At 36.5% G+C, this 144179-nt stretch overlaps 2 protein-coding genes and 1 long non-coding RNA gene across 10 annotated transcripts in view; 2 read left to right on the top strand and 1 right to left on the bottom strand.

The window, feature by feature from the left end:
* Positions 1-44148, top strand: part of CD163 (CD163 molecule) — a 47299-nt gene extending 3151 nt beyond the window's left edge. Inside the window, exons 1-19 of one of the 7 annotated variants that reach the window (XM_070619025.1) lie at positions 20478-20602; positions 21276-21391; positions 21763-21849; positions 22854-22886; positions 22990-23174; positions 25786-26106; positions 27794-28114; positions 28608-28928; positions 35027-35341; positions 35440-35754; positions 36118-36210; positions 36292-36606; positions 37732-38052; positions 38773-39081; positions 39441-39470; positions 39678-39785; positions 41019-41114; positions 41889-41942; positions 43943-44148. In XM_070619025.1, coding sequence (XP_070475126.1) covers positions 23063-23174; positions 25786-26106; positions 27794-28114; positions 28608-28928; positions 35027-35341; positions 35440-35754; positions 36118-36210; positions 36292-36606; positions 37732-38052; positions 38773-39081; positions 39441-39470; positions 39678-39785; positions 41019-41114; positions 41889-41911 — 3000 coding nt within the window. In that variant the 5' untranslated portion in view covers positions 20478-20602; positions 21276-21391; positions 21763-21849; positions 22854-22886; positions 22990-23062 and the 3' untranslated portion in view covers positions 41912-41942; positions 43943-44148. Of the gene's footprint in view, positions 1-19807; positions 19958-20398; positions 20603-21275; positions 21392-21762; positions 21850-22853; positions 23175-25785; positions 26107-27793; positions 28115-28607; positions 28929-35026; positions 35342-35439; positions 35755-36117; positions 36211-36291; positions 36607-37731; positions 38053-38772; positions 39082-39440; positions 39471-39677; positions 39786-41018; positions 41115-41888; positions 41943-43942 lie in introns of those variants that run through there. The other 6 variants (XM_070619026.1, XM_070619027.1, XM_008507983.2 and 3 more) reach the window with 6 other exon arrangements.
* A 15999-nt stretch (positions 44149-60147) lies between these two features.
* On the top strand, positions 60148-114725 carry LOC103544397 (scavenger receptor cysteine-rich type 1 protein M160-like). 2 transcript variants are annotated; one of them, XM_070619022.1, is made up of 20 exons: positions 60148-60338; positions 63606-63698; positions 70141-70461; positions 72012-72332; positions 79093-79413; positions 81640-81960; positions 85232-85552; positions 89586-89906; positions 93854-94174; positions 97376-97690; positions 97794-98108; positions 98471-98563; positions 98641-98955; positions 99585-99902; positions 104030-104338; positions 104901-104930; positions 105554-105661; positions 106435-106530; positions 111393-111498; positions 114146-114725. In XM_070619022.1, the coding sequence occupies exons 1-19, from the start codon at positions 60308-60310 to the stop codon at positions 111473-111475; spliced, it is 4353 nt and encodes a 1450-aa protein (XP_070475123.1). In that variant the 5' UTR covers positions 60148-60307; the 3' UTR covers positions 111476-111498; positions 114146-114725. The 2 variants fall into 2 exon arrangements, with proteins under 2 accessions (XP_070475123.1, XP_070475122.1); XM_070619021.1 differs by lacking the exon at positions 111393-111498.
* A 23737-nt stretch (positions 114726-138462) lies between these two features.
* On the bottom strand, positions 138463-141827 carry LOC139083333 (uncharacterized). The gene is made up of 3 exons (XR_011539970.1): positions 141276-141827; positions 140813-140902; positions 138463-138729 (listed from the first exon to the last, which is right to left on the bottom strand). It is a non-coding gene; the product is annotated as an uncharacterized lncRNA (long non-coding RNA).
* Positions 141828-144179: the final 2352 nt, after the last annotated feature.

Raw genomic sequence — 144179 nt, 5'->3', positions numbered from 1 at the left:
TATTTCAATATAATTATGTTGTTTTGATTGTTTCTGTACCAGTAAAAATGTAATCATAACTAAATCCACAAGAAATTTATCATCTGGAGTTAAAAATTAAAGTAAAATAAAATTATAAATGGAAGTTAAACTAAAATTTACAGACTTTTCTCCTCCAGGCTGGAATCAGCCATTTTTCCTCCTGGTTCTTTTCCTGGAGAATGGTATTTAGAAACCAAGATCTCAGCAGTAAGTGAGCTTATTCCTTCTGAAGTATCATTGCTTTAAGGCTGTCTAAGCAGTCAGAGCTACTTACACACACACACCCCCATGCACACATACATTCACACATACTCTCTCTCTCACACACACACGTCTATATCTATGTCTCTATCTATTAAAAACAATGAATTCATACTCATCTCTCTGAATCCAACCCAATATCCCAAGGTTCATTCTAACTGCTCTCATTCCGTATTTGTAACTCTCTTCTCCCATGGCGGGAAACCTGTCCCCCAGTATATTTACTCAATCCTAGAATACATCGAAGCCTTAACCAAAGGATCAAAGTTAACCTTATCAATAGTGGAACAAGTTGACATCCTTTGTCCCTGATATAATGCACTGAGATGAATTCAAAAGTTGCCTAATAAATTCTTCTGGATTAGTTGTTTTTATAATTTTTTAGTGCATAAACAATCAAAATAACATAATCATAAGCATTATAAGATGTTGGCAAATAATTATTAAACATAAAAAGTACAATTTCATTGGGAAAAGCCTCTCAATTAAATGGATTGGACTTTTAAAAATTATAGGATACACTCGTAATTGAATGTTAATTATTATAAAACATTAGAAAAAAACAAATTCAGAGGTCTTTTACAAAATAAGTGCACAGCAGTTGAAATATTGATAAATTCAAAGACAAAGAAAAACAGCAGAACTATTTCAGGTCAAAGAAGACTAAAAAGATATGGCAACTAAATTAAATGGTATAGGATATTGGGCCAGGGGAAAGTGGGCCGGGGTGGGAGAAGATAATACTTATATCTTCTCAAAGTATCTTTCCGCAAATTACCTAAGTACAAAAGGAAAATCATAAATTTACACAGTGGAGAAACCCAAGTGATCAAAGCAACACATGATCTGGGATTTTCTTTTGCTATAGAAGATGTTATTGAGGAAATTAGCAAAATACGATTATGGTTTGTACATCAAACAAGAGAATTTGGTACTCATGTGAATCCCCTGATTTTGTAAATTTCTCCTGATTTTCATAATTGTACTGTGGTTATGAAAGAGAATGCTTTCGGAAAACACAAAGAAACAGGAAATAATTGCCTGTTTTAAGGAACTATTTAGGAGAAAATGAACATCATGTCCTCAACTTCTCAGATGATTGAGAAAATAAAACTTACGTAAGAGAATAGATATAGCTGAAAACATGTACATGCACATTCATCCACCGATCTTTTGATACAGGGCAAGGCTATTCCTTTTTGATTGGTTTCACTGACTGCAGTTCTGCCTCCTTATTCTTGAATAATCTTACATCAATAAAACATTGTCTAAGATAACCAGTTTTAGATTCTTTAAAGTAGAGTCAGAGCTTAAAGACATTTTTTAAAGCAATCTGTATGTAAGCTCTGTCTAGGTTTTTAGAATTTTTTTGCTAATCTTTTCCAATTCTTATTCACACTTAATCCAACAACAACTTTCTAGTGACTCACTTTTCTAAAATGTTCCATCTGTATAGAAACAACTCTTCATTTAATTCATATTTTATCCATTAGTGAAATATTTATTTAATTATGCAGAGAACAATTCCTATAACAGTGCAGGGCCTAAAATATCTCAACTAGTGATGACTTCTCTAGATAAATTCTTTTGAAAGGAGGTCCCAAGGGATATTAGTAATGACAATAATTTCAAAATTAAATTAGTGATGTTCCCAAAAGTGGAGTAAGGTACTGTGCTGTATGGCTCTCCCAAGCACCCCCAACTGAGTGTTAATACCAATGAATGGCATCAGTTGTTCAATGTAAGGGACAAACTGTCATGAACTATACTAATTAGGAGATCTTGTATTAATTGATAAAGAAAAAGCCATAATTGACTTATTATTCTACTCAAAAATATATACCAAGTAGTTGTCTAAGTGCTTGGAATATATCAGAGAACAAAATTCCTCCCCATTATGGACCACATATTCAGATATAGCAAGTGGGGAAGGAGAGAGACTGACACCCAGGAAAAAATGGACTAAATAAATAAGTAAACTCCTTGTATGTTAGAAAGTGAAAATTCTATAGAAGAAAGAAAAATTAATACAGCAGTGGAGATATAAGGATGGGAGTTATTTTAAAAAATAATTATGGAGAAGACTTACTGAGAAGCTGATTGAGATTTGAAGAGGATGAAGGAATTAATGTTCTAGACAAAAAAACGCAGCTAGTACAGTGGTCCCAAGGAAAGACGGTGCTTGATTTGCTTGAAAGCCAGCAAGATGGCCAGCGTAGGTCGAGATTAATGAGTAGGGAAAGAGTCAAAGTAGATTCAGAGAGGTAAGGGAAGTGGTGGTGGTGGTGGTGGGAGTTGGTCAGTCCCTTATAGACCATTTTGAGTAGTTCTACTTTTATTCTGAGTGAGATAGGGAGCCTTTGGAGAATTTTGAATAAGCAAATGATATGATCTGACTTAAAATTTAAAAGATTTACCCTAGTTATCTTGTTGAAAACAGATACCTGGGAGAGGTAAAGTGAGTTAGGAAGCTCAGGCAGGATTCTAGGCATGAGATGATGGTGACTCTGACCGGGGTGGTTGTAACAGATGCAGATATATTTCTAAAGTGATGCAAATAAGATTTCCCAAAGAACTGAATATGAGATGTGAAAGAGAAGGATCAATGATGACTACAAGAATTCTGGTCAGAAGAACTGAAAATTGTGACATAAATTTGCCTTTCACATGGCAGTGAAAACCTAGAATCCATATTCGTAATCCATGGATTTTCTTTATTTACATCCTGTAATGTCTACTAATACTTAGGTTAGGAGAGTTCCACTGAAAGATTTTAATGCCTATTTCAAATTGCATTTTTTATTTTCTTTATGGAGTGGGCTGTGCACAAAGAATTAGAGCTGAGTTTGAATGTGTTTTAGAATCAGTCTCCAGAAATATTTCACTCAGACTTTCCACAGTAGTCCATCTTTCCATCTTGGAACATTTCCTAAGTGGCTTGGAACATTTGTAGTGGTTCTCTAACAATTTTTTCCCAGTGTCTAAGTCAAGTTCTTGATTTGGTGGTCAACATAATGTATGTCATTTATCTTGATCATAAAAGCTGTCATAGAATAATTACAGGTTGACGTTTGTTCAATAAAATGTCTCTTTAACCTACCTGTCACAGTTTTACTTTTATCAACTGACCTCTGATGGTTACTGTTTGGGCACTTGTTTCTGCATGTATTTGTAAATTGAATTGATTGACAGGTCATGAACTATATGAATGATTCTTCTTTCTTTTTAATCCATAGTCTGAAGATTTTCAATTTCTTTTTCAGTTTTCTCTCTATAATACCAGACCCCTGGGGACTGACTTTCACAGAATAATCTTAATTTCATATGGAGCTTTAAAACATATAATGAAACTCATATACCAGTAATGGCAGTCATGTTGGAGATCCCACAAACCTTCTTCTCCTCTAATCTCATTGCTTGGCAGAAAACCTGGAAGTCATCCACACCACTCCATTAGCACCCTCATCCTTAACCAGGTCCATTTTCTTCTTCATTTTAATAACCGCTAACTATAGTTTCCTCTCAATGTGCACTACCCCTCCTTCAACTCACTCTTAACATTTCTTTCTTGAATTACTTGTGTAGCAAGTACAACAAAAAGTACTGATTTAAAAGCTGTCTATAGCTACCTCAACATTCTAGAATTACAGAAGTCATCTTGAGGAGCTCATTTGTTTGGAAAAACCCATTACTTATCCTCTGAAAGCTAAAGATACTTAGCTAAAACTAGTAGGAAAAGCTCTGCAAATAAAGAAATATAATTCTCTTTAATGAATGTCAAGATTATGTGGGAGAAGAGGGAGAATGCCTCCCCCTTTTCCCCTTCTAGTTCTTATGGCATTTCAAATAATTAAAATGACATAAGGCAGGTTGGCAGGAGAAAATCAAAGTTTAGTACATGTACATGGGGAATTTCACATAAAGATGAAGAATTCCGAAGACAGGCAAAATGAGGTGTATGTCTTTCTGCACTAAGGAGAGGGACATAGAGGCCTGGGACTTCAGAGGGGGAGAAGGCAATTTACAGAAAGATGAAAAGAGTTAATATTTGGTAAACAAATGTTTGCTGGGCCGTCTATAGATAATGGGACCCGAGAGAGATCTTTTGATAAAATGGCCCTTGCTAGATGCCTTCCTACCTACCACACCTAGAATTATCTATGGTGATAGCTCCTTCGTGGGACAGCCTCTTCTATCTTAAATTTCTTAAGGAAATTTGTGGGAAAGTCAAATGTTCTTCATGAGTCTTCTGAGCCTTGATTTACTTTAGCTCAAAATAATCTGCATACAAGAGTGGCACTACTTGGGGCGGCCTGCCATGAACCTCATCAATTATTATTTGGCTGAATAATAATGGATTATTATTATTTTTTTATTTTTGTTACTCTTTGGAGTCCTTGGACCTGGCAAAGAAGTAATATTAGAGAGAGGCCTCTGATTTAAGTAGAAACAAGTTCCAGAAACATGGCAGAATTTTGGAGGAACCCTGTGAGAGGGAAGGGTTAATGGGCACGAAGACAAGTGCTATCTGATATTCAGTTTTCTGTTTTCTCTCTTGTTTTTCTAATGATTTCTTTAAATCTTCATTAAGAACTATTGACAGCAATATTCGGATGAAACACAGACAAACGAGCAGAGAAGATCCTAAAGAAGGTAGGAGAGGTAGTTTGAGAAGTAATCAAAACATGTAAACATCCACGGAAGAGTTTCAGAAATTTTAGGCACAGGGGTGGAATTCCTTACAGGACCACAGGGTAAAGGTTCAGATTATAGATGCTTAAGTATTAAAGGAAAGTTGACTTTAGATGTGCGGAGGTTTTGTCTTGGGATACACATCCTGCTTTCCATATTGTTCTTCATTCCCTTTCTGAGTTGCCTTTCTATCTTTTAAACATAACTATATTTCCATGACTAAATACCTTAATTAAATATCCGTTATCTTCCATACAAAGTCAAGACTTCTTGTTTGTTCTTTTTTTCTTAACTTCCAAATGTAAATCCTTCCACATCTTTACATAACTTATAGTTTATTCATACAACTTCCAAGTTTCCAAGTGTGTCATATTTTCACATGCCACAAAGCCTTTGCACTAGTTATATCTGTAACTGAAATATTTCCTCCCTTATCTGCATGACTACTATTGATAGTTTCAGATGTAGCCCCAAACAGAGCTTTCTTGACCCCTTTATGTCGAGTTACAAGATGTTTATCCATCCTCTCATAGTATCCATATACACTCCATCAAAACCCATGTCACACTCTGTTGTAGTTGTTGATTTTCTTGTTTATGGTGTCTTGTTCATCTATGAATTCATACTGTCTGTCTCAGAGAATAGCATCTACTGGATATTCAGTAAATGTTTCTTAAGTAGGAAATTAAATAGATAAATAAATTAAAGTTGTCAGGGAGCCATATGCTGTTTTAAAAAGATACTCCTTTACTTTTAATATAAAAATAAAATGTATAGTATAGATCAATCATAAAGTACAATTCAATTTTTGTTTGTTTCAGGACTTTCAGTGTGTGCATAGATGTGTGTGCACAAATATAAATATTTGTAAAATGTAATCATATTATATTATAATATTCTGTATATTGCTTTTCTCACTTATAAAACAGCATGGACTTTTCCAAGTCAGTACATAGGAAGTGACATTATTATTTTTAACAGTTGCATAGTATTCCATCAAATGGATGTTCTAAATTTTCAAAACTTTATCCCCTTATTGGGCACATGTCTATTTCAAAATTTTCATTATTCTAGATAAGCCTGTGTATTTATATTTGGATACTCGTCCACTTATTTCCTCAGGACCTCTGCCTATGAATGAATTCTTAAATATCTCTGACTTAAGGATTTAATAGTACACACATGGAGAAGTCGTGCTGTGTACATTTTGTAACCACTTCTTATTATAGACATAAAAGGCTGAAGATTTCAGCAAGTAACTGAATGTGATGTTCCTGGGTTTTGCAAATAGCTACTTTCAAAAAGGGAAGAACATTACATTCCTCTTAAAAAAATCCGTTTCTGAAAACATTCATCTCTACATCGGCAAAATATAAAGTAATTTTACAAGGATGAACATAGAGCTGACACATCAATTTTAGGATTCAATAGGAAGAAGAAGTTTGGTTGTCACCTAGCTTATTACTCTTTTCTTTTTCCAGAAAGAATAAGAGGAAATATTCTTTTTATCATAAATAAGTGACAACATCTTTACCAGGAGCGCTAACAACAAGAAAAGAGTCAAATATCTCAACCCCACCAAGTTATATTTGCCCATCCATACTGGCACTTTTCTAAAGATTTAGGTTTTGCTTGGAGTTCAGTTTTTCCCTTCTTTCCAACTTCTTCAGCCTAAATGAAAGTTTCTGGTCTCTGGAATTGTGTTCTTCATGATGGAAAGTTACTATGTGATTTGCTTTAAGGATTTCTGAGATCTTTTTACAAAGAGTTCAAAAAATTTTCTAACTCTGAGGTAAAATATGTTTAAATGAAAAGGAAAATGGGCATGGAGTCAAAATTTCACTGTTTCAATCCTTGTTTTTCCACATAATAAACAACATTTGGTAAGCCATTTAACTTGTTTAAGCGTCAGTACTCTTATCTGCAAGATAAAGAAATTATTAATTATTTTGCAAGATAACTGGCAAGAATAATGAGGTCGCATGCCTAAAAATGAACAACACGTTACCTGAGCAAAGAAGGGCTCATCTGCGCTTGTTAGTGGACAAGACTGGCTACACTTTCACAAAAGCCTTAGTTTCTGTCGCTTTGTACTTTACGTGTCAGAATTCCACACTTACTATTCCTCTTTGTCCCTCGGAATATGCTTTCCTTCTTCATGCTCAATATCTGATTTTTTTTTTAAAGATTTTATTTTTTCCTTTTTCTCCCCAAAGCCCCCCGTACATAGTTGTATATTCTTCGTTGTGGGTCCTTCTAGTTGTGGCATGTGGGACGCCTCCTCAGCGTGGTTTGATGAGCAGTACCATGTCCGCGCCCAGGATTCGAACCAACGAAACACTGGGCCGCCTGCAACGGAGCGCTCAAACTTAACCACTCGGCCACGGGGTCAGCCCTCAATAGCTGATTTTTAAAGTGACTTTTTCTTAATTTTTAAAGAAAAGGTCTAATTCTTTCCAAATTTGATACCCATATTCCAGACCTTATGATTTGGCAGAAGGTATAAAGATTTCCGCAATGCCTGTTTTCTCTTCTGGATATACTATTCTGTAACCCACTCACACTGGCAATTCTCCTTTCTTGTGCAAGTATAATGCCAGCATATTTTGATAACCCAGGGGAAGTACTCTCTTCCCTGCCTTTTTACCTGATTGCTACAACTGGGCTCCACCCCTGCCTCATGTCCTATGTTTCTGTTTTTAACACTCAAGGGAACACTTGCTCTGTCCTTTGTCCTAAATGGTCTCTCCTATTTGGTGAGCCTGCTACAATCCCCTGCTTCAGCCATTCTTATTCCTTCGCTATTTCCTGGACCTAATTTTAAAATGACCTATTTTATATCCTGCATTTTCACTCTTTTAACTTTAAATCATATACACCTGGATTTAAAATGGATTTAAAATTGAACTCATTATTGTGTGTAACTTGGCCATGAAATAATCCAGCTGCAAAAGCCAAAGCATCTGGCTCAAAAGAGCCTTTTGGAAACGCAATGAAACTCCACAATTTGGGAGGGTCTCTGGGGCAACTTCTAATTTGATAATATGCTCAGCTTAAACATTTGCCACTTTTCTTTCATTTTGTTACTTATTTACCCATATAATTATTTGACATAGGGTTATCTGACATATTGAACTGGGATTTTTTTTGAACTCCCAAGTAGAGTATCAAGAACAGAGCTCATAGATTCTCCTTTTTTTTAATGCTTTCATATGATTTTGTATGTAAATCTTATGACATTGTAATTGTCTAAGCTCTAAATTAGATAATAAATTCCTTGAGGGCAAGGATCACACTTATTTTATTCCTTGCACTTAACACAGTTTCTGGCATGCTCTAAATTGCATTAACTAAGTACAGAATGAATGGAATAATAGATCCATTAAGTGAAAATTTTCTCCATGGTATACTCTGACATTATCTTAGAACAGACAAATGAGGGATTGTATTAAAAAATCTTTCAAACAAAATACTTTGTAACTAAAATATATTCCTTTATTCATTTATTCAGTAAACATATCTTCCTTTAGTGCTTAATATCATGTGCCAGTTTCAAAAATATTAGTGACACATGGAGTAATTTTAGCTTTATCCTGTGAATTGTTTTGTAAAACTAAATGTTATTTTCAATAATTTTATTCTGTGGTTCATATTCTACATGTCTATTGATATTTTCTACCCCTTGCAATTTGCCTCATGGACCTTAATGACACAGCTCTTCCTGTGTATTTCATTCCAAAATCTTTACTTTTTTAGAACTATGCTTTTCTTTACCTTCCCTGAGACTTTTACACACTATTAGCTACTTATTTGGCAAAGAAATTTCTGTTAGATTATTAATAGATACTAATAAGCTCTTATGTTATTACTCTGTGATATAATATTTGCATTTTTATCTCATAATCAGCTCATTGTTTTTTCCCCCATTATATTTCCTTATTCAGATATAGTTTTTCCCTAAGTCAAGTTGCTTTCTGCACATATATATTTTATCCTTATGTATGAAGAGGTAAAGTTTGACACATATTTCAAAAATCATTTAATCCAGATGGTTAATTTTTATAAGTATCTCCTCACCCAAAGGTAAAGTCTTCAATATCTGAAAGTAATTCTAGTAAAAACTGCTGAAATTTATTTTTACACAGACTTAAAGTAAGTTGGATGAAATACTTTGGTAAAAAGTGACCAGACGGTAAAAGATTTGACAACTTTTGAAAGGGGATGAAATATGAGAAAAAGCAAATAAAAATCTGTGGAAATATTTTTCTAAATTAAAAATAAAAGTGAACGGGCAAAAGATTCTAAAATATAAAGTTTCTCACATACTGAGAAATAAGATTTAGAGTGTTGTGGAGCTAACTATAAACCTCAAGTGTGCATATAGATTTAAAAGGTATTTTTTAAGATGCAAGTCACTTGAATGATGTTTCGTGTACTGTAGCAGAATAGCAAGACACACACTTCTCCTTCTTCCTCTTATCAGTTCAAACTCATGCACATGGTGATTCTCTCAACTTCTCAGAAAATCCATAAATCCTTTCTTGTTTCTAGATGGTCCCACTGTAGCTATATACGCATGATCTATGGCAATAAAGCACTGAAATCAGCACAGCTGTGTAGGAGTTTTCATCTGCTCTAGGTTGTTATTTTTCTCTCTTCAATTGTCTTATAATAAATTGAGTTAAAAATTATCTTCCTTGTGGTGTCGGCCCGGTGGCGCAGCAGTTAAGTATGCACATTCCACTTCGGCAGCCCAGGGTTCACCTGGGTGAACCTGGGTGTGGACATGGTACCACTGGGCAAGCCATGCTGTGGCAGGCGTCCCACATATAAAGTAGAGGAAGATGGGCACGAATGTTAGCTCAGAGCCAGTCTTCCTCAGCAAAAAGAGGAGGATTGGCAACAGACGTTAGCTCAGGGCTAATCATCCCCCCCCAAAAATAAATTATCTTCCTTGTCTTTAATTTGTAACACAGCACAAGTTGAATTTTTTCACATGCCTTCAAGACACGTATTATTCCTTTTTCTGAAATCACTAACCCTTGATTTTCCTTTCAGCCCAACTTTTACTGCATCTGTTTCTGGAACTTGCAGTGGCCAATTAAGAGAAGAACTTGTCATCTACACCATTTCTGAAACATATAATGTTTTCACAGAAGCCAGAAGTAATTTACACAGTGTTCTGGCTTAAAAACAAAAAACAACAACAACAAAAAGATGGGCTGGAAAGAATAGGAAGTAACCATTTCTTGGTAGGATTGCAGTGTAGTACTTCTGGAATTAGCAAGAATGATGCATTGTTACACAATGATGGGGAAGTTCTGAGTGCATGACTCAGAGACATTCTAACTGGATTTTGCTCTGCTTCTTTTTCTCAGCTAGTTTCTCTCCCCTGGAACTCCTGTTCGTGGTGACACAATTGTTACAGCTGGAAAAAAAGACATAACTGAGCAGATAGGAACCATTTTAAATAATGATCGTTATCCTCACCTGGGCCCTCAGTTTGTCATTCAGCTCCATCTACCACAATCTGTCCTATGTTGCTTATTCACATGTCACAGAAAAAAATATATAAATCACTTCACTGAAACTCTTCTCACCAAATTCAATGTTGACTTCTACATCACAAATCCAACAAGCTCTTTTTGGTCTTCATCTTATTTGATACGTCAACATGATTTGACACATAGCCTATTATCTTTTTTTGTTTCTAATATTTTCTTTTCTTGACTACAGGGCGTTGCTCTCCAGGATTTTCTCATATATATCTGAGCATCCCTTCTTTGTTTCTTTTGAAAACATCTTATCCTCTACCAATCGTTCCATGTTGGAGTTTCCTGGATGTTCATCATTACCCGTGCTCTTATGGTATCTCTTCGATTTCTATGTCTTCAATTATTATCTACATATTCCCAAACTTATGTCCCAAGTCCAGAGTTCTCTTTCACAATTCTTTTTTTTTTTTTTTTTTTTTGAGGAAGAGTAGCCCTGAGCTAACATCCACCACCAATCCTCCTCTCTTTGCTGAGGAAGCTTGCCCCTGAGCTAACATCCACGCCCATCTTCTTCTACTTTATATGTGGGACGCCTACCACAGCATGGCTTGATGAACAGTGCATAGGTCCATGCCCGGGATCTAAACATGCAAATCCCCCAGGCATTGAAGCAGAGCACGCCAACATAACTTCTACACCACTGGGCTGGCCGCTCCTTCACAATTCTTAATTGCATATATATTGTTTACTCATTGCCTCCTCTTGGATGTCTCAAAGAGACTTCAAATGTCACGTGGCCAATTTTAATAACTTACTACCTTTCATTCCACATCTGTCCTTCCTCCAATGTTCCTTATCATGGTTAATGATAACCTTATCAGTTGTTAAATCGATAATCTTGAATTGTCTCATCCTCTCATTATCAATCATCAAAGTTTATCTTTGTTTTAGACTACCAGAGTGTATTTTACCCGTATCCACTTGTCTTCTTCTTCCTGTGTTCTTGGATCTCAAGTAGACATCAATGGACCAATGATCATCCTCAGGCTATGGCACACTGTGCTATACTGGTACATGTATACACCTTTTTCATTTACTTAGTCAGTCAGTCATTTATTTCTAGGAATAATTAAATACTGATGAACCCACCACTACATCCCATCATCTATACCATATGTCGTTTCTTACTGAGCACTGTAATAGCCTCCTTTCTGGCATTATTACAACTACTTTTGCCCTTTTGCAAGCTCTTTTTATAGTGTATCCAGAGTAATTGTTGCAAACAGAGGTGTGATCATATTACTACCTTGTTTTCTACTTCTCAGGATCTTCCTTTTGACCTTAAGGAAAAATTCTTAACATGTCCTTCAGTATTCTGTGAGATCTGTCCCTGTCCTGCCTCTGAACTCATTAAATATCATCCTCAGTTTCTATGTTGCAACCATACTGGTTTTGTAGCTCCTTCAATGCACTAGTCTATTTATTACCTCCTGGACTTCAAACACGCTTTCCTTTCTGCCTAAGGAATCTACTACTCTCCCATCATTGCTATATAACTCATCCTTCAGAGCTCAAATTAAAGGACATTTCCTCCTGGATGTCATGCAAATACCTAGAATTGGTTGTAAGAAGTTAAGTCTACTTGCTATGTTCTTGCCCTCTATATTACATAGAACATGTTATTTGCTTATGTTTGTCTATCATTCCTCAATGATATGCTCAATGCTCAATGAGTTTAAAAGCCTTGAATGAATCGATTCCTAATGTATTCCAGGAAACCAACAGAGTACTTGAGTAGAGTAGACATTTAAATATATTTGTTTGTTAAATGCAAAAATATAAAATATGGAGTGGAAAACATATTGTACTGAGTTCAATTGGGTGAAATAAAAAGCAAATTGTGATTTTAAACTGCTTCCTCATATAGAACTTTTAAAAAGGAACAGCAGGACTTGCTGGAGAATGTTGGAAAACTCAAATATCAAATGATGAGGATGTCTAGTACCAACATGAAATCTAAGCTACCAGGAATATGATCACAGTTCAGATTTAGAGCAAAGAGTTTGTATTACAGGAGATGTGGATAAAGAGTAAGAAAAGATTGAGAACAAGGAGAAAGGTCAGTGTGGAATTATCCATAAAGTGTATTCAATAGATGTGTATATAGAGTGCAGTTTGTTTGACTAGCTTACAGAGCACACGAAAGGCTACGCAAATGATAATTTTTCAGGGGAACCATAAACATGTACGGGCATCTATAATGTTACTTAATGGAGAAAAACAATTTACACTCAATGTGTTGGTAATCTAGGTCAGTTGTAAACCATAAAATTGTAATATTAGGTAGCTTAGCCATAGCAATTATTGGAGTAAAGAGAAAGATATCCAATCTCTGGCTCACAGTAAAACAGTAGGAAGACAATATCTTGCTTCTGTCTTATAATATCTGTTGGAAGACAGGACCCCCAGTCTTGAAGCACTCATTGATTTGGAGAGGTAATCAAAATGGTAAGTGAAGCATAAGTAGATCATATGAAACAAATTACTGGAATTGGTACATGACAAAAACTGTCACAAGCCACAAACAAAGCAGAAGTCCAATTAATAGAACTGGGAAAAAAATCAGAGCATGATGGAATCAAAGAAAACTATTAGTCAATAAGCAGCCTATAAAGAACTATTCATACGTAACAAGCAGGTCTCATATTATGCTGACATCCACACTGTATATGTTCAATGTAAATGATGAATTTGCAAATGTGTAGCTTAAGTTTATTCTCAATGTGTTAGAATATTAAGGGACAATAATCTGAAGAAAAAGGCAATATTGAGTTAATTAAGCCCAAGAGCATAAAGGAGTCAGAAGACATTGCACTGTGAGGTTTTGAGGGAAAAAAAAATCAGATATGAGAGATGAAGAACTTTTCAGAAAGACTGAAAAATAATAAATTGTTGAAGAATTGGAAACCAAGGGAGTCCTGGCACTCTATCACAAAGGATAATTAGGTCTAGATGGCAATTCTCCAAGATGTGCAACAAAAGACTAGACTGTGAGTGGTAGAGCCTAAAAAAGGGAAAAGTTGAGCTTGAGTTTGCTCAGCATCACGAAGAAACTATATCTTAGGCAAATTAGGAAGAGAACACAGATATTCTCTACCATTGAGTGGTAGAAGACTGAATAATGAAAAGACGAGAGTTTGTTCCATGATTTATATAATGATACTATAAAATTGTATTTTATATGTAGATATTTTTAACACAGCAATAAAGAAGCTTATTTCATTATAAAAAGCACCAGGTAATTCTGACAAAGCTAATGACTTCATTTAAAGAAGAAATACAATGGGTATATGAGCACAATCACTTTACTAACAAGCCCAAAATCTGTTCCAAAATCAAAACGAGTTCCCAAATCTCATACCATCCTCTTTCTCTATTCCTCTTCTTTCTTCCACTTGTCATGCATAGGCCCATATAAAAATGTCACAGGTTTCCTAACAAATTATCTTCTAACTTCCAGGTCCACTCAAATTTTTTCCCATAGTCAGTTTCCCCCAAACTTGGCTCTCATTGGAGAGTTTGCCCTGCACCATGTATTGTAAACCTGAAAAATTTGGTTGATGCTAGACTTCTTCCTTTCCTTCATCCTCCACCAATAACTGCTCACTAAGATTTTCTAAACAGCTTTATTTAGGTACAATTGACATACACTAAGCTGCACATAATTACTGTGTTCAATGTTTTAGTTTTGATATATGTGTATACCTGTGAAACCAACAACACAATCAAGATAATGAACATATCAATTACCCCCCAAAAGTTTCATCATAATTACCCACCATGTATCCTCTCCTTTCCATGCCTCCCAATCTATCCCTAAGCAATCACTGCTTCCAGTCACAATACAAGAATGCTTGCATTTTCCAGAATTCTATATAAATAGAATCATAAAGTGTAAGATTCATTCCTGTTGTAGTATATATCACCTGTTCATTCCTTTTTAGTTTGTTTACCCATTCACCAGTTGAAGGACATTTGGTTTGTTTCTAGTTTTTGTCTATTACAAATAAAATTGGCATAGAAACTCACGTACAAGTCATTAAATGGATACACGTTACCATGTCTCAAGTAAAAACTTAAGAGTTTAAAAAAACCTGTCAAACTGTTTTTGAAAATGCTTACATCATTTAAATTCCCATTAAGACTGTATGAGTTCCAGTTCCTCAACATTATCGACAAGATTTGGTATAGTCAGTCTTTGTAAATTTAGACACTCTAATAGATGTGTAGTTGTATCTCATTGTGGATTTAATTTGCATTTCCTTATGGACCAACGATACTGAAAATCTTTCCACGTGCTTATTGCCATCATGTACATTCTTTGGTGAAGTGCCTGTGCAAATTTCTTGCTTGCTTTTAAGTAAGGTTGATTGTTTTCTTATTATTGATTTTTGAGAATTTTTAATAAATTTTCAATACAAGTCCTTTATCAGATACATGATTTGCAAGTATTTTCTCCCAGTCTGTGGCTTGTCTTTCATTCTTCTGTGACTTTTGAAAAGCAGAACTTTTTGATTTCGGTGATATCCAGTTTATCAAATTCTTGTTTTCTGACTCATGCTTTTGATATTGTATCTAGGAAATCTTTGCCTAACCTAAGGCCATGTAGATTTTCTCCTCTGTTTTTAACAACTGTTGCCAATCTTTTTTTTTTTTCTGCTTTATCTCCCCAACCCACCCCCCCCCCCCACCCCCGTACATAGTTGTATATCTTAGTTGCAGGTCCTTCTAGTTGTGGGATGTGGGACGCCGCCTCAACGTGGCCTGACGAACGGTGCCATGTCGGCGCCCAAGATCGGAACCCTGGGCCGCCGCAGCGGAGTGCAAACTTAACCACTTGGCCACAGAGCCGGCCCCTCCTCTTTTTTTTTTTTTCAAGTTTTGTAGTTTTAGGTTTTAGATTTATGTCTATGATCCATTTAGAGTTAATTTTTGCATAGGATGGAAGGATTGAAATTCATCTTACTTCATATGGATAGCTAATTGTTCCAGTGCCTGTTGTTAAAAATATAATATTCTTTATCAAAAATGAGTCATCCATATATGTATTGATTATGCTAATACAACATTGTCTTCATAATACTACTCAGCTTTACTAAAAAATCTTGAAATATGATAATGTTGATCCTCCAACTTGTTCCTTGTTTTCTAATTTGTTTTGACTATTCTAGAGCCTTTGGATTTCCATGTAAATTTTAAAACCAATTTGTAATTTCTATCAAAAAATGCCTACTGCCATATTGATTTTGGTTGCACAGAATTTGTAAATCAATTTGGGGAGCATCGACACAACGATAATGTCTTCTAAGCCAAGAACATAGTGTATCTTTCCAATTATTTAAGTCTTCTTTAACTTCTGTCAGCAATATTGCGTAGTTTAGAGTGGATAGGATTTTCACAGTTTGGGTCAGATTTATCCCTAAATATTTTATATAATTTTCATACTATTAAATGGAATTTGTTTTTTCCATTTCAATGTCTGGTTTTTTGGTTCTTCATTTTTGTATGTTGATCTTGTATCCTGCAAACTTGCTAAACTCAGTTACTAGTTCTGTTGTAGATTCCATCAGACATCCTACACAGACAATCAGGTCGTCTGCAAAGAAAGGCTGTTTTGCTTCTTCCTCTTCAATACGGATGCCGTTTCTTTCTTTTTCTTACCTGATTGGACTGGATAATCTCTCCAGTACAATGTTGAATAGAAATGGTAACAGTGAACATTCTTGTCTTGCTCTTGATCTTAGGAAGAAAGCATTCCGTCTTTCAACAATAAGTATGATTTTAGCTGCAAGTTTTTCATAGGCATCCTTTATATACCCAGTTTGCAGAGAGTTTTTATTTGCAAAAGTCTTTTTTTTACATCTATCAAGTTGATTGAATTATTTTTTCTGTTTAGGTGTTTTAATATAGCAAGTTGTATTAATTGATTTTTGAGTGTTAAACTAACCTTGCATTCCTCAGATAAACCCTGCTTGGTCATGATATATTATCCTTTTTATATATTGTTGGATTTCATTTGCTAACATTTTGCTTTGATTTTTGCATATATGTCTGTGAGAGATATTCATAGGTAATTTTCTTTCCCTGTGATGTATTTTTTGGTTTTGATATCAAGATATATTGGTCTCATAGAACATATTGGAAGGTAGTCACGACTCTATTTTCTGGAAATGTTTGCTTAGAATTGGTATTTTTTTCCTTAAATATTTGTTAGAATTTACCAGTGAAACCAATAGGGCTTGAAATTTTCATTGTGGGGAGACTTTTAGTAACAATAATATACAAATTATTACTTTTTTAGTGGGCTTTTGTAGTTTGTGTCTTGTAAGGAATTTGTCCTTTTTATGTAATTATCAATTTATTGGCAAAGAGTTTTCATAATATTTCCTTATTATCCTTTTAATTCTGTAAACTTTATAGTGATCCCCATTCTTAATATCGGCAATTTGTGTCTTTCTTTTTCCTCATCAGTCTGACTTTAGTTTTATCCATTTTATTTGTATTTTCAAAGAAGCAGGTTTGGGTTTCATTTATTCTCTTTATTTTTCTGTTCTTTATTTCATTGATTTCTGCTTTTATCTTTATTACACCCTTCTTCTGCCTACTTTGAGCTGAATTTTCTCTTCTTTTTCTAGTTTCTTAAGGTGACGATTGAGACCTCTCTTCTTTTCTACTATAGTGTTTAGTGCTATAAGTTTCCCCTTAAGGATTGTTTTAGTGACATCCCACAAATTTTGATGTCTGCATTTTCATTTTCACTCATTCTTAAATATTTTCTAATTTCCTTTTGATTTCTTCTTTACCTATTGAATTATTAAAAGTGTGCTATTTAGTTTCCAAATATTTGAAGTTTTCCAGACATATTTCTGTTATTGATTTCTAATTTAATTTTATTGTGATCAGAGAAGATATTTCATATGATCTGAATTAGTTTTAATTTACTGAGAATTTTTATATGTTCAAAAATATTATCTATCTTAAGAAATGTTCTGTATGCACTTGAAAAGAACATATGTTCTGTTATTACTGGATGAAATGTTCTATAAATGTTGATCAGGTTAAATTGATAGTGTTGTTCACTTCCACTATGTTCTTACTGATTTTATACCTATTTGTTCTACCAGTTATTGAGAGATATTTACATCTTCTACCATAATTGAGGATTTTCTGTTTCTCCTTGCAGTTCTATAAGTTTTTGCTTCATGGATTTTGAAGCACCAGTGTTAATTTCATAAACATTCAGGATTGATATGCACTCTCAATAAATGGATCCATTCACTATTATGAAATGATTTTCTTTATCCCTGGATATACTTTTTGTTCTGAAATGGACTTTTGCTGATTTTAGTATAGCCACTCTGGCTTTATTTTAATTGGTGTTAGCATAGCATATCTTTTTCCATCATTTTACTTTTAGCCTATTTTCGTCTTTATATTATTTAGACATCATACAGTTAAATTTTACTTTTTAATCCAGTCTTCCAATTTCTGCCTTTTAGCTGAGTGTACTTAGACTACTTACATGTAATGTAATTATAGACATATTTGGGTCCAAATCTCTTATCTTGCTCTTTGCTTTTTGTTTGTCCTATCTATTCTTTGCTCCTTTTTCATCTCTTTATGGCTTCTTTTGGATTAATTGGACATTTTTTACAATTCACTTTATCTACTTTGTTGGCTCGTTAGCTGTAACTCCTTGTTTTGTCATTTTAGTAGCTGTTTTAGAGTTATAGTATGCAATTTTAGCTCATCATAGTCTACCTTCAAAAGATATTTCATTTTATGAATGTTATAAACTCCACACTACATAGCTATTATTCTTGCTTAAACAACTGTCTTTAAAAAATACTTAAATGATAAAAGTTATATATTTACCTATGTAGTTACCATTTCTGGTACTCTTTATTCCTTGTGTTGAACTATATTTCCATCTAATATTTTTTTTCTGTCTGAAAGACTTTCTTTTACATTTCTTGTGGTGTGGGTCTAGGGGTGATGAATTATTTCATCTTTTAAAGGAGAAAAGCATCTTCATTTCTTCTTCATTTTTGAAAGATATTTTTGCTAGTTAAGGAAATTTAAGTTGGAAATGTCTTTGTCTTTCAGTGTTTAATAATGTTGCTCCGCTGTCTTCTTGTATGCATGTTTCTGACAAGCAATCTGCTGTTATCCTATCTTTGTTGCTCTGTACGTATGAGTCTTTTTCTTTTCTCTGACTGCTTTTAAAATTTTCTTCTTATTAGGACCGGCCACATAGGATAGTGGTTAAGTTCACGTGCTCCACTTCACGGGCCTGAGGCTCGCAGGTTCAGATCCTGGGTGTAGACCTACACACTGACCATCAAGCTATGCTGTGGCAGCATCCCACATAGAAGAACTAGAAGGACACACAACTAGGATATACAACCATGTACTGGGGCTTTGGTGAATTAAAAAAAAAAAAAAAGGAAGATTGGCAACAGATGTTAGTTCAGGGCCACTCTTCCTAACCAAAAAAAAAAAAAAAAAAAGCATAAAAGTAAGCCACACTTCCGTGCTATATTATCTAACAAAGACCAAGTGCATTGAGCCAGAAACCTAGAAAAAGAAATTTCTCTTTATCACTGGATTTGGACAATTTATTGTGATATGCCTTGTTGTAGTGTTATTCACGTTTCTTGTGTTTGAGGTTTGTCAACCTTCTTGGATCTGCAGGCTTATAATTTTCACTAACTTTGAAAGTTTTTAAGCCATTATTTCTTCAAATGCCCACTGCCTTTTGGAAGACTTCAATCACAGATATATAAGGCTGCTTGAAGTTGTCCCATAGCTCACTGATGCTCTTTTCATTTTAGTTAATTTTTTCTCTCTCTCTGTGTTTCATTTTGGGTAGTTTCTATTGCTATGTCTTCAAATTTACTAATCTTTTTTTTTCTGCAACATCTAATCTGCCCTTAATCCCATTCAGTGTATTTTTTTTAATATCACTTACTGTAGTTTTCATCTCTAGAAATCTAATTTGGCTCTCTTTATATACTTCTTGTCTCTACATAATTTTTGAACATACAGAAAATATTTATCGTAACTATTTTAATGTTCTTGTCTGCAAATGCTAACAGCTTTATCCATTCTGGTTTGGTTTCAATTGATTAGTTTTTTCTCTCATTATGAGTTGTCTTTTTCTACTTTTTCCATGCTAGATAATATTTGTGTTTTTTTTAAAGATTTTGTTTTTTTCCTTTTTCTCCCCAAAGCCCTCTGGTACATAGTTGTCTATTCTTTGTTGTGGGTCCTTCTAGTTGTGGCATGTGGGATGCTGCCTTAGCACGGTTTGATGAGCAGTGCCATGTCCGGTCCGCACCCAGGATTTGAACCAACGAAACACTGGGCCACCTGCAGCGGAGCGTGTGAACTTAACCACTCGGCCACCAGGCCAGCCCCCATACTAGGTAATATTTTATTTAATTCCAGATATTCTGAATTGAACCTTGCTGAGTTAAAAAAATTTTTTTTATTCCTTTAAACATTCTTAAGCTTTGTTCTAGGATACTATTGTACACAATTACACAAAATTGTTTATTAGACATATTTGATTATGGAAATAATATTAAAAATGTTGTACAATAAATCAATTATCTAATTATATTTTGCCTATTTTACTTTAGTTTTTGACATAATTTAACTACACAACAATTGTTATTTTTATTTCTGACATATTAGTCCAAAAGAAAGGGCAGAAATTTAAAATATTCAGTTCAATAACAACAGTATATGAGTAAATATTTCCCTTAATTTTTGTAAATCTGTAGTGAATATTTCTCAATTTCCTTTGGTTGTTTCATGTCCTATATTGAAGAAAATATGGGTATGAAAGGGAACTTCACTCTTTTAATGACTTCTCTTTTTTGGTTGACTCCACCTCTATTATGTAACCTTTCTGGTTTTTTGTGGAGGTGAGATGACTTTTACAGTTCTTAGTGGTTCTCTTCCTTAGGAGAACATTCCTAGGGAACAATACAAGGAGATTTAGGAACCATACAACTCTGGAACAGACAAACTCAGAATGGTGCTACATGAAAACCCTGGATCTGCTGGTAAAAGCTTCTCATTTATCCTTTAATGGAGTATAGCGTGATTCTGACAGTCAGTGGATCTGATTTAATAGTAATTGGCATCAGGAGAGTGAGGAATTGGAAGAGGGCATTAAGCTTATACGGCAGTATCTTTTATCTGCCATAGATTCAAAATCGAAGATATGAGATAAGGATTAGATTTGGCATCAGTTTTGTAAAACTGCTGACGTGAAATTAAGCAAGGAACTGAAATTAACCGAACTGTACTGAGTATGAAAACAATGGTCGTTAGAAAAGATAGAATATGTAGGAATGAATATTGATTGAAAGTTGATTGCTTAGAGGAAATTTAGAATAACACCCCTGGGTTTTGAAATCTACTTCATGATTTATATGGACATGTTAAACTCGTTGAGTACTTTTACTTTTTAAAAAATTTTTTTCAAGCTTTTCATTGATGTATAACATGCCACATGAAAGTGGAAGTCCTAAGTGCACAGTTCAGTGACTTATCCCAAAGTGAGTGCTCCTGTGTGGCTACCATAGCATTTTTACTTTTAAATTCATGTCAGGTTAGAGTAGACTAGAGGTATGAGAGTGATAACAGTTTTAAAGAGTGTTTTATGCTATATCTGGAGATAAGATCCAATACTGGGGTTTTTCAAATATAAACACTGTCACTTTATTCCATCAGTGTATTGTTCAGCTACTATTTAGCAGGCGCTGTACCAGGTACTGGTGAAACTATGGTGAACATGATAGATATAATCCATTCCCTCATGGAACTTACCATCTAACAATGTGGATCAGGTAGGCTTGGAGATGGGGACATCATAGTTCAATATTGCTTTGTGCCTGCAGGGAGAACTGCCCACTTCTAAGTTTCATTGATCCTTTTCAGTTTTCCAGGTTTTAAGGCCTGGTCTTGCCATTTTTTTCCATCCTCTACTTTCCTCTAAGTACTTAGTCCTAGGTTGTCTATAAAAATGAACATTTTCAAAGCTATTTCACTATACCGTTCTGGGTATGAATTTTTCCCTGTCTGCCTTGCCATTTAGAAGGAAGGTTTTTCAGTCTTGGTTTGACCTTCTTTGTTAATGTCAAACCTCTGAAACCATCTGTCTTCCCCAAAGTCTCTTTGGAGGAAGACTATACTTTTGCCCTCTTTCTTTTTTCCACAGAATTTAGAAGACGTTTTGTCCACTTGAGTTCCTTCCCTTTTGCTCTGGTCTCAGTTCTCAGTGCCTGTTTGATCACCAGTTCTCTCGGTGAGTACTTTGTCAGATTTACTTGCAGCCTTAGCCCACTCAGACAAGAATCATTGAAAAGCAAAAAATTCTCCTGAAGGCTAAATAGCATCTAAAAACATGCTCCATGGTTCCAAAGGATTGATATTAGAAGAACAAAATAAGGACATAACCATGAGACCCAAAAAAATGAACAAAATATTAGAACAGTTCCCCCCAAAATAAAATAAACTCTCACAGGAAGAAAATGCATTTTACTTAAAGATTTGAAATTATGTCTAACTAAAAAATAAAAAATACAGAATTATTGAGATGAAAGGGAATTTTAGGAATACTTTAATAAATTCAAATGCTAAAAATTAATCTAAAAATGTATTGAGGGAGGCCAGATATCCATCAGTGGGACCACAGCTTCCTATGTTAGCTAAAATAATCACCGCGCGGTAGCTATTTTAGGGGGGAGGGGCGTGATTATTTTATGGTACAAGGTAATAGGAAAATATTTCCATCTTAATTTCCATTTAAATAGATAAGTTTCAGTCAGATTTCAACTACTATTTTAAAAATTCATGGCATTTTACATATACGTGTGAAATGTGTGTTAAATTTCTTGTTACTGGTCTTTCCTTCGTCATCATCAGCCTTCTTTCTATTGATTTTAGGATTTTGGAGAAACTTATGGAGATCATCCTTGTAAAATTTTGTAACACCTTATTTAAATATTAAACTCTCCTTGGAGGTTATATAAGTTGACATTATCATGAATATCAGTCATAAAATAAAGATATCATATAGCATTGTGTTGCTTAGCTTTACAAGCTTTACATCCTTACTTACTTTGAAGCCTGTGATACTGATATTTGTATTTGAATTCTTATGAAATAACATTCTTCTATTGTACATGGGTGGGTCCAGGAATGTTTCTCAAATCTGGCTTTGAAAAATAAGTAAGTAATCTAAAACATAATAATTCTCTACTTGTTCTTTGGATCTTGACCAATTGATGCCTTTATCCATTGTTGCAGGAGGAACAGACAAGAAGCTGAGACTAACAGCTGGTAAAGATAATTGTACTGGGAGAGTGGAGGTGAAAGTCCAGGAGGAGTGGGGAACTGTGTGTAATAATGGCTGGGACATGGATGAGGTCTCTGTGATTTGTAGGCAGCTAGGATGTCCAACTGTTATCAAAGCCACTGGATGGGCTAATTCCAGTGCAGGCTCTGGACGCATTTGGATGGATCATGTTTCCTGTCGAGGAAATGAATCAGCTCTCTGGGATTGCAAACACGATGGATGGGGAAAGCATAACTGCACTCACCAACAAGATGCTGGAGTAACCTGCGCAGGTAAGACTTGCATAACTCAAAGCCCCAACATGAAATGTTTTGCAGGAAAAAATATTTAGATGAGTTAAAAATGAAAAAGAGCTAGTTTTCTGTAAGTATCGTAGTCCACGAATAAAGTTATCCAACCCAATGTTAAAAGACCAGAAAATACATGGCAAAGCCTATATTTAAAAAAAAATCAAAAGAGATTCTGAATGCTACTATCAATGAGGAAGTGACTAGCTTCAATTTTATATTTAGGAATCCTGCTACAGCCTCCTACTCCTATATAAAAATACCATGATATCTAGGTTATTTCATTGTTCCACTTCCCAGTAATGTGCTGCTTTCATACATTCGTCCATAAATCATGACCTTTTTGTCCATTAATTGATAATCAACTTACTGAATTAAGAAATAAATATTCTTAACACTAATCTTTCTTTGTTGGAGGAAGGATGTTTTGCAAAGTATGATTGCTTTTTCCAGTGTACAGTGCTAATCATTTCATTTACATGGTAGTTTTAATTTATAAAACATTTCGTAAGTTTTAATTCAGTTGATCTTACCTTAACTCAGAAAGTTATGTGTCAGATCTTTCTGCTGACAAATCCTAAGGCCATGTTTCTGACACAATTCAGATTCCTGGTCTTCCCATTTCTCCTTGCTCATTTCATCAGTTTTTATGCAACCCTCTCACCTCCCAGCCTCTGTCTTAAAGACCATCTCCTCCCTAAGACTGAGTTTAGAAAGGACTAATCTCTACTCAAGCATTGTGGTATAATGGGAGCAACACAGGCTAGCATCTAGAAGAAAAACACTGGACTAAATTCCACCTCAGCCATTCATTAATGCAATTATTTTGAACAAGTTGTTAAATCTTTCTAAACTTTAGTTTTTGAGAACTCAATAACATAACACATGTAAAGCTACTGGTACACTGTCTGATGTATAATAGGTATTAAAGGTTAACATTCGTTTCCTCATGGCTCACTGTTTCTCGTTACCTTGACAACTTAGTTTTCTTCTTCCTGCTTTCTCTTCCGCTTCCTCCTCCTCTTCTTCCTTCTTTTTCCTCTTCTTCCTGCCTTTTATTGCTAATCATTATGCAAAAAAGATAGGAAATGATAATAGGAACATCTAAATCAAACATAGACAGCAAAGTTAAAAATCATAATAAATTTTGCCAGGTTCTTACTATAATTATTACCATCTATAGAGCTGACTGTTTAAGCTAAGACATCAGTGTAGTACTTTTGACTCTAGCTTTCTGTTATTTTGATCTGAAAGATGGAGTTCATCAAACTTGCTTTTTGAAGTTTATGCACCTAAAGCTCTAACTGGGACATAAGAACAGAAAGGGACGCATAGCCACTCCAGGACTCACTAGTCTCTTGAGGTTTCAGAGCCTGCATTTCTGAGACTCTTCACCATGATTAATACTCAATCCTCAGAGCCTCAACCTCTTGGGAGATTTTATTATCACCACGTGCACTGGGGTGGTATAGCATATTGGTGAATAGAATAGACTGTAGCGCTAGACTGTCTATTTTTCACATCCTAGTTCTACTATTTTCTAAGTGTTTGATCCTGTGCCAATTATTTAACCTCAGTTTGTTGGTCTGTGAAATAGGGATAGTGGTAATAACGCATAATGCTTAATGCTGTTGTCAAGACTAAACAAGATAGCGTATTTGATACACTTGGAATAGCATATACATATTTTGATTGTGAGCTCTTATTATCATTATTATTATTATTAATTGTCCATAATCAAAAATCTTAAGAGGAGGTCTTTGCCTGGAGTTTAGAACTTTTGAAATTGAATTACTGTTTCAAAAAAGAACTTCTAAACATTTTGTTCAACCACAAACAGTTTTTGTTTTTCAGGTGTCCCCAAATTTCACTCCAAATCTTCTTTTCTCAGATATTTTAGTCCTCATAGAAAATCTGAGTGATAGCGTATAGAGAGAATCTTCTTTATAAGAAAGTTGTTCTTTGCTAAAAATGGTGCCAGATGCTTTGGGGAGGGGAAAAAAAGCTTCAATTCAAATAGGAAATTGGTAAGAAAGGAATTATTTTGACAGATTTTTTCTTCAATTTTAATAATTTGATATACCATAAGGTACTTGTGCAAACTATTATGCATGCTTATGCATTTTTATTTTTTGCTTTTTCTTGTTTTCTAATTTCAAATTCAACTTTAGACAATTATCCATGCTCTGAATAAAGAAAGATTAAAGATTTTAAATGTTCAACAAACGACCAACTTGTCATTTTTACTACTTCATTGTATGCACCAGTTTTATTTTTTCTAGTTTTTAAAAGAAATACTTTGAGACAAATTTATCTATTTCTACATATAAGAGGGTTTACTCTGTCTTAGTAATGAAAGGAAACAAAACAAAACAGAAAGTAAATTTTAATCTGTAAACATTTTCCTTGGTAAGTAGATGTAGATGAAAGCCCTAATTGTTAGCTTGTTTTTAAAAGATTAAAATTTTGCAATATGTAAAGATGGGTAGCATCCACAATGAGGCACCATTTTTAAGGACAGCATCAAATCTCAAGTGTCGGGAGGAATCCTATTTTCTAAAATCACTTCCAAACTCTGGCCTTTTCTCTGCTCTAGATGGATCCAGCTTGGAGATGAGGCTGATGAATGGAGGACACCGGTGTTCAGGCAGAATAGAGGTCAAATTCCAAGGACAGTGGGGAACAGTGTGTGATGATAACTTCAACATAAATCATGCTTCTGTGGTTTGTAAACAACTTAAATGTGGAAGTGCTGTCAGTTTCTCTGGTTCAGCTAATTTTGGAGAAGGCTCTGGACCAATCTGGTTTGATGATCTTGTATGCAATGGAACTGAGTCAGCTCTCTGGAACTGCAAACATGAAGGATGGGGCAAGCATAATTGTGATCACGCTGAGGATGTTGGAGTGATTTGCTTAGGTAAGGACTGATCTGAGTTTGTTCTGTTCCCCATGAGAGGACAAAAGAAAGGGGGTAAGGGTCTTAAAATCCTGAACTCTTAAAAACATAATGAAGACTGCTTCTTTTATCATTTTATTATTACCTAATTTCAGGTTTCAGTTCTGATACCTGTGGAGATTTTACCTTAACTGAAATTAGGATAAAGAGGTTAGGGAGGAAGGATGAACAGTGAAATTGATATCTAAGTCATGAGGATAGAAGGAGGTGTTTAGAGAACAGTCCAGTATCCCCCTAAAAAAAAAAGAAAGAAGGAAAAAGAAAAAAGAGCCTAACTAGCAAATTTTGCTTTCTAGATGGTTTTTAAAAGTAAATCACCCCCTTGTCCTCTACCTACAAAAGTTTCCTCTTTAGCCATGTTAACCCACCCGTTCCCAAACTGTTAGTCCAAATTCACAGAATCAAATAATTAAAAAAAATAATTTTGGTTTCCTATTGAAACCTCATTTATGCTAGTGCAATGGCATGAGCAGACATTGTGTCTAGAGACTTTCAGGTTCCATGCTTGATCAGGAGGACAATGGTTTGTGTGTGCAGGGACTCCACTCACCTTTTTTCGCTTCAATTCTTAGTTTGATGAAGACCTAGTATATCTTGAATCCCAGGGAACATTTAGGAAAATATAATTAGAGTAAAAACATGCCTGTCGTCATCAGGTATCTTTTCTTTTGCAAATGAAGGAGAATCAATTCAAACTAACTTTAAAATAAGAGAATACTGACTCAGAAACTGGGAAATCTAGGAGGTACAGTTAGCTTCATGCATGGCTGGATTCAAGCACCTAAACAATGTCATCAGGGTTTTCTATTTCTTGAACTTGCTTTTTTCTTGTTGAACAATATGGCTGTCTATAGTCTGAACCACAAAGAATGGGATTCCTACCGAAAAGATGGATTTCATTAGCTGAAGAACGTGAAAGGGATTTGGGGTAGAAAAAACACAGTATGTACCTTCTATTTTCCTTTACCCATCAAAATCTTTCTAGGTCCTCTATCAGCACTATTTTTCTCAATGTGTTTTATACATGCTGAGGAATCACAATAAACAGTATGATGGCAACAAAAATTAAAATGGCCAGCAAAAAAAAAGCAATTTATTTATTACAAGATATTACTCAGAATCAAGATCTGTTCTTTGACGAATATTGATTGGGGGAAGGAGAAGGTAGTAATAGGGAGGTCCTTTTTCTCTTTTCTTTGCTTTTAAACTAAGGAAGTGGTCACAAAGGGACCAAGTATAAAATATAAACCAGGTAATATAGATAGGTAATGCAGTCAGAGGCAAAAGTGAGTGTTGAATATTGAGGCAAACTGGAGTGTGTAGGTACCACCTAAACACATGCAAATGTATATTTAACAGCAACAACAAAATTCCAACAAAAACTCTGTGGTCAAACAAGAAAATTTCACCCTGAACCTCCTGTTAGGAACGCTTCCTATAGTGCATGCTTTCCTTACTGAGAAGTACTGTCTTCTTGCCTGATCCACTCCTCCTTCCATCTTTGATTTTCAGTGGTAGTATATTACTGCTTTCTCTGTCTCGACTATATCTTCCCTTTTTTCCTTAACTCATCTCAGGTACATCTATTTAGAATCCCCTTATTCTTGTTGTTTCTTTGTCACAGACTTGTTTTGTTTCTCTCTTACAGAAGGAGCAGATATGAGCCTGAGACTGGTAGATGGAGTCACTGAATGTTCAGGAAGATTAGAAGTGAAATTCCAAGGAGAATGGGGGACAGTGTGTGATGATGGCTGGGATAGTAAGGATGCCGCTGTGGTATGTAAGCAACTGGGATGTCCAACTGCCATCACCGCCATTGGTCGAGTTAATGCCAGTGAGGGAACTGGACACATTTGGCTTGACAGTGTTTCCTGCCATGGACATGAATCTGCTCTCTGGCAGTGTCAACACCATGAATGGGGAAAGCATTATTGTAATCATAATGAAGATGCTGGGGTGACATGTTCTGGTAAGTTCAAACAGAGAGAAAAACAGAGGGAAGGACCTGTGGTCTTTAGGAGTAGGAACAGGTGTGAGATATGAGGGATGGAAATATCTATTGATTTTTTTGTTAGGGATTCTTTTATGCATTCTTTATTTGACTAGTTTGGAGTGTTGTCTTACTCAATTTTCTGTATTAATTATTCAGACTGCTGTTAGGGACCACACTTTGAACTCTAAATCTTCTTGGAGCTCTAAGAGACAAAATGTTATAGGTCTCTTTTTTTAATATATCTGACTTGCTCATATTTTTCTGCCATTAACAATTTCTATTAACCCTTGAAACTTAATCCCATTTATAACCAAATTTATCGTCTATATTGGCTGTTAAAAAAAGCTGGGAGATAGTTAAGCCATAATTTCCAGTGTCTCAGTATCTGGGAAGGAGCAAGTTAAAAATATATTCTTTGGGAACTAACTTCCTTAAGTGTTTATGGCCTGAGTGTATGTTTCTTTTGCAGATGGATCAGATCTGGAACTGAGACTTATAGGTGGAGGCAGCCGTTGTGCTGGGACAGTGGAGGTGGAAATTCAGAAACTGTTTGGGAAAGTGTGCGACAGAAACTGGGGACTGAAAGAAGCTGATGTGGTTTGCAGGCAGCTGGGATGTGGATCTGCACTCAAAACATCCTATCAAGTTTATTCCAAAATTAAGGCAACAAACACTTGGCTGTTTTCAGGTAGCTGCAATGGAAATGAAACTTCTCTTTGGGAGTGCAAGAATTGGCAATGGGGCGGACTTAACTGCCAGCTCGATGGAGAAGCCAAAATTACCTGCTCAGGTAAGACTTTCAATCAATGTGTTAAGAAGTTGAATTCCGAGAGCGTAAATTTCCAGTAATAACTTCGAAACTGATCAGAAACATTGTTCTCCTTGACTAGATTTTTCTCAAAAAAACAGAAAATATCTACTCCATTGTGAGAATTTCAGGTAAATTTATAATTCATTTTGTACCTTGCACACAGGTGTTTGTTTTTTGCTCACTTTAACTTTTGACTTATTTTTAAATACATAGAAGTGTGAAAGATTAAGGAGGTTAAAATTTTTAAGGTAAAACTTAAATATGTCTTTCATGCAAATGTCACCAAAAGATTTAAAAAATAACTTGGATAAACTGGCGTGATTGACACTTAGGCTCCCTCTATCTTACTATGAAAGAATTTTCCTCTTTCTGAACATTTTTGTGTATTTCACGGCAACCTCTTTAAAAAGCTCAAAAGTGAGTTGGCTAGCTTGTGGATAATCTCTGCTATTTTACACTAATCATGTTTATACAAATGCTAACTTTGTTAAAAAGTGATGCCTTTTCAACAACTGTAAGGTAATATATTGATGTAGCTACTACTAATATAGTGGGGAAAAAAAGACTTTAGAGAGAGCAACGTAAGAGCAAAACCATTAAACATACAGAGACCTAGTCATAGGGTGGAAACTTATGTGCTGCGTGTCCACTAGCCAATGGCTTTGCCCTAGACACATCCTAACCTAGATATGCTCCTAGGTTCATTCCCTGATGTTGCAAATTGTGTCTACCTCTGGTTACATAGAAATTATCCTCTGATTGAAATAAGACAGTCTTTTAAGATACAAATTTGAATTTATACATTTGCTTTTCAATCTTCTTTTTTTGAAAAAAGGTATTTTTTGATTAGCCAATATATTCACATAGTTTAAACTTCAAAACATGAAAGAGTAAACTTTTCCTCCACTGCTGTCCCCAGCTATCCAGTTCTATTCCCCACAGACAACTTCTGTGGTTGGAGTATTTATATATTCTTCAAGAGACATTTTATGTAAATACAAGAAAATACAAACAAACCCATATATAAGTTTCACCTCATTTTGTTATCCAAATGGTGGCATATTATATAAACTGTTCTGTTGAGTATTTACTTAATAAAATATCTTGACCATAATTTCATATCAGTTTTTAAAGAGCTTTCAGAAATTATTTCTGCATCCATGACATTTCTTTTCTCAGCATTTTTAGTGTGTGCATTTATTTATATTTTTAATTTCTTTTTTAGATAAAATTAGCTGTTAGCTTTTTTTTAAGGAACTAGTATTTGGATTTTTTAAGATTAGTGCTATGTGCGCTTTCTAATTCATTAAAATTTGTTTTTCTTTCTATTAATTCACTTCTGATATCCTAAAGTATGGTTTCTTTCTTTCTCTTGAATTCTTGAATTGGATGTTTAATTAATTTTGATTCTTTCTTATTTATTAATATAAATATCTGAGGTTATAGGTTTTCCACTGAGTGCACCAGTAGCTGTTTTGCATAATTGATGATTAATACTGTGTGAATCTGGGACATAGATCTTCCTATGACTATGTGGTCGTTGTGAATTGCTCTTTTTAGCATTATAAAGTTTCCAGTTTTTTATGGTCGAGTGATTTTTTTCTTAATCAAACTCATCTGATATTAATATCATGACTACGGCTTTATTTATTTTCAACCTTTATAAATCATTCTGTTTTAGGTGCATCACTTGTACTCATCATACAATTGAGATTTATTTTAAAAAGGACTCTGATTAAATTACTTTTGAGATGAGAGATATAGTTGATCTTAGTCATATTAAGATTATAGTGTCCTATTATGTATACAGAATATTTATAGTCATTATGTATTATGCTACAACTAAAAACATTTTTCACTATGTGACCTTTTTGGGGACTTTGCATGTGTTTGAGCACGGGCAAGCATACTTCTATGTCTGATAATTTTCTTCTAAATTTAGAAAGATTTGTATATTTTCCTATTAATTGCATTTCATATTAGCACTAAGTTCAGCTGCATCTAAAAAAAAATCAAATAAGAGTGATTGAAGAAAAAGTTTGGTTTTTTCTCATTAAAGAAAAGTCAGATAGGTAAGCAGTTTAAGGCTGTTTTGGTGGCGCTGTGGTCACCAAGAAACACCTAGAGTTGTTTTTCTGCAGTAATTATCAAATCCTCCTGGACAAGAATGAAGAATTGCCCTGCAACTGAGTGAGTTCCTTGGTAGGCCAATCTGATAGCCCAGGCTCTACTTTCTGAAGTTGCCCTCTGTCTGTTGTCCTTCACGAGCCCAGGTGCCGTTCTTAGGGCAGTTCTCCCTAGTGCATGGTTCTCCATAGTCACATGTGAGTTCGGTTTGGAGATTATATCCACACCTTTCACAACCCATTTTCTGCTGATATTAGTTTAGCGACCCTTGGGTTGCTGTAAGGGTTGAGTAATCACTGGCTGATGTCAGCTGCCATCAAAATCAGCAAAACAATGCTCTCTAAACTTAGTAGGCTTTTGGTCTATTTGCTTTAATTGAATGCCATGTGAAAGTAACCACAGTCAAAGAATACATTTACATACTTTGATCTATGCTGTGGCCAGTCCCTTCCTCTTAATTTATTGGCCACTTCCTTAAAATCATTTGAAACCATGAGTTTGGGAGGAAAGGCAAGACCTAAATCCTGTCTTTGCTGGTAGGCTCATTGTCTTTGTAAGTGGAGCATCAATTTTATTTTCTGCTAAAGCTGCAGTTTTATCACCATTTCAATTTGGGGGACAGGATACTTATGCTTTTTTTTTTTAGTCCTGCAAGTTTTAAATTATAGGACTTACAATTAACTACATATAGTAGCTGCAGGCAGAGCATGCCTCCCTTACAAATTGGTACTTTTCCTTCCACTTCTTCTTGCAGTCTGGCTACTTCTAGTCTGAGTTTATCTCTTGCTGGTAAGTGTTAAAAGTGGCAAGAAGGTTTCATGTCATACCAACCTTATGATTTTTTTCTCAGTTTTTTATACCTTCCTCAATGTTCTCCAATTTTTCAGCTTTAGTGAGCACATGATTTTCTTTTCAAGGTTACATTTGTCCAAATATCTTACCATGAATAACAAGACTCATTAGCTTTCCAGCCTCCAATATCTGAGTCATTGGTATATTCTGCCCATCAATTCTGTTTAATCACATTCAAAATCTAGGTTTCATAACTAGAGTACCTCACTTATGGTAATACATTCTGAATTATTTAGGATTCTTTTCAGCTGCATATAGTAGAAATCCCAAATAGGATAAGTTGGCAACTTAAGGTGGGCCCCTTTCTCTACAGAACTATATTTTTGTTTGCTATTTGTCATGCGTTTCCTTTGCTTTCTTTTCTAAACTTTTTTGTTATATTTATGTAGCTTTTGGAAGCTTTTTCACTTATTTTGCGGCCCAGATTTTAGCTCTCTCCTTGTTTTGCTAGAAATAGGGTTTGTAATTTTGTTCCTTGCCTTACTTGATACTTTCAGAAGATTTCCAGGAAAAAAATAGAGGAATACTGTCTCTATGCCTGCAAAATTCAAATCGCAAATTCCATAATCTATTTGAATTCTTAGACTTTTATAGAGCACAAGTCTTTATGGCTGCAAAGGGCCAGAAAAACTCAATAAAGCAGGAAGACTAGAATGATAAAACAGTTTCTCTCTGATGTGCAGTTTAGACAAATCAGACAGAAAGAAGTCTAAGAAATTGTACTCTTTAAATGCTGTTTCACACGTTGTTTATGTGGTAAATTCCTCATTTTTTTTTTTTGTCAAAACTCAGGTCAGATTTATAATATTCTCTAGAGTTTTCCTACTAAGACTCAAACAGAACTGATGACTTCTTCATTTTTCAGTTTTTTTATCCAACATATATTTCTAATTTTGGACTCATGATTATTTAAACATGTGTGTCTTCTACTAAACTGTGAGTTCTTAGGGGAGAGAGCAATCAATGAGAAATTGAGCAGCCTTGAAAAGAAGTAGCCTTCTCCCAGGTACACAAGGTTGGGAAATATATTACAGTTAGAAGGAAAAGTTTCGGCAGAGGTACAGAAGCATGAAAAAGCATAGTATGCCCAGGCATCTTTAAGCTGGGGCGTCAGGTATGATTGATAGAGTAATAGATAACTAAGTCTTCTAAGGTAACATCATGATAGAGTAATAGATAACTAAGTCTTCTAAGGTAACATCATAGATCATTTTAAAGTATGTCAAGAAATTAGCATTTATCATCTTTCCTTAATTTTAATAGATAGGTAATATTGGGAAATTTACCAAAGCTCTCTGTGCTGCAATTTCCTCAAAAGAAAAATGATGGTAATAATAATACCTACCTCACAGGAATTACACAGCAAGTGATCAATACATGTTAGCTACTATGGTTATGATTGTTATTAGCGGTATTAGTATTATCTATCTTCACTGATAGACTGAACTCTGTGACAGACTTTTTAGCCCATCCAAATGCCTAAAACATTGTAGGTAATTAATAACATTTGTTTAAAGGATAAATTATTGTATAAATAATAAAGAAACATTGAACTATCTTGAAGACAAAGATATCATGTGAAAATATTTGAAATTTAATAATATATTTGTGGTCTTGGCATAGACGTATTGGAAAGAGGACTTAGAAACAAGTAGACCACAAGGACACTATTGCAAAGGTTTACATGACATGTGATAACAAATTACATTAAAGCAATAGCAATAAATATGGACAAACAGTGGTGGTTTTCCACATGTGCAGTCATTGTGAGGGTCAAGATTCTAGTCTGGAATATAGTGCCTGGCTTTAAATCCTGGCCTTTCACTAACTCGGGTGTGACCTTACCAAATTACTACATTTCTCTGTGTTTCAATTTCCTTGTCTGTAAAATTGGAATGATATTAATAATTATCCCTTTAAGTATCTGTATGAATTAAATAATGTTTGTGGAACACCTAGCAAAATGCCCTGTATACAATAGGTGCACACTTAATGTTCACTACTATCGTTATTATTACCATTATTCCTCGTGAGATAAAGGAGTGGTTCAATTTTAGGTGATTCTAATTTGATCTGAATCTCACTAAGTGCATAAAGAATACAGTGGTCTTATCAGTACATTAATTCATTCAGTCCTGAACACCTTAAGTTCCAGTTGAACAAGTAAATATGTTTATGAATATAAATGTAAAGGGAAATGTATAGATGAAAACATACTTATTGGCAGTTAAGAGAAGATGTCCATTGAGAGGATGAGAAAGTGGAGGATAGAACTTCTTTGGTCAGAGAATACATGATAAAGTACTGTTGGGCAGGAAGGAGGAGTAAAGGGGAGAAAGAAGCGTCTCATGTATCAAGTGTAACAGTTATCAAAGGGAAGAAGGGGTCTGATGTTCATTTTGAAATGGGAAGTACATCGAAAAACTTCATGTAGAACCATTTGAAAAGGTTGGGGCAGACTGCAGATTGCAGTGGGCGGAGGATTGAGTATAGGGCTAAAAGAGAGAGTGGATATATGTTACTGTGGTCTCCAATGTTAGGAATAACGTAAGCAAAATACTGAAAGGAAAGAATTATCATGCCTCCAGGCATGGTTGGTCCCAGGAGGCAAAGTTCCAGAATTTTTCCAGATGAATTGGTCCAATGAGGAATGGGGAGACCTAGAAATTGCTATGTCCAACTCCAGGCAGAAAAGCCAAGAAGGGGGAGGCCCCATGGCCGAGTGGTTAAGTGCACATGCTCCGTTTCAGCAGCCCAGGGTTTCAACAGTTCAGATCCTAGACTCAGACATGGCACCACTCATCAGACCATGCTGAGGTGGCATCCCACAAGGCACAACCAGAAGGACCTCCAGCTAGAATATACAGCTATGAACTGGGGGGCCTTGGGGAGAAGAACAAGGGAAAGAAGTGAAGATTGGCAACAGATGTTACCTCAGGTATCAATCTTTAAAAAAAAAAAAAAGGAAAGCCAAAAGGAATGAGAGTGGAAAATCACTAAACACTCTGGTCTCCCTTTCTCACTCTTCACTCCCTTCCTCACCTGAAGGAAAATCTGAGTATCATGTTATCTTTCACTGAAATATTATTATTTTTCAGCCCACAGGGAACCCAGACTGGTTGGAGGGGACATTCCCTGCTCTGGTCGTGTTGAAGTGAAACATGGCGACACATGGGGCTCCGTCTGTGACTCTGACTTCTCCCTGGAAGCTGCCCGTGTGCTGTGCAGGGAATTACAGTGTGGCACAGTCGTCTCTATCCTAGGGGGAGCTCACTTTGGAGAAGGAACTGGGCAGATCTGGACTGAAGAATTCCAGTGTGAGGGGCACGAGTCCCATCTTTCACTCTGCCCAGTAGCACCCCACCCCGACGGGACCTGTAGCCACAGCAGAGACGTTGGAGTAGTCTGCTCAAGTGAGATGCAAAGAACATGTTCAATTTGTTCTCATACTGTGAAAAGGGTAGGGATAGGTAGTCACAGACATCTTTTGTAAAGCCCTGTCTCCTTCCAGGATACACAGAAATCCGCTTGGTGAATGGCAAGTCTGCATGTGAGGGAAGAGTGGAGCTCAAGATTCTTGGGACCTGGGGATCCCTCTGCAACTCTCACTGGGACATGGAAGATGCTCATGTTTTTTGCCAGCAGCTTAAATGTGGAGTTGCCCTTTCTACCCAAGGAGGAGCACATTTTGGGAAAGGAAGTGGTCAGGTCTGGAGGCACATGTTTCACTGCACTGGGACTGAGCAGCACGTGGGAGATTGTCCTGTAACCGCTCTGGGTGCATCGCTATGTTCTGCAGGGCAAGTGGCCTCTGTAATCTGCTCAGGTAAGAGGATAAATGGCACTCGTGGTGGTGTGCCTTAAGAGTAGCTGTACCTTTAGAGATGAAGATAGAAAGTAAAAGGGAATGATCCATTTTGTGGGATCACAAGAAGTGTGCCAGAATGTTAACCTCATTTGTCTTTTTAGAGAGAAAGTAAACTTAATTTGCATGGACCTTGTAGTTATCCAGTGCTTACCACGTGCCAGCTCTTCTCAAAGAACTGCTTCGTTCCCAGCCTGCTTGACCCATTCACCTTCCTCTCTCTAAAACTATGTTTGCCCTCAGCTCACCTAACATTCCATCTTGACTCCCTTCCTCACTCTAACTTTTTGTATCTTGTATGACTGAGCAACTTGATATTTGCAGGAAACCAAAGTCACACACTATCTCCGTGCAATACATCATCTTCAGACCCAACAAGCTCTACTACTTCAGAAGAAAGTGCTGTTGCCTGCGTAGGTAAGAATCAGTGACCAATCTGTGAAAATGATCTAGATCCTTAGGAATGCATTTTATTCATATTCTATTCTCTCTTTCCAGAGAGTGGTCAAGTTCGTCTGGTAAATGGAAGTGGTCGCTGTGCTGGGAGAATAGAGATCTATCATGAGGGCTCTTGGGGCACCATCTGTGATGACAGCTGGGACCTGAGGGATGCCCATGTGGTGTGCAGACAGCTGGGCTGTGGAGTGGCCATTAACGCCACTGGTTCTGCTCATTTTGGGGAAGGAACAGGGCCCATCTGGCTGGACGAGATGAACTGTAATGGAAAAGAATCTCGTATTTCACAATGCCATTCACATGGCTGGGGGCGGCAAAATTGTAGGCATAAGGAGGATGCAGGCGTTATCTGCTCAGGTAAGTTTTGCCCACAACCTGTGGTCACAATTACTTAAGAAAGGAGTGAGGCAGGGGACAGGATAGCGAGGGATGTTAATCTCAGAGAATTCCCTGAAAAGCAGACACAGAGGAATGTACTGTAAGTCAAGATCCCATAAGTGTTGATTTGATGGATTACTGCTACCTCGTTGGCAAAGTAGCATAATATCAGAAGAGAAAAATTCAGAAATGAGCTAGCATATCATGAAAATAACAATACTAATAAGTTCTTTTATAAATATATATGGAGCTGGATATTGGGTAAGGATTCAGCGCACTACTGTATTAATAAAGAGGTAGATTAAAAGAGACACGAAGAAATATATTTGGTGCTACATTATACAGAGAAAAATATAATTACCATGCCTAAGTAATTTTTCATGACAGACAAATGAGACTGACTTCTCGTAGGAACAAAAGTTACCATAAGAGGCCACTGCTTTTGTTTTGTATTCATGGGAAACTTTAGAAAGTATTCTGAAATAGAAAAATGGACTCAGTCGTTATATGTTAGGGAAAACAGTACCGTGACTCAGTAAACTTAGGGAAGTGAAAAATTCTATATGCTAGAAGTGATTCTGATATTCATATTTAATGACATAAATCTAGTAGAGGACACATATGGAAAAATTGGGAAGTGTCAGAAAGGGAAATATTTTATTTTAAAGTAATGTACACAAAACATTGGTTTAGTGTCGCAGTACCTCACAAATTTTAACTATCAAAGACAACTGCAAAACTAATGAATGGAATAAGTTTCTTGAAGCTAAAATTGCAGTAGTTTATGGGAAAAAATCCAAATTATGTAACTGATGAAAGGCTCTGAGCCTTTGACTGAGATTTAGAAGTCAACTTTGAATCATTGGTGGCATTCTAAAGAGGTCCCTAAGTCCAAAACCCAAGACTAAAAAACCATAAAAATATTTATAGGACAAATACTATATTTTGCTAAAATCTACTAAATCATCCAGAAGTTACTGAAGAATTACCAGTAATTGACATATTGTACCTATTTTTAAAGAATTTTCACCTCAGAATTAAGAGAGAGAGTCCTCTGAATCATCAGAGAAGTTATGAAACTACTAACTCTGTATTCCACCCTAGAGTTCATGTCTCTGAGACTGATCAGTGAAACCAGCAGAGAGACCTGTGCAGGGCGTCTGGAAGTTTTTTACAATGGAGCTTGGGGCACCGTTGGCAAGAGTAACATGTCCGAAACCACTGTGGGAGTGGTATGCAGGCAGCTGGGCTGTGCAGACAAGGGAAACATCAGCCCTGCATCTTTATACAAGACAATGTCCAGATACATGTGGGTGGACAATGTTCAGTGTCCAAAAGGACCTGATACGTTATGGCAGTGCCCATCGTCTCCATGGAAACAAAGACTGGCCAGCCCCTCAGAGGAGACCTGGATCACATGTACCAGTGAGTATCCATTGACCTATATGAAAATTCCATTCTGTAATTCTGCTATCATCTTCTGACTTCATTAAGTAGGAATGAATAACCTCTGGTTAATACTTATTGCACCTGAATGGTGTAATTGATTTTATTTAATTTAGCCAGTGTGCATTCAGGATTAGTGATCATTTTTCTCAAGAGTATTATCCTCGCCATGGTCTTCTTGAAAGTTTTATTCATTTGCTTTCTCTGTGAATAAATGAGAAGCAAAGAATACATGATTCAGTATTTGACTATTGAATGGTCTACTTTACCTTTTCCATTTTTCTTTCAAGTATTGTCTTGCTACACTAATATGAGGAGATAAGCAGTCAGAAAAATTAATCCTAAGTATTTCCCCATTCTCCATCTTCTTAAAATGAAAGAAGATTTCCGCGTACCTGACAACCTCCCAAGCTCTTTTCTATTTGAGAGAACTGACCATTATGCAATGTTAACTTTATTCATTCGATGTTTCCCGACTAACACTAATGTTCTTACGTAGAGGATGAAATATACCCCATTTGCTGAAAAGACATGCACTTTCATAAAAGATGAATTTTGTTAAAATATATTTTTAAATGTAAATTAAATAAGCAAATTTTAAAATAGAGATTTAAAAAAGAGTTTCAAATCTCTTTTTCCCTGTGACCTCTTAGAAGCTTTATCTTCTCAGAAATTACCTAGCTGTCTCTGATTTTTCAGACAAGATAAGACTTCAAGAAGGAAACACTACTTGTTCTGGACGTGTGGAGATCTGGTATGGAGGTTCCTGGGGAACAGTGTGTGATGACTCCTGGGACCTTAAAGATGCTCAGGTGGTGTGTCGACAGCTGGGATGTGGCCCAGCTTTGGAGGCACTAAAGGAGGCGGCATTTGGTCAAGGGACTGGGCCCATATGGCTCAATGAAGTGAATTGCAAAGGGAATGAGTCTTCTTTGTGGGATTGTCCTGCCAGATCCTGGGGGCACAGTGACTGTGGGCACAAGGAAGATGCCGCTGTGAGGTGCTCAGGTGAGTTCCAGGAAGCTGGCTTAAGCTTGGAATCTCTGGCTGCAAAGAGAGTGTGGGCAGTGAAGTGCCTTGCGTAAAGACTGGACATATCAACACAGGGATCTGGTGGGGAAAGAATCACGATGTTTCAATCTGATGGAATGATGAAAACATTTGTTGCTATACACTGGCCTTCACCAAGGAAAAGAGTATAACTTATATGCATCCCTGTGCAGAGGGAAGAAAGACTGGAGGACTAGTTGTAGGTCAGAAGGAATAGTTTACTTGGTTGAGAGGCTTGAAACCCTCAGACAGAAAATAGAAATATTTGTTCTATATATTACTCCCAAAATTGAGTCTCCTTCTCTTTTCTCCTACAGAACTTGTCAAAGAATCATCAAATGCCACAGGTATATCATGGGGTTTACAAGTATGGGGCCAATTGTATGCATTATTTAGAATGCCTCTCATTTAGAGACTTTGGGTCAGAAGAAGTTCTGAGGATTTGAAATTTACTTCAGTAATTTTGTATCTGACCTAAGAGAGGGATAGTAACTAGGGACCTAGGTCTTTTGGCTAAGACATTATCATCTCTTGTGACATTTACTTGTTCTCAGGTCATTCATTCCTTGTTGTATTGGGGATCGTTGGTGTCATTCTGTTGGCCTTTCTCATTGCACTCTTCTTGTGGACTCAGAAGCGAAGACAGAGACAGCTGCTTACAGGTCTGAGCCAATTTATGGTCTCTCTAATGTTTCCATGGAATAAGAACCTTCTTGGGATAAAAAAAACAAAGATGAAAAGTATTAGACTCAAGTATCAAATGGCCAGAAGGGTGGAGCCTAGAAGAAGTTTAAGCAGTTCTCAGAAAAGAAGAAACAAAATTTCAGAGGAGAAAATGGGCCTTTGTTGTATTGATGATGATTCCTATTCTCTATCTACATGTTTAATAGTGATGTCATAGAACTGATAGTTTAGAATGAATATGCATATATGATTTAGGATGAATCCTTTATTGCCCAAACATTATTTGCTCTTCCTATATAGTTATTACTAATTTTGCTGTTTTGTCAAGAAGTATGCTAAGCTCTGAAAATACAGACATGACTAATCAAGTGTTTCTGTCTTCTTGGAATTTCAAGTCTAGCAGAAGAGATATACAAATAAACAAATAAACTGCAATGTAGTATTATACATTAACATGCATAAGGAACAAAAGTGTCACAGAGGAGAGAGTAACTAACTAAAAGTGTAGGGGAGTATCAGAGGCTTCTTGGAAGCTTTTGAGACAAATTTTGAAGAGAAGCCTCAAAGAACTGAGTAAGGTGCATTATAGGGAAAGAGAAAAATATGTACGAGTGTAGAGAAGCTTAAAGAATGGCACATTTGTCCTTTTAGGGGAAATTAAAAGTTGATTTCAAGGAGAGAATCTACTGATAAGGCTGCAGAAGAGACAAGGAACAAATTATAAAGTTCTATATTCTGGTCAGAAGATTAATAGTCATTAAAGAGTATTATGTGGGGAAGAGCAATAGTCAAGCTGTCTTTTAGAAAGTTCTGTTAGACAACAGGATGTATGAAGGGTCAAAGGATGATCTCATTATTGATGAGATAGCATTTTGAAATAGTTGAGATGAAAGATGAAAAGGACTTTATAGTGAGAATGAAGGGGAGAGGATAGATTTTAGAGAAATTTGAGGAAAAGCTCCAATGAATTAGGGAAGACTGCTGGCTGCCTTGGGGGAAGAAACTGGGTTATATGATGGCAATAGGGGAGGTTTAGCCTCATCCTATTGCATTTGTGTATGTAGTATTACAAGGGAAAAGCTTGGTAGTAGAATGAGATGGAGACATGGATAAAGGTTAGGTATCTTTGCACTGCTTGGAAAAAAACCCACATAGGGAGGCAAAGTTTTATTATGATCTGCTGATCCCTAACCTAGGACCTCTGTTATCAGTGTCCTCGAGAGGAGAGAATTCTGTCCACCAAATTCAATACCGGGAGATGAATTCTTGCTTGAAGGCAGATGATCTGGACGTGCTGAATTCCTCAGGTCTGTGAGTTCTTTGAGGGTCTATAGCCCTAAACTAAACTAAAAATTATTTTTAGAAAAGACGAAAGTTTCAATCATGAGGAGACCTCTGGCTAAGAGGTCTATGATTACTTGTGACTGAGGTACAAAGAATCATGTAGCACCTCATTTTTTCAAAAGAGAAATTAATCTTCTAAAAGGTAGTTTAATTTTTCATATCTTTTCCACAGTTTCTTCCATTTCCACTTCCTGCTACTTTCCTTTCTCTAATTTGGCATTTATTATATTTTTCTAAAAATCTAAAAACTTAAGTTTTCTATATCATTATCCCAACAGAAGCAATAACTATTCACAGGACATGCTTCTTTCTTTGTCCTTTGACTTCTGTTAACACCAATGCCTCTCAGCAGTATAACTCTGCAGGGTTGGAAGAAATATCACAATATCCACATACTCTATGAAAGTTAGATGCCTTCTCAATATTCCTTACCTTCTGAGAGGAGACTGCCTCACTTCTGCAATCCAAGGGATTTGCTGTTTGCTGCAACTATGTCAGAAAACATATTTAAAGCATAGGAAGGACTCTCTATGCCCCTTAAATCACATTTGTTTGTCTTCCCAATGTGGACAGTAACTTTAGATATTCAAAGAGCTTCGAAGACACTTGAGGGAAGTTCTGATTTATTTCCCAGAAATTATTTTCTTCCTTTCAAAAAATTCCAATGAGTCAGATGGTTTTAGTGCTGCTGGACTAATTTCTGTATCTTAATCTTTTCCTATTTCTGCATGAAAAAGAGGACCGTTCTGAGGTACACTGAAAAGGAGAATGGGAATCTATAACCCAGTGAGGTGAGTGAGGAGAATTTATTCATTATTGTTCACAACAGGTACATTTCTTTTTAAAACGGAGAACTCTCCAGTATTAGAAAGAAAGAATGTGTATACACATATATTTACATATATATGTATATATGTTGATGAATATGTATATGTATCCATATTTAGAATATGTAACAGCTTTTTATAAATTTGACTCTTGTACATTTCTCAGTTGCATATATATTCTAAGCAATAACAATGGTATATTACGGAGCTAAGGAGAAACTGGGTAATGTTCTTACCTGCTATATTTCATGTTCATATTTTATTTTGGGGACTGTTGGGGAGGTGGTGGGCTTTGGAAGATTAAGTTGGGGCAAGATAGAATCAAATTTTATAATTTTCCTTCATGAGGAAAGTATAACAAAAGAAGAAAAAGTAAACAAAGCAAAAAATTTAAGTCATACATCAAAAAGAAAAGATGGCTAAATGAGTTAGTGGAGACATTTCTTATTTTTTAAAAAAAACAATTTGGAGAGGACTATACACTTAGAAATGATATGTGGCAAAAGTATGTTCTTTTTTAGAAATATTATATATGACATAAAAGGAATACAAATTGAGACAAAGGATAAAAGTTGGAACTCTTAGAAGAATATAAATATAAAGTGTTATTATATATATACGCATATAGAGAGGGAGTTCTTATAAATTGTATATAACATGAAAAGGGTTGATATTTATATGTAAATTATATATATTTTATCAATTGTTAAAACAAAGAGAGCATCTAGTGGATAATTGGGCAAAGCTGTGAAAAGACAATTCACACAAAATGAATTTCAGATGACAAATACAGTCATGTGCTGCATGACGATGTTTCAGTCAACAGTGGACTGCATATATGACAGTGGTCTCACAAGATTAGTACCAAATAGCCCAGGTGTCTTGTAGGCTGTACCATCTAGGTTTGTGTAAGTACCCGCTATGATGTTTGCACAACAACAAAATTGCCTAAAGATACATTTCTCAGAACGTGTCCCCTTCGTTAAGCAAGACATGACTGTAGACATTTAAAAAGTGCTCGAATTCACTAGTATGTCTGGCAGTTCAAATTATGATTAACAATATTATATTGCTATATATAAATCAGACTAAGAAAAATTAAAAACAGCATCAATATTTATTGCTGGTGGGAATACAGAGAAAAAAGTAATTTCAAACATTGCTATTGGAAACAAGAGATATGGTAGCCTTTGGAGAAAGCAATCTGGAAACTTCTATTAAAATTTTTGGAAAATGCTTCACAGATCCTTTGACTCAACAATTCCACCTCTGAGAATTTCTTCCATACAGATGAAGCCACTACTGTGTAAGAACATATATATATGAGGGCTCCTTCTTGCAGCATTGTTAGTAGTGGCAAAAAGCTGGAAACGAAGCGAATGCCAATCAGTGGAGTAGTGGCTGGAAAAATTATGATGCAGCCAAGTAAAAAGAAAAATCATCCACAAAAATGCTAGGATGTCATTTATGTGCTCATGTTATTGAATATAACTAAATATAACTTTTACATCTGTAAAATTATACATGTGTATATGTATAAAGAAACATTCAAAAATTCTAACAGCATTGTAAACTGAGGAAGACTGAATGTCTTTTGATTTATAATCTCAAACAAATGAATATTATTCTGATGTAGTAAATAATGATTAAACTATTTTTTTTCCTTAAAAAGTGCTTACTGCTGAATCACTGCTTTAGAATCACATGGAGGTGGTTTTACAAATGGCGTTTCTGGGTACCACTGTAGTTCTATGGAATAGAAAGAAACCTTATGCACACTGAAGTTGGAAAATCATTTCATATAAGTTTTCAATTCAGGAAAGGAGTATGCTTTTTAAGTATATGTGAGTTTGAGTGTGTGTGAGATAATGTAATGTAATATGTTATATTATATTCTAACGTAATTCTTCTATGTGTGTGGATGAAGATAAAAATAACTTTTTTCCCTCTATTTATGGCTTTAGTTCGGCCTGTACGATACCATGATGAAGAACTGGACTATTGAATGGAGCACGAATCCACCTCGTTCACTGAAGACTACAGTACAGTCCGTTTTCCTCCAGTATTCCAAAGACCGCTGCTGAATTTATAAAAATTAAACAGTGAATGTGACTACCAAGAGTTGTATATAAGATTTTCAAGGGGATTAAATAAAAAGCAATATTGCTAATTTGTATTTGCTTTAACTTCTTGTTCTTGCTTTTATGAATTTCTGAATGGGCTTTCTGACTTTTTTAGGAGTTTCCTAAATATAATATGATGTCTTTTCATTTGACAATGTTTTCATTTGCTTATAATATATATTTTTCTAGTTTGGTTTTAATAATAATTTTCTTCTTATTAGCAAATAAAAACAAATTTATTTTTCCTTTAGTTGTTTTAAGAAAGGGAAAGTTAATGGTTATTGAGGGGTTTGTTGATAATATATGGTTATCCCTAAGAGGCCTAACTCTCGTTGGTTCTTTAACCAAAAGTTATCTAATCATTTATTCTTTCATTCAACAAAATTTATTGAGCACCTGTTTTTTGTCAGGTATTGTTCATTAAATCCCCAATTATATGCCATGCATCCAATTACATCAGGTACTATATATGTGTGTAAATACATATATGTGTGTGTGTGTATATATATATATATCTCCAATTATAGTATACACACCTAGGAACCCCACCTATATGATAATTAACATAAATCTTTTTTTTTTTGAGGAAGTTTAGTCCTGAGCTAACTACTGCCAGTCCTCCTCTTTTTGCTGAGGAAGCCTGGCCCTGAGTTAACATCTGTGCCCATCTTCCTCCACTTTATATGTGGGATGCCTACCACAGCATGGCGTGCCAAGCAGTACCATGTCTGCATCTGGGATCTGAACCCACGAACCCCGGGCTGCCGAGAAGCAGAACGTGCGAACTTAACCACTATGCCACCGGGCCGGCCCCAAACATAAATTTTTATGTACATATTTTAAAATAATATGAAATAGAGTCTTTACCTATATTTAGATTTATTTTACCAAAATTGTGTATCAGACATCAATTGTTAAAATACCTCCTAATTAATGGACATTAATTAGTAGGTGGTAAATGAAAATTGTGATGGTATTTCAGAATTTCCACCACTGTTTTAGAGAGTATTAGTAGTAATGCTCCCCTCTCCTTTTATTGCTCAACATGTCCCCTGACTGGTAAAACTCTACTCCGTGTAATAGTAGTTAACATGTTGTATTTACTGTGCACCAGAGAATGCTTTAAATGTTTTACATGAGTTAACAGCTTAATCCTCACAATAACCTGATAAGGGACATACTTTTTCATACTCACTTTAGATTTGGGAAAACTAAAGGACAGAGAGGTTAAATGACTTGCCTAGAGACATGCAACTAGTAAGTGACAGAGCTGAAATTTGAAGCAAGGGACTGGCTCTACAGGCCATGTTCTCAACCATCATATTATATAAATATTGCCTTTCAAAATGAAATACAGTTTATATGAGGCCAAAACATTTCCAACTTTCATTGTCTTATACCCACTTACGTGTAATTTATGACACTGTTACCGTTTGTAGAGAACTGATTTACTTTGATGAAACAAGGGCAAAAATGGCGTATGAGCTACCTCAACAGAGAAAAGGATCAAATCTATATTAGCAAACCGTCCTCTCAATCTTTGCCTGAGTCCATCTGCTCCAAATCTATCTCTGTCTAGCATCACAAATTTTCTCATCTTTCATGTCTATGTCACTTGGCCACTTAAATCACCTAGTTAAAAATGTTTTTTGGAAGAGGATGTATTTTAAAAATGGGAATATTTACCTTTCCCTTCTTAACTCTTGGATTACTTTTCTTTCAGTGACTCTTTTACAGAATTCTTTCCTCTGTCAACCAATAAAAAGCCCAATACAGTCATTTATTATTAGTGTCTCTTTCTCTCAATATCTCTCATTCTCTCTCTCTCTCTCTCTTTCTCTCTCTCATAAGTTGCCATTTAACAGTCCTAACAATTCTTATTAATTTATTTCTAAATTGTTTGTGTTTTTTTGTCATTGTAAATATCTTTTTTTTCTTCTGGGTTTTAACTGGGTTACGGCTAACATAATCTACATTTCTGATTCTCTTGAAAATTCAGGAGATCTGGAAACATTGGGCCATCATTCCAGCATGACAGCAGTGAGCTGGGGTTAAGTAGCCCCTTCCTTCTATCAATAGGACATGTGCTTGTCATTTTACACATCCACACTCAGCCCACTTCATGCATTTACATTACCTTCCTGGCCTCTATAGGCAAATGCACTTATTTAAGGGTGGGTGAATTGTAATTACAGATGTTGACATTACCTGGATGAAACAGTACTATGCATTCTACTTGGTGCTGCTATTGACTCTATGGCCTCACCAACTCAGTCCATAAATCTGACCTCACCTGCCTGACTTATAGAACTTCCCAGGTCCTCCTAGCTCTGTATGCTCTTCTGTGGTCTACCTTCGGTCTCTAATCAGAAGCAATTGCCATGTCCTCTCACCTAAACACCCCCTCCACAGTCCTCCCCTTCCTGCTGCTTTTCCTACTACAAGCATGGTACCATTGTTTAACTGACAAACTGAAAGCCCAAGGGTCTGTAAATACTCCTATCATCCGCAGCTTTATTTGCATATCTGTTCTACTTTCCTCTAAAGGTCTGCCAGTTAGGAGGAAAAGTTCTAAAATGAAAAAAAAAATTTATATCTCTGGTCTTATAATTTCTCATTTCTTCCTCGCCATGATGTAGCTTATCCCAAACTTCTGCAACACCATCTATAGTGATGCCAAATAAATTATAAGAAAGGAAAAAATACCTTCTTATCTACCCTAAATAATTCTTGACTTATATTGTGACCACACTGGACTATAAAAACTTCAGATAAAGATTTTTAAAGAAGGATTATATTATGGCTTAAGAAACTTTTGTTATACATATTTCTGTGATTCGCGATAATATCATAAATCCTCTCTATAGACCACGTTCACATTCACAAGCATAGGAGAGCTTGCTCATTTGCCTGTTTTCAGCATATTTCCTCAAACATTTTATAAGCATATCTTTCACAAAGATATATTTCTCATTTCTCTTTTTAACTTTTTTAATTGTGTTCATAATAGTTTACGTCATGAAATTTCAGTTGTACATTATTTCTTGTCTGTCACTACATAAGTGCTCCCCTTCACCCCCTGTGCCCACCCTCCCACCCCCCTTCCCCTGGTAACCACTAAACTGTTTTCTTTGTCCATGTATTTGTTTATATTCCACATATGAGTGAAATCATATTATGTTTGTCTTTCTCAGTCTGGCTTATTTAATTTAACATAATTCCCTCTGGTCCAACCATGTTGCCACAAATGGGATGATCTTGTCTTCTTCTATGGCTGAGTAGTATTCCATTGTGTATATACACCACATCTTCTTTATCCAATCATCGGTTGATGGGCACTTGGATTGTTTCCATGTCTTGGCTAGTGTGAATAGTGCTACAATGAACATAGCGGTACATATGTTACTTTGAATTGTCGATTTCTAGTTGTTTGGGTAGATACCCAGTAGTAGGATAACTGGGTCATATGGTATTTCTATTTTTAGTCTTTTGAGGAATCACCATACTGTTTTCCATAGTGGCTTCACCAATTTGCATTCCCACCAGCCTTTTCTCCACACCCTCTCCAACATTTGTTATTTTTAGTCTTCGTGATTATAACCATTACAGGTGTAAGGTGATATCTTAGTGTAGTTTTGATTTGCATTTCCCTGATGATTAGTGATGTTGAACATCTTTTCATGTGTTTATTGGCCATCTATATATCTTCTTTGGAACAATGTCTGTTCATATCCTCTGCCCATTTTTCGATCAGCCTGTTTGCTTTTTCGCTGTTCAGTTGTGTGAGTTCCTTATGTGTTGTGGAGATTAACCCCTTGTCAGATATATGATTTGCAAATATTTTCTCCCAATTGGTGGGTTGTCTTTTTGTTTTGATCCTAGTTTTCTTTGTCTTGCAGAAGCTCTTTAGTGTGGTGAACTCCCACTTGTTTATTTCTTCTTTTGTTTCCCTTGTCTGAGAAGATATGGTATTCAAAAAGATCCTTTTAAGTTCGATGTCAAGGAGTGTACTACCTATATTATCTTCCAGGAGTTTTATGGTTTCAGGACTTATCTTAAAGTCTTTGATCCATTTTGAGTTTATTTTTGTGTATAGTGTAAGATAATGGTCTACTTTCATTCTTTTGCATGTGGCTGTCCAGTTTTCCCAACACCATTTATTGGAGAGACTATCTTTTCTCCACTGTGTGTTCTTGGCACCTTTGTTGAAGATTAGCTATCCATAGATGTTTTATTTCTGGGCTTTCAGTTCTGTTCCATTGATCTGTGTGCCTGTTTTTGTACCAGTACCATGCTGTTTTGATCACTATGGCTTTGTAGTACATTTTGAAGTCAGGGATTGTGATGCCTCCAGCTTTGTTCTTTTGCCTCAGGATTGCTTTAGCAATTCGGGGTCTTTGGTTGCCCCATACGAGTTTTAGGATTCTTTGTTCTATTTCCATGGAAAATGTCACTGGGATTCTGATAGGGATTGCATTGAATCTGTAGACTGCTTTGGGTAGTATGGACGTTTTAACTATATTTATTCTTCCAATCCATGTGCATGGAATCTCTTTCCATTTCTTTATGTCATCATCTATCTCTTTCAATAATATCTTATAATTTTCCTTGTATAAGTCCTTCGTCTCCTTGGTTAAATTTATTCCTAGATATTTTATTCTTCTTGTTGCGATGGTAAATGGAATTGTATTCTTCAGTTTTCTTTCTGTAAGTTTGTTATTAGAGTACAGAAATGAAACTGATTTTTGTAAGTTGATCTTGTACCCTGCAACTTTACTGTAGCTGTTAATTATTTCTAATGGTTTTCCAATGGATTCTTTGGGATTTTATATATGTAAGATCATGTCATCTGCAAACAGTGAGAGTTTCAATTCTTCACTCCCTATTTGGATTCCTTTTATTTCTTTCTCTTGCCTGATTGCTCTGGCCAAAACCTCCAGTACTATGCTGAGCAAGAGAGGTGATAGAGGACATCCTTTTCTTGTTCCTGTTCTCAGAGGGATGGCGCTCAGTTTTCCCCAGTGAGTATGATGTTGGCTGTGGATTTGTCATATATGGCCTTTATTATGTTGAGGTAATTTCCTTCTATCCCCATTTTGTTGAGTTTTTTTTTTTTAATCATAAATGGCTGTTGGATCTTGTCAAATGCTTTCTCTGCATCTATTGACATGATCAAGTGGCTTTTCTTCCTCATTTTGTTAATCCAGTGTATCACCTTGATTGATTTGAGGATGTTGAACCATCCCTGTGTCCCTGGTATAAATCCAACTTGATCATGATGTATGATCTTTCTGATGTATTGCTGTATTCGGGTTGCCAATATTTTGTTGAGAATTTTTGCGTCTATGTTCATCAGTGATATTGGTCTGTAGTTTTCCTTTTTTGTGTCGTTCTTGTCAGGCTTTGGTATCAGAATGATGTTGGTCTCATAGAATGTGTTAGGAAGCATTCCATTTTCCCTATCTTTTGGAATAGTTTGAGAAGGATAGGTATTAAATCCTCTCTAAAAGTTTGGTAGAATTCTCCAGGGAAGCCATCTGGTCCTGGGCTTTTATTTTTGGGGATGATTTTGATTACTGTTTCAATCTCTTTACTTGTGATTGGTCTATTTGGGTTATCTATGTCTTCTTGATTCAGCTTTGGGAGGTTGTAAGAGTCTAAGAATTTATCCATTTCCTCTAGATTGTCCATTTTGTTGTCATATATCTTTTTATACTATTCTCTTATAATCCACTGTATTTCTGTGGTATCTGTTGTTATTTCTCCTCTTTCATTTCTAATTTTATTTATCTCAGCTTTCTCTATTGTTTTCTTAGTAAGTCTGGTTAGGGGTTTGTCAGTTTTGTTTATCTTCTCAAAGAACCAGCTGTTTGTTTCATTGATCCTTTCTACTGCCTTTCTGTTTCAATAGCATTTATTTCTGCTCTAATTTTTATTATATCTCTCCATCTGCTAACTTTGGTTAGCAGTTAGGTGTAGTTTGAGATTAGTTATTTGAGGTTTTTCTTGTTTGTTAAGTTGAGCCTGTATTGCGATGAATGTCCCTCTTAATGTGGCTTTTGCTGCATCCCATATGAGTTGGTATGGTATGTTTTCATTTTCATTTGTCTCCAGATATTTTTAATTTCTTCAATGATCCATTGGTTGTTCAATAGCACGTTGTTTAGTCTCCACGTCTTTGTCTCTTCCTCAGCTTTTTTCTTGTGATTAATTTCTAGCTTCATAGCATTGTGATTGGAAAAGATGCTTGTTATTATTTCAATCTTCTTAAATTTATTGAGGCTTACCTTGTTTCCCAACATATGGTCTATCCTTGAGAATGTTCTGTGTGCACTTGAGAAGAAAGTGTATTCTGCTGTTTTTGGATGGAGTGTTCTATATATGTCTATTAAGTCCAGCTGGTCTAGTTTTTCATTTAATTCCACTGTTTCTTTGTTGATTTTCTGTCTGGATGATCTATCCATTGATGTGAGTGGAGTGTTGAGGTCCCCTAATATTATTGTGTTATTATTAATATCTTCTTTTAGGTTTGTTTATAGTTGCTTTATGTACTTTGGTGCTCCTGTGTGGGGTACATAGATATTTATAAGTGTTATATCTTCTTGGTGGAGTGTCCCTTTAATAATTATATACTGCCCCACTTTGTCTCTCTTTACCTCTCTTACCTTGAAGTCTACTTTGTCTGATATAAGTATTGAGATACCTGCTTTCTTTTGTTTGCCATTGACTTGGAGCATCACCTTCCATCCCTTCACTCTGAGCCCGTGTTTGTTGTTGGAGTTGAGATGTGTTTCCTGGAGACAGCATATTGTTGGCTCTCGTCCTTTAATCCACCTTGCCACTCTGTGCCGTTTCATTGGAGAACTCAATCCATTTACATTTAGGGTGATTATTGATATATGAGGGCTTAATGCTGCCATTTTATCTCTCATTTTCTGGTCCTCCATTTCCTTTGTTTCTCCTCCTGTGTATTTTGGTCTACCAATCGAGCTATGTAGTTGTTAATGTTGTATTTCTTTGTTTTCTCCTTATTTATTATTTGTGTTTCTGTTCTGCTTTTTTGTTTACTGGTTACCATGAGGTTTGTATTCAAAATCTCATAGATAAGATAGTCCATTTTCTGATGGCCTCTTATTTCTTTAGACTAAACCAATTCAGTCTCTTTCCTCTTCCACTCCTAAGTTGTTTTTCTCACATCTTGTTCCATTTTGTGTTGTGTTTGTGATTAAAATTACAGGATTACCTTTGGTTTTGGTGTTTTCCTTCCCTTTATCTTTAATGCTATTCTTGAGCATTTGCTAACCCGTTCTGATGTATAGCTACAATTTTCTGATTTTGTCTACCTATTCATCTCATTGCTCCATGCTTTGTAACCCCTTTCTCTCTCTCTCTCTTTTTTTTTTTTTTTCAGGTATGAAGGTCTTCTTGAGGATTTCTCATAGAGGGAATCTTGTGGCTACAAACTCCCTTAGCTTTTGTTTATTTGGGAAAGTTTTTATTTCTCCATCATATCTGTGTAGCCGCCCCTGATGCAGGAAGGGTTAATAATCACTGGAAAAGGCTTGCCAACAAACTGTGACCCAGAGGTGAGAAGACCGGTCAGCCAATGATGGGTAAGACCTCCAGGGCAGGGCAACCTAAGACAGGCGTGGTTGCCTGGGGGCACAGATGGAGACACGATATCGATATTGGGAGCAGGAGGGGCCGTTGCCTAGGAGACCTTGCCTGCTCCAAGATAAAAATATACGAGCACAACAATAGCATGATAATATCGAAACAGAGGCCCAGGGAGGGCTCCTTGAGAAATCACTAAGATTTCTTGGCGTTCGCTAATTACTTCATCCAGAACACCTGTGTATGTTTAACAGCTGTAAGCTATGTATATATTGAAACGCTGGTTATAATAAACTCAGAGTGGCCATCAGCCCTCTCTGCATCTATCCTGATGTGTACATTGGATTGCGACACCGACAATCTGAAGGATATTTTCACTTGATAGAGTATTCTTGGCTGAAAGTTTTTTCTTTCAAAGATCTGGATATGTCATTCCAGTCTCTCCTAACCTGTAAGTTTTCTGCAGAGAACTCCACTGAAAGCCTGATAGGGGTTCCTTTGGAGGTTATTTTCTTCTGCCTTGCTGCCCTTAGTATTTTTCCTTTGTCATTCACTTTTGCCAGTTTCACTACTATATGCCCTTCAGTAGGTCTTTTTACATTGACATATTTAGGAGATCTGGTAGTCTATTCCAAATGGATTTCCATCTCCTTCCCTAGGTTTGAGAAGTTCTCTGCTATTATTGCTTTGAACAAGTTTTCTGCTCCATTCTCCTCCTCCTCTCCCTCTTGAATACCTATAATTCTTATGTTGCATTTCCCTGTTGAGTTGGATATTTCTCAGAGACTTTCTTCATTTATTTTTAATCTTAGTTCTCACTCCTCCTCTATCTGGAATGTTTCAACACATCTATCCTCGATTATGCTGATTCACTCCTCTATGATGTCTGCTCGAGCCTTCAGGTAATCCATGTTTTTTTTAATCTCTTCCATTGTGTCTTCCATCTCCAATATTTCTGATTAGTTCTTCTTTATAATTTCAATCTCTTTTGTGAAGTAGCTCCTGAACTTGTTGAATTGTTTCTTTACATTCTCTTTTAACTCACTGTGTTTTTTGATGGTAGTTATTTTGAATTATCCGTCTTGTAGATTACATATTTCTGTGTCCTCAGGACTGATTTCTGGATACTTGTCATCTTCTCTCTGGTCTGGAGATTTAATATAATTTTTGATACTGCTAGAGGGTGTGGCTCTGCTTTTGCACATCATGGTATTATTTGGTCATAGTCACCACCTATCGCCACTGGGTGGGGTTCAAGAGTCATGTGTTCTGATCTCTCTGGGTTCTGCTGAGGTCCCAGGCACTGGAGCTGTGCTGGGTGCATGGGGGGAAGGGTCACTTTCTTCTGCGTGCTCTTGGGATTTTCTCCCTCTACCCTCTCTATCTGCTGTCCTGGGGTGTTGACTTGATGAGGTCACTCCTGTGTTAGATTTCACCTCTGTAGGGGCTTTCTCCTCAGCTGCAAGGGCTCTCAGGGATCTTTGATGTCTCCACAAATGAATGTCCACATCCCTCTTGGAGGCCATCTGTGGTCCCAGATCCCAGTCTTCCCAGGAGGGAGTGAAGTTTTCTCTTACCCTCTTCCACCTCCTCCAAGGAGAGTGTCATCCTCTCTGCCCTCTGTTTTATGGCTGCGTGGGCCCCTCAGATATCTTTTGTGTTGTGTTTGGATGTCCTCTGTTGGAGTATGGATATCTTTTTCATTGTATGATGGAGCAGAGAGATTACCAGGAAAGCTCACTCCACCATGATGCTTACGTTCTCTTTCTTTTACTTTTAAAAATTATTTTATTGAAGTCACATTGGTTTATAATGTGTAAATTTCAGGTTCACATCATTATATTTCAGCTTCTGTATAGACTGCATCATATTCACCACCAAAGGTCTAGTTTCCATCTATCACTATACACATGTGCCCCTTTACCGTTTTTACCCTCCCTTCATCCACTTGTCCTCTGGTAACCACCAATCTATTCCCCTTATCTATTTGTTTGTTTACCTTTCACATTTGAGTGAAATCATCCAGTACTTGCCTTTTTCTGTCTGATTAATTTCACTTAGCATAACACCCTCAAAGTCCATCCATGTTGTTGCAAATGGTATGATTTTCTTTTTTAAGGCTGAGTATTATTCCATTGTGGTGGGTGCACGTATATATATATCTTCTTTATCCACTCATCTATTGTTGGGCACTTGGGTTTCTTCTAGGCCTTGGTTATTGTAATTCTGAAATCAACATGGGGTACATATATCTTTTCAAATCAGTGTTTTCTTATTCTTTGGATGAATACCCAGAAATGGAATAGCTGGATCAAAAGTTATTTCTATTTTTAACTTTTTGAGAAGTCTCCATACTGTTTTCCAAAGTGGCTGCACCAATTTGCATTCCAAGCAGCAGTGTATTAGCATTCCCTTTTCTCCACATCCTCTCAGATATGTGGGGTTTCTCATCTTGGTAATTATAGCCATTCTAACAGGTGTAAGGTGATGTCTCATTGTAGTTTTAATTTGCATTTCCCTAATGATTAGTGAGGTTGAACAACTTTTCAAGTGCCTGTTGCCCATCTGTATATCTTCTTTGGAAAAATGTTCATATCTTATGCCCATTTTTTGATCGAGTTGTTATTTTTGTTGTTGTTGAGTTGTATAGGTTCTTTATATATTTTGGAAATTAATCCCTTGTTGGATATATAATTTGCAAATATTTTCTCCAAGTTGGTGGGTTGTCTTTTCATTTTGTTAATGGTTTCCTTTGTTAGGCACAAGCTTTTTAGTTTGATGTAGTCCCATTTGTTTATTTTTTCTATGTTTCCCCTGCCTGAAGAGACATGGTATTCAGAAAGATACTGCTAAGACTGATGTCAAAGAGCATACTGCCTATGTTTTTCCTATGAGTTTTATGGTTTCATGTCTTATCTTCAAGCCTTTGATCCATTTTGAGTTAAGTTTTATGTACGGTGTAAGATAATGGTCTACTTTCATTTTTTTGCATGGGGCCTTCCAGTTTTCCCGACACCATTCATTGAGGAGACTTTCATTTCTCCGTTGTATCTTCTTGGCTCCTCTATGGAAGATTGGCTGTCCGTAAATGTGTGGTTTTATTTCTGGGTTCTCAACCCTGTTCTGTGGATCTCTGTGTCTGTTTTTGTGTCAGTACCATAATGTTTTGATTACTATAGTTTTGTAGTACATTTTGAAGTCTGCCAGTGTGATACTTCAAGCATTGTTATTTTTTTCTCAGGATTGCTTCAGCTATTCGGGGTCTTTTGTTGTTCCATATAAGTTTTAGGATTCTTTGTTCTATTTCTGTGAAGAATGTCATCAGGATTTTGATTGGGATTGCATTCAATCTGTAGATTACTTTAGGTAATATGGACATTTTAACTATATTTATTCTTCAAATCCGTGACCACGGAATATCTTTCCATTTCTTAATGTCCTCAATTTCTTTCAATAATGTCTTACAATTTTTATTGAATAAGTCTCCACTTCCTTGGCTAAATTTATTTTTAGGTATTTTATTCTTTTTGTTGCAATTGTAAATAGTATTGAATTCTTGATTTCTCTTTCTGCTAGTACATTGTTAGTATATAGAAATGCCACTGATTTTTGTATGTTGATTTGGTATCCTGCAACGTTATTGTATTCATTAATTATTTCCCACATTTTTTTGTGGATTCTCTGGGGTTTTCTCTGTATAGAATCATGTCATCTGCAAATAGTAACAGTGACAGTTTTACTTCTTCTTTTCCAAGCTGGATCTCTTTTATTTCCTTTCCTGACCTGATTGTTCTGGCTAGGACTTCCAATAGTATGAGAGTGGTGAGCGTGGGCATCTTGTTCCTGCTCTTAGAGGAATAACTTTCAGTTTTCATCATTGAGTATGATGTTGGCTGTGGGTTTGTCATAAATGGCCTTTATTGTGTTGAGGTACTTCCCTTTTATATCCATTTTATTTGGAGTTTTTATAAGTGGATGTTGGATCTTGTCAAATGTTTTCTCTACCTCTATTGAGATGATCATGTGATTTCTATACTTCACTTTATTAGTGTGGTGTATCACATGGATTGATTTGTGGATGTTCAACCATTCCTGCATGCCCGGAATCAATCCCACTTGATTGTGCTGTTTGATCCTTTTAATGTATTGTTTTATTTGCTTTGCTGATTTGCATCTACCTTCATCAGTGGCATTGGCCTGTAATTTTCCTTTTTTCTGTTTCCGTTGTCTGGTTTTGGTATCAGGGTAATGTTGGCATCACAAAATAAGTTAGGACGCATCCTGTTCTCTTTGATTTGTTGGAAGAGTTTGAGAAAGGCAGGTATTAAATATTCTTTGGATTTTTGGTGGAATTCACAAGAGAAGCTGTTTAGTCCTGGACTTTTGTTTTTTAGGAAGTTTTTTATTATTGTTTCAATCTCTTTACTTGTGATTCATTTATTCAGGTTCCCTATTTCTTCTGGATTCAGCTTGGGAAGTTGCATAATTCTAAGAATTTATCCATTTGTTCTATATTATCCAATTTGTTGGCATACAGGTTTTCATAGTAGTCTCATAATCCTTTGTATATCTGTGGTTTCCACTGTAATTTCTTCTTCTTCATTTCTGATTTTATTTATTTGAGCCTTCTCTTTTTTTCTTGGTAAGTCTAGTTAAAGGTTTGTCCATATTGTTTATGTTTATAAAGAACCAGCTCTTGCATTCATTGATCATTTTTATAGTTTTTCTTTTTTTGAAGCTATGCTTTTTGGTGAGGAAGATTGCCCCTGAGCTAACATCTGTTGCTAATCTTCCTCTTTTTTTTTTCTCCCCAAGCTCCAGTACATAGCTGTATATCCTAGTTGTAAGTCCTTCTAGCTCTTCTACGTGGGATCCCACCACAGCCTAGCTTGATGAGTGGTGTGTAGGTCTTCACCCAGGATCCAAACCAGCAAACCCTGGGCTTCCAAAGCAGAGAGCGTGAACTTAACTACTATGCTACTGGACCAGCCCCTATTTTTTTTTAGTCTCTATTTCATTTATTTGTGCTCTGTCTTATATAATTTCCTTCCTTTTACTGACTTTAGGCTTTTTTTTTCTAGTTTCTTTAGGTATAGTGTTAAGATTGTTTATTTGAGGTTTTTCTTGTTTTTTTACGTAGGCTTTAATTGCTACAAACTTCCTTCCTAGTACTACTTTTGCTGTATCCCATACGTTTTGGTATGCTGTGTTTTTATTTTCATTTGTCTCCAGATTTTTTTATATCTCTTTTGATTTCTTCATCAATGCAATAATTGTTCAGCAGCATGTTATTTAGTCTGCACATATTTATGACTTTTCTAGTTTTCTTCTTGTAGTTGACTTCTAGTTTCACACTATTGTGGTTAGAAAAGTGGCTTGATATGATTTCAATCTTCTTAAATTTCTTGAGGCTTGTTTTGTTTCCCAATATACAGTCTATCTTTGAGAATGTTCCATGTGCACTTGAGAAGAATGTGTATTTTGCTGCATTGGATGAAATGTTCTCTCTCTATATATCTATTAAGTCCATCTGGTCTAGTGTTTCATTTAAAGCCACTGTTTCCCCGTCTTTCTGTCTGGATGATCTATCCATTGATATAAGTGGAGTGTTAAAGTCCCCTACTGTTATTGTGTTACTCTCAACTTCTCCCTTTAGCTCTGTTAATAGTTGCTTTATATACTTTGATGCTCCTGGGTTAGGTACATATATATTAATAAGTGTTATATCTTCTTGGTCGAATGTCCCTTTCATCATTATATAATGTCCATCATTGTCTCTTGATATCAGATGAATGCATTATACCCAGGTAGAGTATGTGAGTGTGTGTGTGTGTCTTTGTGTGTTTATTTTCTTCCTTGATGTTCTTTAAGTATGTTGAACCTGTGGTTTGGTGTCTGTCATTAATTCTCAACCCCCATTTCTTCAAATATTTCTTCTGCCCCATTCTGTCACTATTTTCCTCCTGGTATTCCAGTTACAAATATGTTGCAATGTTACATGCTGTCCCATAGCTTTTGGGTGTCCTGCTCAATTTTTCTTCACTCTTAGTTGTAAGTTCCTTACAAAATGGTTCCCAATTATGTCTCCAAGTATACATGCCTTGTATAATCCTCTCTGGGCTATACCTAGTGACTTGTTTCAAATTAGTGGAATATGGAAAAGTGCTGAGATGTCACTTTCAATATTTGGTTATAAATTACTGTGATTCTACCTTTCTAGTACTCTCTCACTTGCAGCAGGAGCTCACACTCTCTCTGCCCTGTGGAGAGGTCAATATGACAGGGAATTTAATGCAGCCTCCATCTAATTCTGCAAGAAACTGAGTCCTCCAGTACAACAGCCCATGAGGAACTGAATCCTGCCAACAACTTCATTAGTGACTGTTAGTCTGTTGGGCTGCTGTAACAGAATGCCACAGATTGGGTAATTTAAAGAATGGACATTTATTTTCTCACAGTTCAGAAAATTAGAAGTCCATGATCAAAGTGCTGGCATATTTGGTGTATACTGAGAGCTCTCTTCCTAGCTTGTAGATGGATACCTTCTCAGTGTGTCATCACATGGCTTTTCCTCTGTATGTGTGCAAAAATACAGAGAGCATTCTGGTGTCTCTTCGTCTACTTATAAGGACACCAATTTTATTGGATTGGAGCCCCACCCTTATAACCTCACTTAAACTTATTACCTCCCTAAAGGCCCTATCTCCAAATACAGTCACACTGGGGGTTATAGCTTCAACCTATAAATTTTGGGAGGACTCAATTCAGTACATAATAGTGACTATGGAAACAACGTTGTGAATTTGCCAAGGTAGCATGAGTCAAGTCTTCAAGTGAAACCACAACCCCAGTTGACAACTTGATTACAGCCTTATGAGAGATCCAGCTACTGCCCAAAAGAGAAAGTTATCACATTCGTGATGCCTTCCCATTCCAAAGATAAGAAAGAGACTCAAATATTTAGGTTAGGATCAGCTGCCAAGTGTGTGAGTGAGATAACTTTGGAGACTGGAAATGGAAGAAGCCAAAAACAGAAGCAAATGTGTTGTGGAGGCAGGTCAAAGAACATCAATAGGTTCTGTCAGGTTCTATCAAAGAATAACAATAACCAGGTTTCACTGTTTTGGTTTTAGTTCTCACTTCTGTAGTTCAACGTTCAAGCATTTACCAGCAACAGTTTGCTCTGGATTGTGTCAGCATAAATATCAAAGAAGTGAAAATTTTCCAGTCATCCTGTATTTTGAAATTTTCAAGAAGTTGTGGCTGAGAAACAAGGTATCAGACCAAGTTTCAGTACCCTCCTCTTGTATCCTCCATTCCTTTGATCATATGACTTTGTCCTAGATAGTAAATCATATTTCTCCAATGTCTTGTTTCATTTCAAGCTTTCCTAGAAAAAGTTCTCCCTGTTTTTCTTCTGACTGCTTCTGACTTGAAGCAGTTACCTCTGCTCTGAGAAGATAGAAAGAGACTATGTCAGAGGCACAGCTAGTTCATACCTAGTAAGCCCTAAGATTTAATTAGACTTCTTAATAATACATTTGGTGTTAATTGCAACATAATTTTATTTAACCTTTGTTATGTGGTCTGCCATGTATCCAGGTTGACAAGAAAGGAAAAAGTTTTTGAATTTATCAATGGACATTTATAAGGGCTAAGTTATTTATCTGAAGTCTTTATTTTCTTACATCCTTTTAATTTCTATATGTTAGCTTCATTTTTATTAATCAACCTTCTCCACATGGAAGTATGCTATGAAAAATCTTGACAAGCGCTCTGACAGGCTTGTTGGCTTTTCCTTGGACCTGTCACTGTAATCAGGGAGACATGGGCTTGTAAGAAGATGTGAGCTCTAATTATTAACATATCAAACATGGAGAAGAAAAATAAATTTTCCCAAAGAAGTAGGGTAGGACATACAGGCCCGTGAGAACATAAAACAATAACTGTGAGCTGAGAAGCCATTTCTGGTTTTCTGCCAAATGCTTTAAAAATCATTTAAATTGATGTTTTCCAAACTCATTTGATAACTAAATAGCATTTTCTTTCATATTATCATTAACATTAAAAAATTAATTTTCCAAGGATTTCATTTTAAACATTTTCAAAGATTACCAGAATATTTTCAAATGTGTTTATCCATGCCCATATTATCAGCAAGACTTTCATAGAAAATCCAGCTTTGAGCAATGTAATTTCCCTCTGGGACCTTTAACATAGACTGTTGTTATATGTAAGCTAAAGTAAACAAATCTGGCGATATATTTTTATCCTTTAAATAAATTCCATATAAATCTTTTAACACAAAATATGAATCTTTTTGAAAGTTTATAGTTCCCCTTTTCTGTGGGAGTTTTTAGGCAGATTCTTTAACTTCCTTTGTTGTCCCATATCCTGACATGATAAGGAAGTAACAAGGAAAAACCAACCTCAGCTTTTATAATGACTTCTCCTTTCAAGTACCAGTAGCTCAATTTTAGGGTCTTATTTCCAATGAACAGATCTGTTCGTACATCATGAGCACACCTCTGGGGGCATATATAAGAGGATCCAGGAATCACTTCTTAAGACTCAGGAAGAGAAATTCTCATAATGATGCTTCCTCAAAACTCTTGGCATATTGGTAAGGGTTTGCTTTTATTTTGTTCTGCCATTTGGGAGAGGGTGGATATAGTAGGGGTATGCATGTCAAAAGAGAGATATAAATATCATACAGTAAGGAAAAAATAGAGGGAAAATGAGAAATATAAAAACTATTGGAAGTTTTCTGAAGCTTATAGTAACAGAATGTTGGAGGCAGAACTGAAATCCAAGAAAAGGGAAAATAATTAATAAAGTCAACAAAAGTGTATAATAAAGGCTGGAGATTAGAAGTCACACAAGGATATGAAGTTGTGAAATGAAAAAGTAGTAGAAGTGAGAAACACATATTTATTGTTACCAAATGCCAGCTACTATGTTAAATACTTCATATCATTTCAATTTAATTATCACACGTAATCTATGAAGTAGATATCTTTGTCCCCATTGTTAGATAGAAAATGAACATTTATAAAGACTAACCAATATGTGTAAGGTCATATAGCAAATTCTAAAATGTAATTTAAACCAAAGACTAGCTAAGTCCAAACCCTTGATCTTTCTGCTATAAATTTTAGTAAGGACGAGAAATAAAATGGAAATTATGATGAGAAAACAAAGGACAAATCTTTAATGGACTCTGAAGAGTAAGGACAGAGAAAGAAAAATATAGTTAAGAAATGTTTCAGAATGCATTTGAAATTAGTGAAAATCTTTAAATTTACACTTCATAGACATTTAGTGGAAATAAGGAATGGTGAAGCATTATGGGGCTGAAGGAGGTTTTTTGCTGCATTTGGGACTTATTAGGCTTAAACAGCGTAAAGGCTTTTGAAAATGCAACACTGCTGTTAGTGCTGTGTCTCTATGCCACCACACCAGTGCACCATTACTGAGTCAATTTAAAATTTTGTGACTATTTTGATTATGGTTGAAAACCAGCAAATTTCTAGAAAATCAGCAGACTGTCTCATTTTTTTCAAAGACTCCTTTATGAGGAAGACCTATATAGTTTAAGAGCCATGGCTCGCTCATACCTAGCAAAGTTCAACTTAATGGACTACAGATCTTCATAATTCATGTGTGTTACTTAAAGGGTTACTTTAACCTTTAGCATGTTGTATGTCTTGTCTCTAATTAGAAAATGAACAAGGAAGATGAAAGTTGTGAATTTGGCAAGATGGCATTAGCTATACAGAGGACCACAAGTCTGGCAATAATACTTTAATAGTTGTCTCTCTTCTCTTATCTTCATTACTGCCCTACTTGTTCACATTCTCATCAGTTTTTGCATATGTTGGTATCAGATCATACTAACTAGCCTCCTTACAGCTTGTCTTCTGCTCTAACCACTTATGGATAGCCACTCATAGTTTTCTGGAGGAATTTGGGCGGGCAATATGGCCTCCTAAGATAAACTTACCCATGAGGTTTGACAGAACTAAATATTCCTGTAATTAGGAACTGAAAAATAAGAGGAAAAAAAAGACCAACTTAATAATCATTTTGGACAATGATGGAAAAGAAGGACATTGGGACACTAGTTGTGCATTCCACATCTTTTGTTTCTCCATCTTTGGTTCTATAGGGAGAGTTTTCTAACAGTTTGGGTACTCTTTCTGAGACTGATGGATTATAGTGATTGATGATAGTTATAACAATAATGTATTTTCTCTGGTTATTATCGATTGTTGCAGGAATCCAATTTGGGGTTACTTGTTCTTAGACAAGCCCTCGGGATCAGTTTCAGTCTCAAAGCATCATCTGGAAAAATAAAATGTGAGCCAAAGCAGTGCCACTCCAGGTTAGGGCTCAGAACTCTTAGTGCTTCTCATCCCGCCTTCTTCACAGCCCCAGTTGGTTGGGCCTTTCTCCTACTGGTCCTCCTCTCTGTGCTCTCCTACGGTTTCCATTTTCATTATCTGAAATTAAGTATATTCAGTTTAACTCTTGCTTCATCTTTCCTATAAGTACTAATAAAAATACTATTTAAAATAGTTCTTTAACAATTACAGATTTTCTATACCCCTCAAGTAAATATGATAATGTTTTACACTACCCTTGTGAATTTACCTTTATCCCTGTAAATCCCCATGAATTAATCCTCCTATCTACTTTGAAAGCAATCTTTCTAAAATGTTATTTATCATATCCTGATTAAATTCCTTGAAGTCACTAAATTACTGTCAGAATAAAGTCTTGATCCCTTTGGTTGTATGTTGCTTTTGCCTATCTCAACTTATTCTTTTCCCATATATTAACATATACTTTGCTAGGTGCAGAACTGAGAACAAATTGGAAAGGGAGAGAGAAGTGAGGAAAGTGACAAGATTCTGTAGATAAAATAGTGAGATGAGTTTTTGAGATATAATCAACATTTTGATTTGATACAATTATATACGCAGCAAAATGATTACCCCCATAACATGAGCTAAAATCTCCATCATGTGACATAATTACTATTTCTTTTTTGTGGTGAAAACATTTACAATCTACTCTCTTAGCAACTCTCAGGTACATAGTGCAGTATTACCAAATAATCGCCATGCTGTGCATTAGATCCCCTGAATTTATTCATCTCAAAAAAAAGCTGTAGAAAGAAAGAAAAAAAGGAAAGAGAATGAGAGAGGAAGAGAGAGGGAAGGAAGAAAGTAGGGAGGGAGGAAGAAAGAAAGAAACGGCAGCTATTAAATTAAAAAAAATAGTGAGATGGAAGAAAAGTGGGTAGTTCTGGTAAATCATCATGACGTTAATCAGCAGTGATCATTAGAGTGAGCTACAAATGTTGGCTTGTTTGTACATTCCAGTCCGAAGCCACTGCGTAGAATGCAGGGAAGAATACTTTTAATCATCCTTCTATTCCCATAACAAAGTGTCAAATCTGGTGCATACTTCATACTCAATAAATGAGTAAACGAATGAACAAAGTGGAGTGATAAGGTCAGGAGGAAAAACATGGTAATAAAACTGAGGAGAAGGCAGACCAAAGAGCTGAGAAGTAAAAACAACTAGCCCAAAATACTAATTAAATTACCCCCAAAAAGCCACAAAATAGATTTGGACACAGAATGTAAACTTCTAACATCACATGCTAAAATACCCTGATGTAAACCATGTGGTGGCTTTGCATCACAAACAGGATCTAATCCTGCGACATTTTCCTAGGATAAAAGAAGTTTTTGTGCCATTTTCTTGACAGTTGGAAGAATCCTTTCACCGCTCCTACTCCGTTGTGGGTTTAAATGACTGAAGTCATCCACATTCCTCAGAAAGGCATGGAATTCCATCTCGCTATATTTTGTTCCTACAGGTTTTGGAAGATGCTGCTTTCGTCAGAGTCTTTTGCCCACTGTGGTAGTTTACATCCTGCTCCTGAATTCCTGCTTTCTCACCAGCTGTTTTAGTGAGTTCTGTGAGATGACTACTTTTGGGCTGTCTCTCCTTCACCCGACCTTTTCCCTACTCACTACCCAAAATAACTATTTTGAGGTCAATAGAACATGTGAAAATAATTTTGGAAGTCTCATGGAAAAAATACGGATATATAAACATAGTGTATTTTTGTAACTGGAAAAAGTTAATAAAGATTTGAAAAATACAGAAATCAGAGAGAATTAGACAAAATAAAACATAGGTAATATTAACACCCAGAGAAAAACACACCTCAGAATTTGAAATACCAATTTGTGGTATATTTTTATATGAATATACAATATTTGAGAGAAAGTTAATATTATACTATACTACAAGTTACTATCTGTATAGTTCTTTAACATTTTTATTACATCACATATTCACCTATGATACACAGTTTTATTGACTGTGAATGTTTCCATCACCTGGAAATACTCGAATGATTTAAATAAGACTCTACAGGTGATTATTGAAGTTCTTTCATTAAATTTTATATTTTAATAATCTTGCAAATACGTTATATTTCATAGATCTGACACAGTATCATTAAACAGTAATTATCTAACATGATACAGAAATTATCATTTTTATATGCTTTTCATATTTTCTATAATTTTAATTAATGCCAAAGTTACAGCCTGAATGTATTGTATTGTTTTAAGTGAACATTTTAAATGCTTTTGAGATTGAATCATGATATTAAAATGCTTATTTTAATTAAATTTTTAGTTTTTTCATGTATTTTTAATATTTCTATTTAACATTAGAATAGTATGAAAACAGTATTTCTTCTCATCATATATGTTTCAAATATTTTCCACTCATTTATTTGCTTTTTAAATTGCTTTAAATTCCTTTCTGCTGAATATAATATTTGATTAGACAAAAATGTCCATAACATATATACAATTTATTAACCCACAATGCACAAAATGCACAAAAACCCACCATTCAAACAGGAAACTGGATCTTTGCCAACCTCTTTTTTCTACCAGTTTCCTTCCTCTCTTCACTCTATCTGCCACCACCTCTAGAGGTTACTTCTATCCTGAATGGTGTATTTCTCATTATCTTGCTTACTAATATACTACACATAGATATATTTATAAGTAAATAATGTGTTGTTTAGTTTTGCTTGTCTTAAGCTTTATAAAATATCAAACTGCATTTAGTGTTCTGGGATTACTTTTATTTTTCAATATTATATTTCTAAGTTTCATCTCTGTTGTTACAATAGCTATAGTTAATTTAGTCTTCAGTCACGTAAGTTTACTTCACTCACAATATTCTCTTGTATAAGTAAAAATTCCCAATGAATTTATCTATTATCCTGTCAACAGTCGCTTGGATTGTTTATTACTATTATCAAATGTGCTGGTATAAATATTCTTGTACTACATATCTCTCGTGCATATTTTTAGGAGTTTATCTAAGATCTACAGGTAGTAGTGACATTGCCAGATGCTAGGATGCACGTCTTCAACCTTTCCAAGTAGGATGACTTCCACCCACAATGTATGTGTTTCCTATGATCCAAATCCTCTCTAACATTGAAATATTCAGAGGGCTTTGTTTTGCTAAACTAGAGAGTATAAAGCTATATCATGTTATCTTAATTTTCAGTCTCTAAAATGTTAAAGAGTTTCAGATCTCTTTATGTATTAATGGTCAGGTCTTTTGTTTCCTTCTGTGAAGTGTCTGTTCAAGTCATTTGCTCACTTTGTATGTTTTTATAAATATATGTATTTTTTAAATATAATATAAATACTAATCCATAGTCATAATTTATGTTGTAGATATATTCTCCAAGTTTGGACTTGTCTGTTCGCTTTTTAAATGATGTCTTTTGAAGAGCAGAAGTTCTTAATTAAAGAATCATTTTACTTAATAATTAGTACTCTTTGCATCTTGTTTAAAGAAAAGCTTATTTACCCAAGGTCAAAATGAATATTGCTTTTTACCCTCTAAATGTCATAAGGTGTTGTTTTTCACATATCTGCAAAGATCCAAATTAGATTTTCTAATGCATGAAATAAGACACTAATTTAATTTAATTTCTTCCAAGTAGATAATCTATTTTCCTAGCACAATTTATTGTAGACACTCTTTTTCATGCTAATTTGAATCACTGTCTGTACCCTATATCGTAGTATATGTTGTGTGAAACTCTTTGAAGACAGTCTATTTTCTTCCAATTAGTTGTTGTCTAATTCTACACCGATATCCCACTGTTTTAATTACTCTAGTTTTCTAATATATACTAGACTAGTTTTTATATATACTAGACCATGTACACCAAATTAATTTCATTTGCATATAATTCTTTATAACAGTCCCTTATGATCCTTTTTATTTCTGAGGCATCCATTGTAATGTCTCCTCTGTCATTTCCAAGTTTATTTATTTAATTTTTCTCCCTTTTTTCCCTGTCTAGCTAAGGGTTTGCCAATTTTGCTTATTTTTTTTAAAAAGCCAACTCTTAGTTTTGTTGACTTTTTCTATTGTTTTTCTATTCTCTATTTGATTTATTTCTGCTTTGATCTTTTTATTTTGTTTCTTCTGCTAACTTTGGTTTTAATTTGTTCTTCTTTTTCTAGTTGTAAATGTAAAATTAGGTTGCTTATTTGAGATCTTTCTTCTTTTTTTAATTTAGGCATTTGTCTGTATAAGTTTCCTTTTTAGTATTTCTTTTGCTGCATCATGTAAGGTTTAGTAAGTTGTATGTTCATTTTTATTTGTCTCAAGATATTTGTTAAATTCCCTGTCAATTTCCCCTTTGACCCAATGGTTGCTTAAGAGCGTGTTATTTAGTTTCCACATATTTATGAGTTTTCCTGTTTTCTTACTATTATTGATTTCTAGTATCATTCCATTGTAGTTGGAAAAGATACTTGGTATGATTTCTATCCTTTTAAATTTGTTAAGACTTGTTTTGTGACATAACATTTGATCTATCCTGGAAAATGTTCCATGTGCACTTGAGAAGAATTTGTATTTTTCTGCTGTTGGGTTAAACGTTTTGTATACATAGTATGTTAGGTACATTTGGTCTAGGGTGTTTTTCAAGTCCACTGTTTCTTTACTGATTTTCTGTTTGCATGTTCTATCCTTTATTGAAAGTGGGGTATTGAAGCCTCCTATTATTATTGTGTTGCTGTCTATTTCTCCTTTCAGCTTTGTCAATATTTCTTTTATATATTTAGGTACTCTGATTTGGGGTGCATATGTATTTACAATTATTATATCTTTCTGTTGAATTCATCTTTTGATCATTATTTAATGACCTTCTTTTTCTCTAGATACAGTTTTTAACTTAAAGTCTACTTTATCTGATTTAAGTATAGCCACTCTTGCTTTCTTTGGGTTATCATTTGCATGGAATATCTTTTTCCATTCCTTCACTTTAAGTCTACATGTGTCCTTGAATCTAAAGGGAGTTTCTCATAGACAGCATATAGTTGGAACTAAGTTTCATATCCATTAAGCCACTCTCTATCTTTTTATTGGAAAGTTTAGTCCATTTACATTTAAAATAATTATTGATAAGGGAATGTTTACTGTTGACATTTTGTTAATTGCTTTCTGTTTGTCTTGTAGTTCTTTTGTCTCTCTTCTTTTCTCTTTCTGTCTTCCTTTGTGCTTCTTTTTTTATGTATTGATAGGTTTTGATTCCTTTCTCTTTTTCCTTTATGTAACTTCTATAGGTATTTTCTCTAAGGTTACCAAAGCACTGACATAAAATACCTTAAGTTATACCAGTCTATTTTAAGCTGATATCAACTTAACTTCACTTGGACACAAGAACTCTCATTTTTCCTCTCTTCTTTCCACTTTATATGCTATTGATGTCACAATTACATCTATTTATGTTATGTATCCATTAACATAACCTAGTTATAGTTGTTTTTAATACTTTATCTCTTAATTTTTGTAGTAGAATTAAAAGAGGTTTACCCACCACTCTTATAGTAATACAATATTCTGCTTTGTCCATATATATGCCTCTACCAATGAGTTTCATCCTTTTTTATGCTCTCATGTTACTGTTTAGCAGTCTTCTTTTTAACTTGAAGATCTTCCTTTATAATTCTTGTAAGACAAGTCTATGGTGATAAACTTTCTCAGCTTTCGTTTGTCTGAGAAAGTCTTTTTCTGAAGTCCTCTTCATTTTTGAAGGATAGGTTTGCTGGGTATAATATTCTTCATTAGCACTTTGAATACGTCATCCTACTCCCTTCTGGCCTGCAAGATTTCTGCTGAAAAAAAACCACTAATAGTTCTATGGGGATTCCTTTGTACATAACAAGGTCACTTTTCTCTTGCTGCTTTCAAAATTCTCCCTTTGTCTTTAACTTTTGACAATTTAATTATAATGTGTCCCAGTGTGGGTCTCTTTGAATTCATATTATGTGGTGTTCTTTTCACTTCCTGCATCTAGATATCTATTTCTCACCCCAGGTTTGGGAAGTTTTCAGCCATTATTTCTTTGAATAAGATTTCTGCCCCTTTTTCGCTCTCTTCTCCTTCTGGAACTCCCATAATGCATATTTGGTCCACTTATGATGTCCCCTAAGCTATGTTCACTCTTTTATATCTTTTTTTCTTTTTGTTCCTCTGATTGCATGATTGCCAATGACTTGTCTTTGAATTTGCTAATCTTTCCTTCTGATTGATCTAGTCTGCTGTTAAACTTTGCTACTGAATTTTTCAGTTCACTTATGTATTCTTCAGCTTTATAATTTCTATTTGGTACTTTTTACATTTTCTGTCACTTTCTTAAAAACTCACTTTATTCATACATTCTCTCTTGATCTCAGTGAGTGATCTTATGACCCTATTTTGAATTTCCTGTCAGATAAATCACTTATCTCTGTTTCTGGAGATTTATCTTGTTCTTCTTTTGGAACATGTTTCCATGTTACTTCATTTTACCTGACTCTCCATGTACATTTCTCTGCATTAGATGAAACAGCCACCTTTCCCAGTCGTGAGAGACTGGCCTTGTTTAGGAGATAAATGTCACCAATTAGCCCAGCCAGATATTCTGGGTGCCTCTCAAACCCTTGTGCTTGTCAAACTGCCATCTTTGATCTTATTGACCCCAACAGATTAGAGTTTGTTCAGTCCCATTGATGTCCTGAAGGCAAAGGAAGTGCCCATAGGCCCTTCATGCTCTGGAGGAGTACTAATTGCCTGCTCTATCAACTCCAAGCTACAGGCTAATTGGAAGCCCAACCTTCAGACAGAGGCTGGGAAAGTCAGGACAGTAGACATTCAGTCTAGCCCTTTCAGGGAGAAATATGGATGTGGGTAGGTTTGCCTACTGGCCCTGTGCTGAGTCATGGGAAATATCCACTGGAAGTGCTTATACAACCATTTAAAACCACTTCTTTCTTCTCTTTGTTTCAGAAGGATTTGAAAATGTTCTATGTGTCTCTCTCTTCCTTTTTCCTTCCCCTCTCTTTCTTCCTCTTTATCGCTTGTCTTTCTCCCTTTTCCTCACTTACTCTATCACAGTCCCTCACCACCATCATAGTCATGAAATTCATCACCATAATGTTTCATATTGCAAACTCATGGTTGCTTTAATCTTCTCTTTCCTCAAATCAGTTTGCCAATTAAATTCTAATGTCCGCTACTCAAAAATTTTGCTTGCAAATAGACTTGGGTTAAGGCTAACTCTACTTGGTCTCATGGCTTCAATGACGAAATTGTCCAAGTCATTCTTTGTTTTTTTATTTCAAATTTTCAAGGCAAGGAATATGAATAGTCACTGGTCATCCAAAGGACTGACTCTTCCTGAGGTAGCTGTCTGTTCCAATAACTGTGACTAGGGTAGGTAGTGTAACTTACTACAATCATGGATAACTAAGTCTTCTCCCACAAGGCTTATTTTAGTATGTATTTAAAATATTTGGAGCTAGAAATATCCAAAAGTATTTAATGCTATAGATTTTATTGAGTTGGTTGTAAATGTGAAGATTATTGTGTCAACCGTACAAGATGTTTGCAATTATTAAGTTAAATAATGTAAAATATCTTTTGCAGACATGTGAAATATAATCCTCAGGTATAGATAACTTTGAAACTGACTAGCTAAAGTACTTTCTTGTCATCTTGCTGTGCAAAAGAAAACGTTTCCTTTACTATGGTTTATATTGATGGGAATATCACCAAAAGGAAAATTTCCTTCCTACTCTTGTTACTTTCACTTTAGAATGCAAAATGAGATCGTGCTGTAAAGTGATCTTTAATTTTCTACAGGGAAAAATCCAAGATCATATTTTCATCAAAGCTTTTAACCTCAAATTTCCTCATTTTTTCTAATAACATCATGCAGACTAAATTATCATTATTAGTCTCATCTACTTATATCATTTCTGCTTTCTAGCCTTTGCCACCTCAAATTTGTGTCTCTGTCTTTCTTGCAGATGGAACAGGTCTGGAGTTGAGGCTGACTGGTGGAGACAGTAACTGCTCTGGAAGAGTAGAGGTGAAATTCCATGAAGAGTGGGGGACCGTGTGTGATGATGGTTGGACTACTGCTGAAATAATTGTTGTGTGCAAACAGCTAGGATGTCCATTTTTTATCACCAAATTTGGTCTCGGAAATGCCATGGCTGGACGTGGAAAAATTTGGCTTGATGATGTTTCCTGTTATGGGAATGAATCAGCTCTCTGGGAGTGCCAACACAAGGAATGGGGAAACCATGACTGTAGTCATAGAGAGGATGTTGGTGTAAGCTGTTATGGTAAGAGTCTAACCAGAGTAAGAAGATAAGGTGAGGTAAGGTAAGATCTATCCTCAGGAAGCATTTTCTGGGAGCTGGAGATTTCTATTCAGACTTTAACAATGTCTCTCTGGAAGATGTAAAGAGGTATATTCTACCCTTTTTCTTTCTTCCAAAGTAATGTCTAATTATTGTTCTTTTTTTATAACTACAACTGAGATTAGATAGAAATGAAAAAGGGGCAGACACAGAGAAAGAGCATGCACACTGCAGTTACCAATGTAATTTCTGCTTTATAAAATCTTATTCCCTCTTAACAGAATAAATTTCAACTTAGCATTTTCACTTTGTACTCTCTATCTTGTTGCTGTTTATAATTTCATTTTTATATTTTCACATATTCATTTCTTTGTTTGAAATGATGTATGTAAATTTTTTAGTACATCTTAAGAACTGAAAATATGAGCTCATGTATCCCATCCTTCTTTTCTGCTCCACTCCCACTTAAGTGCTCCCACTAAATTATGAGCTTTATTAGGACAGAAAAAGTAGGTCTTATTTTTTTTTATTTGTATTATTCTTTATATTCATGCAGAAAACATAATTCTAGGGAATAGTACACTGCTGACTTTAGCTGAATTTAATTGTTACATCCTTGAAATTTCACTTTTGGGTGAAATCCAGGAGAAAGACACAATTACTTGAAAATCTTGGGTAGTGGCACTTTCAAACTCAGTATATATCTTTTTGTTTTACACATTCTTGTGTTCTCTAATAAGTTGTATATGAAGAGCAAGATCCAATGATTCATTCTTTTCTTTAACATATACTGACTGCCTATTTTATAAAATATCAAACATAAGCAACTGCCAGTGTTTGATGAGGTTTGGGCACAACAGAGTTGGGAAAACAGAGTTGTTTTCATTTTTAATTTAATTTCATTCAACACTAATTTAATGCTTAATATATATTTAATACTATGCATTATTTAAATAGACACTCAGTAAGTTGTCAGACATAGTTATGGACATGGGCATGATGAGACCTTAACAATGTTCCATGATTCAAAAATCTGTGAGCGTCATTACACTACTTTCTCTTTGGCTCAACCATTTTGCTGTCATTTTGGCTACTATATACTATACTAAAGTAACAATATTCAAATTTAATTTAAATGTTATTTCAAGTAATCCTGGCTAAATTTAAGTACTCTTTTAGTCATTTTATAAATTACATTCATAACCTTAGGAATAGCTTTGATTTAAATGTCTTTTCTCATGTGCTGAAAACACTGAAAGAAAAAATATTTTGTGAAGAACACAATATAGAATAAAATCAAAAAAATAAAGAAGACCGTGCTAATGATTGGGTTTTCACCCTAGGATGCTTCTTTGCCCGTGTATTCATGTTTCCGGAAAAGTCTCCTACACTGTCCCCTTTAAATATTTTTTAATAGACTTCTTTTTGTTCTTGGTAACTTCCTTGATAACAGGGCTATCTTCTAAGGATCCTTTTGATTTCATTTCAGACTCAAATTGGGCCCATTTCTGACATGTCTGTTTTTCTTATAGGTAAAGACAACCTGGGTTTGAGGTTGGTGGATGGAAGCAGCCCCTGTTCAGGGAGACTGGAGGTGAAATACCAAGGACAGTGGGGGACTGTATGTGATGATGGTTGGGACTTGAATGCTGCTGCTGTGGTATGCAGGCAACTGGGATGTCCATCTGCTTTCTTTTTTTCTGGACTTGTTAATAGCCCTGCTACATATAGCCCCATTTGGCTGGATAATATTTCCTGTAATGGCAATGAGTCAGCACTCTGGGATTGTGGTCACCGTGAATGGGGGATACATGACTGCCATCATAATGAGGATGCCACATTGACTTGTTCTGGTAAGATCGCAAGACATCATGTGGAAGAAAGGAACAATTTGTTTGGAAAGAATATGTATGGAAGGAGAAAGGCCAATTATTTCCTGGATAAGAATTTTCTCTGGTTATAAGAAACTTCTGTTACTCTTGAAATTACTCTATTCTGGATTTATCCTAAATGCTTTTTCAAAACTGTTCTTCCTAATAAGTCCAAAGTACACTTGTAGTTTTAATATTTCTTCATCACTTTGCACCATTCCACATGCTGAACAGTCCCTTCTCCTTAAAACCTTTTTCAATGTATTTCTTGACACAACACTATAGTTTTTCCTTCTTTCTCTATGGTCTCTCATTCTTAGTCTTGTTTTACCGCTTCTCTTCTCTTTCCAACTACCAAAACTTGGATTTCATCAGGACTAGGCCCCTGATCTTCTCACTTTAAACTCTCTCCCTCAGCAATCACGTCTACTTTCATAGCTTCAGCTTAACCCATCTCAATTAAAATTTCAGGCCAGATGCCTCTTTAAGAGCTCTAGATACATATATCCATCTGCCTATGATATGTCCAAAATACATCTGAACCTTAACATTTCCAAAAGTAAACTTATTATTCTCTCTCTACTTTTCTTCTAATCTTCCTAAACTCAGTAAATGACACACTCTCCCACTCAGTTGCTCAAGTCATAAATCTAGGGGATCATCTTTAAGTCCGTTTTTTAATCTGTTAGCACCATACATTCATTACATCATCAGACTGAAATGATATATTTAGAACTGCAGGAAGCTACAAAGTTCTTTAATTTCTAAATTTTCTGTCTTCCAATGTCGACAGAGTTCTTCCTACCCAAAGTGGATAATAATCTGAAAGAACCAAAAGTCTTGGAGTAGTTCAAAGTCAAGGAGAATATTTAGATCCTACTATGAAGTCCTTAGAATTCCCCCATTCTCTCTTCTACAAACATCCATACATTTATAAACTCTGATGAGTGCTTTGAAAGAAAGGTACAGAGTGTTATAAGATTACTTAATAAGATTACTGACTCAGTATAGGCATTCAGAATTGGCTTCACTGAGTCCTGAAATATGAGAAGCAATGTTTCCAGGAAAAGCATTTCAGGCAAAGGGGCGAGCACAATGCTCTTAAACTAGGAAAGAACTTGGTGGCTTCCGAGAATAGAAAGAACACTGGTGTGGCTAGAGCTTAATGAGCAAGTTGAATGGTAGTTGATGGGCTGAGGGTTGGAGCAAGAGACTGGGGAGCTTTGTTAAGAGTTTTAAACTTTATCCTAAATGCCAAGGATATTCTTGGGAGAACTTTATACAGATAATTAGTTTTGAAAAGATCTGATTATTAAAGTATGTGGACTAACTGAATGGAGAGTAACTTGATGGGAGCCAAGCTTGGATGCAAAGAAACAAGAAGTTCTTTAAGGAGTCACGATAAAAGATCATGGTGGTTTGGACTAGGGCTATACCAGTAAGATAAAGATAAGTGGATGGGTTTGAATTATATTTACAATGTAGAATTAACTGCACCAGGAAATGTAGATATAAAGATGAAAGAGAAAGAAGAGTAAGAATTCTTCCCAAATTTCTTATGTATGCAATCAGGTGGCTAGTGGTACCATTTGCAAGAAAGATGATGATTTCTGTGTTAGAACATTTCTTAGGTACTTGGGAAATATACAGGTAGATATTCACACTGAGAATTCTCAGAAGAAAGGTATGAACTAGAGATATAAATTGGAAGGTGTCAGCATATCGGTAGTGCTTGAGGCCTTTAAAATTGATAAATTGTTGGGTGGTTTCAAAGGAATTGAAATAGATATATTTTCTTGGTTTGCAAATTTACTATGAAGGCAAATCCCAAGGAGATTCATAAAATATTTTTTGTAATTGCAATATTGTCTACCACATGAACATTTTGTTTAGATTTTTTAAATGCCATGTTTCCTAAAAATTCTATCATTTAACCCAGAATGTCTTTTAATTGTTAAATAGTTTAAAAATATATTTCTCTTCAGGACAAAATGAGGACGTTCAAAGCGCCAGATTACAATTTCAAATATGAGATAATAATACCCTTTATTTTACATAGATTTTTTGTGTTTATTAAACATTACTAAAAATATATCTTCTGATTATGTTTAATAATTTTGGCATATAACACAATATTTTATATATAATCAAATTTTTAAAATTCTGCTTCTGTAGAAGACATGCAGAATATAATTTATTATTCACATTTTACTTTGGGTCCACATGCTTATGGACCCAATGATTTGACCAGATTACTTAAATTTGCCAACATCTTCTGGCTACCTACAATCTGTGAAAGGGATATCAGCAGCAGAATTAGCAACTGTTGATTTTATAGTTTCACTACATTTAAGTGACCTCAAATGCCCCAAAAATGTAAAATAGTATATCAAACTCTTGCCAAAATTTTGAGAAATGAGCTATTCCACTCAGGCAGGTATATTATTCAGGCCTTATTCACTACTAAATTTGTAATAGAATGACACAGAAATAAAGTTCCAAATTATTGTTTTGCAGTTAGAAATATAACTACCAAGTAGATCAGAATGTATTTGATGGCTGGTCAGAATATACATTATAGGAAAATTGATACAGAAATTTATTACGTAACTGTATAATATGTTGAGTGAGAATTAACTAAAAGAAGCTAGGGAAGTAAGTTATAATTAATGATTAACCACTATCATTAAACATAGACAATTTGAAACATCTACAACTTGGAAATATACCTGCTTGAGCGGAAGGGACTGTCATGTTTGCTGAACAAGACTCACACCTGCTAAGCCTGACATTGTCAAAGTCTTGCTACCCGGCTTGCTTTTATCTTGATAACAGGCTGATAATATACTTTTTTCTGTGATCTCCATCTTTTTAGTAAAAAACAACCATACTCTAAATTCTCCGTATAATATGAAATATTACTTTTCTTTTATACCATAATTTAGCCTTTCCCTTTTGAGACTAAAAGCATATCATTGTGATTAGGTTTGCATGGTTCTAAAACATTTTAATTATGCATATACAAATGATGAACCTTTCATTCCATGAAAATTTTATTATGTCCATTTCAAATAGCTCTTTGTGGAGAGCTTGCTTCAACCCTATTTTTCTCCATTGACTGAGGATCATATCATGAAAAGTTTTTAAATTACTTATGTGATTTTGGTACCTGTAAAATACAGCATTTGAGGGCATCCACAGATATTCCCTCAAATCCATTTCCTGGGGGTGTCTGTTTTCCTCCCGGGTACAATAAATCTTAAATGTGTCAGCCAAAAGATTTATGTTGCTTAAGTGAATGAGTACATCATTTGTGTGAATTCTCTTTTTTCTGGAACTGAAAGAACAGTTGTTTTAGTAAAATGAATTGAGAGGACAATATTTTGACATTAGAGCCGTGAGTCTTGAGTCAAGAAGAAATATCCTATGGAAATGAAAGATGCTTTCAGAACCAGGAAGGCTGATTTTCCTTAATCTCATTTACGACCTACACCTCCATCTCTTTTGCAGATGGAAAGGATCTGTAGTTAAAGACGGTGAGTGGAAGCAAAGAATGCAAAGGATTGGTAAACGTCAAAGTCCAGGATCAGTGAGAAACTGTGTCATCAGAACTGGGTTGTTAATAATGTTACTATTGTTTGTAATCAACTGGATTGCCCCACTGTCATCAAGACAAATTTTCATCCTAATGGTGTTTCATCCAAGAAAATCTGGATTTATCACTTATCTTGCTTTTGAAATGAGTCAGCTCTCTGGGGATGCATACACCATGAATGGGGAATAATAATTGTAATCATAAGTAGGCTACTGGGGTGATCTGTTCTGGCAATCTGGTAATACTTTCAACCCATGGAAACCAAAAAAAAGGAAATATGTGTTCAAATTTATCATAATTGTTTATTCTTTAAAAGAGGAAACTAGCAATATCACCCTTAGAATTAATCTCAGGATTTTAGGCTGGTCTGGTTTCTTTTTAACATCTGGAAAGTATTGTTCCATATTATATGGTTTTCATTTTTTCTGTTGAAAAGTGAGCTGTCCTTATTGAATTTTCATCGAAGGTAATCTGTCTTTTTATGTCTCTGGATGCTTTCAAAGTTTTTTTCTATGTCTTTAGTTTCCAATAATTATACCATTATGTGCCTAGACATGGTGTTGTTGTTGTTGTTGTTGTTGTTGTTGCTGTTTTTGTTCTGCTTGGAGTTCAGTGGTGCCTCTTGAATTTTTGGCTATATTTGGAAAGTCTTCTTCATTTTTAGAAAATTCTTAATCATTGTATTTTCAAATATTTCTTCTGCTGAATTCTCTATCTTTTCACTTTCTTGGACTCCAATTACACATATATTAGTTCTTCTTACTCCATCCTCGATGCCTGTTGAAGTATTTTTTATGTATTTTATATACTTTTGACTCTTTCTCTTTGATTCTGTGCGTATCCTACACTACACTAATACTTTATTTTTCTGTGATAAATTTGCTGTTAAACTCATATATTGTGTTCTTAATTTAGTGATTATGTTTTTCAATTCTAGAATCTCTGTTAGGTTTCTTTTATGTTTTTTGTTTCTCTGCCAAAATTCCCAGTCGTGCCTTTTATTTTGTTGGACATATTAAGGATGGTCATATAAAGTCTGTTTCTGGTAATTCAATTACATATACCTCCTGTTGATCTGTGTCTTTTGCTTCTCCTGGTTTTAGAGTATGTTGTCTTCTGATATCTTTATTATTTATGAGACAGTGATAAACATGGTTTACGAAAAATTTTAAAGACAATTGGAGGTCTAGGATAATTTTAAGTTTTTGGCTGAAGGAAATCTCGGAATACCTTAATCCAATCACAGCTAGAGAACATTTGAATACAGGCTTAAGTTCCTACAAAGGCTGGTCTGTTCCTACTCCTTACTCCTAGGAATGTACCCTTTGGGATACCTTCCCAAAGTCTGTGGGTTTACTGAGGTTTCTCCTTCTTGATGGGTTCTGAATTCAGGAAGATTTTACATAAATGGGTATATAAAGATAAAACTTGCCTTATGAGGGGGTTTTGCATATACTTAAAAGTATTTACAAATGATAGATACTTGAAAGAAAAACATAAGTTCCTTTCTTATGTCTACTGAAGAACCATATTTTGAGTTAATATTCCTTATCTAACTCCATGACTATAGAGGCAGAGGCTATTTCTTCTAAAACATATGATACTAGGACAATTCCTTCTTGTGAAAATGCTAATTTTAACTGTAGGCTTATAAACCTACTATATGGCTTCAATAAAACATCTGTTTTTTAATATTCTATGATAATCCCATCATCCACTGAGGTCATATACACATGCAGTAGCAGTGATAAGGATGGTCCTTCTTTCTTTATTTTTTTAAAAAATGTTTTTACCTTTGGATGAATGATAGGATGCCTATTTCCTTAAACAATTCTTGGGTTAGGAAAATATAATTTAATTTATTTAACTGAGATAAATGGGGACAAAAAGCAATTAGAGAGAGAGGATGTATTCTTGGCAGATGGAGGCAAAGACTGAGAGAAGGCCAGGAAATGAAATTCTTCTTCTGAATAATTAGAAATCTTCATAGCTAACATCAGATCTCTTCATAACTGTTAACAAAAACTCCAACAGTTTAGAATAAGGATTGAAATCAGTTCCATTTAAGAAGGCATTTTAATATCTGAATAAATGGCTGTGGCCAAAAAGGGATAAGATCTTTAATTAGATAGTTAATCTACACCTATGTTTACCAACAAATATATTTCTATCACAGTGGGTGAAGATGGACTCAGAATATGTGGTAGCTTTGCAATTTTTCTATCTTTACATCTGTTTATTTCAAGGCTCTTCACTAAGGTAACGTTGTAGTTGTGTTGATTCTAAGGAATGTGGTGATATGTTGTTTCAAATAATACATTAGAGAGAATGCATGCAGAATAGAAGCAAGAGAAAATTATGTGATATTTAAATTAGTGTCTAAAGATATCTTTCTATCTCTTCATTTCATAACTAGAAGTGACCACTGTAGATTTACTTAATGTTAAGATTCCTTTGCATATATATAACAAGAACACAGAGAAAGAGCATTTTGAATAGAGAATTTGGATTAAATCAACAAAGTACTGTAACAAAATGACAAGATGATAATTTACTGCTGGTCACACTTGCTTTCACCTTTGGAAGCTTTATTAGTCATTGGTATCTTTCAAGAGAATAAATCTAAATAAGATGAACTGTTAGAAGCTGTGTTACAAGAAATTGGACTTAAATGCTTGTTTAAATGAAGACTAATGACAATATTGAAATGGGTGAGATGATGATGATATCTCATCCCACTGCCTTTATTTAACACAATTGTAAGTTCTATTATATCCTCTGGCTAGGCGGAGAAGGCAGAGGATGAGAAGATCTCTGTTTCAAGAACAAATGGGCATGATTCTTGGCCCATAATTAGTTGATTCTTACCTCACAATCAGAAAGGGTATTTCCACTCTCTATTGTGCTTAATTCCCCAAACAACAGAGATTATGGTATATTGTCAATATCATACTGTGATCCCTTCCCGGGAAAAAAAATTCTTCTACATTAAACTTGTACAGGGATTTGAAAAGGCAAGGACTAGACATCCATTGAATCTCAAATCAAATTACAATATATTTGTGCTTATTTGGGGAAACAAGATTTGGAGTCTGAAGTGTCTGATCAAAACTTCACTTGAGATTTTTGTTTGTATCTCTGTTTCAGATGGTACTGATCTAGAACTGAGGCTCGTGGGTGGAAGTAACCGCTGTGCTGGGAGAGTAGAGTTGAAAGTACAAGGAAAGTGGGGAACCATATGCCACCATAACTGGAACAATGTTGCTGCTAACGTAGTATGCAAGCAGTTGGGGTGTGGAACAGCACTTCATTTCCCTGGCTTGCCTCATTTTGAATCAGGGTCTGGTACTATATGGCTTGATGATGTCTCCTGCTCTGGTAATGAATCTTTTCTTTGGGACTGCAGACATTCTGGAAGGGTACATTATAATTGTATTCATCAGAAGGATGTGGCTGTGATCTGCTCAGGTAAGACTTACATTTCTATGGTACGTCAGATAAAATATCTCTTTTGGAGAAACAGGAACAAGCCCTGAAGTTACAACCAATTGTGTATGTAGGAATTGACATTTTTCATTTTTCCTCAGGGGATGTTTCTATACCTTCTAGCATATTACATTGTAAATCTCCTATCTTGGGAATGAGGTTTATAATCTCTGACACCATTTTACTTAATTCTGATTGATGCAACAAAATATCCAATCTAGTCAAAATTATTATTAGTCTTCACAAATGCATGATTTATTAATATTCAGTAAAAGTTTTTAAATGTGTACTCTAATTACTTGGTATGTTCAGAGACACACAATATTTTTTTATAATGTCAAAATTAGGCTTATTTTAGCACTTCTTTTCACTAAAATAAACTATTTTCAAACAGTATCTAAAACTTTATGACGTCTTAATTACTTCATACTTTACACTAGTAAAGTTTTTGTCTGTAGCCATTCATTTTCTAGTTTTGAATTCTCATCTACAAGCAATTTTCGCCTTGTTGTTTACTTATAGCTTTGTATGGCCAGGGCTTGAAATATTCCCTAGCATTTATCTCACAACAGTGTTCTATGTTCAAAGATGTAAGAAAACCTGTCCACTCTCTTAGTAAAAGTAAATCTACACCTTCTAATATCCTTATGAAAGAAGAATCTCTAGATATAGAGTCAATTATTTTCCTCTGAAAGTCTCTTTTGTCATGATGGAAGGGGTTTCTTTAGTAAATTATTTTCTTTAGTAGCTGACGCTACTCCACTTGTCTGACACACAAGATGCCTTCATCTAATTTCCTGTAGAGTTTGAGATCAGGCCATAGATTTTAAATAGAGTTTTGCTTAAGTCTAGAAGTGCAGGGAAATGTGCACATAGGAAAACACATATAGGCAGTGAGATTTATTGATTACTGTAGCTCTCCATTCCATCCTCAAAGGACATTTGAGAATGAGACTATATTTAGGAAGTCTTTTCACTTTATTTTTTCTTTTTACACTAGTTTGCTTGCAAGTTTTGTCTGGGGACCAACCACTTCCACCCTGCAAAAGAAGAGTTTCCCAAAATATAGTTAACTAATCCATCACTTATTACATAAATGGACAGACTAGAAAGGGAAAGAAAAACTTGGGGAAGAGAGGAGAGAGACATGAGAAGATGAGATGAAAGGAGAGAGGGAAGGAGAAGGAAAGAGAGAGAATTTCAATCATTTTGATTAAACATAAACTTTCTTACAATATTCAAAATTGAATGCACAGTAGTGCACTTCTGACATAATATCCCTAATTGTGAGAACATTTGCATTTCAAATTCTGGAATCTCTAGAATTGTGTGCTTCTGAAAGAGTAAGGGAAAGCCATAAAGGAAGTTATGTGAAAATAAAATTAGAAAAGAGTCCCAATAATGAGGACAGACACACTGCCAACCATGCGAAGATGGGTAACTACGTACGTTCGTCTTCTCCTCAGCCCCACAGTCATAGGGACTTTTTTACCAAACAGATATAGTCTGTAGTTTAGAATCTGTCATTTGATAATTATGTGACTTTGTATAAATCAGCCTCTAAGCTGCCGGTTTCTCATATTGTAGACAGGACAACAACGTTAAGTAAAATAGTGCAAGGAAAGTACCCAAAATGTGTCTGGAAATCAGGAAGGTCTGGTAACTACAACAAATATATTTTATAAAGGAAGTTTTGTTTCTTCATAGAAAACATAGTATGAGAAAGAATATGTTTCCCTTTAAATCCAAGTAAAAGTTTTTCCTAATGCTGCATTCGTTTTGTACTTTTTCCTCCTGAAGTTACTGAAATAGGATATTTCCCAACACTCTCTTCATTTTATTTTACTCAGTTAAAAATAATTAATCTAGTATTGTGAAAATTAATATAATTTATAATAAAATAGGATTCTAAGGCTTTCCATTGTGACGCGTAGTTTCTTAAATTTTAGCCAAGGTTAAAGCAAGGTTCTCTTAGGTTTATGATTTCAATTTTCATGTCGAAGAGAGGATTGTTTCCAAAAAGGCAGACATACATTTCCATATTGAAGAATTTTTGTTAAAATTCTAGAAAAAATGCATTCTCATGTTTCATTTTTCTCAGCATATGAAAGATACATCTTATCTTCACACGGTGGGGCTAGGGGGTGAAGCAAGCTGATGATCCTGTCCCAAACACGACCGAGATATTTCTCTGCCATTTTGTTCTAGATGGAGCAGATTTGGACCTGCGATTGGTGGATGGAAGAAGCAATTGTTCAGGGAGAGTAGAGGTGAGAATCCATGGACAGTGGTGGACAATATGTGGCTATGACTGGAGTAACAAACAAGCCACTGTGGTTTGTAAACAGCTAGGATGTCCAACTGATATCACTGGCAGTCTCTATGCTAAATCCAGTAGTGAATCTAAGGAAATTTGGATAAACAGCATATCTTGTACTGGAAATGAATCAGCTCTCTGGGACTGTGTGTATGATGGAAAAGCAAAGCAAGCATGTGTCCGAAGATCAGATGCTGGTGTAATCTGTTCTGGTAAGGTTCAAAGATCACGAGAGTATACGATTTCGAATTCTCAGGTATAATTTGTTGGGAGGTGTAAACACTTGATATCTTGGAGGGAGGCTTTTTTGGATCTTACAAAATACCCTAACATGGGGCTGGCCCCATGGTCAAGTGGTTAAAGTTCCAAGCTCTCTAATACCACTGCCTAGGTTCACCGTTTCAGATCCTGGTGTGGACATACTCCACTCATCAGCCATGCTGTGGAGGCATCCTACATACAAAGTAGAAGAAGATTGGCATAGACGTTAGCTCAGGGTTCATCTTTCTCCAGCAAAAGAAGAGGAGGATTGGCAATGGATGTTAGCTCAGGGTGAATCTTTCTCACACACACACACAAAAAATACCCTCAAACTGCAGGAAAAAATTTGTCTTATAGCTTTCTTCAGTGCTGTGCTACTTGCTTTTTATTCATGAGAAAACACTGATTAATCTTCATAACTCAAGCTTAGAAGAGATGAAATCTAGAAATATAATTTGAGTCTATGAGTGAATCCCACTCTAATATACTAACAAAAGATAGTTCCACGTCATCCTGCCTTTAACATACCTTGACTGACTGTATTTTTAAGTGCACATTGTAAAAAAGAGAGCTTTCATTGCCTCATCAATCTTCCCTGAAAACAAATGCAGCTGGTTTCCAAATGTATCCCTATATTTAATCTGTATCTCTAAAACAATTAGGAAGTTCCTCCTAATATAAAGCTAAATTTTATTAATTCATAGTTTTCTTCAAAATGCAAAAAATTAAAAAGAATCTTTAAAATCCACTTGCAGTGCCACCATTTATGTAAAATTTTTTTACAATTTTGTTGTTTATGTTACAAGATCATGGATACATAACTATGTGTCTGTGTGTGTGACTCTTTTTGCTGAATAATATATCACAGATATATGCCACATGGCCATTATTAATCTATCATCATGTTAAAGGCTACTTAGTATTTTGCCTAAATGTACTGCAATTTATTAATTATTTCCATACTGTTAAGTTTTTAAAAGCTTTCAAGTTTTCACCATTCAAAATATTGCTATATTGGATATACTGAAAAATACATTTTTCACACTTTGATTATTTACTTTGCTAAGCACTTAAAAATGAGATTGTTATATAAAAGAGTATGCATCTTTTCAAAGTTTGGAATTATATTGACAAATCACCTTCCAGGAATTTCATTTTTTTCTCTTCTACTAAATCTCTCTTTTTTCTTTTTTTTAAAGATTTTATTTTTTTCCTTTTTCTCCTCAAAGCCCCCCGGTACATAGTTGTATATTCTTCGTTGTGGGTCCTTCTAGTTGTGGCATGTGGGACGCTGCCTCAGCGTGGTTTGATGAGCAGTGCCATGTCCACGCCCAGGATTCGAACCAACGAAACACTGGGCCACCTGCAGCGGAGCGTGTGAACTTAACCACTCGGCCACAGGGCCAGCCCCATAAATCTCTTTTTTCTACTATCCCACTTCATCCCACTAACACTGAATACTTTCATATTTTAAAATTACTGTCAGCATGATAAAAAATTATAATAATAATATCAACTAACACTGTTGAACATCTACTGTGTGCTAGGCTTTGTTCTATTTGCTGTACATATATGGTTTCACGTAATCTTCATGTAATCCCAGGAGGTAGATACTATTCCAGCCTCTGTTTTACTGTGAGGGAGTAGAGGTACTGAAAGTAACTCACCAAATGTTACTCAGCTACAAGGGCAGTGGGGACACTGGAATTCAAATATAGGCTGTTTGGCTCCAGAGTCAGTGCTCAAAACTGTTTTAACAACAAAGAAGAATTTTTTCCCCAATTCTTCATTGGAAATTTATTTGTATTTGTTTGTGGATTGTCTTTTCTTGTTCTTTGGCCAGTTATCTATTGTGTGATATGTCTTTGTCTTCATAATATGAAAACAGGGGCTCTATTTTAGAGTCTCTGCAAAATACATGATCCTCTCTTCTATTTTCAGAACCATGGTGTTCTAATTATTATAGCTTTCTACTGGTTAATGTGTATTGAGGCATATACCCCGTAATTATTCTTTTTTTTTCATAAAATTCCCTTGCTATTCTTCCATATTTACTCTTCTAAATATGGGTTAAAATTGGAATTGGCTTTAGGTAATAAACATATGAATTGGCTTGATTTTGGAAGAAATTATATTATTACAACAGCTAGTTCTGCTATAGGAGAAGAGAATACATTATTTCATTTATGTGTTTCTTTTATTTGCCTCAGGAAATTAAAATTTTTTCTTTCCTTTGTTTCTATGAATTTTTGTTTGGTATATATGGAGATTATATATTATATATTGTATGTATATATTGTATGAATATATTTAACTTACACTGAGAACATTCATTTCCATTATAATTCTCTTAGAAATAATTGGGGACATACTCAAACTTTATGGGCAAGAATGTCCATGGCAGCATAATTTACAAAAATGAAAATTGATCAATAACTTGAATAACCAAGAATTATGTATTAATTAAATAACTTAGAGAATCCCTGTGTGATGGGGTACCATGAAACCATTAAATATTGTATTTTAAAAATATATATACACCATGGTGAATAAAGTGGAAGATTATTATATATATACAATAGATTTGTCTTACTGAATATCCAGTAAAGGAATTGGAAAGCTTTGAGAATTTTTAAAGTGGTCTGCTATAACATGTTATATCTTTCCTACATAATAATAATAGCTGGTTAGAAAAATATTTCTTAAGTGCTTTGAACATTGGAAAAATCAAGATAAAAAGAAATTTATTTCATGAAAGGACATTTTCATGTACTCCCACCTCCTTTACTTTATAAAACATGGGTGGACAAACTAAAATGAAGAATATGAGGGGATGAGCCAACACTGAACTCCACTACAGAAACGTGCCAGAGTTTTAATCTCCTGAATACACCCATGCCTCAAAGAACCCCTACCCGTGATTCCATGTTGCCTTCGTTGTCCAAATCAGTCATTCTGGGAGGCTTTATAATGATCCCAGACTTAACTTCAGTAAATTTGTTTCTTTTGTTTCATCCTGTAGGGACATCCTCCGTCCAAAATTTAAATAAGAAATTATCACAAGAAAGAAAAACTGTCCATCAATACATATGCCTAATATATTATCTCTTAGCCTAAAGTCTCAGAGTGTTGAGTATATTAAATGAGGAAAATGCCACATTTAGTCTTCCGAAAGGGTCCTATCAATTTTATCTCAAACGTGCAGTTTTGTCTTTCTTGCAGATGAGGTGGATCTGGACCTGAGGCTTGTGGGTACAGATAATCACTGTTATGGGAGATTGGAGGTGAAATACCAAGGAGAGTGGGGGACTGTGTGCCATGACAAATGGAGCACAAAGAATACAGCTGTTGTGTGTAAACAATTGGGATGTGGAAATCCTGTCCATATATATGGTATGACCCATATTATGGAAGCATCAGGACCTATCTGGTTGGATGATGTTTCTTGTAGTGGAAATGAGTCAACTATCTGGGACTGTGAACACGCTGAATGGGGAAAGCATAACTGTGTACACAGAGAGGATGTGACTGTGACCTGCTCAGGTAAGATTCATTTTGTTTATTCTATCCTGACAAAAGGAATAGTATTCATAAGAATGGCACTTCATATGGTTGAGGCAGAATAGAAGGAGGGGGAATCCACAGACTTTATAACATGGGGTATATAGTTAGAAAACTCTCACTGTTAAATCAGAAAGTATTAGCAAAAGTCATTGTCTGAAGAGAGAAAATGCTATCTTCTACTCCCCCACCTCATTTATTGCTTTTACTCCCCTTCATATTCTCAGTCTTGATTTTAAAACATCTGTTATCTGTAGCCTTGTAGTTTTCAAAGATTGTCTAACTAGGAATTTCCCAATAGCACTAAAAGAAGGAAAGAGGAATTTGAAGTACATTTGAATCAAAAAAATGAAAATATTTCATAGGGATAATACAGGGCTAAGAGATATTACAGATGGTTCCCGCCTTACAATGGTTCAGCTTATGATTTTTTGACTTTACAGTGGTGCAAAAGTGATGCATTCAGTAGAAACCATACTTCAAATTTCAAATGTTGATCTTTTCCCTGGCTAGCAATGTGCGGTACAATACTCTCTTGTGATGCTGGGCAGTAGCAGCAAGCCACAGCTCCCAGGCAGCCACGTGATCACAAGGGTAAACAACCAATACACTTACAACCAATCTGTACCCAGGCAACCATTCTGTTTTTCACTTTCAGTACGGTAGTCAGTAAATTATGTGAGATATTCAAGACTTTATTATAAGATAGGCTTTGTGTTAGATGATTTTTCGCAACTATAGGCTAATGTAAGTGTTCTGAGTACATTTAAGGTAGTAGGCTAAGCTACGATGTTAGGTAGGTTAGATGTACTAAATGCATTTTCAATTTACAATATTTTCAACTTAAAATGGGTTTATTGGGATGAAACCCCATCACAAGTCAGGGAAGATCTGTATAGTATTTGATAAAAGGTAAATATTTAGATTTTCTTTTAGAAAATATTATTAGACCCTGAATATTTATAACTTATTGTGAAATAGTTGGATTAGTGACAATAGATATACAAGAGCCTTATTCAAATAATTAAGAAAATTATTTTTAATTGGATAAATTATTAAATAATTAAGAAATGTCATAGAAACACATTCATCTGAATTTTAAGTAATATCAAACATATGTAGTGATGTTCCTCCTACCTCTGTATATACGCTTGTGGTTAGTAGTATTCCTGTTAGACTCAACAAGGACCCCTGAACAGAGTGGAGAACACCCTGGACTTATTGGGCAGTGAGAAAATAATGCTTAAAACTCATTCAGATGCATAGATCATCAAGTACAGATCACCTTCAACTTACATTGGGGTTACATCGCATCATAAATTGAAAGTATCATAAATAAAAAATGCATTTAATACACCTAACCTACTGAACATCACAGCTTAGCCTCGCTTAATCATGGCTAGAACACTTACATTAGCTTACAGTTGGGCAAAATAATCTAACACAAAGCCTATAATAAAGCGTTGAATATCTCAGGTAATTTATTGACTAATGTACAGAAAGTGAACCTAATGCAGTATTAGGAAAATATTGTATGGCTAGAACCACATAGGATGAATTAAAAGGTGCTGCAGTTGCATTGGGAAACGTCAGGGTGTGAGGAATTGTAATGGGCAAGTCTTCCTCAGAAAAGTCATGTTCAAAATGCCACTTGAAGATAAGGAGAGTTGATATATTCCTGATGTAGGACAGCGGAGGTGCACTGTTGGCCTTGCCAGCTGAAAGCAAACTGCTTCTGGTGGTCTTTTTAAAAAGATATTGAGGAAAAAAAGCATTTGTCAGATCAATAACTGCATAACAATTACCAGAGGATGTATCAATTTGCTCAAGCAATAGAATCATATCTGAAAAAGCAGCTGCAATTGGAGTCACCATTTGGTTAAGCTTATGATAATCCATTGTCTTTCTCCAAGACTCGCATGTTTTCTGCGCAGACCAAATAGGTGAGTTGAATGGGGATATGTTAGGAATCACAACTCCTGCATCCTTCAAGTCCTTGACGGTAGCACTAAACTCTGCAATCATTCCAGGAAAGTGGTATGGATTTTGGTTTACTAATTTCCTAGGTGGAGGCAGTTCTAGTGGCTTCCACTTGGCCTTTTACACCATAATAGCCCTCACTCTACAAGTCAGGGAGCCAATGTGAGAATTCTTCCAGTTGCTAAGTATGTATGTTCTAATTATGCATAATTCATAGTTAGAATTAACGAATTCCAATTAGCTATGGATCTGGGGAAACAACCACAGAATGAGTTAGGGAACCCAGTGGGCCCACCGTGAGGCAGACCTGTACTAAAACCCCATTGATCACTTGACCTCCATAAACCCCTACACTGGCTGGTGGACTGACAGATGTTTTGGGTCTCCTGGAATTAATGTCAGTTCAGAGTGAGTGTCCAGTGGTTCTTAAAAGGTCTGATTATTTTCTTTTCCCAAATGCACAGTCACCTTGGTAAAAGATTGTAGGTCACTTTGGGAAATGTTGGGAGAAAATTTAAAAGTATAAATATTTGGTACTGTGACTGGGTCCATCCTCAAGGTGATCTGGCCTCCCTTCCTTCATGGGATTCTGGGTGTGTAAACTGACTCAAGTCTGGGAATCAATTGAGGGACCATGAGTCTCTGTTCCTATGATTCAAGTTAGATTTATATTTGCTTGACCTAGAACTCTTCTACTTATGCAGATCAAGAAGTTAATAGACCGCCTGCCTATTTCACTTCTATAAACACCATTATCAACTAGCTGATGCCATAGGTCTCTGCAAATCAGACTATTTTCATTACTGCTTTGAATGTACTATCTATTATGGTAACCACGCCCACCTTGCCTTTGACAGTTAAGCGCCCATCTCTTGTCCTCACCACCTTGGAATTCAGTTATCCCCACTGTATTTAAGAATTCGAACTCAGTGGCAGCAGTTTCCATTGTAATTTCTTTCTGACCTGTATGAAGAGCAGCTACAAATCTCTTCAAGAATGATGGGCTCCTCTCACAAATTTATTTCTCATAGTCATGGTAAAAGGTGTGTTCTCTGGACCCTCCCAGGGTGGGTGAGTAGATCTTACATGATAAATCCACTCTAACATTCCAAGCTACCTAAGCCTTTGGATTCTTCCTCTACCATATACAGAGGCAGTTCTGGCATTTTAACTTCATTTAATGTAGGCCATCTTTTGGTCAATGTTTCAGCCAACCAATCAAACTATTAGAGCCCTTTCTAACCACCTGAGCTGCTTCATTAAATCTAGAATATCTGCTTAGTGGGCCTATATCAATAAATTCAGCCGAATTCAATTTTAATTTCCTTCCGCTGTTATCTCACACCCTTAATATGCATTTCCACACACATTCCCAAGATTTATGTCCATATAAATTTGAAAAATCATGTTTTTTCTGTGCACTCTTCCACATGAGTCACATTTTGTACCTCACTTTGGGACCTACTGGGTCTTGAGTCTAGTTGTAGTTCTAGAAATAAAGAAGGCTAGTGGGGGTGGGTCCTGAGGAGGATCAGGAGGGTCATGCAAAGCAACTACCTCAGGGGAGGAGGTTATATATATATGAGAGACAGAGAGAGAGAGAGAAAAAGGAAAGGGAGAGGGAGAGAGAGGGAGAGAGAGGGAGAGATTGACGGAGTGAGAGAGAGACTGAGGGAAAGAGAGGCTTTAAGGAATTATGGGGTTCAAATCCAAAATCTGTAGGGTAGGCCAGCAGACTGGAGAGCCCAGAAAGAGTTGATCTTGCAGATTTGAGCCCAAAGACAGTCTAGAGATAGAATTCATTCTCTTCTCTTAAAGTCTTCAACTAATTAGATGAGGCCAACCCACCTCATGGAGGATAATCTGCTATACTCAAAGTTTGCTGAGTGAAATGTTATTTACATCTAAAAATAGCTTCACAGCAACATCTGGACTGGTGTTTGACCAAACAACTCAGTTCCGTAACCTAGCCAACTTGACACATAATATTAACCATCACACCCACTAACTACTTGCTTCACTGTTTTTGATGTAGATAATACAAAGTGGAGCCTGAGGCTGATAGATGGCAACAGCCGCTGCTCGGGAAGACTGGAGGTGTACTTTCAAGGACAGTGGGGCACAGTATGTGATGACAATTGGAGCAGTAATGCTGCTGCTGTGGTGTGTGACCAGCTGGATTGTCCATCTTCTATTATTGGCATGGGTCTTGGAAATGCTTCTGTAGGATCTGGAAAAATTTGGCTTGATGATGTTTTCTGTGATGGGGATGAGGCACAACTCTGGGCATGCAGCCACAGTGGGTGGGGAAATCATGACTGCAGTCACAGTGAAGATGTTGGAGTGACCTGCTCTGGTAAGACACCCAAACCAGGATTTCCTATAAAAGTGCCTGGGCTCTCTAACACACTCTTTTTTTCCCCTTGAATGGGTACCTGTATTGCAGAGTACTCATTTCTCACTTTTGCAAACTACTGATAACTCATATCCTCATTCAGATTTTTAATGCCTCTTCCTATAGTACCAAACCCTCAGGAAATGAAACCTTATGTTCTAATATTTGCCAAGATTTTCCCAAGGTTAGCTTCCCCAGACACTAGCGTTACAAAGGATTCTACAAAAAGAAATTATCCATAGTCAGATTAGTTTAGGAAAAAATAATAAAAATTCAGTCATTAAGACACTTAAACACTTGTGGTAAAACATCCACATACTTGAAAATTCTTTCCCATGATTACCCAAATATGCATTCTTACCTGAAAGATTTATTTATGTAAAATTTATACCAATAGCATTAAAGCAAGTGAACCTCATCTAAAAGTCTGGGCTTATGGTTTATATGATTTCAAAAATGTCAAGAATTCCCCTTCAGACTCCTTCTCCAAGGCCAAAGTTTTAATTAGACAACTTTCAAATGGTCCAAAGAAAAATTTCATGTATACCTATGCAGGTAGTACAATTTCAGAAGAGTTGAATTCCCTTACTTTTTATATACTGTTTTATTAGTCTTGGAGTTTCCTTATGTTCAGTGAATCCCAACATCTTTATCTCTTACTCTATATGTTCCTTTCTGAGATAAATGAGTAAGACATTGAATTGTGTTTTAAAGAATCATTAAACTCCAATATAAATCTGAAATTTACCTCTTAAACTTTGACCATTCTATTCTGCCTTTCAATTTAGGTAGATCTACAGTTACAATTTACAAATAATTACAATCCTTCCTCAGAGGAGCTATTCTTCCAACTTGAATTTTTCACATGTCTTCTGGAAGCTTGTTCTGCCACTGAAACAACCTCTTTTAAGGGGAAATTTTGCTTCCCATGGCCATGAATATCAATATGTTTTCCTTTTTTAATTTTTATATTTTTTTAATTGACATAACATTGGTTTATAACATTGTATAGATTTCAGGTATACATCATTTTGACTTCAGTATATACTGCATCCTGTTGACCACCAAAAGTCTAGTTTCCATCTGTCATTGTACAGATGTCCCCTTTTTCCCCTTCACCCTTTCCCTACCACCTCTCCCCTCTGGTAACTACCAATCTGTTCTCTGTACCCATGCGTTTTGTTGTTTTTTGTTTATCTTCCATGTATGAGTGAAATCATGTGGTATTTTTCTTTCTCTGTCTAACTTAGCATAATACCCTCAAGGTCCATGTTGTCACAAATGGCAGGGTTTCATCTTTTTTATAGCCAAGTAGTGTTCCGTTGTATATACATACCACATCTTCTTTATCCGTTCATCCATCAACGGGCACAAAGGTTGTTTGCATGTCTGGCTATTGTGCATAATGCCACAACGTATCTTTCAATAAAAGAATTCAGGTTCCCTGAACATGAGATCCAACTCTAGTCCATAGAAACTATCCACATTTTTTTTTCCTGTGCTTGTATCTATTATAGTAAACTTCAGACTCCTTTAGAGGGAGATGTTATTGTTTGTTTATATTAAAGATGTGTAATTCAGGAAGACCTACATGTCAATGTGATGTTACCTTCTCATGCTGAACCATCTACTACAACTGATTTTCTACCTAAGCCTGTCTCACAGTGAATATATGTTGCTACCCAGCAGTGAAATATGTTTTTCCCTATATTTAGAGTACTTTCTTAGGGCAAAAAATTTTTATCTGCTTCTAGACCACCTTTTCAGGTAATCTCAATCTTCTTAGAGATTCCTGCAAGACATATAGATACTCCCCAAAAGCATAGCTCTGTAAATATCAGTACCTAAAATAAGTCCCATTTGTAAAAATGTCTTTTTACTATTATGGAAAAGTTGAAAATAACTGCTCTACCAACCTCAAATGATTACACTTTCAAAACCTCTGCTAACTATGAAAAGATCTTAACCCTTGCTTCACAAACACTGTCACTGAGCCCCAATGACACAGAGAAACATATAGGCTTAAAATGGAAATACACTGCAATTTTATTTCTCTATTTAATGGGAGTTTTACTTAGAGAATCATTCCATATCCACTCAAACATAATTATGTCAAAATAACTAATATAGTAAAATCTTACTCAGCAGTGTTGTAAGCATCAGGCAATGGGGCTGGCATGAAAGGAAAGGGCAGACATTGCAAGGTCCTCTGGAGCATATTAATTATGTTGTTCCTCTCCTCAAGGCCAATCGGCAGTAATTTGGTCACACTAATAGAACTGATTTTCTGACATGTCAGATCTTTCAATATTAGTAAGTTAGATCTATTAATATAATTTAATAAATAAAGTAGAAAATACGGAGTATGAATTCACATAGATATCATATTTATTAATATTAATTTTATTTTTTAATTAAAAATAAGATAAAATAAGTTGACATCATCCACTATTCATTAAAAATTAAAGCATGAATTAGATAAAGAAGTATTGCATGCTTAGCATAATTAAATATATTACTTTCACATCAGTAGGCAATATTATTTGTTTCACAAACTATACCACAGCACACCAAAAACTACTAACATGCCCTAAAAGAGATAAATCAACTTTGCTAGAACAGGTCTCATTCCATTTCACATCGATACTTGTGAGACTTGCCTTCAAAAGCTGACTGTTTTGGGCCAGCCCGGTAGCATAGTGGTTAAGTTTGTGCACTCTGCTTCAGTGGCCCAGATTTCGCTGGCCAGGATCCCAGGTGCAGACCTACACACCACTTATCAAGCCATGCTGTGCCAGGCATCCCACATATAAAATAGAGGAAGATGGGCACAAATGTTAGCTCAGGGCCAGTCTTCTTCAGCAAAAAGAGGAAAATTGGCGGCAGATGTTAGCTCAAGGCAAATCTTCCTAAAAAAAAAGAAAAGAAAAGAAAAGCTCACTGCTTCAACTTGGCTCAGAATTAATTTCCAGTTTCTTAATTCTTCAAAAAATCACATACAGTAAATTTCATGTTTTCTTTTCGTAGAGGCCAATGTCTTTTTAAGATTATTTTCATCTAGCATCTCTAACAGATTTAAGTTTATTCTAGCTTTTCCTGGATTTTGTAATATCACAGATGTGTGCATTTCTTCTTTGATTCCACATATATTATATCACCTTTCCTTAATATTCTCCTGAGTCTCTAGCAGATAACATGTAGTTATTCAAAATTCAGACAAAAATTAAGACCATTAAGTAACGTTATTTTTTCTATTTTTTCAAAGTTAATTTTTATTGAGTTTATGATAGTTTACAATCTTGTGAAATTTCAGTTGTACATTATTTTTTGTCAGTCGTGTTGCAGGTGTAATGTTACTTTTATCCAAAGTCTCTGTTCAGATTTTGTAGGCAAAGTGATATCCCTTCTTTTCTCTCTTTTTTTTTTTTTTTTTGAGGAAGATTAGCTCTGCGCTAACTACTGCCAATCCTCCACTTTTTGCTGAGGAAGCCTGGCCCTGAGCTAACATCCGTGCCCATCTTCCTCCACTTTATATGCAGGACGCCTACCACAGCATGGCGTGCCAAGCAGTGCCATGTCCGCACCCGGGATCTGAACCAGTGAACCCTGGGCCACCAAGAAGCGGAACGTGAGCACTTAAGCACTGCACCACTGGGCCAGCCCCACTTCTTTTCAAACCAGAAATTTTCATGAGTTTGGAGCATACCTGAGTGATACATTTTTTTAAATCCAATAAAAAGGAAACATGAACTTTGAAGGAAAACATAAAATAAAGTTATTAAACACACTAGAGAAGTCAGGACCTGGACAATCTCTCAGCTTTTGATCACTGGTTTATGAGTGGGAAAGAATCTTAAATGTCTTATGTGGTACACTTCTCTAAAATCACTCTGGTGTTTTGATTACAGATGAATCAGATATGGAACTGAGGCTTGTGGGTGGAGGCAGCAGATGTGCCGGTAGAGTCGAGGTGGAAGTCCAGGGTGCCGTGGCAACTGTGTGTGCTACCCGCTGGGGAATGAACATTGCTGCAGTTGTTTGCAGGCAACTGGGGTGTGGCTCTGTACTCAGTATCTCCAGAGAGTTTCATTTCACTGGGAGAACATCACACATCTTACTATCTACATCTGGCTGCACTGGAAATGAAGCCTCTCTCTGGGAGTGTGCCCATTGGAAGTGGATACAGACTACATGTCTTTCTCATACAGAAGCTAGTGTGATCTGCTCAGGTAATTTCTGGGCAAAGAAAAATACATTTATTCAACTATTTATTCTTTCATGTATTTAATCAATATTTATGGAGTGGCTATTTAATAATACTAGGTCAAAAGTAGATGAGCTAAATAAAAGTAGCTCTATTCTCTTATATAGAAAAGAAGACGATAGGTGTATAATGAAAATATATAATGAAATAATGATTGATTTAAAGTTGTATGAAATAGAAGTACAAGATGAAATGAGAAGGCATAATTAGAAGATATTACCTATTTGCAGAGTCAAAGAATATTTCTGTGATGATATTTAAAAAAGGACCTAAAGTATGAGTATGACTTAATCAAGTAAAAAAGTGTTAGGAAGATCATGGAAAAATATAGATAGTATTTTATTCAAGTACCAAAGGTGGAATGAGCTTGTCTGATTCCAGGAACCAAAATATGGCTGAAGGAAAAGCGTTAGACCTAAGTGAATGAACAAGGGGAAGAGGTTCCAGTAAAGCCTTGAGATGTAGGCAAGGGCAAGATTATTTATGGAGTAGAGATTTTGGTACTTTATTCTAAAGTGAAAGGGAAACCATTGAAGGGCGTAAGCATGAGAAGATACATTTTAAAGAGAAAAGTCTGTAGTGTGTGTGTGTGTGTGTGTGTTTGTGTGTGTGTGGAGGTGGTAGGGGGCTATAGGATGCAGGACGTCAAGTTGTTTGATGATTCTAATGAAAGCATGAAGTTCTGAGTAGGATATTCATTGTGGGTCTGTTGAAAAGTTAACGGATCCAAGAAACATTAGTTGCTGGAACAAAAAGAACTTGATAATTCATTGAATGTAGGAGTTTGGATAAAGAAGACTCAAAGATTGCTCCAAGATTTCTGGACTAAGCAAACAGATATACTGCAGCTGTGTCATCTAAAAAGAATATCCTGGTAGAGGAGAAAGTTGGAGAGTGTGGAATGATGAATTTAGTTTTGTAAATGTTGAGTTTGTGGTATTTGTAAAACAGTCAAATAAAGGGGGTGGCAGGAACATAGATATACGAGTTAGGTGATCAGAAGACTTTTCTTGGATAGAGAGATAAATACTAGGATGTGGATGTTAACTAAAACCTAGGGATAAAATGTAAACTAGGAGTAAAATAAATAGACCCAAGAAAAAAGAGTTCTTATCCCTGAGGAATAAAAATATTAAATGGTTTATCAACTTCAAAGAAGCTGGAGAAGGATACTGAGGAGTCGTGGTCAGAGAATGTCATGTCACTGAAATCAACGGAAGAGGACATTTCAAAAAGGAAGGCATTATCAGCTCTGTCAAAAGTTATTGAGAGGTTAATATAGATGAAACTGAACATTTTCCACAAAGTTTAGTAAACTTAACAAAAGCAATCTTGTTGCATTGAAAAAAAAGATAGTTTCAAGTTGAACAGTTGATGGGAATTAGGATGTTGGGAAGACAATTATACACTATTTTTCAAAGAGACAAATTTTAAGGGGAAGAGATAGCTGAGGCGATGACTAAAAAGGAATATAGGTCCAGGGAAATTGCTTAATTTTTTCTTTGATAGAAGAGTTGAGAGTAGCGTTGTTCAATAGAACTTTCTGTGATAGAGTAAAATATATACAATTATCGGATGTTAAGGGCTATACAAAAAGAAAATAAAACAAGAAAAATGGGATTCAGATTGTGTATGGGACACAATATAATTCAAATAGGATGTCTGTGATAGGCCTTATTCAAAAGGTGAAACTTGAACAAAATTGAAGGAGGCAAGAGAGTTAGTAATGTGCATATATGCGGAAGAAAAATACAGGTAGAGGAAACAGCCAGTTCAAATGCCTTATGACAAGATTATGCCTGACATGTTTGGGGAACAGTAAGGAGTCCAGTGTGGGTTGAAGAGCAAGAAGTAGAACAGTTGGACATGGCATCAAAAGAGGTAAGTGGGGACTGGCCCGTGGCTGAGTGATTAAGTTCACCCACTCTGCTTTGGTGGCCAGGGGTTTGGCCGGTTCGGATCCCGGGCACGGACCTGGCACTGCTCATCAGGCCATGCTGAGGCGGTGTCCCACATAGCACAACTAGAAGGACCCACAACTAGAATATACAACTATGTACTGGGGGGGCTTTGGGGAGAAGGGGAGGGGAAAAAATGAAGACGATTGGCAACAGTTGTTAGCTCAGGTGCCAATCTTTTAAAAGAAAAAAAGAGGTAATTGGATGAGGCAGGTTATTTGGGAATAAGTAGGTCAAGAATTTAGGTTTTTACTCTGAGTGAAACATGGAGCCATTGGAGGAGCAAAAACCTGATAATGTCTGATTTCTAATTTTAAATGACCTCTCTGGCTTTTTAATTAAGAATAAACTATAGAGGATCAATGATGGAAATAGGGAATTCATAGGCGTCTACTGCAGTAATCCAGGCAAGAGATAATGGTGGCCCAGTCCAGGTGTTAGCAATGGAAGGGTGATAAATGTTGGGATTATTAACATAGTTTGAAGATACATAAAACAAAATTTCCCAAACGGTGGAATATACGATGTAATAGGAGTGAAGAATTACTCCAATATTTTTTAATATCTGGAGTGATGGATTTCCATCAACTGAAATATGGAAGACTGCAGTCTTAGAAGATGCTTGAAAGGAGAGTCAAGAATTCAGTTTGAGATGTCTGTAAGAAATCCAATTGGAAATGCTAGGTAGCAGTTAGATAAATGAGTCAGGAGTTTGGAAAAAATATCTGGATTGGAAGCAGATATCATAGATTATTAATACAAGTAGTTATGCTACAAACGATGGGGTCAGGAAAACAAGGCAATATTTTTGTTTGTTTTTAGATTACTAAAATGTGTTTCTCGGATCTAAACTTCTATTTTTAGATTACATCCTCACCTTCCTAAAAGGATTACAAAATCTTAATATCTCTTGTTTAATGCTGAAGTTTACCCAGTCAGTACTTTTTAATGTAAACTAGTTGTGCCATTCACTTCCTTCAGAGGAGTTCTAATCCTGGATTTGTGTGTTACCAAGATATAGAGAGTAAACAGATAATCTGGACCTTAGGAACCAAGTCTAAATTACATAGCATCATTCTCTGATCCCCTGCAAATGGAGTGTTCTAATGATCAATGGAGAAAAAGTGCCCTGGAGTTAGATATGGAGATTAGAGGACAGGGATAGAATTGGAGACTATAAAAACTAACCTCTGAAATATTCTTTGTAGTCCACAGGCAGCCCAGGCTGGTTGGAACTGATATTTCCTGTTCTGGACGTGTTGAAGTGAAACATGGAGACACGTGGGGTTCTGTCTGTGGTTCTGACTTCTCTCTCCATGCTGCCAATGTGCTGTGCAGAGAATTAAATTGTGGAGAGGCCAGATCCCTTTCTGTGGGAGCTCACTTTGGAAATGGGAATGGTCCAATTTGGGCTGAAAAGTTCGAGTGTGAAGGGAATGAAACTCACCTTGCATTGTGCCCCACTGTGCCCCATCCAGAAGAGACTTGTAACCACAGCAGAGAAGTTGGAATTGTCTGTTCTCGTAAGCTATCTAATGAGCTTAATTGGCTGGGGCTGGAGATGGAGAATGTGGGGCTGGAGTTGAAAAGTCATGGCCTCTTCTCTAAGGCTTTATCTCCTCTTAGGCTATACAGACGCCCGACTTGTGAATGGCAAATCCCAATGTGAGGGGCAAGTGGAGATCAAGGTGCTTGGATATTGGGGCTCCCTCTGTGACAGTTACTGGGACCTGGAAGATGCCAATGTCCTATGCAGTCAACTCAGCTGTGGGGTTGCTCTCTCAACCACAAAAGGAAAATATATTGGAGAAGGAAGTGGTCGTGTTTGGGGACACAGATTTCATTGCTTAGGGAATGAGTCCCTTCTGGATAATTGTCAGATGACAGTCCTTGGAGCACCTCTCTGTGCCCATGAAAATGTCATCTCTGTGACCTGCTCAGGTAAGGGAACAGTGCTCCTGGTCACCTACTGGCAATATAGCCCAGAAGTGCTGGAGGAGGTAAGGGATTAAAGGAAAGATAGATAAGAAAATGGGGCCGGGGTGGGGAGTGGGGGTAGGATAGGCATGACAGTCAAAAAGTAACATGTAATGAATAATGATGACTGGGGACGCTCCTAGGGCAAAGGTAACTCACCTCTCCATTTGGGGTTTGCAAGTAGACATTAATAAAGACAATTTTTATTGATCACAAGAGTTTGAAGAGTCCTTACCATGATTGCTTATTCTATTTTGTCAGTGAACTGTTCAATCTTTTTATGTATTTTGACCTTACTTTTGCCCCATTTCCTACACCCCCACCAGGAAACCAGACCCAGCCATTGTTTCCATGCTCTGCAAGTTTATCTGACTTATCTGTGTCTGTAGTCCCAGAAGGTAGTGATTTCATCTGCTCAGGTAAGTAAATCACAGTGCCAGGAAGTGCTTTGCAACTCTAAAAAATGTCACCTGTTAACTGGACTTTCACCTCTCAGAGGACAAACTGCTCCGCCTGGTGGATGGGGGCGGTCGCTGTGCCGGCAGAGTGGAGATCTTTCACCAGGGCTCCTGGGGCACCATCTGTGATGACAACTGGGACCTGAGTGATGCCCACGTGGTATGCAGACAGTTGGGCTGTGGAGTAGCCATTAATGCTACCAAATCTGCTCACTTTGGGGCTGGATCAGGGCCTATCTGGCTGGACGACCTGAACTGCACAGGAAAGGAGTCCCACGTGTGGAAGTGCCCTTCCCGGGGCTGGGGGCAGCAGGACTGCAGGCACAAGGAGGACGCAGGGGTCATCTGCTCAGGTCTGTGCTGCAACCTTCACACCCTCCCCTATACACACGCACACACACACACCCCCACATGGCACAACGGTAAAGTATAGTGAAAATGTACTGATCTGAGAATTGATTTTAATCCTGTTCTTACACTGATTTCTTAATACTCTGCCAAAATATTTCATTTGTTTGAGTGTCCTTTCATAATTTAGGAAATAGAGGGTTGATCTTAGAATCAGGGAAAGTTAGACCCCAAGAAAGGGACCTTACATTCTATCCACTCTGGTGTTAAGAAGCCAAAAGACCTTGAGTAATTTGCCCCAAAACGCATTCCAGTAAGTAGCAGAAATGAGATTAACCTGATTATTTTCTGACTCTAATTTATGTGAGAGAGTAGAAGGAAGAGAGATACATTTTAATTTGATACAAGTTTAAAGCTCAAATACCATCCTTGGGAAATCCATATTAACCCTGAAATCACCCGAGATCCTTAGTTTCCCCTGGAGACATTCTGTTAATATGTTAGTATCGTTTATGAAATTGTATTATGAGCCCTAAAAAACTATTTCCAGGAAAAAAAAAAATGGATCCTAGGGAGGAATACTTTTGAAACTCTAAAGGAAATAATTAACTCTAGATTCTCTATTTCTCTCCAGAATTCACAGCTTTGAGGCTCTACAGTGAAACTGAAAGGGACACCTGTGCTGGGAGGTTGGAGGTCTTCTACAATGGGACCTGGGGCGGTGTGGGCAGGAGAATCACTGCCGTCACAGCGGGGATCGTATGCCGGCAGCTGGGCTGTGCAGAGAATGGAGTTGTCAGCCCGTCCCCTTCGTATAAGACAGGCTCTGGCTTCATATGGGTAGATGACATTCAGTGTCCTAAAATGCATATCTCCATATGGCAGTGCCCATCTGCCCCCTGGGAGAAGAGAATATCTAGCCCAGCAGAAGAGGCCTGGATCACATGTGAAGGTGGGTTTCCTTCTGAACACTGGCTGCCATCTGAGACCCTGTGAAATATAATTTGCCACTAACAAATATCTAATCTTTCAGTTCAGGAGCACATGGCAAACTCACGAAAAGTACATGACAATAAATGCTGATTTATCACTTCTGTCCCACAGTGCAACTTCGTTACTCTGGTTTGGTATTTTACAGTTTGTTCGGTTTTTGTAGTGTGTATTGTCTTGTTTGCTTCCTTTAAGGCCCCTGTGAGCAGCTGGGTGAAAATCGTATAAAATTGTGGTGGTGTAGAAACTGAAAAATATAATATGTCTTCTTATTATAAATATATTTCTTAAATTAAAATATATTAAATATACTATAAATAAAATATAATTTGTCTTAGAAATTCTAGACATCTTAGAACTTTTGGGAAGTATGTAAATTAATTGGGGAGATTAAAATGTTCCATTGTTTCCTGCAGAAATTTCCAGTATGAAGGTTGATAATTTGTACATTTATAATTAGCTTTATTCAATTAAAATTTAACGTTTATTATAGAAATTTAGACATTTTTAAAATTACAAGTAATAAAATGTATTCCACATTTAATCCTACCATCAAAAATAACTATCACTGGGGGCTGGCCGGTGGTGTAGTGGTTGGGTTCGCACGTTCCACTTCGTGGCCTGGGGTGGCAGGTGCGGACATTGACACCGTTTATCAAGCCATGCTGTGGCAGGCAACCCACATATAAAGTACAGGAAGACAGGTATGGATGTTAGCTCAGGGCCAATCTTCCTCAGCAAGGAGAGAAGGATGGGCAGCAGATGTTAGCTCAGGGCTAATCTTCCTCAAAAAAATAAAAATAAATAACTTTCTCTAATAGTCACAAGTATTGACTACTGGGCTTCCTTTCGTACAAAACTCTAATTGTGATTATGATTGCATATGGGAAATTTAGATATACTATTTATAATCTTTATAATATAAAACTTTATAATATAATTTATGTATATGTTTATGTAGTATAGTATATATACATGTAATGTATAGTATTACACTATATTTATTTAGATATATATTATATACATTTTGATTTTTGTATCCTTTTTTGTATAAAATTATGCTGTGAATATATTCTAATTTCAATAAGTGGTCTTCAAACGCCATAAAATATTAAATAATCATGTCTTTATTGGTATTAAGACTATTTCCCAATGTGAAACCAGTATAAATAACACCATTGTAAACATTCTTATCCATTTTGGTGAATCTCTGATTATACTTGAAAACTGTATGTCTAATCTTGTAATGAAAGGGTACAGGCAATGAACATTTTCAAGATTCTTTATACATACTAGCTAATTGCCCCTACAGAAAACTTGTGTATTAATTTCCATTCTTATGATCAGTATACGAGAGAATCAATTTCTTCTTACCCTCCAACCAATGTTATACACAGAGAGAAACACACAGAGATGTACGCACACTTTCCCAAATTTAAATTTCACCTATCTCAACATAATTTGAATGGATTTTATTAGTAATGATACAGACATTTTTCATGAATATTTTCCATTTGGGGTTCATATTTTTAAATTTCTTGCTTCTTTTTACTATGTGACTTTTATCATAACATAAAATCTCTCTCAAAACAAAAAAAAATTGAAAATACAGCAATCATGAAAGACACAAATAGCTATAATCTCATTGTTAACTGATGATATATTAGCTGATTTTACATTCTTGTGTACAGTACATTTGCATATATTTTAAATACATATATTTTGGTACAAGAAAAGTTATACTATGTATATTTCTGTCTCTTGCTCTTCTGATTCAGCAACGTTTTTTCATGTTAAAGCATACTTCTTTACAGTATGATATACTCTGATTCAGTGCACCAAACACCTGTTGATGGACATTTGGAGAATTCAAGTTATTTTTCCATTTTAAATAACACCACATAAAAAAATCTTTAAACATATAGAAAATCATTTTTAAGCATACTTCTTAATATTTTCTAAGAAAAATCAACTTACCTATTGAATCATCAATTGCATTAAGTAAAATTTTGGATTTCAACCATCTTAACTTTTAATTTGCGAATATTTTACTTAGAAATTTTGCACCTGTAAAAGATACTGTGCCATAGTGTTCCTTTAGCACTCTTTTTATATTTGCTGATTTTAGAGTTTTGGATTTGTTGCCCCATAAAATTCATTACAACAAATTCTACCTATTATGGTCTTTAATAGTATATTGACCATAGTAATTGTTTTAATATTTGAAAGTGAATATCTGCTACTACTTTGGATACCAGTTTATTAATATCTAAGAGAATACCAAATATTATTGGATTATTTTAGTTTTCCTGGTCTATTTTGTGAAAAGATTAAGGAAGATAGGATTATAAACCATACTTTGAATTTATGATGATATAGGCCACTTGGTGATGCACTGTGTATTGGTGGAAGGTAAAAGCTAGTCTAGAAGGGTTTATTAATAAATAGGAAATTTTAAAAAATGAAGACAAAAAATAAACCAAATTCTTTCAAGAAGTTTTGCTGTAAGGCAGAAAACAGATAAAATGGTAGCTGGAGAAGGGTCCTTATGACCAGAGGAAAGGAAATTTTTTAAAAAGCACATGTGAAAACTATCAAGTTAATGTGCTTAGGGATGTAGAGTTCAGGTCAAAACCCCTCTGGTAGAAGCCAGATTACCTAAAAGCTAATTATCTTTTATAACTGTGGCTTTTCCCAAAATATTAAGTGAAGTAAAATCCTGAGACTCCCCCTCTTGATCTTCATGTAGTTGGTGGGCATTGATAAGGAAAGGTTTAGATGTTAAAGAACATTAACAAAGTAATGAAGAATGAGAAATAAAGTTAACTAAAAAGAATGGTAAGACCATTTAAAAATATTGAAGGTTTAGCATAATTTTTAACAATAATTTTATAACGACACCAGTTATGATTATCTGCAATTGTAGAGGACTAAGAAATTTTCTTCTATTCTTCTAACTTCTTCTGGCTGATCTAAGAATTAAATTGACATGAGACAGAATAACAGGAAAAGCAAACAGAGTTTAATTACATGTACACATGAGAGAAACCCCAGAAAACTGAGTAACTCATCAAAATGGCTTAAGCCAGCACCTTAAATATCATCTTCAACTAAAGACAAAAGAGAATGTTGGGGGTAGTGGTTTGGAACTTCAAGGGGGAGGAAGGCAATTCACACGGAGGTGGAAAAGCAAATGTTTGGTAAACAAATGTTTGCCATGCCGGGCAGAAACAATGGGACATGGAGAGGACTTGGATCAAATGGGCCTTGCTAGGTTCCTCCCTGTCTACCACACCTAGTTCACATTATACTATGGTTATCTATGGTGATAGCTCCTTCCTGAAACAGGCCTTCTATTCTTTTAGGCAGTTAGGGGGAAGATCCAAGTTTCTTCCTGAGTCTTATATGGTTAAAAATAATCAAGCCAAAGAGACACATTTTGGGGTGGCAAATTCTGCTCCCCTGCAAATGAAACTCAATATTTCAGGAACTGACTCAAAAGAAGTGGACAGTTAACCTTACCCTGTATTTATACACAACCATGCGGGTATAATGGAATGTCAGTAGTGCCAAGAGTCTTTTACTTGGGCAAGAGAATGTTTGTAGTTATGATCATAGCCCATGTGCATTATAGGCAGGGAAGTGAAGGCAAGAAGAGATGATAATTCGAGGGAATAGGAGAATCAGTGGTCTGTAGATCGGACTTCAGTCAAACAAATGTTATATCTGGAGTAATTATGAAAATGAGAGGGGCAGGATAGGAAGTTAGGGTCAGATGATAAGACACAGAAATTTGGAAAATGAAATCAATGTATTTTGTCTTTAAATATCTAACAGTAGAAAACAAATAACCAGTTTCGGCCAGGTTGAAGATTTTCCACCCCTTGTTCATAACCAGGACAAACCACAGCAATGTGTAGAGGCTTATGCTCCTTACAGATTATTCTCTAATTCGTGTAACATTGGAACTCTGCCTTCCTCACCACGTCCAGATTCATCAATCAGGTTTACCACTTTCAAGTCTTTCCACCACAGCATTCATCCACAACGACTTTCAGGATTAATAACAGCCATTTTGTGCCTTTCTAGATAAGATAAGAGTCAGTGGAGGCGACACCAAGTGCTCTGGGAGAGTGGAGATCTGGCACAAAAGCTCCTGGGGTACAGTGTGTGACGATTCCTGGGACCTGGCAGAGGCTGAGGTGGTGTGTCAGCAACTTGGCTGTGGCTCTGCTCTGGCTGCCGTGGGGGAGGCAGCGTTTGGCCAGGGGACTGGACCTATCTGGTTGGATGACATACAGTGCAAGGGAAATGAGTCTTCTCTGTGGGACTGTCATTCCAAGCCCTGGGGACAAAGTGACTGCGGACACAAGGAAGATGCTGGTGTGAGGTGCTCTGGTAAGTGTGAAAAGGCTGAATTTAAACTAGGAGCCCTGCTAAGAGTGAAAGCATTGAGAAACAGCCTCAGATAGTTGACCTGGAGGATACTAGGATTTCTTGTTAAAGAAATGAAAGGCTGTGTTAAATTATCCTTTTGTGGGGCTGGCCCCGTGGCCGAGTGGTTAAGTTTGCGCACTCTGCTGCAGGTGGCCCAGTGTTTCGTTGGTCCGAATCCTGGGTGCGGACATGGCACTGCCGACTAGAAGGACCCACAATGAAGAATATACAACTATGTACCAGGGGGCTTTGGGGAGAAAAAGGAAAAAATAAAATTAAAAAAAAATTATCCTTTTGCCTAACTAAATAAGATAACATTTCACTGTTCTCTAAACCTTTTCATCACTTTGAGGGGAGAAAGCTGGATTTAGCCTCAGACTTCCAATTGAGAGGATTCGGAGTGATATTTTAAAGGACACTCTATACACCCAGGGAATGCAAAAAGAAATACCCAGTTCCGTTTTGATTTCTATTTCATCTACATTTATGTGTCTCTCTTTTTCACTGTCTCTTTCTTTTGCAGGACAGTCGCCAAGATCCCTTGAAGTCTCAGGTACAGTTTTCTGCCCATCAGAAATGTCACTAATAACTAAGACAATATGGGAGGTCAAGGGAGAGAGCAAACTGCAATGAAATCAAAGGAGGCTGGGGACTTCAGAAATTATGAAACTATGGATGGCAGTGGTTGGTATCTACAGCTCTATGAGTCTACTCTGGTGTGCAGAACTTCTCTATAAAAAAGTAACTTTTTAAATATGGAGAAGGATAAGGAACGCTCATGCTACCCTCAGAAAAAAAAGTTATCTCTGCAGGTTCTCAAATATTCTTTATAAGACAGGCAAAAACAGCTCAAGCCCTGGCTATTTTCTAGGACTGGTGTTTTAGTGGTGAATGCAATGCAAGAGATAAGGCTTAATCATCAAACCTTTTGTATACAATTGGAGAGAATTTAGGACAATAGAATTATGGAAAGCTCTGTAGAAGATTAAAAGAAATCTACTGTTTAGAGATATTTTTTATCTGAGATAGTTCTCAGAGATTGTGCCATTTGTGAATATGCAAAAACTTATAGCCCTCATTCTTCTCAGCAGCTAGAAAGTCGGTTCTTTTTCAGTGTATAAATTCGCAATTGATATCTACTAGTTAAATGCCTATCAATGTTTAATTTCTATACAGGTCACTCAGCATTTATTTTATCTGGTATCCTTGGGCTCCTCCTGGTTCTGTTTATTCTATTTATTCTTGTGTGGTCTCACGTAGAGAAGAAAAAACATCTGCTCAGAGGTGAGAGCCCCATTAGAGTTGCATAAAATGTGGGTTATCTGGAACCAAGGGCACAAGGAATGGGGAATTCCCGCAGGGAGAAACAAAACCATTTGCCACCTTGAGTGAGTTGGGTGGAAAGTGGCAGCCAAATAGAGAAGCACGTGGAATGATCAAGAATCAGCCAATCCACAATTCCCTTTTGTAGAAATGTGATCACTTGGAAGCTGTAGTATACAATAGAGATGATGTATCAGATGGGCAATGATCTTAGCTGATGAAAGGAAGGTAATTGTGTACTTTGGTTCAGGCTCCAGATTGCAGAAATAAGAAACAGCCAGTGGGAAATGGCGAACCGTGGTGGAGAATTAAAAGCAAAGATGTCCTGGGTTTGAACCTCAGCTATTTATCATTTACTAGCTGCGTGACCTTTGACTAGAAAGTTTACTTTGTCAAGCTCCAATTTCCTAATCTGTAAAGTAGAGACAATACTATTGTTACCTCATTAGATTATTATGAGAGTTAAATGAATTAATCATATATAAGAATGGTGGCCAGCACACATAAATGTTATATAAAGGACTTGGTAATAAAAATGGAGGAATTTCAAGGGCTCAGCAAAAGGATAATGAATATTAGAAACATTGAGAATTCACTAGCAGAAATTGGTGCTGAAATGATCTTTAGATTTTAACTCAGAGGGATCAATATATTTCAAACCTCGTAGATATATGTCCTAGTGTAAGAGATCAGCCATTTGAATTTAAATCCTAACCATGGGGCATCATTCTCAGTTTCATCCAGAAGAAGAGATTCTCTAGAGGAGGACCTATTCCATGAGATGGATACCTGCCTTACCAGAGAGGATTCACGGCAGATGAGCACTTCAGGTTTGTGACTCCAGTGGCCTCACTCTATAGAGAGGGTGGGAATATGAGGAAATACCACTGATATTTAGATACTCTTACTTGATTGAGATTTATCTCAGCCTCCTATACAAAATACTTCATGTGAAAGGGAAGCAAAAGGAGGAGTTGATGAAATAAAACACTATTCAAAATTAAGAAAATTAGAATCTACACCCTCATTCATTTCATCTTCAGCATCATATTTAGTCCATGGCAGAGGAACCAAGTGGAGAGAATTAAAATGAAAAGTGTTGAACTGCTTCAGATGTGAGCAGTCAAATGCCTGTCCTCAGTTTTATTACAAAGCCAATAAGCAATAAACAATTGTTTTCAATTTTATTTTATTTTCATTTTTATTAATATGGCTATCTTCCTTGGGTATTATTTTTTGTACATTTATGATTATTTAAAATGTTTTTATGACATATAATATATGTACAAAACAGTTCATAAAGGTTTTAATTATTTCTTTGAAGAAATAACTATAAGTAGAATTGCTGTGACTACATAATAAACAGAGTCTGGCAAGTGGCTTTCCACTAGTTATAACAAATTTTACTCCTATAAGTTATAAGCGAAAAGGTATTTTGCTGCATAGTCTCTAACACTAAATATTTTCACCTCTTTTATAATTTTGCTAATTATTTGATAATGGTATCTCACTGTTATTTTAACATTATTTCAATTACCAAGGAGATACATTATTTTTTACATATTTGTTAGCCAATTTTAAAGCCTTAAGACTTGCCAGTTTTTCCTTTAACATTGAATACATGTCTTAATTTGCAAGTACTATTTTAATATTAAGACTATTGATTCTTCTTCTATGTTATCCATTATATACAATTTCCCAGTTTGTCACTTGACTTTAAAGTTTTTAAGTGGATTTGTATTGCACTGGAGGAAATTTAGGGCTGTTAGGTACAAAAAAGAGAATAGACAGTGCTTTCTTTCAACAGTGCTCTACATTTTATCTGATTGAAAATTTGGAGCCCACTTATCTCATTGATGGTGGTGGGGGTTATTATACTGTGTTAGTTTTGCTCAAGCCGCCATAAGAAAGCCACCATGGATAAATTAAACAACAGAAATTTATCTCCTCACAATTCCAGAGTTCAGACGTCGGAAATCACAGTGTCAGCAGAGTTGATTTCTTCTGAGATCTGTCTCCTTGGCTTGAGGATAGCCGGCCAGTCTCTGTGTCTTCATATCTTCCCTCTGTACCTCTCTGTTTCTTAAATTCCTCTTCTTATAAGAAGACCAGTCATATTGGGTTAGGGCCCACCTTAATGACCTCATTTAAAATTATCTCTTTAAAGACCCTATCTCCAAATACACTCACGTTCTAAGGTACTAGGCAGTAGGACTTCAACATGCGAATTTAGGGGGACGTGACTCAGCCCGTAACCTGTACCTAGTAAAAGAATTGTGCCAGTGTAGAGTATGCTATCTCAAAATTGCTAGATACATCTAGTTGTTTTTTGAAGTGATTGTTTCCATTTACACTTCCAACAGCAGTCTAGGAAAGTTCCTATTGGTCCACATTTTTATTAATTACCGTCTGACCATATTGACGTGATCTGCAACTCTGCTGTCTGCCAGAAGATAAAGTGAATCTTCTCTTGAGGGAAATAATATCATCCAGAACATCTAAAATGTTAAACACAAGATTCAGTATTTAAAAAAATGCCAGGCTTACCAAGAAATAGGACCAAATGTAAAAAAATACAAAAGAACCAGAACTGAAGGTGACTCAGATACTATGGTTATCAGATATTTTAAAATAACTATGATTAATGAATTCGAGAAAAAATCTGGCCAGATAGAGATTTCACCACAGAATTGGAAGTTATGTATAAGAATGAAATAGAAATCCTATAAATGAAAAATACAAAACTGAAACTAAGAACTCAATAGATAAAATTGAATAGAGCTTAAAAGAGAAAGAGTGAGTTGTATGATAGACCAATAGATAATAATTGGACTTACAGAAAACAAAAAAAAAAACAAAGGATGAAAGTATAGTAAAACTCATAAGAAGAAAATTGGGTATGATTAAAATATCTAATAAATATAACTGGTGACATCAATTTCAGGGAGGATGAAATAAGCCAACTGTAGCCTATATATCCTACTGATTATAACTAAAATCTCTGAGCAAATATGAAAAACAGCCACCTCACCTCAGACCCATTGAAATGGCTCCTACTAAAGAAATAAATAAATAAACAAACAGAAAATAACAAGTGTTGGCAAACATGGAGAAATTGGAACACTCATGTATTGTTGGTGGGAATATAAAATGATACAGCCACTGTGGAAAACAGTATGGTAGTCCCTCAAAAAATTTAAAATAAAATTGCCATATGGTCTAGCAATTCCACTTCTGGGTATATATCCAAAAGAATCAAAAACAGGTCTCTAAGAGATGCTTGTACACCCGTGTTCATAACAGCGTTATTCACAACAGCCAAAACATGGAAACAACCCAAGTGTCTATTGACAGATGAATGAATAAGCCAAAGGTAGTATATCCACACAATGGAATATTATTCAACCTTAAAAAGAAAGGAAATTCTGACATGCGACAACATGGATGAATCTTGAGGACACTATGCTAAGTGAAATCAGCCAATCACAAAAAGACAAATATTGTATGATTCCATTTATATGACATACCTACAGTAGTCAAAATCATAGAGACAGAGAGTAGAATGGTGGTTGCCAAGGGCTGCAGGGGAGGGGGAATGAGAGTTATGTTTAATGGGTATAGAGTTTCAGTTTTGCAAAATGAAAAGAGTTCTCAAGATGAATGGTGGTAATCGTTGCACAAGAACATGAATGTACTTAATATCACTGAAATGTACACCTAAAATGGTTAAGATGGCAAAAAAAAAAAAAAAGAAAGAAAGAAAAATCCTTAAGACTCTGAAAAGTAAATAGCTTGAGAAGGATCTTAAAAACTGAAGAAAGACTATTACAGCTGTGCTGGTGAATTTCTTGGGTTTTTTTTTTCCCTCCTGGTCCGCCAGAGAAGCCCATCCTTCTGGCCAGAGGACTGGGGAAGGGAAATCCAGAGATATGTGGGAATCCTTTGGTTTTTTTCCTTTTTGCTCTCCTGGCCCTGCCCCTAGGCTACTTTCAAAGGCATATCTGTTACAAGCTGTTGCTTTTTAGTATTTTGTTAACTCTTTCTTAGAATTTCCATCTATCTGCTTATGTTATCCATATGTTCTTGCAGGTTGTCCACTTCTTCCGTTAGCATATTAATCATAGTTATTTTAAATTCCTGGTCTGATAATTCTAATATCTCTTCCATAATCAGTCTGATTCTGATGCATGCTCTGTCTCTTCAAAGTGTATTTTTATCTTTCTCTGTGCCTTGTCATCTTTTGTTTAAAGCCAGACATGAGGGACTGGGTAAAGGAAATTGAGGTAAACAGGCCTTTGGTATGAGGTTTTATGTTTATCTGGCTAGGAGTTGGGCTGTGTGTACCATTTGCTGTAGGTTTAGGTGTCAGAAGCTAAAGTTTCTTCTGGTATCCCTGTTTTTGTCTCCCATCTTGTCTTCAGGGTTCCCTAGTGACTTCTTCTTGAATAACATCTCAGATGTGCAGCTCTTCCACTTGTATTCCCCAGTTATTATATAGGAGCCCTATTGGTGTGCTAGTAATGTGAAGGAGGGGAAGCGTTGTACAGTCCCATGATTTGGTCTCAATTTTCTAGTGAGCCTGTGCCCTTGGGCTGTGACCTTCACAAGTGCTTCTCCGGTTTTCTTCCCCTCTTAGCTCACTGAGACAAGAAGGCTAGAGGGGGCTGTGGCTGGATATTTCCCTTCCCCCAGGTCATTTAGGCTCTGGTAAAATCCTAAATCCTTAGGTTCTGATAAAATACTTTCTCTTAAAGGCAGGCCTTGTTAAGAAGAACAGAATACTTTGTGTATATTTCCTGCTGGAATCACACAAGAATTTTTCTCCAATCTTCCCTGTGAGAATGTAGTAGAGCTCCTAGAGGTAAAACTAACAAAATTGTAGGAACCCTGAAGATTTTAACACTCAAGCTTGTCCACACTGAATCTCCAGCAATTTGTCAATTACAGTTTAGGTTTTCCTACACCTATTACTGGTTCCCACAAAGGTTTCTGTTCAAGCACTTCTGCTCCAGCAATTTGTAATTCTCTTTCTCTGCCTGTCTGTCTCTCCAATTTTGAGGGCAGTGGTTTCCCCTGTGATCTCAATTCTCTGAGGGATCTAAGAAAAGTTGTTGCTTTTCAATTTGTTCAGCTTTTTTGTTGTTGTATGAATGGGAGTGATGACTTCCAAGCTTCTTACATTCCAGATGGGAAACCAGAAGTTCAGGCAATCACTCTTACAGATCCAGTCATATTCAACCTTATTAATATTCAGTTATCTAAACTTTTCCATCCATAGACAACAATTCTCCATTTCTCTCAATTCTGCTAAGAATGGGATGTTTCCCTCATTACAACTTATTGTACCTCCTATCTCTGGACAATGACTCTTACCCTTGAGTTTGCTTGTCCTTTTTTTAAATCAAAATATAAATTTCACAGTTCTAGGCCTTCAAGATACTGGGAGCAAATCTGATCATCTAATTATAGCTGCGCGTTAGTGATGATAATAGCTTAATGGTTTGACCTTTTAAATTTGATAATTAAATGTTTTCCTTCAAAATAATAACTGAGGATGCTCTTCAGTCATGTGATAAGCATTCCTTGCTCGATTGTATTTTCCTAGCTGCTCAAAGACTGCGTTTAACAGCTCTTCCCTCTGCAGGGATGTTTTCTCCTACTAGGTAATACAGATTTTGCCTTTTTTTTTTAGATAGCACCTCCATCCATGGTTGTGCAGATGTTGGCCACATAACACTGCTGGAAGTTCCTCCTGTCTTGGAAGCCACAAAATGAATTTGGGCTTCCAAACCCACTAGGTAATTTGAGAACATTGCTCTGTCACTAAAACTCAACACACACAGATCTCCTACCCTTACAGAATTAAACACAATTTTTCCTACCTTTATGTTACCATATATATTATGGGACTGGTCTATATCCCCAGTCTGTTGAGTATTCAAAGTTTCCCTCTGGAAAAGAGAATGGATGATGAGAAAGTTGTTCCTATAGAAAGCTTAAAGAGTTTATCAGGATTATTTCTGATCATTGGCTGAGGCTGTGGATAGTCTGTCACTAAGAAAGAGGATGATTAGATCCAAGCTTCAAATACTGCTCATTAACAACCTCTGTTTCTAGGATTTCTGTTCTTTTTTTTTTTTTTTTTTTGAGGAAGATTAGCCCTGAGCTAACATCTGCTGCCAATCCTCCTCTTTTTGCTGAGGAAGACTGGCCCTGAGCTAACATCCATGCCCATCTTCCTCCACTTTATATGTGGGATGCCTATCACAGCATGGCTTGCCAAGTGGTACCATGTCTGCACCCAGGATCCGAACCGGCGACCCCTGGGCTGCCAAAGCCAAATGTGTGCACTTAACCACTGCACCACCGGGCCAGCCCATCTGTTCATTTCTATTACGCAGAGTAGGATCTTCGTATTTAATTAAGTACAGCCCAGATTCAGTGCATTAATATTGCCCATTATTGTTTTGATCTTCAGTGCCTAGAATATAATATATGCTTAATATTTGTTAAATGTAGGTATCTTTATCTGATGTGAAAACTTTAACATAATAAACAATGGAATCATGCTCTAGAGACTTAGGAAAACAAGCACTCATTATATGATGATAAATATATATATTTAAAGGGAAATTCTAAAACACCTACCAGTACCAAGACAAAAAGAGACAAAAGTCAAAGTCAACTGGAAGTCTGGCAGGAAAAGAGCAATATTGTCTCTCAAATTCTAAGAGCATCGCTTATTAGAATAACAGCTTGCTGGTGCTTTTTGTTAAATTGTCACGGAATCCCAAGGTTTAACAGGACATGATTAATCGCTGCCCACACCTAGCAGAGAGTGGGTGGTCCAGGCATGATGGAGAGAGGAATTGAACTTGATGAAGTCACAGCACTGGAAAGCACAACGCTTTATAAATAGCATTGAGAAAACTGTCTAATTTCCAGCATGGGTGAACCAGCAATACCGAAAAGAGCATTCCTAGGTAATCCAGAGCCAATTATGAATTTTTTTTATGGGAATAGATGGTAGGGTGCAGACATAAGTCCTATCTCCTGATTTTTATTATAGAATATTTAGGTATCACCTGCACAAAACTATTTCACATTTGACCGAAGGATCCAAGTGAATGAGCTTGAGTTCCTCTTTTTTTTCCCCAAAAATATATTGTTACCAAAATAAGAGGAAAAATGTTAGAAAAATCAGAGGCAAAGAACATGAAAACCATTTAGATGGTAACTAGCCCCAACTTAATTTAGTAGGAACTGTTTTAAGTAATACTAGAACTTATTTGTATTTATAGTTGAAGCCTCCTTTCTCTTCATATGCGATATCTTAGTTATTGATAAGGATACTAATTTCTCTATCTGGAAAAGTTCAGTGAAAATCTTGAACGAAAATGTTTTCTTTAAAAGTGTATTTTGTATTTCCATCTGCATGATATAAAGAACAAAAGATTGTCTAGATTATTCTAAACCAATTTTAATAAACAGTAATTTGTATTAGCAGAATTCTATGCAAAGAGTATGAATGTTGCTCTTAAAATACTTGAAACTAAAGTTTTATATTAGAAAACATTTTCCTCCAGCAATTCTGTTTAGTTTATTATTGTGTTTATCGGATGTATTAGCTTGCTAGCGCTGCCAAAACAAAATACCGCAGACTGAGTGGCTTAAACATCAGTAATTTATTTTCTCACAGTTTTGTAGGCTAGAAGTCCAAGATCAAGGTGTCAGTAGGTTTCATTTCTTCTAAAGCCTCTCCTTGACTTGTAGAGAACCATAATCTCTCTGTGTTCTCACATGTTCACCCCTTGGTCTGTGTGTGTCTGTGTCCATTCTGTTCTTTTAAGGATGCCAGTCATACTGGATTAGGGCTCACCCAAACGACCTCAGTTTACCTTAGTTACCTCTTTACAGTCCCTATCTCCAAAGTCTAAGCTACTAGAGATTAGGACTTCAACATATAAATTTTGAGGGACGTGATTCAGCCCACAACACTTAGCAGATTTATTATTGTATGATATAAGGGAACGCCCTTGCCCTGTCTAAACATCGTTAATCCTAAATTCTGAGTTAACAGAGTCCAAACCATAGAATTTTGAAAGAGTAATTTCCAGAGGCATTTCAAAAGCAAACCCATAAACAGTTTTACCCTCCTCTTTCATTTTGATGTTATTTAACTCTCTTTCTTTGACAATTAAATTATATTATTACATGCTGGAACTCAGAATTCTAGATTGACTATGGCGTCAGGAAGAAAACTGACTAAGATCTGGGTATAGAAGGGAATATTAGGACCTAACATCTGCTAGATCTGTCCCAATTGATCAATTCTTCATGCTGTGTGTGTGTGTGCGCGCGCGTGTGTGTGTGTTTGTCTTTATATACAGTAGTGGCTTTGTTTAGAAGAAGAGGAACTTATTGCCTCTTGTTTTATAATTTCAGATCAGCTTCCAAATGTTTTTGAAAGAGACAGCAATTTTCAAATGAGTGAAGAGGAATTCAACTTACCCTGTGGAAAGTTGGTCCAAACAACATTTCCTGATCAATAAGAGAACAGCTAAATTGGTAAAGACTGGTGATAATAAAAGTCAAATTATGTGTATCACTGTTATGGACTAAATTTTTGTGCCCCTGCCCCAAATTCATATATTGAAATCTTAACTCACAATATGATGATATTAGGAGGTGAGGCCTTTGGGAAGTAATTAGGACATGAAGGCGGAGGCCTCATGAATGCAATTAATGCTTTTGTAAAAGGGATCCCAGAGAGCTCTCACTCTCTTTTCACCGTGGGAGGATACAATGAGAGGTTGTCAGTCTACAGCCTGGAAGAGGGCTCTCACCAGAACCCGAGCACACTAGCACCCTGATCTCAGACTTCCAGCCTCCAGAACTTCGAGAAATGAGTGTCTGCTTTTATCAGCCACCCAGTCTATGGTATTCTATTATAGCAGCCCAAACTGACTAAGACAATCACTAAGAAACACTCCTACCATAATAAATTGAACAACGAAAAACATTACTTGAAGCTGATTTGTGGCTGTTCTTATGGATCAAGTGTGCTTAATTCCATAGAGATTTGAATGTAGAAAGCATCATTTTCAAAATTGAATGTCAGAATAGTCACTTTATTTTTATCCCTACTAGATTTATTCATTGATGGCTTTGTTCAATTGCTCTTCCTTCTAGCTTAACATCTTCAGATTTTGAGAATATCATTGTTCCCATAGGAACTGCAGCAGATATATTACAGTGATAAATACCTATCTCAAAATTAAAATAATTTTGGAAAAAGCAATAGGCTTCATGGAGCTCTTAGAGGGGACGTAAAAATAGGAAAAGAGGACTAGTTTGTTATAAGGGAAATTTTATAATCTTTATGTCCCCAAACACCTTTTGTTCATTTAGGGCCTCTGCTTTCAAGTAGTTGGAGAGGCTACAAATCAGGACACTTTGGTCCATAAATCTTATCAGAAAGAATAATTCGCTCCATTCCAAAAGAAGCTTGTTTTGAAAGCTTTTTCTCAAGAGAGAGCAAGATCTTAGATTGTCCCTTAGATTTAAAGTAAATTCTGGGGCCCAGCCATGCATTATATTTGCAGTAAATATTATGAAAAAATGTAGTAGAGAGTTTAAATATTATCATTTAACCCTGACCAATATTTTGTCCTTCAGTAAAAATATTATGGGTTCCTATATAAAAATGCAGAGCTATCTCTATTTCTGTTTCATAAAAAATATCTACCATTCTGAGATAATTACTGTTAACATTTTGGAATGTTTCTGTCCATCTTTGTCTACCTGTGTCACTCTTTCTTGAATATAAATGAACATATATTGTCCATCTGTGTAAAATAAAGATGCCTCATTCTTATTACATTATTTTTCTTTAAACTTCCACTAAGTCTAGCATAAATCATATGTGTTCTTGTACATGATGAGTCATTTTTCTCTTGCTGTTTTCAGGATTTTCTTTTTGTTTTTCAACAATTTGGTTGTGATATGTCTAGGTGAGGATTTCTTTCTGTTTTTCCTCCTTGGGATTTGTTGAACTTCTTGGATTTCTAAATTAATGTTTTTCATCAAATTTTGGAAGTTTTCAACCATTATTTCTTCAAATAGTTTTCTGCCTCTTTTTCATCTCTTCTCTTTCTGTGCCTCCCAGTACATGTGTGTTTTCATTCAAGCTCTGTTCATTTTTCTGCAATCTCTTTTATCCATGTTCTTTAGATTGGGTTGTTTCTACTGATGAAGTTTATTAATTTTTTTCTTCTGCAATTTCAAATATGCTGCTAAGCCACATTAATAAGTTATTGTTTCAGTTGTATGTTTCAACTCCAGAATTTCTATTGGTTTTTTACAGATTTTATCTCTTCTTATTTGCTGAGTCATTGTCATCATACTTTTCTTTAATTCCGCACACATGATTTTCTTTAGTTCTTCAAACTTATTCATAGTAGTTGCTTTGAAGTCCTTGTCTGCTCAATCCAGCATCTTGACTCACTTAGAGATAGTTTCCATTGATTGCTTTCGTTTTTCTTCATGAGTATGCATCATACTTTCCTGTTTCTCTCATGTCTCATTTTTGTTGTTGTTTAAAACTTTGTATTTTAGATAATATATTGCTGCAATTCTGGTTTCTACTTTGTGCCCCAAGGCAATTGTTGTTGTGATTTGTCTGTTAACTTGCCTGGACTACATCTGTGGAATCTATCTCCCTTATGTTGTGCAGTCACTGATGTCTATACTTAGGGTTTTTTCTTGTTTTTTTTTTACACCTGGTTTTGTGGAGATGACTCTTCGATCTGCAATGCTTAGGGGTCAGCCAATTATTGGTTAGATGTGCTCAGACACAGTGAACCAGTAAGGCCGCCTTCTTCTACCACTGGATCTGTGTGTTTGAAGAACTTATTCTAAGTTTAGGCATTTTAAAGTCTGCCCTTGCTTTTAATTTCTGCCAGAGCCTCTTGTGTTTCTTCCGCATGTGTGTGCAACCTCCAGTGAGTCAGAGATGTGTGAAGATCTTATTTGATGCTTCTATTGCTGTCTCATTTCCCAGATCTCCCTGTTAAGTATCTACCTAGTCCACTGGGTTTTTTGGGTGGCAGTGGGATAATTGGGATGGGGGAGTGAGAGCTATCCCAGGCAATAATGCCACAATTTCTTACTGTTCTTACCCAAAGTTCACGATAGACAGTTCTCAAATTGATTTTTTTTTAACTACCAAGTGAAGGTTAATATTTCTTTTGTAGTTCTTTTTTTTTATTTTAAAGATTTTATTTTTCCTTCTTCTCCCCAAAGCCCTCTGGGACATAGTTGTATAATTTTAGTTGTGAATCCTTCTAGTTGTGGCATGTGGGACACTGCCTCAGCATGGCCTGATGAGTGGTGCCATGTCTGCACCTAGGATCCGAACCGGTGAAACCCTGGGCCACCAAAGATGAGCGCACAAACTTAACCACTAGGCCACAAGGCCAGCCCCTCAAATTGATTTTTGCCTTTGGTCAATTTCCAGAGTTCTGAAAAGGTTTTTTTTTTTTACTGTTTTATTTACTTTTTTAGTTTCTTTTGGGGGAGAGGATTTGCCAACCTGCTCACTCCATTGTGCCTCAATTACTAGTCTTAGCATCTATTTATTATCTTGCCTGAATCAATTATTACTATGATGATTAGCAAATGATGACTTTTAAATCCATAATTTCTAATTTGTTTATTTGTTAAAATTCTGTAAGAAAGAATTTTTCCTACTTCTGCATTTATTTATTCAATACGAACACATGAGTTTTCATTTTATTGAATGACTGTAGTTCGTTGCTAGCATTATTTACGTTGGTGCACAAATTGTCTCACGTTTGGCCGGTAGGGGCCCCCTCATGCTAGCTCCTATGTCCATTAGACACATTTCCATCATCTTTGAGTACTTCTAATTTTATGTCACAATTATAGATCTCAGGTTCATCTTGCAGTTTCCCTTTCCCAGCTCTGGAGTTAGGCACTTTTCCAAGGAGCTTTGGTTTCTTTTAGAGGGAAGTGGAATTTTGAAAGCAATACTGGAGTTTTAAGTGATCTCATTGCTCCTGGGATGTCACTATTTAGAGTCTGTTATGAACTTAATTGAGTCCCCTCAAAATTCATATGCTGAAGCCCCAAACTCAATATGACTGTATTTGGGGATAAGGAGATAAGGCCTTTAGAAGGTAATTAGGTTTAAATGAGGTCATAAGGGTGGCCCTAATCTGATAGGGCTGCTGCCTTATAGAACAAGTAAGAGACATCAGAGCTCTCTCTCTCTCTCATGTCAGGACACAGTGAGAAGACAGCTGTCTACAGCCAGGGAGAGATTTCTCACCAGAAACCAAATTGCCAGCACCTTGATCTCAGACTTCCCAGCCTCTAGAATTGTGAGAAATAAGTTTCTCTTTTTAAATCATCCAATCTGTGATATCTTGTTACGGCAGTCCAAGGTGACTAAGACAGAGTCCATCTCAGCAGGGAACTGGAAAAAAAATAAACATACATGCACACACACATATATACATACATATATGCACATATATGTATTTTATATCTGTCTAAATATCTATTGATATGTTTATACCCATATATTTATCTATCAATCTATTTATCTATAATATTCTGAGTTCATTAAAGAAGACTTTCTAAAGAGACATGACAATTAAATGTAATACATGATATACTTGGCTGAATCCTGGATGACAGGATTGAGTTAACTGAGACAATAACTACATATATATGAACTTTGCATGATATAATATTTTGATTTGATAACTGTACTTGGCTACCTTAAATAGTCATTGTTCTTAGGCAATACACAGTGATGAATTTCAGGAAAAGAGCACATGATGTCTGCAGTGCAGAAAAGAGGGGGAGAGGGAATGGAGCAAATGTTAAATGGTAAAAGTGGAGAATTGTTCTTTGTAATATTCTGGCAATTTTTATGTACATTTGAAATTAGATAAAAATTAAAATGTGCAAAAATCATTTCTAACATCTATTTTGCTACTTATCAAAATATCTAGTGTTGATTGGAGATAAATGTTGCTGAAGAGCTTATGCTAGTTACTTTAGGATTTTTAGTTATTTTCTTCCAAGAACTAATTTTCCACACCAGAAGTATTTATTATTAATAAGGGTAACTGATTCCTCTAAGGTATAAATTAAAATATCACACACACACACACAAAATGAGAAGACAGAGACAGAAAAATAGAGAGATGGGTGGAGAATGTATGGATTAATGAATGGACAAATAATGGATGAATAGATAGATGGGTATCACAAGTAAGCCGAAGGAAATAACAAAAAAGATAACCTTAAAAAAATGACAGTCCCAGAATTCCTTAGCTGTTTGCACAGTGCACTCGGGACTACAAAAGAAAAGTCAAACAGCTCTTCTCTAAAGATCTATCTTTTCCTGGGATACATAGAGCTCCAGTTCATGAAAGGCAGCTTTAGCCCTGAGAGGTGACTTGAGATTCACATCTTGGAGCCTAGGGACTCTCTGTGACTCCAGTTTGACACGGAGCTGCTAATGTCCTCTGACTTCAACCCAGCCACGGAACTGCTTTTGCAACAAAGGAACATATTTTGGCAAATGAGATAGCGAAATTTAGGTCCATACATTTATATGCTCAAGAAATGACTCTTATTTGGACACCTCTCCAGTGACTTTCCCTCATAGCTCCTTGTGTTTCCACACAAATCCTGCCTCTGGGAGCTCAGAAGAGAGAAAGAAAACAGTACCTCCCCAGGGCCTGTGATCTTAAGATCAGGATAAAACGTAAGGAGTAAAGGCAAAGAAAGGAGAGGGTGTGGGTGATTGTTCCCAAGCTGTGTCAGTTTCATGTATGAGACACAATGAAGAGTGGGGTCCTATCATTGCCTCAATGAGCTTAATAAGATATTTTCTGTGAGAAAAGTCTAGGATATCCTAACTACTTTGCAAGCATCCTGTCTTCCCCAACTTACTATACTGTTCCCATTACTCCAGAAAAAATCTTGTGAAATATAATTTAATTTATTCACTAACATTTATAGAACAACTAAATGCCCTAAGTCTAGTACAAGGGGCCCTGTCTATATGATTCATATGGTTGGTGTGACTATGACACTTGCAGGATATGGACCTTTAGTTTGTTATTCCAGCCATATCTAATTACTTGAAATTCCTGAAAGAAATAATTTTTTGCTTAATCCTATACCATTACCAGAGTGATTCAACTTCATCTTTCAAAAATAGTAGTTTTATTGAGAAACTATTAATTACTTTGTATTAAACCATTCAAATCTCACAGTAAGCATTTAAGGTAGTTTTGATTAATCATCTACATTTTCTAGTTGAGGAAACTTAAACTCAGATAATTTGAAAATTTGAATTTGGCCAATTTCAAAGGAGGCAATGTCAATAATCAAATCTGAGCTACTTCTGCAGTATTTAGCAGAGAATCTTGTTCAAAACTTAAAAATCAGTATATAGTATGTACAATCAGTATCTAATTAGTATGGGATCAGTAAACTAGTTGATTAAAGATAAGAAGGTAATTTCTCATGAGCTTACAGGTTTCCAAACATACTTCCAGAGAGACATCCATACCCAAATTCTCCATGATCTCTTGAATCGAAATCAAGCCCGCTTGTGTTTAGCTGATCAGTGTAGTTTTGGCAGAAATTCAGATTCAGCATCTACCTCATTCTAACAATCCCCTGCAGTCTCAGAGGAGGGAGCTCACAACTGTTCAGATGAGGAAGGCTGACAGTCTTGGGAAATACTTATCACTTATCCATAACTTATTTACTAGCATTTCTCACCTCAGTGCATTAACAGAACTGACTGATGAACAGGAGAGTTTCCAGTGTTGTAGAGTGGAGATGGATTACCAAGCCTTTTGATCTATGATCTATGATCAGAACTAATACTTGAGTGATGTCCTCCTCCCCCATGGACATCCCTCAATGCTATGGTCTCTGCTCACATTGGAACAGGGTTGTGGCCCATCTGACTAGACGACCTGAACTGCACAAGAAATAAGTTCTGTGTGTAGTGGTGACCTACCTAAGACCGGGATCAGCATCACTACAGGCACAAGAGGCATATAGGAATCATCAGGTCAGATCTACTCTAAAGGTTGCCTACAAGTTAGAGAGAGAGGAGAATGACATCAGCAAAATGCCAACATAGGAATTTCTACCACTTCTCTCCCGACCCAGAAACATCGATTTGAACAACTATCTGCAGACAAAAATACCTTCACAAGAGCAAAGGACTCTAGTTGAAGGATTACTGCACTAGGGTAAAGCACACAAATAAGAAAGGATGCATTAAAGAGGGTAAGAGAGATAGATTCACATTATCCCCATTATCCCTTCCCTAACTCTGGGCAGCCTAGTGTGGAGAGAGTAACGTGAGTGCCCACCTTCACTATGGACCCTACAGCCCACCCATCCCAGCACCAGGCTAACTCCTGCAGTCCTGGGTGTCCCCCTGAAACCCAGGCCCCATCTCATGGTTCCAGCAGCCCCAGGCAGCATGCTTGGCACAAGTTCCCAGATGGCTCTTATGAACCCAAACCCCAGCTCACCCCAGCACCTGCTGACTCCAGGCAGCTCACATGGCCCAAGATAACTTCCGTGGCAAGGCTCCCTGCAAACTCCCAGGAACCTGGGGCCCTGTCTCACCCTGGCACCTGCCACCTCCAGCAGCTCCGAGTGGCTCCTGTGACACCAGGCATCCAGAGGATGCCTGGGAACAGAGGCCCCTATTTCACCCTGGTGCCTGCTGGTTCCAGCAGCCCCAGGAAGCATCCTTGGCACCAGGCTTCCAGTGTGTTCTTGCAAATCCAGGCTCCCAGATTATCACAGCACTCAGCAGTTCCAGCAGTTCCAGGTGGCTTCCACAGTGCCAGACATCTAGTGGGCTCCTGCAAACTGATTCCCCCATCTCAGGCAGGCATCTGCTGGCTCCGTGGCCCCAGGCAGTTCCCACTGTACTAGGTGGTGTTTCTGGCACTGCTCTCCTGGAAAGACCCGGAAAATCCATGCTCCAGTTCATCTCAGCACCAGCCAGCTCCAGTGGTCCCAGGCCACTTATTTGTTCACAAAGTGGTCCCCATACACAGAGGGCAAGAAAAGACCAAAGAAAGAGGCAGATCACTCCAAATTTGTAGGTGGCAGGTTTAATAATCAAGACAACTTATATACGAGGCTTGTCTTGGGAGGCCACAAGACAAGAAGATCTCTGCAACTGCCTGCTAGAATCTTAAAGCTTATATAGAGGCCTTAACAAGGTTCAGTCATGTATTCAGTCCATATGGTCTCAATGACACCATACTCTCTCAATGCTACATCCTTGGAACAGCTCCTAGTATGGGAATGGTGGGCAGAACACACATTCCAGGGTCAGGGGAGGGAGTGGTCCAGCTCACAGGTCAATCAATAGTCACATCCTCTTAAGGACCTCCTCCTACACAGTTTCCAAGTCACCAGGCCCTGGCAAGCTCCCATGAACCCAGACTCCTGGCTCACCCCATTCCTGTGAAACTCCTGCAGTATGAGGTGGCTCCCTAGGCTCCCAATTAATGCCTGTGAACCCAGGCTCCAAGGGGGCACCTGTGAAGCCAGGGTCCCAGCAGGGCCCAGCACCAGGCTGACTACTGCCATTCCAAGCTTTTAACCCACCCCCACACCAGGCCACCCAAAGGACTCCAGCAGCAAGCCTGCCCAAGGACAGCACCAGACTGTGCACCCAGAGTATTTGGAAAAGTTGCACAGTGAAAGACTTTCCCTGTCAAAGCCAGTCTGTAAAGATTAGAAGAGTTTCCTACATACTCAAATGCACAGACACCAATGCAAGGCCACAGGGATGACGAACAATCTAAGGAAACATGACACCACCAAAGGAAACTAATAAAATTCCAGTGACTGACCTGAAAGAAATGGAGATCTATGAAATATCCAACAAAGAGTTCAGAATAATCCTCTCAAAAAACTTCAGTGAACTACAAGAAAATAGAGCTAGACTACTAAATGAAAGTAGAGAAACAATACATGAACAAAATGAGAAGTTCAACAAAGAAATAGAAACCATTAAAAAATCAAGCAGACATTCTAGAGTTGAAGACTACAATGACTGATGAAGAATTCAATGAGAGCTTCAACATCAGACTTGACCAAGCAGAAGAAAAAATTAGTGAGCTAGAAAACAGGTCATTTGAAATTATCCAGTCTGAGGAGAAAAATTAAAAATCAATTAAAAAAGAATAAAGAAAGCCTATGTGAATTACACAACACTATTAGAAGAAACAGTAATGTATTATAAGAGTGCCAGGAGGAGAAGAGAGGGAGAAAGGGATAGAAAGTTTATTTAAAGAAATAATGGCTGAGGGGCTGGCCCCGTGGCCGAGTGGTTAGGTGCGCGTGCTCCGCTGCAGGCTACCCAGTGTTTCGTTGGTTCGAATCCTGGGTGCGGACATAGCACTGCTCATCAGACCACGCTGAGGCAGCGTCCCACATGCCACAACTAGAAGAACCCACAACGAAGAATACACAACTATGTACCAGGGGGCTTTGGGGAGAAAAAGGAAAAAATAAAAATCTTTAATAAAAAAAAAAAAAGAAAGAAATAATGGCTGAGAACTTCCCAAAACTGGAAGGAAATTTAGACGTCCAATTCATGAAGATAATAGATCACCCAAAAACTTCAACTTAACATGATTTTCTCAAAGATACATTATAATAAAATTGCCTGAATCCAAAGAAAATGAGATATTTTTAAAAGCAGCAAGAAGGAAAAATTTCACACAGGTAATGGAACTCCCATAAGTCTATTAGCATATTTCTCAGTAGAAACATTACAGGCCAAGAGAGAGTGGGATGATGTAGTCAAAGTATTGAAACAACTGTTGTTTAGGGGGAAACAGTTTGTCTCCCTGATAAACAAAAGCTTCGGGTACTCATCACAACTAGATGTGCTATACAAGAAATCCTCAAAGGAGTTCCTTAAACTTAAAGGAAAGGACTCTAAGTAGTAAAAAGAAAACATACACAAATATAAAATATGCTAGAAATGGTAAGTACATGGTCAAGTTCAGAATAGTCTAGTACTTTAAATTAGTGATGTGTGAATCACTTAATTATAGTATGAAGGTTTAAAAGACGAAAGCATTAAAAATAACTGTAGCTACAATAATTTGTAAATAGATGTACAATTTAAAAAGATGTAAATTATGACATGAAAAACATATCCATTTGGTCTAAGATATAGCCAAGTCCAATGTTTCCTTAATAATTTTCTTTCTGGATGATCTATCCATTGGCAAATATGGGGTATTGAAGTCCCTCACTATTATCATGTGTTATCTATTTCTCTTTTCACATATGCTAGTATTTGCTTAATATATTTAGATGCTCTGATATTAGGTGCATATATATTTACAATTGTTATATCTTCTTGATGAATTGACCTTCTTTGTCTCTTTTTACAGTTGTTGACTCAAAGTCTATTTTCTTTTCCTTAAAGATTGGCACCTGAGCTAACGTCTGTTGCGAATTTTTTCTTCTTTTCCCCAAAGCCTCCCAGTACATAGTTGTATATTCCACTTGCAGGTTCTTTCTAGTTGCACTATATGGGACACCACCTCAGCATGGCCTGATGAGCGGTGCCATTTTGGCACCCACAATCCAAACCAGTGAAACCCTGGGCTGCTGAAGTGAAGCACACGAACTTAACTCTTCAGCCATGGGGCTGGCCCCTGATTAGTGATGTTGAGTACCTTATCATACATTTCCTGACCATTTCTATGTCTTCTTTGGAAAAATGACTATTCAAGAACTTTGCTCATTCTTTTTAATTCAATTTATTTAAACTAAAAAAAAATAGATCCCCCTTTTCTTCCCCACCCCCCGCCCCCCGCTTCTGGAAACTACTAATTCGTTCTCTGTATCTATGAGCTTGGTTTATATATATATAATTTTATTTGTATACAATATACTTTATATTTTATTTATAAATATATATAAAAATATCATTTCTAGTCTTTTTGATAATAGCCATTCTAACGGGTGTGAGGTGATATCTCATTGTGGTTTTGATTATCATTCCCTGATGATTAATGATGTAGAGCATCTTTTCCTGTAACTTGACCATCTGTATGTTTTCTTAGGAAAAATGTCTATTCCAATCTTCTGCCCATTGTTTCATTGAATTATTTGGTTTTTTTGCAATTGAGTTTTATGAGTTATTTATATATTTTGGATATTAGCCCCTTATTAGATATAAGATTTACAAATATTTTATCCTCTCCAGTAGGTTGCCTTTTCATTTTGTCAATGGTTTTCTTTGCTGTGCAGAAGGTTTTTAGTTTGATGTAGTCCCACTTACTTATTTTTGCTTTTGCTGCTTTTGCTTTTGGTGTTAGAGTCAAAAAATCATTGCTAAGACCTATGTCAAAGAGCTTACCACCTAAGTTTTCTTCCAGGATTTTTGCGGTTACAGGTCTTGTGTTCAAGTCTTTAATCCATTTTGAGTTAATTTTTGTGTATAGTATAAAATAGTGGTCCACTTTCATTCTTTTGCTTGTGGCTTTCCGTTTTTCCCAACACCGTTTATTGAAGAGACTGCCCTTTCCCCAGTGTATATTCTTAACTTCTTTATCGTAAATTAATTGGTCATGTATGCATGGGTTTATTTCCGGGCTCTCTATTCTGTTCCTTTGATCTATATGCCTGTTTTTTGCCAATACTATACTGTTTTAATTACCATAGATTTGTAATATAGTTTGAAATCCAGGAGTATGAAGTCTCCAGCTTTCTTCTTCTTTCTCAAGGTTGCTTTGGCTATATGGGGTCTTTTATGTTCCATACCAATTTTAGAATTGTTTGTTCTACATCTGTGAAAAATGCTTTTGGAATTTTGATAAAGATTGCATTGAATCTGTATACTGCTTTGGGTGATATGGACATTTTGACAATACTAATCCTTTCAATCCGTGAGCCCAAAATATCTTTCCAATTATTGGTGTCTTCTTCAATTTCTTTCATTAATGTCTTCTAGTTTTCAATATACAGGTCTCTCACCTCCTTGGCTAAATTTATTCCTAGATATTTTATTCTTTTTGATGCAACTATAAATGGGATTGTTTTCTTTATTTCTCTGATAGTTCATTATTAGTGTATAGCTATTATAGTTCATTATAGTGTATAGTTCATTATTAGTGTATTAGAAACAGAACAGAGTTTTGTATATTGATTTTGTATCCTGTATCTTTATTGGTTTTGTTTAAGTGTTCTAACAGCTTTTTGATGGAGTCTTTAGGGTTTTCTACATATAATATCATGTCATCCACAAATAATGGCAGTTTTGCTTCTTCCTTTCCAATTTGGATGTATTTTACTTCTTTTTCTTGCCTAATTGCTCGGTTAGGTCTTCCAATACTGTGTTGAATAAAAATGGCAAGAGTGGACAACCTTGTATTCCTCCTGATCTTAGAGGAAAAGCTTTTAGCTTTTCACCATTGAGTATGATGTTTGTTGTTGGCGTGTCATATGTGGCCTTAATTATGTTCAGGTACATTCCTTCTACACGAGCTTTCTTGAGACTTTTTATCATAAAAAAGTATTAAATTTTGTCAAATTTTTTTCTGCATCTATTGAGATAATCATATGATTTTTATCCTTCATTTTGTTAACATGGTGTACCACATTGACTGATTTGCAGATGTTGAACTATCCTTGTATCTCTGGAATAAACCCCACTTGATCATGATGTATGAATGCTTTAATGTATTGCTGAATTTGATTTGCTAATATTTATTGAGGGTTTTTGCATCTATGATCATCAGGGGTATTGGCCTATAATTTACTTTTTTGTGTAGCATCATTGGTTTTGGTATCAGAGTGATGCTAGACTCATAAAATGAGTTTGGAAGAGATCCTTACTCTTCTATTTTTGGGAGAGTTTGAGAAGGATTGGTATTAATTCTTTACATGTTTGGTAGACTTCAACAGTGAAGCCATCTTGTTATGGACTTTTGTTTGTTGGGAGGTTTTTGAGTGCTGATTCCATCTCATTACTAGTAATTGGTCTGTTCAGATTTTCCATTTCATCATGATTGGTAGGTTGTATGTTTCTAGGAATTTATCCATTTTTCTAGGTTGTCCAATTTGTTAGGGTACAATTGTTAATAGTAGTCTCTTATGACTCTGTTTTTCTGTGGTAACAGTTGTAACATTTCCTCTTTCATTTCTGATTCTATTTATTTGAGTCATCTCTCTTTTTTTTCTTGGTGAGTCTAGCTAAAGTTTTGTCAATTTTGTTTATCTTTTCAAAGAAGCAGTTCTTGGTTTTCTTTATATTTTCTGTTGCCTTTTTAGTCTCTATTTCACTTAATTCTGCTCTGATCTTCGCTATCTCCTTCCTTTTACCAACTCTGGGTTTCATTTGTTCTGCTTTTTCTAGTTCCTTGAGGTGTAAATTTAGGTTGTTTATTTGAGACTTTCCCTCTTTCTTGAGATAAGCATTTATTACTATGAACTACCCTCTTAGAACTGCTTTTACTGCATCCCATGAATTTTGGTATGTCATATTTTCATTCATTTGTCTTGAGGTATTTTTTTATTTCTTTTTGATTTCTTCTTTGACCCATTGGTTTTTCCTTAGAATGTTGTTTAATCTCCACATATTTGTAAATTTTCCAGTTTCCTTCATGCAATTAATTTCTAGTTTCATACCATTGTGGTCAGAAAAGATGCTTGATATGATTTTAATCCTCAAATTTATTAAGACCTGTTCTGTGGCCTAACATATGATCTATCTTGGAAAATGTTCCAATTGCACTTGAAAAGTATGTAAATTCTGTTGCTGCTAGAAGGAATGTTCTATGAATATCTGTTAAGTCCACCTGGTCTAATGTGTCCTGTTCTGATTCAAGATTGCAACATAGGGAGGTTCTGAATATACCTCCTTCTATGGGCACACTGAGTCTAAAATGACATATGGAAAAATTTCCTCTTAAAAATACCTAAAGGCTGGCAGAGTGATGACTACATATTGGGAAAACAAAAAGGAAACCACATGAAAGCGGGTGGGAGAAGCCAGGATACAGTCTTGCCATAAACCTCACTCCTAGTGTAGCATCCAACAACTGGGAAGGAACTCAAAACATGGAGCTTCTCCCCAAGGGGCAAAGGGTTCAAACCCCACATCAGGCATCCCAACTTTTAAGACACACACTTGATAGATGAGCCCGCGAAACATCTAACTTTGAAAATCAACAGGGCTAGCATCCTGAGACCCACATGACTGTACCAATCTGAGAAACCACTCTTAAAGGGTTCATACACTAAGACTCACCTGCTCCAGGACCCAGCTTAGAGACTGTGCAGACTTAAAGTGAAGGAGGCTCATCTGCTTATATTAAAGCCTTGACCTGAGGGGCAGGCATCTAATTTAACACACAAATCTAGCAGCCTGCTGGAATACTCTCCAGGGATAGAGATTGGCGTATGCCATGTTTGTGCTCTCCCTTTGCCATGCTCCAAAGCACAAGTATCTTCCAGAAGGGAACTGTTATATGTATCTGGTGCCCTGATTTTGGTGGTGCTGCTTAGGACTCTGGAGGCCATGGGAGCTTGCATTCCTGGTCCCATGATGCTGTAATAATTGACATCACCCAGAAGGGGGCTCATACCCCATCTGGCACTCATTGCTGATGCCTAAGTTACATGTTAGGTAAATTGAGTCAGGTTGTGAAGGTCCTTGTATATCATGTTAAGACCTGTGGTCTTTTAAACTCTACTTCAGCAGCTCTTGTGATATACTGAACACCATAATCAGAAGAATACAGAGCGTTATGCTAATTACAGTAAAGACCAGGCAACTCTAACAAAGAGGCCCAAAAATATGGTGATTAATGAGAAAAGTTTATCCTCTCTAAGGGAAAAGTACAAAGGCAAGAGGTGGCCTCTGTTCTACAAATTACTCCAAGAATCCTGGTTAGAAAAGTAACTCTCCTCACTCTAAACAGAGCTTCTAAGGTGACCTCAGTTTGTGCCATTTCCAGCTTAAGAACAGAGAAAGTAATTTCTTTTCAGCCAATGACATGGATTTAACATGGATTCTTTTTGCTGGCGTTCTATTGGTTAACATTTTGCCACATAGCTACAATTTGCTGTAGGAGAAGTTAAGAAATATAGCCTCTTGCTGAAGAATCATGTGCCCAGGAAGAAGAGAAGCACAGATTTGGGGAGTCAGCAAAGAATCTTTGTCACATTTGCTTCTTAAAATGCATATTCTTGGGTTCTCTCTACATCAATTGAATCAAAATTATAGAGATTATGCCAGGGAATCTTCATTATTTTTCAGGATGACAGTTGATCCAATGAATGTCACAATATCAGAGCATTAATATTGTTCATGGAGAGCCAACAGAGACTTGTACATAAAGAAGGAACATGTGGAAAAATAATTTTTAAACTAAATATGATGAAATGTAGTGCACAGCCTTTAAAAGGGACAGATCAGTTCAATAAACTGGATTGTAAGGCAGTTATAATTGCAGAGGCAAACAACAAAGTGATTTGGGGGGGCTGGCCTAGTGGCCAAGTGGTTCAAATTCTGCTTGCTTCGCTTCAGCAGCCCCCAGTTCACAGGTTTGAATCCTGGGCATGGACCAACTCCACTCATCAGCCATGCTGTGGAGGCATCCCACATACAAAAAATAGAGGAAGATTGGCACAGATGTTAGCTCAAAGTGAATCTTCCTCACCAAAAAAAAAGAAACAAACAAACAAAAGAAAGTGGTTACTATGACAAAGACATAGTATGTGGGTAAGAGGTAAACAGAAAGGAAGAACAAGAAACAGAAGTACTTGATAAACAAGTGTATGTGGTAAATAAAGATGAAGGAGAATTGCGTGCTCATGTGGAAGAGAGATAAAATTGGTTTAACTTGGTAGTAGAAAAGTAAAATTTAAGGGGCTGGGAAGCTTAGGGCAAAATAAGAAAATCTGTAGCAATTCCTACCCCACACATCTATCCGTGAAACCATATTTCAGTGTAGAATACGGGAGAAGCATGGCACTTATATAAGAAAGTGATGCAATCTGGACAAAACACTTTAGAATGTTTAGGTGATTTGGCTGTGAAATCGTTTTGGGTGGAGAGAAGAGCTTAGCTGTAGTCCTGGATTCAGTATCTGCCTATTCTGATAAAAACCATGAGCATGTCTCTTCATCTATGAGAGTGAAACCACATATTCCCTTGGGAAAGGAAACAGCATATGTCACTCACCTAGGACTTGGACAACAGAAGTGTGTTTGGGATTTTTATTCACTAAAAGAAATTGGATGAAAGAAGATAGAAGTTCAACAAAGAATTCCTTATAACACAGCACTTTTCTAAGAGTATCAAAGTACTTATTATCAATTTCATTTCAATACAAACAGATAATGAGCGTCTCAAAAGCCTTCTCTTGTCTGATGTCACAGAGGATTCCTTATAGGTTCAATCACTCTCAAACTGTTGCGACTGGGCAGACTTCCTGGGTTCTGTCTTCAACCACCTTCACAAAAAGTGAGTGATCTTCTCTCCTTCCAAATTCCTCTCCTCTCAGAGCTTCTCTCCAAGGGCACTGAAGAAGGCAGCCTGAAACAGAAAGAACACTTCCCTGCTATAGGTCAATACAGCAGAATGACAGAACCCTGTTTAGGCAGAAACAATTCCAAGAGACTCAGATGGCAAATATTTCCAAACATCAGCAAATATCTCAGAACATTTATAGCAGGATAGAACTGTGGGGTTCACGAGCCTTAATCTGGTAAATACTTACCACAGGAGATTATTGCCAGAAAACAACTGTATGCAGAACTATTTCCCTGTCTACACAATCAGCAGGACATGAGGGTGAAGATGGGAACATTTCACTTCGCAAAATATGAATAGAGTAAATTCACACGGAATGGAAGGAATAAGAAAACAGAGCTCCAGATCCCTCATTCCTGAACGACAAAGTCTTTCTCTGGGGCCCTGACCTTACAGAAAATTTCCATCTGAATAGTCCCAGCCTTATTAGTTTATCTCCAAATAGGGGTTATTACTTGAGCTCCAAAAGTAAAAGTCACAAAAAACCACACAACTGTCATCTTTCATGGTTAAGAAAAAAAGACACTATTCTAATCTGTAATCGGAGACATCAGCACTTCTATTTTTTGTGGTTCCTTCCAGCTTAACTTTCTATGTGTCTTCAAGAAAATTTACAGTAATTCTCCCCGCACATCTGATATCTAACTCATTGAAACTACATACAGTCATGTGTCACTTAACGAAGAGGACATGTTCTGAGAAATGCGTCGTTAGGCCATTTCCTCATTGTGCAACCATCATAGAGTGTACTTACACAACCTAGATTATATAGCCTGCTACACACCTAGGCTATCTGGTACTAACCTTATGGGATCATTATTGTATATGTTCTCTGTCACTGACCAAAACGTCATTATGCTGTGCACGACTATATTTATCAGGAAAGTCTTAAGATGAAGTACTAATGTAAGTGATCACCATAAGTCCAACTCACCACAAATGTGTCAATATTTTAACATCTAACTGTTTCCCTGCACTTCATCACACCTAGAGTTAGCACAAAAAAAATCACGACACTGTAAGGAACCAACATTTGAATTTAGGAAACATGGTCAAAGTAGCACAATGTTTGTGCATCAGTGGCCAAGAATGAGGGCAGAAGAGAGGGATAACCACAGAACCCAGGATTTACTCAGCCTCTGTAAGGATACAGAGAAGTGACAAAAATACCTTGAAAAGGGCCAAGTTGACTATGAGAGAGAGAAGAGCCTACTTGGACTCTCAACTCTCAGAAAAGATAGCTGTACTCCCCTCAACTTTCCTTGGTCACTTAAAGAGACCCTAGATGATAACCCTGTATCTCATCAACCCTGCCTGAGGGAGATATCCCTCTCATTCGTTGCTGGAATGGGAAAAGTTTTAAAGGCACCCATTTGATTCTTTGAAATCACTTGGGGTATTGCTGTTCTGATTTTGGGCTCTAAGGGCAAACAAGCGTCTCAAGAACAGTAGTAGAGATGAGGTAGAACATGAATGGGGGAAGTAGAGACATTTGTACAAATGACTGAGAGTTACAGCAACTTCATGTGAAATTTGGGGGAATTCACTTCAATCTTCCAACTAAATTTAAATTTTAAATTTCCAATAAATTATATATTCTAATTTATATAATGGTAGTGTTGGGGGAGACTTGGTTGTTTACAACTAAAAACACCATATATTTTTGGTTTTGTTGGGGATGTGGCAAATGCAAATGCATGGTACCATTCTTCTCTTGAGTTAATAAGCAAAAGTTTCTCAAATTCAAATATTTGTTCAGCCAAAAGTTCACTTTCTGCCTGTTTTTTCTTACCTCAAAGCAACACAATAACATTTTGCAGACCAAGCATTTCAATTTTGTGTGAGGGAAACCTCCTCAGAGTATCTTTAGGATGTATCACAGTCATACTGAGGAAGCCATATGGTGGACACAGAAAACCCAAGAATATGGTGTGTTCCCTTTCTAGGATGTCGTGAGGAGCCATAGAACAGCACTAAGGAGGAAAGAGCTGACCTTACCTGGAGAGCAAATTGTCCCACATACACAGTAAATAGGCATTACGATCAACAGGTGGTCAGAATGTTCCCCCCAGGAAACTGGACTTTCAATTTTTCTCTGAAGGTCTCATCTCCACAGACGCTAGGGTTCTCTATCCTTAATCCTATTTCAAAATCAAATGTATCACCACTGCCTGGGAAAGATTCAGAGCCACCTTGCCTTTTATTGTCTAGCATGTAATATGGAAATTTTGTCACTGAGTCAGTTGAAAGGGACTTTTAATAGAAAGAAAAACATCACAGAAATAGACAAAAAGGAGAAACATTTCCACTCACAGGATTTAATGAGAGCTCAGAATGAAAACTCAGCTTTATAAATGTTCTCCCCAGAGAGAATGCTCAGAGGTCTTAGGCTTAACTGAAAGGACGAGGAGGTCACGTGCAGAACCTGAGGGGGCTGTCTCACTGGGACCAGATTTGTGCATGATGTTGTAAACTATTTAGCATATGGACTACGGAACTGACTACAGCTGCCAGCTTATGGGCAGAAAAACCCAGAGGTAAAGGGGAGACAATACTCACCTGGCCTTCCTAGTTAATCTACCTTTATAATACTGTCATCTTTATCCTTATACACAGCATTACACAGAGAATATTTGTATCTGAGCAAGACTAAGACAAAGTTTCCTGGGTCAGAGACAAATATCTGGAAAATCTCTCATAGATCTGCAGATTCTATAGGGTTTCCCACGTCCTTACACCTGGGCATTAACCTCAGCCCAGAAGGGCCCCAGAAGATTTCTCATGCTCCACAGGTATACGAGGAACGGACCTCCTAGCCCAGTACTGACCTCTGTCCTCCAGGTATTTCTATCATACACAAAAGTATGAATACTAGGAACTCTTAGCCCAGGGTCATAGAAAGAATTTAAACCCCAGAAAAGAAGAATTTTTTCCCCAGATCTTGTGATGAGGAACATATTTTCAAGTACCTTACATTTTAAAGGATCCCTTCCCCTCCTTGCATATGTGCATTTTCTAGGCTCCAACTGGGACTTATATTTCCTTATATGTTCATCAACCTCACTGAAGAAGGAAAAAAATGGAGAAAAAGAAAATGACAAAGATGGTCATCATAAGTAGTATGGATAGCCAGAAGGCCACATTTAAGTGTAAGCTGGTGCCTGATTCAAACGGATACATAAAGATGAGAAGAGGGATAAGGAATTCTCTATCTTAGCTCTGTCACCTCCGGAGTGATCAGGATGATGAAGTCACAATTTCAGAAACAATGGGAGTAATGAATGTCTTAGTGGGGATTGGCCAAGCCTTACCCTATATATACCATAAAGAAACCATTGAGTAAAATCAGATAGCTTCACTTCTACAAAAGCCTCAAAGATCCCCAAAACACTAGCAAACCTCAACGTGAACAGGAGGACGGAAGACTCCTACACAAATATTCAGAATGAGTGTGTTCCTGCATTGCAATCATATCATTATACAAAAGATATGGCCTGTTTCCTCAGACTCTTCAGCCTTAGAGCCAGCTTTATTCACAGAAAAGGACATCTAAGTTGGAAATGAAGACAGATTAAATGTTCCTGAAGAAAAAGTCCAGATTCTTTCCGAGAAGCTCTAAAATTCTGTCTTGTTTTACTTATTCATGTCAGGAATGTGTGTCCCACCGACTGTGGGATCTCCCCAGTCACATGTGTCAGGGGAGGGAACAGATTATTTTCTGAGATAAATATAATGTTTTCCTCTGAACTAAACAGAAGATTAGGCAGTGTAGTTGCTCTGAATATCACCAGAATGTGCTCGCTTGGTCCTCGGCAGCAGCTCTAGAAACAGTGGGGAGAAAGCCAAGGGATCAGGCCATAGCATTATCTAGTGCAAGAACAGAGCCGTGCTCGCAAATGGAATTTCCTTTGAAGTAATATCTCCTCATTGCTAACCTACTACATAAACCCATCGAACATGTTTCAAAGAATTTAAATCAATTGATTCTCTCCCATTCAAAAGAGCACCTGACAACAGATGTTGTCTCATGCTTCAAGTCACTTTCCCCAGAGATTCCCAGCCCACTGCCACAGGGAACCCTCTATCCCACCACTACTCCCCAGTGTACAAAATGATCTCAATTCCTTGTCTAAAACCAACCTTCTCTAAGGTGACCAGTGCAGACCCACTGACAAGATGCAAATGTGCCCCCATAGTCTTTGCCAGCTCCCAAGACTTGTTATATACCATCTCCAGGAGCCTTCATGCCTGATCTCTGTATGCCATTAGCATGTTTCCTCTTAATGCACAAACCCCTCATTTCTCATCCAAAGCAATGAAGAGAAATCACTGACACCCAGACACTGCCTAAGGACAAAAACTGTGCCTAGGGCTGAATTGGACAAAAAATATGAGGCTGTCTTCCAGGAGCTTCTCATCCACCTGAGAAAATAAAATCCCAAGCAGAAAAGGCAAGGGTCATTATGAGTTGCAATAATTGAGGAATTCTTTACGGAAGATTAGAGAGAAAAAGTAGCAATTAAGCAAATGGAACTAGAAGGAAATGATCTTCTGAGAGAGCAACATCTCAGGTTCAGCGATGAAAACAAGGGGTCAAGGTGCCTACGTGCCTTTATTGGCTTCTTTTTGAGGACACCTCAGAAACTGAAAATTTCTCAACCAGAATTTTAAAAATATTTATCAAGATAAAAATCCACATTTAGAAGCTGAAATGAAAACAACTATTGATACTATTTTACCTATTGTTACCAATAATTGCTAAACGAACAATATCCGCTGTGTTTTGTTGTGTTCCATTTTGAATACTTTCCAGAAAAAGACCTTGACTGATTATGGGCAGGTGTTTTAAGCCTAAAGATATTCAAGTGAAGCTGGGTAACTGAGGGTTACTGTAACTATTCAATAAGCAATTTGCTGTTTTGCTGTTTTCCTGTTTAACTTGAGGGGTGACTCAGGGGTCTCAAGGATTTGTGAGCTTGTTTTGCAGAAGAAAGATAGTGCCTCCTGGGAGGTTGTAATCACTGGATGGCCAGTCCCCAGCAGCTGTTGAAGCCCAGAAGTCAGATTGCCAGGGGCTTTTAGGAGTGACCCTTTTGTTTCTCTGAAGCTCCTCCTGTCAAGCCCTGTAGCTCTATAAAACCCCCTGTTTTCTGCTCTTGTTAAGGTGGATTTGAGCAAAGTCATGCTCCCACCTTCTCATCTTGGCCAACTCAAATGGGACCTTTCTCCATCTCTAAGCACCAGATGTCTCAGTGTTTGGCTTGCTGTACATCAGACACGTGGACTTGAGATTAAGAGGTTTGGTATCACAATGACTCCGCACATCTTTCTCCACCAAAAAGCTCTTTCCTCATTGTGCAGAACTCTGTTCAATATTTTTATTCTTGTTTCATATAAAGTCTGTTTAAGTCCTGTTATATAGACAAACACCGGGAAAAAACACCATTTTCATAATCATCAGTGAGATATTTAAAAAACAAATATTTGCTTTTCCATTTAAAAGCAATGTTCAAAAAATTAAGATTAATTTAATGACCAAAAAAATTAACAGAAATAGTTAAAGAAGAAAAATGTGGAGTTGACATTTACATGATATATGAAGATTATATGGAAAGACAATAATAGTGGCAATTGAAGGGTTTTTGGAAGTTTTATTCCATGGCATCATTAGCATAAGAGATAACTCCTTTTGAATTTGGAAATTAACCATGGTAAATTATTTGGGTATAAAAATATAAGGGAAATATCCACCCATTGTCCATGAAAAAAACTATTAGGCTATCTTGAATCTCAATTTAGGTCCCAGAGATTGGGTTAAAATTAATATTTTTTAATAAATACATCAGGCGTATCACTAGGCAGGGAGCATCATTGAAGAGCAATGGCTTCTTGGGAAGGAAATTAAGACCAGAACATTGGTGCCCCACACATGAAGATATATGTTTAAGTAACCAAGATTTGGGGGAGAATGATTTGAAAACTATTGTGATTGTAGTGTCCTTTTAGAAAAGTAAGGGAGAGGATGGTTTCCATATTTGGAATTAATTTCTAAAGGGATGAGATCTCAGCATAGTATGTGACCAACGGTAAGCCCTCCTGATCTAGCACCCTGAAGAAACCTCGTAAAGAACAGAAATAGAATGTAGCCAGAGCCATCTTATGGTTTGATCACTAGATTTTCTGCTGAAAGCGAGAAGAGAGCCCCTGTTTGCATTGAATAGGCAACTGAGCCACATTACCTCACAACAATCTTCACCATTCCTGACCTCTTTTATGCTCTCCCTGAGGCGGATGCTGGGAGACAGAGAACTACATTTCCCACAGTCTTACAGGAGGAATCTGAGCTAGGTTCCACCAATGATGGATTCTACTATTCATGGGAGGTTTACTTTGCAGGGGCCTCTGCAAACTGCCAGCCTCGGTGTTGCAGCATCATGACCTTTAGCAGTGGTTTCCGGAGTTTTTTTAAACTTCCTGATGAGGATTTTATAAGCACATAATTTCCTGTAGTAAACCGCTTCCTGCTTTAAATACCTAGAGGGCTTTCTGTTTGATGTCTGATTTTGAGCCCTGGGTCTTCTTGAATTCATTTAACTCTGGGAAGAATTACATTTGGAGAGCGGGGCAATAGGGACTTAGAGTTATATTCTCTCATTTCAACGTAGTGAAACATGAAGAATGAAAAAACATTCGCAAGAACTTTGTTAGGCAAATTAGAAAAGCAAAAGAAATTACCCTCAGTAAGAAATAGTCAGAGACATAGGACATAAAGTAATAGGAAAGACATGTGCAAACCCAGAAATGAAGAAAACAAGAAAAATTATTTAAAATTGTTTTAAACAATCCAGATTTTAAAATAATCAATAAATAACATATAAAAAAAGAGAATAAAAATAAAATAGAAAATAAAAGACAAGCAACGTGACCCCAGAAACTGCAGGAGCATCTGTGAAGAAAAAAAGATACACAAACAAACAGTGACACATACCCCAAAGAAACAGATGCAGACACAAAAGACCAACACCCTGTGGCCATTTTGAATATCATCTTAGTAGACAGCCATACAGTTTTACAAACATCAAAGTGAATTGCGCTTTCAACAGTTCTTCATCACGAAGTATTGTATCGGACAATGAAAAGACTTTCCAGGCTTTTTTAACTTCCCATTCAACGCAGAAAGGCCTCATCCAACTGTTCTGACAGGTTGCACCAGACTTTTCTTTAACATTTCTACTGGCAGGAGTTCCTTTCATCTCAAAACAACCTATTCCATGTCTCCAACCTAAATAAATCTCCCCTCCGTCTACTTCTCCTCCCATCTTCTCCCTTCCTTCCCTTCCCCTACTCCTCCCTCCTTCTCTGTTTCTTTCCTCTACCTCCTCCTCGTCCTCCTTTTTCTTCTATGATCCCTCTCTCTTGCACTCTCTCTCTCCACCTGCCCCAACCCTCCAGTTCCTTATACACCTTTCCAACAGAGGTTTCCACTCAGATTCCTTAATGACCCATCATAACAAAGATTGCACTTGGTTAAGAGAGGTGAATAGAGAGGACAAGCAGGTAAACAGATATATGTCGTAGGTAAAGATGAAGGAGGATTATGTGTGGGAACTTACGTGAAAAGAAAACCTGATGTGGGAGAAGAAAGATAAAAATTAGTTTTGCTTGATAATAAAGAAACAATATTTTGAGGGCCATGAAGTTTTGGGTAGAAAATCTATAACAATTCCTTCCCTATGCATCTCTCTCCATGAAACCATATCTCACTACAAGATGGGAGAGGAGAATGGCACCTGTATAAGAAAACAGTGCAATCAGGACAGAACATTTTATAATATTCAGATGAGTTTGCTGTGTGATCATCTGGGTGGAGAGAGGAAGGGCTCAGCTGTGGTCCTGGATTAAATGTTTGCTTAGTCTTATAGGAACCATGGGCTTTTCCTCCTCTCTATGAATGACTCCACACATTGCTTTAAGAAACTAAAATAGCGTAAGTCATTCACCTAGGATTTCATCTGGAATTAGGAATTTTGAGATTTGGATTGACTACAAGCAGTTGAGTGTAAGAAGATGTAAGTTCAACAAAACATTTCTAGTAACACAGAACTTTTCTGAGAGTCTCAAAATATTTATTTATTTTTTCAGTATAAACGTACATAATAAGGGTCTCAGAAGCCAACACCTGTATAGGATATGATGTCACCAGTGGCTCCTTACAGGCTCAATGACTCTCAAACTGATGGCCCAGGGGTACAGATCTCAGTCTCAGAATCCCTGGGCTCTCTTGCTAACCTCACAAGTAGTGAAGGATCTTTTCCCATCCCATCTTCCTTCCCTCCCAGAACTTCTCTCCTTGGTGACTCCAGGAGACAGCCTGAAACAAGAAGAAAATTCCTTGATTACCCCTATGACCAAGCAGAATGGCAACACCCATTTTAGACAGCAGAAACAATGGAAGAGATGCAAATTATAAAAATTTCTGTACATCATTAAAGACTCAGGACAATTCTGTCAGGATAGAACTATATGACTCTAGACCCAGGGTCTGGGAAAAACTTGTCACAAGAGATTAGTATTTCTTAAGATGAATATACAAGAAATGGAAGGGAAGAAAGCAGAGCTCCAAAATGCTCCTCAGTGACAGACTAAGCTTTTCTTTGTGACTTTATCCTGATTCCCAAAATATCTATGCAGCTAATCCCAACTTTTATAATAGTTGTTATATAAGGGAATTGTTACAGGATCCATAAGTCAACCCTCATCAAAGGGCCCACAACTTTCACCTTACATAGCAAAGAGAAAACAAGAGTTTTCTCAACTGCTAATTAAGAATATTGTAGCTGATATTTTCTACATCCACTCTAATGCTTCTATCTCTAAGTTGCTATAAGTTTATAATAATACTTTCCCCATCTGACCCAAGAAACTATATATCTGTAATGAAAGTCAATCTAGTATATTAGAAGCAATGGTCATCATAAGGTAGGAAATGTCATAAATGTTCATATTTTAGCATCTCATCAGACTCCTCCCACTTTTTTTCACATGCAGAATTAGGGCAAAAGTCACTTGACAATCCATTAAAATAATATTCATATTTGAAAAATATGGTCACAGTAGCACATTTGTGCATCAGTGACTGAGAATGGCGATGGGAGGGGGTGTTAACCACAGAACCCAAGATTTACTCGGCGTCTGTGAGGATACAGAGAAATGACAAAATGCCTTGAAATGGGCAAAGTTGATGCATGAGAGAGATAGGAGCCCGCTTGGACTTTCAACTCTCAGAAAGGATAGCTGTACTTCCCTCAACTTTCCTTGGTCACTTAAAGAGGCCCTAGATGATAACCCTGTGTCTCGTCCTCCTCCATGAGGGAAATACCCCTCTCACTCATTGCTGGAGTGGGAAAGTTTCAGACAAAACCACCCAGTTGACTTGTTTGAAATAATCACTTGGGGTATTGTTGTTCTGACTTTAAGGGCAAACGAGGGTCTCAAAAAGAGTAGCAGAGATGAAGTAGAACATGAATTGGGGAAGTGGAGGCGTTTATACAAATGACTGAGAGTTACAGCAACTTCATGTGAAATTTGAGGCAATTCACTTAACTTTTCTAACTACAAAAATAAATTACATATTCTGATTCATGTAATGGCAATGTTGGGCTACACATTGTGGTTTTTTACAATTAAAACCAGGATAGACTTTATCTTACCTACATCAAAATAACAATAACCTTTTAGAGACAGGCATTTCAATTTTGTGTGAAGAAAATCTGATCAGAGTATCCGTAGCATATAACCTAAAGAAGGAGCGATGTTGTGGGAACAGAGAACTCAAGAATCCAGTGTGTGTTCTCCCTGTGATGTCACAAGGGAACCATAGAATAGCACAAAGGAGAGCAGAGCTGGAGAGGCAAGTCACCTCACTCACGTAATCTTCAGGAATAATGGTCGATGGATGTAGAATGCTCCCGACAAAAAATGAATTTTAGTCTCCCCAAGCTGTTTTTATGATGGTCTCATCTCTACAAAGTCCTCCTGTACTTATCCCTTTCACAGAGTTATAACAAGTGTCTAGAGAAGAGTGACTTTATTTTTCATTGTCTAACATGAAAAAATGGTACCTTAGTAACTGAGTCACTTGAGAGGGAACCTTGATAGAAAGAGAAACATCACAAGTATAGATGAGAAAGAGGAACTTTTCCACCAACAAGAGGCACTAGATAATAAACCTGTGTTTATTATGGAGTTAAGGGTTCAGAATCAAACTTCTCCTTGAAAAAATGTTCTCCCTAGATGGAAGACTCAAAGGTCTTAAGCTAAACAGACCATGAGGGAGCCGTCTGAGATCAAATGTGAGTAGGAGGTTCTCAGCTGTCTCACACGTGGACTGTGGGAGTATAAACTGCCAGCTTATGGCCATATAAACCCAGAGGTAAAGGGAAAAGAATACTCACCTGTCCTTCCCAGATGGCCCATATTCATTTCATTGTTTTCTTTATCCTTATGCACAGCATTACGGAGAGAATACCTGCATCTGAGCAAGACTAAGACAAAGCACGCTGAGTGAGAGACCACCATCTGGAAATCCATATATCCCCAGATTCCACAGGGTTCTCTATATCCTTATACCCGGGCATTGTCAGCTCAGACAGGGCTCCAGCTACTTCCTCATGCTCCACAGGTAAACCAGAAATGGACTTCATAGCCCAGTCCAATCTGTTCCCCCAGGTACTTCTATCATATATAAGCTTATGATTTGTAAGACCTTTAGCACTGGGTCATTGAGACCTTGGAGATGAGAAAAGAGCAGAAATTGTTTTCATGTTCCCCACATTATAATGCATGTCTTCTCCCCCTCCATACACACATTCTCTCATTATAGTTCCCCTGTGCCCTAAGGCACACAGTGGCACTTACATTTCTTTATACGTTGGTCTATCTCAAGTAAAAAGGGAGAGATCATGACAAAGAGAAAAAATACAAAGAGCATAGCAAACAGGGCATAGTGCCAAGGAACACCATTCGGGAATAAACTGGTCCTGGGTTCAAACTCCGCCATTGAGATCTGAGAAAGGAAGTGGAATTCTCTGCCCCAGCTCTCTCATCTCCTAGGTGATCAGGATGATGAAGTCACAGCTTCAGGCACAATAGGAGTGTTGAAGATCTGGGTGGGGATTGGCCAAGCCTCATCCCATATGTGCAACATGGAAACAAGTCATTTCAGGGAGTTTCACTTCTACCACAGCTCCAGTGAACCAAAAGTACTAGATGATCAGGCCAGACCAGCAAGAGGGCAAATTGCTACATGGATAATCAGAATGTGCACCTCACTGCATCAGAACCATATCCATTCACAAAATGAAGGAACTATTTCCCTAGACTTCGTAGCCCCAGAGAGAGTCTTGAATAAATCTGCTGAAATGCAGAACAACATCTAAGTTGAAGGACAAAAATAGGACAGATTTTCCTGAGGAAAGATTTCAGATCCTTCCCTAGAAACTCTGGAATACTGTCTTTGTGTGCTCATTCATGTCAGGAATGTGTGTCACATGGATTGTGGAAATATTTCTGCAGTGCTGTGTATCAGTGGGGAGGGAAGTGTTTATTTTCCAAGATGTGGGTTATGTTGTCTTCTGAACTAAACTAAGCAGGACATTAGCTGCTCTGAATATTACCATTCTCTGAGTATCTCCTAATTCCTAATCTGCCACATAAACTCATCTAACATTTATCAAAGAATTTAGATCAATCGATTCTCCCCCATTCAAAAGAGCACCTGACAGCAGAAGTTGTCTCATGCTTTAAGTCACTTTCCCCAGAGATTCCCAGCCCACTGCCACAGGGAACACTCTGTCCCACTAACCCCCCACCTGCCTACCCCGCCCCCCAGTACACACAATGATCACAATTCCTGGTCTAAACTCAACCTTCTCTAAGGTGATCAGTGCAGAGACAGTGACAAGATGCTCAGGTGCCTCCATAGTCTTTGCCAGCTCCCAAGACCTGTTACATACCATCTCCAGGAGCCTAATCTCTATCTGCCATGAGTATGTGTTTCCTCTCAATGTCCACAAACCCCCTATTTCTCACTCAAAACCGCAAATAGAAATCACTGATACCACAACACTGCCTAAGAACGAAAAATGTGCCCAGTTGCTGGATTGGTCAAGAAATAAGAGGCCTAAATACTGCCCTCTAGGAGCTTCTCATCCAATTGAGGAAACAAAATCCCAGGCAGAAAAGGCAAGTGTCATTAGGGGTCACAATATTTGAGGAATTCTTTATGGAACATTAGAGAGGAAAAATAGCAGTTAAGCAAATGGAACTAAAAGGAATTGATCTCTTGAGGGTCACAGTGACTTCCTGGTTTCAGGAGATGAAAACTGGGGGCCAAGGTGCCCACGTTCCTTTACTGGCTTCATTATTCATTGAATTTCAAAAATTAAAATTCTTCTACTTTTTTTTTAAAAACTTGTCAAGATAAGAATTAACATTTAAAAGGTGAAACAAAAAAAATTGTTGATACTATTTTACTCTTATCATTGCTAATTACCTGCACTAGAATAAAACATACATGATTGTGTTGTTTGTTTTGTGTTGATATCCATACCCAAAAAGGCCCAAGCTTTAGGCCAAAACAATACTCATTGACTCAAGGACATCTTCCTCCTCCCAATAAAGCTCTTTCTTCCTTATGCAGAACACTGTTCAATTTTTTATTCTTTTTTATATAAAGTTTTTCATACAAAAATACAATTTAAATAACCATTAGTGAGAAGGCTTTGAAAAACAGTATGGCATTTGCCTTATCCTTTTAACAAACAGGGGGTTTTAAATCTGAAGCTTTATTTGATGATCCAAAACATAAAAATAAATAATTAAAGGACAATAGGAGAAAAAGTGTTGAAGTGGTACAAGAAAATGGTGGCGAATTCAAAGGCTGCTCATTAAAATCTCTTTAAATTTTATTTTCTTTAGAATTTTATTTTTTTCCAGCTTTATTGAGAAATAATTAACATATAACATTGTGTAAGCTTAAGGTGTACAATGTGATTATTTGATACATGTTTGTATTGTGAAATGATTACAACAATAAGGTTAGTAAACACTTCCATCACCTTATATAATTGCTTTTTTTTCTTCTTGTGTTGAGAACATTTAAGATCTATGTCTCAGCAGCTTTCAAGTACATAATATAGTATTGTTAACTACAACCACCATGCTAACATTCAATTCCCAGAATTTATTCATCTTAAAACTGGGAATTTGTATCCACCAACATCTTCCCATTCTTCCACTCCCTCAGCCCCAAGGAACCACCATTGGCTCTATTTTTTAGAGTTCTGCTTTTTTAGATGCCACACATAAGTGATATCATACAGTATTTGTCTTTCTTTGTCTGACTTATTTCACTTAGCATAATGCTTTCAAGGTCCATCTGTGTTTTCACAAATGGTAGGATTTCTGTCTTTTTTAAGGCTGAATAATATTCCATTGAATACTGATTTCGTCTTTTTCCAGTTTTCTTCTTATTATTGATTTCTCCTTTCACCACATTTTGGTAGGAAGAGATACTTGGTATGAATTCAATTATCTTAAATTTGCGAAGACTTTTTGAGTTCTAACATATGATCTATCCTGGAGAAGATTACGTGTACTATTGAGAAGAATGTATGTTATGCTGCTGTTGGATGGAATGTTCTGTATATATATTTAGGTCCATTTCATCTAAAATACAGTTCAGGTCCAATGTTTCCTTATTTGTTTTCTGTCTGGGTGACCTATCCATTGTTAAAAGTAGAGTATTGAAGTCCCCTGCTA

The sequence above is a fragment of the Equus przewalskii genome, chromosome 5 (genome assembly GCF_037783145.1).
Source record: "Equus przewalskii isolate Varuska chromosome 5, EquPr2, whole genome shotgun sequence".
NCBI classification, from domain to species: domain Eukaryota; kingdom Metazoa; phylum Chordata; class Mammalia; order Perissodactyla; family Equidae; genus Equus; species Equus przewalskii.
Note: the sequence above shows the minus strand (reverse complement) of the source record. Positions and strands in the feature narration are given on the sequence as shown.

Excerpts from the sequence above, each read along its gene's own strand:
- LOC103544397 (XM_070619021.1), top strand. The coding sequence starts at position 60,308 with ATGATGCTTCCTCAAAACTCTTGGCATATTG. Across the intron at positions 63,699-70,140 it reads CTTTCTCACCAGCTGTTTTA|ATGGAACAGGTCTGGAGTTG; the intron begins GTGAGTTCTGTG and ends TCTTTCTTGCAG. Across the intron at positions 98,564-98,640 it reads TAGTGATTTCATCTGCTCAG|AGGACAAACTGCTCCGCCTG; the intron begins GTAAGTAAATCA and ends TTCACCTCTCAG.